This window comes from Corvus hawaiiensis, chromosome Z (assembly GCF_020740725.1).
Source record: "Corvus hawaiiensis isolate bCorHaw1 chromosome Z, bCorHaw1.pri.cur, whole genome shotgun sequence".
NCBI classification, from domain to species: Eukaryota; Metazoa; Chordata; class Aves; order Passeriformes; family Corvidae; genus Corvus; species Corvus hawaiiensis.
The window spans coordinates 22,570,470-22,700,482 of NC_063255.1; the positions used below are offsets into that span (position 1 = coordinate 22,570,470).

A 130,013-nucleotide genomic window follows, 5' to 3' on the forward strand; every position below is an offset into this window, starting at 1 on the left:
GCTGGCATCTAGCTTAGAAGGACCAAATTTACTACTTCAGTGCTCCAGTTTTGAAAGGGAACATTAGGATAATACAGAAATTAAATTCTCTGGAACATATAAATTTCATACATCTTCCCACCAAGTTCCTTATTTCCTTTTTTGGATGACCTCCTGATATTTCTCATCTTTCCATTTTGAGTCCCTATTTTTCACACTCTCCATCTCTTGAAAGATCTGAGTTCTCATGGAGGGTCCCCATGGTTTTTTTCTGGATCATGGGCCTTAATGTTCACCAAAGATTTTCCTCCATGGTGCTAAGAGGCCAGCCCTCAAAATGCCTCCACTGATGGCAAATATCCACTCAAGTTCTTCAGAATATCCCAATTCATTTCTAGCAGGGCACTGTGTAAACAAGATTGGCCACCTGTTCATTCACTTTTCTTCCACCTCCAGCAGTTTCATATAAAACACATATGTACTACCAGGCAAAGTTAAAACAAAATAATTTATCCTATTTATATTGTCAAATGGAAGGGTAAAAAAAACAAAAAAAACCAAGCCAAAAACCAACTCATAGCAAAATTGAAATATTTATTTGCTAATTAAAATATACAAAGGTTTCTATTTTTCCACCCTCTGACACTGATGTACATAATCAGTTTAAGATTCCATAGAACCACAGAATGGTTTGGGTTGAAGGAAACCTTACAGATCACTTCATTCCAACCCCCCTGCCAGGGGCAGGGATACCTTCCCCTAGACCAGGGTGCCCAGTCCAGCAGCTAAAGAAAATTATAGCAAAGTTTTCAGGATAGAACAAGCTTTTGGTGTAACACTCTACATTTGGCTGTGTCCTACTCTTCAGACTCCTCCTCAGGGGAAGCAACCACTGAGTGCAAATAAAGAGAGCACCCACAGGAATTTTATGGTGACCCTTGAAGTTTCCAAGTGCATCCACAAAGTCCCTTACTAATTGATGAAATATCAGTATGTAGTGAGTTTGTTTTTAGTTGTCTGACATCACTGAGAGTTATAGCAGGGTAACGTTTGGCTCCTGAAAGAAATCTGCTCTCAAAGTGGAATTTGGGAGGGCTGGTTCAACCCCTTTTACATCTCCACAGAGTCAGCTGAGATCTCAGTTAAAAGCAGACACTTGAGTCTTTTACCAGCTGCATTCCTCAAGACTTTATGGTTTTCCCATCTTAGCCCAAAGGACTTGAAACATTCTTCAGAGTTTTGCAATAACTTTTGGCTTCTGTGAAGTAAAATACCAACTCCTTGTACATGTTCCTGCTGTTCTTACGTACTGAGGTGTACTTTGGTAGAGGTCTTTAGCCTCTCTGAGGATGGATGGCTTTGCACCCATGATGCCCCTATATCCTTTTGGGTCACATGTAAGGTGTAAACCATGACATTCCCATGTCTTCAAATATTTGCACTGGTCACTCACCTCCCTTCAGACATGGACAGGATCCCCAAATGTCATCACCCAAGCTTCACACAAGAGATCAGGTCATGAAGCCAGCATTCAGTTGCCCCTGCCGTGGGGCTGGAGCAACCTGGTCTAGTGAAGGTTTTCCCTGCCCATGACAGAGGCTTGGAATTAAATATTCTTAGAGGTGCCTTCCAGCCCAAATCACTCAGTGTTCTGTGGTGCTCCTTAATGCTTTTCCTAGCAGTGTTGTCTGAGTTTATCACACCCCCTGGGTAGAGGAGCCCCAGAGAGAGACCACCAAAGCAAGAGAGAGAGACTGGACCCCAGTCTGATCATCATTCTGTGCTGGCCTCTGCTCACAGGAAGACACCTACATCAAGGTGCTTTTATGTGGCAAACAACCACGCTCCAAGGTCAAGGTAAATCTGCTCTGGGTGCTCAGATCATGGCCAAGTTACAGAAATCCAATGTTAGTATGGGAATGCTTGACTTTCAGCCCAGTTTCCAAATCTTGCTTTTCTCCCAGTGGGCCGGGCAGAGTCAATATGAAGCTTTAATACACTTACTGATACAGGCTCTTTTGTTGCAAATATTATCTCAATCAAGTGAAATTTAGTTCACTTATCTCCTCTGGTAGATATTGAATCCCCAGCTGACTCCACTGCTCAGCTATCCAGCACGAAGGCTTCAGGAGCCAGTGAAAAAAGTTCCAGCAAGCTAAACAGGGCTGGTTTGCTATGAACTGCAAACCCATTACTGCTTTTCTTGAGCAAATACAAGCTCAATAAAGGAAATTACAGGCAGTACTTTCTTTGTTGAAAATAAGCATTCAGAAATGGTCATTTCAAGTGCAGGATACAGTTACATTGCATCTCTGCTGGAAACATCCACATCCGTTTCCCTGCCTTGCAGAAGGAAATGATAAATACAAAGTGGGCTAATATAAATCCATTCAATGATGAGAGTAGAGAAACACTTACTTCAAAATGACTCCTAAAATTACTGTAAAACTGTAAACACTGACAAGTGCAGACCGGGATGCTTTAGCCAAGAGCATGGAGACTTCCCTTAGCTGCCCAAGAAAGGAATATTTCCAGGACAGAAGAGTCCTTTGGCTGATAAATTCAGGTTTTTCTGACTCCAACAACAGGGAACTGCTCAGCATCAATTATGGCAGAGACTGCAGGTCCTGTCAGGTCACGTTCTCATGCAGTGAAGGTGGAGAACTGAGCTGGTGCCTAATTTCTGTCTAGCAAGACTGGCCCTTGTTAGAAAAAATTTAAGGTTGTGCCGCAAGAATGATTAAGCAGGTGAAGTAAGACAGAAAACATAGCGAGGGGTTTGGGGAAGGAAGAGGGAAAGCAGAAACCACAGGTTTCTGAAGGGGTGTGTCAGAGAATGGAGCAGGCTCTTCTCAGTGATGCAGAGCAACTGAACAAGATGAACAGAGAGAAATTGATGCTCAGGAAGTTCGATCTGAACATGAGGAAGAACTTATTCACTGTGGAGTGGCCAAGGACTGAAACAGAGACCAGAGAGGGTGTGGTCTCTCTCACTGAGATATTCCAGAATCACCTGGACAAAATCCTGTGCCACATGCTCTGGGACGATCCTGCTGGAGCAAGGAAATGGGACCCACTGTAGTCCCTTCCAACCTGAGCCATCCTTGGATTCTGTGATTCATCTTGAATATTAACCCAAATCAACACCAACTTCTTCGAAGCTATGTCTCTCAGAGCTACCTTCAGATGCATCTGTTTAGCAGGATGCATTTACCTCAGCAGCACTAATGGCTGTTTGCACTTCACTGCACTTCCAGCTGGGAATTCACTGATTATTCTCAATATTCACTTCATGTTGATTCATGCAAAGCACCAATCACTCTGGCTTCTACTGAAGCACTTTGGAGTGTGTTTGTCTTGAAGCACCTGAAGAGTACCTTGACATTTATGCAAAATACTTGGAAGTTTTTAAGGGTCTGTGCTGGCTGTTACAGGTTATGTTTGACAAAATGATGTTCTGTGCATGTGAACACATCAGTTAAATACTTATTATGGTTGCAGTTTAATCAGGACCATCCTTTACCCACCACAAAGACGGGTCTTTTAAATCGGAGCCTGTTTGTTTTTAGCAAGCCACAATTTGTGCAATAATCTCTTGTCATACACAAAATGAGTCGAATTCTCCTCTCATTCACTCTGAAGCAAATCCTGACTAACTCCATTGACTTGAGCACAATGGCTTTGGATTCATACCTCAAAACTGTGAGCAGATTTGGGCCTCTCACTCTATGAGAGATTGCCTGCTGTTTATATGCTTCATGGAAAGCAGCTTTGAGTCTGGCATGGATGCCAAATTAATTATTCAAAGCAAAAGAGAGGGATTTTTTTTCACAAATATTTGGACTGGTTGCACACTGTTACACATTTTGCTATTCAAAGTTTATACAAGGAATTGCAGAATTAATAGCATCTTGCATTTTGGGACTTGTCACAGGCATGAATTAGGGAGGTTTTCTCCTAAGCAAACTTAGTGCTGGTACACACAAGTATCATTATCTTGAGCTCTGAAATATCATTTATCTCTTAAAGTATAAATCCAAAGCTGAACACTGTCCTGCCTGTTCCCACAGGCAGAGTGGCCATGGTTTGGAGTGTGTTTTACTTCATCAGCTATTGCAAAAATCAACATTTCATTCTCATGCACTGTAGGAAGCCAAACTCTATTCATCTGGTGCTCCAGCTATCACTTAAAGTATATTTTTGCCTGAATGCTACCAGGAAAAACCACCTTAGTTCTTTGCTGGAACAGTAAAGTAGAATTAGCTTAGCAATCAACATCTTTGTTATTCAAGCTTAAATTGTGTTGGAGGAAAACACTGCGCCTCAGGGGAGAGACACACTCACAACAGAAACCTGTTCCATTTCCTTCATCATCTCTTGGAGGCAAGAAGGACCTGCTGGGACACGGGGTGTCTCTGAGTCACCTCTATTGACAAGAACATTAGAAATTTCTGTCCAATGGGAAGTGTATAACACAGCCTGGGTAAAATATGGAATCGATTTTATCTGCAGCACTGAACAAAGCCTGCGGTAGAGCAGCGCGTCTGCAGAATGCAGCTGGAAGTAATTCCCTGCTGTCTATTATGTCTGTGATTAGAGGGATGGAGCACCTCTCCTATGAGGAAAGGCTGAAGGAATTGGGATAGTTCAGCCTGGAGAAGAGAAGGGTCTGGGATGACCTTCTAGTAGCCTTCCAGTACCTGAAGGAAGCCTATAAAAAAGCTGGGGAGAGACATTGGACAAGAGCCTGGATTGACAGGACAAGGGGAAGTGACTTCCCTACCAAAGGCCAAGGTTAGATGGGATATTGGGGAGAAATTCTTCCCTGGAAGGGCTGCCCTGGCACAGGGTGCCCAGAGAAGCTGTGGCTGCCCCTGGATCCCTGGCAGGGTCCAAGGCCAGGATAGACATTGGGGCTTGGAGCAAACTGGGATGGTGGAAGCTGTCCCTGCCCATGGCAGGGGGTGGCACTGGACAATCTTCAAGATCCCTTCCAATCCAAACCATTCTCTGGCTTTATGATTCAGTGTCACCAGGCTCTAACAAGATCCCCACCTTCTTCGAGTCACCTAGGCACAGAAAAACCAAGATCAAAGAGACATGCTCTCCTTGCTGCCAGCCCTGACCCCAATACCCAGGTAGGAGGAACAGCAATTTCAAAGAATCTTTTTTTGCCCACTCTTTCCCAGCGTCTCTGGCCTGGAGGCATTGCAGGTGTTGGATGCTGGATGTTCCCTGACACGAGCAAGGCAAGACATTCCTCACAGCTTTTTTCCGGGGAACGGCTGAGCTGTTTTCACAGAGAAAAACACATCCACAATAACATTTTTCAAAACTGCTTGGCCCGAGGCACTGAATCCAACAGGAATGTGTTCAGGAGGGAACAGCTGGCAAAGCCACCGAGTCAACAGCTGGGAAAGCCACTGAGTCAACAGCTGGGAAAGCCACCAGCAGGTGAGGCCTGGATGACACCGTGAGCAGGGACAGCTGCCCCAGAGCAGGCACATTGCCTGCAAGCCCGAGGGGACACCGCACCCTTGGCAGCTCTTGGGTGAGGAACCAACACATTTTGCTCCTGGGAGGTGATTTCTAGTTGTGTTTCAGGTTGATGCTTGGCCTGGCAGAAGCTTGTAATAAATATAAGTTATGTGCGTTACCTATATTTATTTACATGAGCATTGTTAGATGTCATTGTGAATTACGTTGGGTGAGGTTTGAAGCAAACTGGTTTAGTGGAAGGAGTCCCTGCCCATGGCAGGGCATTGGAATTATGTCATCTATCAGGTCCCTCCCAACCCCTAACCATTCTAGGATTCTGTGATTCTAGGAATAAATAACAACTCCCTAATTTAAGTATTCATGACATGGAGTTACTAGTATTCAAATAGCACCTTAAAAGGAATTTTTAAAAAATTAATGTATATAACCATCTCACATCCTACCTCTTTACAACTAGGACATATTCTTTACAAATATGTCCTAATTAACACTTACAGTTCACAGAGAAAGTCTGATTGAGATACTACTGAAGTACAGATGTCTGTAAAACAGAGAACTCCAAACTGATGCTGAAAAATACAACAGATCTGAACATCAGGTGACAAAGTACCAAAAAGACCTCGTTTCCAACAACCACAGTCAATTACAGCTACAATGCACAACTACTCAGTGATATGTGTCCAGCCTGTCTTGCACGTAAATCCATCAACAAAAGCTGCAATTATTATTTTCACTCTTTAAGTGTTGCCACTCAGGTATTTGTGTCATTGTGTTGCAAGGGAGAAAAACATCTCTGACAATGCCTGGAGAAATAGCTGCACCCACAAAGCACTGACAAAAAAGAAATATTTCTTGGAGCAGCAATACTGAGCCAAGAGGAGGCCTTAACCAGACAGAAACATGTTGTGAATCTGGGAGCTCCATCCTGATTGCAGCTTTGACAGCTGAAACAAACCCTCAGTAAATCACCACATCCCAACAGTGATCAGAGGCTCTTGACACCAAACCCACCATGAGTCTCTGCTTTCCTGGGGCTCAGATGAATAAAGCACCCCACCTGAGGTTGTAGGATTGACCTGTGCTGGAATAAAATACTGGTTTGTCCTGGACCTCTCTCTGTACTTGGCCACTTGTAGCTCAGTATTAATTTTTGCCCAGACTTTCCATCCAGATGGAGGCAATTCTGCTGTTTTAACGGAACAGTATTCAGATACTAGTCCAAACTCCCAGGGACAGGATGATAAACAGCTTCACAGAGGGCCTAGAAGATGTATATTTAACAAAGTATAAATGGGAACAAAACTAATGATCCTTAAAATATCAGTGCAGTCCTGAAACCAGGAATTTTGATGTACCAGTGGAGGAACTGCTGTACCTGTGAGAAAAGCATCTCCTCAGTTCTCTTTCTGCAGCCAGAGAATGAAAAGCTACCTAGGCAAAGCTTGGACATTTTAAAGACATAGGAATCTCAATTCTTAAGGGAGGAAACAGAAAAGAAAAAGGGGTACAAGCAAAAAGGGAAAAGGGAAAGATAAAAAGCCCCAAATATTCTTGAGTTATTCTAATGTGATCAAGTTCTAGTCCTGCATCCTCTAAAGGTCACCTTCCTCAGAGAGGGCTCCTTGGATGCAACAGATATTTGAATCCAGACTGCTGGAATACAAGGGTTGGGGTGAACACTTCTAGGACCGAACATACTGATCTGCATTTAACATCTATTTCTCAGTGCAGACTTGTTCAGTTCCTCTCCAGGAGCTCTCAGGTATTTTCTATTCAAGTCCAAACCCAAACACTCAATCTAAAACGTACCCACAGGCAATTAAGGCTATAAAACTGAGCTCTATAAAACTGAACTCGCCACTCCATTCATATCTGATTGTTTTGGGTGTGAGGAGAGCAGCAGTGCTGGGAAGCTGCTGCTCCTGCTCGCGGGTGTGGGTTTCACATCAGCTGTGTCGTGCCTTTGGCAGCCTGGCACACACAGCTGTTCCTCGATGCTGTTTTTGGTGCTGCCAGCTGGACTGAGCCATCCCAAATGGATCATGTGTGCCTAACAAGAATGAATTCTGCATATGTTCAGGGTCCTGCCCTGGCAGAGGGAGAGGTGGGGGAGCGCAAGTGCTCACTCCCCCCAGCTCTGTGCCTGCATTTGGTCAAACACACCTGCAAAGGAAAGGCGACATCTGCAAACCTCCAGATACCAGCAAGAGCTTGCTCCAGAAGGTTTATTTACATTCATCTGCTTTATGACAACGATTTTCCATACCAGTGACTAGTGACATCCCTGCTCCAAGTCGATGGCTCATCATGGACTATGAAGAGCTGCTGTGATTTCTTGCAAAGCCTCTCTCCCTGCATTTCAATCACTCGTTTCCAATTTATAAGGCCTTGCTTCAGCATGACACCTCCAGGCAACTTCAGTTCTCCAGTGGGACTACACAGGTGTGTAGCACGGGTGTCTAACACACAGGCACAAAGATTTTTTAGCACCTACATAAAAATTACTATCAAGTGCTCCTGAGACTAATCAGCACTTCAATATCACAACTAATTTAGTATTGGCTTGTTCTGTCACACAATAGTGAACTTCTTTGATAGTTCAAAGAATCATAGAATGGCCTGGATTGGAAAGGACCTTAAAAACAACCCAGTTCCAAGCCCCCTGCCATGGACAGGGACACCTTCTACTAGACCAGGTTGCTCCGAATCCCATCCAAGCTGCCCTTGAACGCTTTCAGGGATGGGAGATCTTGTGCTTCACCGCCTTCATGGAGAAGAATTTCTTCCTAATATCTGCTCTAAACCTACCCTCTCTCAGCCTGAAGTAATTCCCTGTTGTCCTGTCATGTCACATTCTTGTAAATAGTCCCTTTCCACCTCTCTTGTAGGCTTCCTTCAGGTACTGGAAGACTCAATTAAGTCATTCCAAAGCCTTCTCTATTCCAGGCGTGTACTCATGTCTAACAAGCATTTAAAATTATCTACACTTCTCAAAATTAATATTTTCTGTGTTCATTTGCAGCTATGAAAAGTGCTGGAAGGCAAGCAGCTGATATCCACAACTCCAAGGAGGGTTCAGCACCACCTTCTCTCGGTAGCACAGTTTGCATCTCCCTCCAGATCACGAGACATAAAATTGCCACTGGCACAAAGCTCTTCTCAGAATGTTTTATGCCTAAAACCCAAGCTCATTTTAGTGTCAAGGAGAAAAATAATATCTGTCTTCCAAAGAGGAGTCTTTGTTCATCCTGAGAATATTAATCAAAGCCTCAGCTGGGGAAGATCAGTGGGCGCAGGGTGCACATGAGGTGATTTTGCAACTGATGGTTGTCTATCATAAAAGCATGAGAAACCTCACTGCAGTTCTGTGCAGAGCACAAGGACAGAGCTGGCCACTACACAGCACGTGCTCTCCTCCTCCACTGCACTGCTAAATTGCATTAAACAGAAATTAACAATAAATTCAGCGTGCCCTGAATGCTTTTCCTGTGTAACTCTCTGCAGCAGTAGCTGGAGGAACATGGTCATGACCATGGTGTGATAAATACAACACAGTAAATCCAATGTCACACATCAGAGGAAGCAATGACCGGCTTCCATATCTATTTACAAACCAACGGTGGCTGTTTCCTCTTTCCATCACCATTTGAGGCAATGCATTAACAAAAACCTGCACTTCTTGAGCAGCTTTCTTCATGTTGTGATTATTATACTGCTAAGATCACTGAAGCCCATCTTGACCCCTTGTGCAAGAAGGACAAAGCAGCAGTGTTGCAGAGAATCACAGAACCCTTGAGGTTAGAAAAGCCCTCTAAGGTTGAGTCTAAACATTCCCTGACACTGCCAAACTCACCAGTAACCTATGTCCCCAAGTGCCACATCTATATGTTTTTTGAACACTTCAAGGGATGTTGATTCCACCACTTACAGATAATATCCATAATAATATCCACAATATCCATATCTGAAACTTGGTAGGAAGAAAAAAAAAGAGGGCTGCAAAGAAAAATAGAGAATTTTACCATCATTAGGACCTCCAAAAAATGGATTGTTATCCTCTGAAGTAAGTTATGCTTCTAGGTGAGCCACATCAAAGAGGGAAGCTTGCAGGTCTCCTGAGTCATCAGCACTTCGCTGTGACATGAGACAGGAAGGAGCTTTCCACCATCTGCCACACCCTGTGCATGTCCAGGCCTGGACTCACCAAGGTGGCCGCTACTGATTCAGCCAGAGGGAAGACATATTTTAAGGCATGAAAGCAAGTTTGGAAAGAGAAACATATAATTTCTTCCTACCAACACAGAGATATCCATGGCTTTGGCAGGAGTGACCCAGAAAACAGATAGAGACATTTGGTCCCTTCCTTTACAATTCTGTGATCACAAATCTAAGCAGGAAGATAAATAATCATGCCAGTCTCACTCTTCCCTATCACAGACAAGACCTGAGATATCAAGAGAAAGGTTTGGGAAAAAAAAAAAGGCAAGTTCCTCCAAAGAGTTTGTCTCTGAGAGATACCTGAACCTCAGGCATCTGTCACCTGTAGAAGCTTTAATGATGGTTTAGTCAGCCAGGGAGTTGTATGCCTACCGCACTTTAAAGCCATTGATTCCACTGATTGTTTGTTACACAATGGGCCATTTGCACTGTTATTGGCAGCTCAAGACTGTAGAATGCTTTGGGTTGGAAGGGACCTTATAGATCATCCAGTTCCAACCCCCTGCCATGGGTAGGGACACCTTCCACTAAACCACGTAGCTCCAACCTGGCCTTGGACACTTCTAGGGATGGGGCAGCCACAACTTCTCTGGGCAACCTGTGCCAGGGCCTCACCACCCTCACGGAGAAGAATCTCTCCCTTATGTTCAATCGAACCTACCCTCTAAGTTTAAAGCCATTCCCCCTCATAATGTGGCTGCAGCCCTTGCTAAAAAGCCTCTCTATATCTTTCTGTTAAGTCCCTGTAAACATTGAAAGGCCTCAATAAAGTCTCCCTGTAGCTTTCCTAACTCTACTGTAGAAGTAACTTTGCAAACACTTATTAATAAATAACCAATCTCATTAACACCATGATCACAGGAATGGACAACAGCTACAATTTAGTTAAAAATGACCGCTATCTCTGCTTTAATTTTCTCAGATACACTATCACCCAGTCACTTGATATCTTTTGTTTTCCTGTCCCCAGGAGCTGGATTTGCCTTGTTCTTCAGTCATCAATTGAACATGATGGGGGGATCCCTTCTCTTGTTTGCTAGTACAATAAGATAAAGAGGACATCTGATGACACAGGCAACATTGACTCCCTGCTTATAAAACATGTATAACATCTCTCTTTTCTTTTTTACAGCAAAAGGAATCACAGCTTATGGACTGAAATATATCTCTGTTGAGTATTCACCAGCACCAAAGGCAGCTGACATCCTCAAAGCTTCTGAGAGGCTTTTGCAGAGGTCACTCAGTTCTCCAAAGCCTGACCAACAAGTCACTTCACTCAATGGTCCCTTGGGAGAAAAGCAGCAGCAGCCTCCAAATAAGAAACACCAAAAAATCTGCTTTTTAAAATTCAAAATAGTAAGAATAGCAGCATTACCAGCTTAACGGTAAAGGGAATAGCTGAAACCCAGTCCAACCTGGCCTTGAACACTTCCAGGGATGGGGCAGCCACAGCTGCTCTGGGCAACCTGTGCCAGATCCTCACCACCCTCACAGCCAAGAATTTCCTCCCAATGTCTAATATCAGAAGACCATGGAGAAATTATTACAAATGTTTTCTGTAGCCTCTGTCTTTGCAAATTTTTATTCCTCAAGCATATAAAAAAACGTAGTAGGATGTGGGACAACCTCCCTACCCCTCAAGGGCCGCCGCAAAGGAATCAGGTTTTGTGCATGGCCTAAATACAACGTGTCTGTGAGGGACTTAGTTCTCCTCTGCACCAGAGGAACTGAACCATTTTTCTTTTCTCAGCCATTCATCACCACTACAGAAACCATCAGCCGTAGTTAACCTAGAGCAACACCATGAGCATGGAGTGTCCTATGACCCCTTAGGCACGCTCAGTTCTCCCAGTCGCCACACACAAGACATGTTATGACTCTTATTAACTGATGGAGAAAAAACAGCGATGGGAGGTAAAGTGTCTTGTCCCAGCCATGCCCAGATCCAGTTGCTGGTTGCTGGTACCGCCCCTCAGCATCCATGACCTCTTTGCTGCCCACCTCCCTGACAGCGAGATAACCTCGCTGTGCTTGGGAGCATCCTCCTACCTGTCAAGGCTTTTTCTTTTAATCATGGAGCTACACCGTGGTTTTCTCGTGGAAGTGAGTGAATCATCTAAAAGTTTAAGTCACAGAATCACAGAATCTTTTAGGCTGGAAAAGCCCTCCAAGACCATCGAGTCCAAGCATTTCCCCAGCACTGCCAAGGCCACCACTGACTCATGTCCCCAGCTGACACATTCACACGGCTTTTAAATCCCTCCAGGGATGGAAAATCCACCACTGCCCTTGGCAGTCTGTGCCAGGGCTTCACAAGCCTTTCCATGAAGAAAGTTTTTACTAACGTCCAATCCAAACCTCCTCAGGTGTGACTTGAGGCGCAGCTCACTGTGCATTGAACCAAGTACACTCTGTTTGTGAAGCAAGTGGACTATTTATTGTAATAACACAGTATTAAGGTTTAGAGGCTATTATTTATATTTCCCCAGCCTATTTGGTTACTTTAAAACAGCCAGAAGTTCGGTGTGTTGGACCTCCTGCTTCTACATCAATCCCAAGTGTTCCACCCATCTCTTTGCTGAAATCCCCAGCATGCTCCTGCTCCTTTTGCTTGATCGGGACCATGCACCTCTGCTATGGATCCTGCTTACACAGGGGGAACCTGCTGATCACAGCTTCTGCACAGCCCCACAATGCAAATATTAGTTAGGAGAATGTAATTACAGCTGTACCACACACACGGCAAAGTGGCTTCGTAAACAGGAAAGCTCATACAGACAAAACCTGTAGGTGACACCTCAAACAGTTAAACTACTAATTTTTTAACAAAAATATTACCCACATAGCAATAACTAGTGCCTGCACCCCAGGAAGGATCCCAACAAGGGCATTTGTAGAGTCAACAGTGCCTGCTCCAGAGGGGAGATGGGGAAAGATGGAGCTGACCTTTTTTTTTGTTGTATTCATCTTCTGTGGCATTGGAGGAGTCCGAATGATAGTCCCGAAGTTCCTGCTCATACAGCTGCAAAAAATTATCATCTATCTTTCCTTTCTTGGACTTGTCACCCTTCTTCTTCTTCTTGTCTTTGCTTTTTTTGCCTTTTTTCTTCTTTTTCTTTCTGCGCTCATAGTCATCTTCATCCTCACTGCTATACTCTCTTCGCTTGGTTTTTTTCTTTTTCTTTTTCTTCACTTCCCCATCAATCTCTGAGTCCTCAGACTTTGATTTCTTTTTGCTTTTTTTCCCCTGGCATTCATCTTCCCCATCTTCCTCAGCTACATCTTCCACTACCTTCTTTTTGCTTTTTTTCTCCTGGCCTTCCTCTTCCCCATCTTCCTCAGCTACTTCTTCCACTACCTCCTCTTCCTCTTCCTCCTCCTCTTCTGTTTTGTGCTTTTCAGTCTTTTCTTTCATGTCATTGTTTTGCACCCCTGCCCTTTTAACAGCACTCTGGGATTGCCTTTAATCTTCTCCCACCTTTCCACCTGCCAAACTCCCTTAGTCCTCCTCTCCCTGCCTGGGGCTGGGCTGCCCTTGTTTCACAGTGTCCTTCCTCCCCACTGGCTCAGAATAGATATGTCCCAGAGTCTCTTCCTAACCTCGCTCTCTTTCTGCCTCTTCCTGCCTTCCTTCAGCTCCTTGACTGAGACACCTTCCTCTCTCTTCTGCCTTTCCTTGTCTTTGGGGTTTCTCTCCTTTTCCTTACTATTATTTATTCATTGGTGTGTGCTGAGAACTTTCTCCTCTTTTTTCAGAGCTGCCTCAGCCTCCGCTCAGGGTCAGTTGACAATCTGGGTCTAGGGTATCAGGACGTGCCAATCAAGGCTGTAGCTCCCTGGAAAATTGGTTTGATGAGGGCACGTGGTCAAGACGCTTCTTGTCCTTCATATGCTAGCCCAGGGCAGGGGAAAACAAAGACATTTCTCCTCCTCATGGCATGTAGCAGCTTCTGAAACCTCATGAAAAATTACTTAGTGCTGCCCAGTCATGTGGTTATAAGACAGATGGGCAGGTGAAAAAGGAGACCCACCAAGCAACCATATCTCACTGGTCTGCATTTCCTCTCCATTATTCATGGTGTCAGGTTCACCTTACTGATAACAGTGGTCTCAACTTTACACGGACTTTTTTTTTTTTTTTCTTTTGACCAGCCAGGCCAGTGACCAGAAAAGACAAACACCCTCAGGACCTCTGCCTGGAGATGATATGGCAGTAGCAATGCACACCTGCACCCAGTTCCTCCAGCCCATTCCTGTGCTGTATCTACCACCAAAACCTCCAAACACTGATAATAAACAAATACAGCTGTCAGAAGAAGCCACTGAGTGTGCAGGACACAAGGTGCCCTGATAGCAGGATGTGTTGGCCAAACAAATAGAAACAAAACTTAGGGTAATAACTGAGCACAAGCACAAATACGGCCATCTGACTGCTTCCCGGGGCAAATATTGAGGAGAGATAGGAAAGAGACGGGAAAAATAAATGATGTAACAGCACAGAGTGAAGGACACTGCAGCATAAACTGTGCCCAGCACCCCACTTGTGCCCTGGATGCCAGTAGGCTCTCATGGCAGATAAAGGAAGGACAAGCACCATGAGATTGGATCAATCTCAGCTGCAGTCAGGAGCTGGTGATTTAAAGTCTGACAGAATGAGAACAGAAAAGAAGAAACATAATATCTTTTTTCTTCTTCTTCTTCAAAGGTGCTGCTATGGGCTTTATCACAGAAAATTAGGTTTAATAAAAAACTATGGTTTAGAAAGCCATCCTGAATTTTTCCAGTGGAGATGAAGTGTACATAAAGCAAGTGGGGCAGTCAGCGTGGCATTAAATCCCGGTAACACAAGAGCTGGATTTATGGCAGGGCTGTAGGATGATGATGCAGAACCTCCTGCCACCACCCACTCTGTCTGTGGGATAACTCAGCCCACAGCTTCCTCAAGTGATAAATTAAATATGATTTGCTTGATGGTGTGCTGCCCAGGTTAATGATATACTATCGGTAAGTCAGAGGTTTCATCCATGATGGGTCTTTCATGTACATGATTTAAAACTCTTCATAGATAAAACTGGGGGCTTCCATGACCCAGCTCGAAGGAGAGGATGGCAGGAGTGTTGGGTTATCAGGAGCACAAGGAGCAGATGTTTTGATGGCAGGATGTGCAGCCCACACAGGACGTCAGTGGCACCTCCCTGGGAAGAAGTGGGTGGGGAGCACCAGGCCCAGAGGCTGCAGGGTTGATGTGGGTCTGTGCCCCCCATCTTAGCAGTTGTTTGGCACCAGTCTCCAACAATTTAATGTGGATAATATTTTAGAAAGCACTGTGTTTTTAATGGTCTCTGTTTGCTGAATGAAGTTCTTTCTACTAAGAATCAGAGTGGATTATTCAGGGAGAGCTTCCAAGTAGGTTAAAGCACAGGTTCGGGATTAAACATGAGAATGGCTTTTCCAGACTCTTAAAATCATAAAGAAAAGAAAATAATCACTCTTCTACCTTATGATACCACTCCCACTTGCCAAACTCCCAGGATGTCAGCACCACAGGACCTGCATTGTGCCTGAAATAACCTGATTATTTCCAGGTCCTTATTTTCTGGAAAGCAGCAGAAATAGTGCATCTCTGCATGTCACTTCTGAGACCAGGCATGGAACAGTTGTCTCAGCAGGCAGCAAGGGCACACTGCTCCAAAGGCACTGTCCCGGCACATGGATGCTGCCAGTCCCAAGGATCCTAGGGATCCTGCAGGGATATTTGATGATGCAGCACATTTCCGCAGACAGATGCTTTGCAGCTCACTGTATTCCTATTAGCTTTCCCCTCTCTGGGACAGCCACCAGCACACAGCAGAAATTGCAGGCGTAAATATTTCAGCTTAAATTTGGGAGACGGATTTAGGTTTTGGCTGTGGAAAAGCCAGCCCTCTCCAGCAAGAAAAGAAAAAATAAAAAATTCCACAGCACAGAATAAAAACGCGCCTTCAGAAAAATAAAAACCATGGAATCCCCGAGAAAAGCGAAGCTCTTATCTTTGTTATGTTTTCAGTAGGTACACACTTCATCACATTGAGTCCTTGAGAGCTGCTGCTCCCAACAGCTCAAGCTCTAAGCAGAAAAATGCTGACAGCAGAGTGCCACAGAATGGTTTGGGTTGGAAGGGACCTTAAAGCTTGTCTTGTTCTACCCCCTGCCATGGGCAGGGACACCTTCCACTAGCCCAGGTTCCTCCAAGGCCCATCCAACCTGGCCTTGGACACTTCCAGGGATCCAGGGGCAGCCACAGCTGCTCTGGGCACCCTGTGCCAGTGTTAAACCAACCTCACTGAGGGAAAAAAAAAAAAATTACTTGCCTTTGACAGCAGAGCTGTTGGAGTAGGAGAAATGCCTTTTTCTCTTCCTGCACTGGGAGATTCAGATTTAGGATGCTGACGGCACCTCTGGGAATAGCCTCAGGCCGGTACAGGTCCAGCCAGGGCCAAGACCCAGCTACCTTGCAGAAATATTGCAATTAATGCCTCATGTGTCATGAAGAATGATCTGAGGCACTAGAAGAACCCTGGGACACCAGAACAGTTTTCCCAGGGAGGACCACTCCTCTAAGATCACTCCAGTCTTGCACTTCATTTTGTCCTGGTGCAGTAGAGCAGGACTTCAGGTGAAAGCCACAGATAAATCCCCTCTTATCGAGCAGGCTGAAGTGATGGGGGAGAAGAGACATTTGCCATGTCTTGCTCCAACTTTGCTCCACATGCTTCCTTCGTCTGTAGTTTCATTTTAATTAAGAAGAATTGTGCCGAGAATGCTACATCTCGCTTTTGTTCTTTTTGTGAATAACAGCTGGGAGAAGAACAATAGGATTTATTGGTGCATAAAGAACTACCAGGAAAGCAACCAAGCTATCAGTGAGAACCATTAGTTACAACTGTCAACAGTATTTATATGGGTTTATACTCTAACCCCACAGTCAGCAAGAGATTCTCCAAAATCCTCCCTCCCAAAAAGGCTCAGGCCAGAACCCAGCATAGCATCATGTTCCAGGGAGACTTCTTGAATTATAACAGATTTGGTGGAGTACAAGAGGTCAAAATTTGTCTTTTGAGGTCCTGACTCACCTGTAAACTTTTTCCTAAGGTGCAGAAACCTGTACAGTGCTAAACCTGGAATCACCCATTATTAGGTAATGATACGATTAATAACAAAAATTACTATATAAATATTAGGCAATGCATCAACACACCTTTTCTTTAGTTCAGTCTCTTCTCTGTTATTCCTATTTTGCACTTATTATCATAAAATCCAGATGCCCATACCCATGTGCCATGCGACACAGCTGACACATCCCAAAGAAACATCAGAAATATTTGTTCCAGTCTCCTTCCCAAGGCAGATGCAGGGAAGCCTCCTGTTTCAGAAGTTGTTTTTCAATACATGCTGCTGTGCACTTAGGGTCAGGGAAGATTGTTTTTTCGTTTTTCTTGCTCAGTATGGGGGCAACTTTAAAAAATAAATAAATACAAAAATTGGTATCTGCATGCATGCTCTGTGTTTAACTGCTCTCTTGGTGACCAACACAGCCCGTGGAGATGAAGGCAAAGAAAGTGGCTTCAAGAGACAGACAGCAAGACTTAGGTCAGTTACAGGCAGAACACTTTCCCAGATGTTTTATGAACCAGTTGGTTTAGTTTGCCTCCCCTGTGTCTCCAGCGGGGAGTCAGGTTGAGGTATAACGAAGAAAAAAAGGGCAACTTTGACTTGCAGCTACCAGAGCTTTGGGTGAGTTTGAAGCATGCAATGCTCTGCCCAGGGCATCTGAAACACCAGGCACACAGCCTCAGATCTCTTTCTTTCTTTTTTTCTGTGCATAGTCTTGGCATTAACGCAGGCTCTACCCCCACCTCTGGATAGTTTCTTGGAAGTACTCCCTGCAGCCCGGCACATCACATACTCATTATATATATACTCACGGAGTCCATCTCCTTCGGAATGTGAATTTATTTACTGCCATAAAAATAAATACCAGAGGATTCCTTTAGCTGAGACGTTTCATTTCTTTGCCACGCACGTGAGTGATGCACAAGATTACTCCAGGCTGGGCAGAGGAGGTGCTGGGGGAGCTGCTGGCCGGTGTTTCAGCACAATCATGGCAGGTTTAATCAAACCTCACAGGCTTTCTCTTACATCCCACCTGGCTACTCACTACCTTTTCTTAATACATATATATTTTTTTTTTACTCCAGTAACAAAATCTGCTTGGGAATCCCATCGGTGGGATGCAGGGGTCCAGAGAGAGGCAGTTTGGGGATGCTGGGGTGCAGAGACCATCTCAGGCAGGCTAGGAAGATTTTAGTATGCCCCTGGGTTTCGGTGTGAGCTCGCTGCCTCCAAGCACATGGGCATATCGGCCTCTGCTGGTAAAACGGGGTTTAGCCGAGAAAAATATTTCCTAGCAAAACGCAGCGAGGTGTTAAGCGTCCCACAGAGAGGAGCAGCAGCCCCTGGCGCCTGGGAACCGCAGGCATCCATCAGCAGGGAAATGCTTAAACGCACAGAGTCCTCAAAAGCCACAAGCCAGCAGCTGCCAGAGCCATCTCCGGCTCCAGATTAGGGAAACTGCTTCACTCAAGATTGTAAGAAAAAACCTTGAAAACAGGAATAAAGCATGAAGGCTCTTAACATATTTTGCATGGAAAAAAAAAAATACATACATGTGTGTACCGTATCTTTCACAAACAGGTGACTGAAGCTAGAATCTTAAACCCATGTGGCCATAGGGACTTCTCCACAACACAGAACTTTCTCCCACTGCCTGAACAAACAGGCATCAGAATACAGACCCCACTGGCACCTCTGGCAACACCTGGAGCTCACCTGCACCTCCTGTGACACAGCCACACAGGCAGTAAATGTTGCCTGTCCACCCCTGGGTGCCAGAGCAGCTGCAGGAGCACAGAGCTCAATGTAGGCTCAACAAATTGAAAAAATGTAGTTTTAGACTGGGTTTAGGCTGGGTATTAGGAAGAAATTCCTTACTGTGGCTGCCCCTGGATCCCTGGAATTGTCCAAGGCCAGGCTGGACGAGGCTTGGAGCAACGTGGGATAGTGGAAGGTGTCCCTGCCCATGGCAGGGGGTGGAATGGGATCAGCTTTAAGGTCCCTCCCAACCCAAATTGTTCTATGGTTCTGTGATGTTCCAGAGGTCTTCTCTCTGATGAGACTTCCAACTGAAATAAGGAGTATGAAGCCCTCATCTGCTTTCCCCTGGAGCTGCTGTGCCTTCAGTTTGAAGGCTCCTTCCAGAAATGTAGGATGTGGTCCCCATGCCCACAGCCGGCAAGTTAAACTTGCAGTAATCCGTTAAGGTTTATTCACAACCATGAGCTATTTTAGAAGCCACAAGTCTAGGAAAAAGCATTTTAACACTGTTAGCATAAAACCAAACCCTTAAAAGAACAAGCATGTAAGTCTGGTAAAAGATGCCTTTTTCTTTTTTTTAAATCAATTTAACTCATGAGAGTTAAATACTGCTAAGAATTAATTAACAACAATTAAAACCAGATTGAACTGTGATTATGGCTATGATTATGTGTCCTTAAGAAGTCAAGCTGAGTGTACATGTACTCAGCAAATACAAGCTCAAAAAACCAAAAATCTCTGTTTGCAGTTTTGTGCTTAAACAGAGGGGTCTTGAAGATGAGAAGTCAAACTCTGTCACCAAAGGAGTTGTGCAACAGGGGTTTGGGAAGAATGTGATCCAAACCCTCTTCAAGGGAGTTTAGCAACATGAGAAAATGGTAAAGGGACTTATTACATATTTGACTGCTTCTCCAACTGCCTTTTAGCAAAGTGATAAGAAAGTAAGTGATAAGGAGGTCAGGATTTTCAAGTGTACGCAGGAAAACTCCAGTGCACGAGGGACTAAAGTATCAGCTAAACAGCTTAAAGGACATTATTTCTATTTAAACTTGGGGTGCAGGCAGCTCTAGCTGAAGCATTAGCTACAACTACTGGTATTGCACCTGGATTCCTACTGAAGAGACTTTCCTTAAAGGCTAACAGTTCAAGTCATGCTGATTGCAAGAGAATGAGAGACTGAGCCCCAAGACTGCAATTCACTTTTCCTTCTGATCACAATATAGATTATCCCAGCCACCAAACATAGGAACAGTTATTCTGAGCACCTTCTGTACCAAGTACTTGAGCATCCCACCCATGAGCCTCCATCATCTTGTGCAGGGTTATTTTAAGTCTCCCCCAGGAGGGATCAACCTACTTCCTTGCCTGCTAAAACTTTCTGATGTGACTGTTCTGCCAGAAGACTACAATATCCAGTGTTTCCTGAGAAGACCGTGGCTCACGTCAGCTTTAAGTGTTTCAAAGGACACTGTTCTTTCCCTGCAATGAAGAACACCACAGATCGCAATGAGAGGCAGCAGCAGAAGGGGCAGGGATGCCTGGAGAGAAGCAGCTACCTCCAGACAGTGCAGCAGGGGTAAAGAACCCCTAAGAGTTCTGTTTTGCGAGGTATTGAGCACAGTGGGATTTAAAGCATGAGTTGAACCACTGACATCACTGGGATTTATCAATGCTGAAGCACCAAATGAATCAGAGCAGGTTCAGCAATCCTGAGGGCTTTGGTTCTGTCCCAGGGACATGCAGCACATCCCTGCTGCACTCGGGGGGGCTGCTCCTCCCTGGCATCACTCTGCCTGCTCCTGTACAGCTCCCACCCACCATAGCCCCAGGAACCAGGTGCAGCACCAGGTCCTACTCAGCTTCTCCCTTGCCAAGGCACTGGGACAGCTCAGAAGGGGGAATTTGCACCCATATGAATTCATTCCCTACCACCCTGTCAAACCCACTGTCTGTGGTGGAGGTCAAGCACCATCCCAGCCCAACATCCCCCAATTTTCCCCTTCTCATTCCAGTGCCATCTTAGGCCAATATAGATGGACATCCCAGCACCCACTGCCTCAGCCCTGATCTCCTTCCTTCCCGGTTCAGTGCTTTTTACTCCATCCAGAAGAATGATCAAAGTCACCCATGAACTCGAAGCTGGGTGCTTTACACATCTCTGCCCAGCTCGGGGTAACAGCTCTATATCCATCCACATGCAGGGCTGACGCTTCCACTGGAGAGAGGAGATTTGAAGGGAAAAAAGGTATCAAGGGTGTCAGGTCCACACTTTCCTGCTAATTCCTACCAAAGGACCAGGCTGCCTTTCCATCCATCTTCTCACTGCATCATGAGCAGCACATCTTTGCTACTCTGATCCACCACCTGCAGAGTTAATAATCTTTTTCATTAACCTGGATGCTCTTGGGACTAGATCTTCCAGCAAAAAAAAAAAAAGCACTATAAAACAAGTTATGAGCCAAAGGGCGTGTTTAGGGAGCACCCATGTGGGCAAGTCTCCTGCAAATTGACTGACCTGCTCCCACCTGAGCACTCTGCTCACAGGCAGGCCAGGAAAGATATTCTCTCTTGGATTAAGAATAAATACACCTCTTCCTTTGAAAAGCATATTAATTAATGGCATTCATTAGGGAGGTAGCCAGGAAACCAGGTAATTTAATTTCTTGAGTACACAATGTCAGGAAAGATAATGGGCCCAACGCCAGCGCTGCAAACAAGGTGAAACCTCTTTCATTTATTATCTGAGAGGTGGGGAAGTCAAGCATGAACATCAGAGTGTCACTAGAGAAACCAGATACTCTAAGCAAGTACTAAATTATCCAAATGAGTCCATTGCATCTATTGCTGTCATGCGCTGCCTGAGGGAGATGGGAAAGCTCTCCCAGCAGAGCAGGGATGCCACGGGCCCGTGCTCTCCTGCACGTGAGAAGGTTCACAGGGCTGGGGACCACACAGATAGACAAAAACCATAGAAGGGAAAAAGAAAAACCTACCAGGCAGCAATTTGCTACAGGAAATCGTGAGTACTCCCTCACACAAATAGCACATCCAGCTCTGGGGATCCTCAGCCTGGGAAAGATGTGGACCTATTGGAACAAATCCAGAGGAAGCCACAAAAATGCCCCAAGGCTGGAGCACCTCTGTTCTGGAGACAGAAAGCTGGGGGTGTTCAGCCTGGAGAAAAAAAACTCCAGAAGAGCTCTGGTTTTCTTCAAATGTCTCAGAGACCTGAAAGACAAACCAATCCTTACAGAAAGTAGCCAAGCCCAAAAGCCTTGCCACCCCTTGAACGGATAATTTTGGGCTTGAGGTGAGGGGAGATAACAGATTTATTACAGCCACGTGCCCAAGCTGATTTAGCAAAACAGGGACAGAAATATGAACAAATGAGTCCCATCTCACCCCCTTCCTTGGCACAAGTGTTGACCATTAGCACCTTGGGCTGTCACAGCCTTTCCTTTCCAGGGACCCTGCAGTGGTCAGTGGAAGTGAGACTGCCTCAAAGCAAGCGTGTACGGGGCAGTTCCCCTTCCTTTTCCATCCCTAAAAAAATGTAAATGTATTTTTTCCTTACTCTGAATGATAAGCCACCTCAGTACATTAATTTCTGTAATTACCATCATAACAGTGCACCACTAAATTATCCTAATTCATAAAAAGGACTGTGTTGCAACACTATATCCAACCTGGGGAATATATTCTTCCCTTTAGGACAGGTTTGAAATTACTTTTGGATATACCTAAACCCTTTAAAATTGGAATTCGAGCAATTTCACTGAAACCATGTTTGATTTCTCTATCCAGAAACAGAAATCCTATCCAGCACATATCTCCAAGGGAAAGTGTTCCTGTTATCCAAAATGGCATTAAGATTTAATACAAACAACACAGTAATTTAGCCTTTTAAAATTCAATAATGGCTCCTCTGATTTGATGCAGAGTGAAGCTGATTGCAGAACTACTATTAACTTCAACAATTTGGCTGCAAGCTTCCTGACAAACTCAAAATTACATCCAAATCACACAACATCATTTATTATGATGTAAGCTATTATACATTAAATTAAAACCAAAGCTTGCAGATGTTTCTGCAGCTCTGTTTACTTAAAAGTTACACAACTAAAGAACACAATTTTTAATTTTTTTTTAAATTTAAACCTATGCACAATCTTCTGAATCCAAGTACATTTAATATTCAATGCAAACATGGAATCATAGAGACATTAAGTTTAGAAAAGCCTCCAAGATCACTGAGTACAGCCATTAAACAGTATGATCCCAATGACAATTTAGTGCTGCCAAGTGAAGCCACTACCACTGTTGGCGTTTGACAGCAGGAATAAGTGCGTTCAGAGTTCAGACCCATAACTGATGTAATGGCAGTAAATATGCAGACCCTGATGCATGTCCTCCAGCTTCAATGGAGTTGACTTTCCAGAGATTTCATAGAACTCTCGAATGGTTTGGGTTGGGAGGGACCTTAAGGTTCACCCAACTCCTGTGGGCAGGGACAGCTTCCTCTACCCCACAGTGCTCCAAGCCTCGTCCAACCTGGCCTTGGATGCTTCCAGGGATGGGGCAGCCACAGCTTTTGTGGACACAACCTCTCCAATTCCTCTACCAGATCCTTGTCTTGGAGACCAAGGGAGCAGCAATGATTCAGGCCTGTGGTCCCCAGAGTGCTGTTGAATCCACGGAAACGTGCAGCAAACATCCCAATCCTGTAAATCATCTTTGCCCTGCTTGCTTAAAGAGAAGGATCTAATTCAATAATCCCAGAAGGGCTCAAATACTCAGCTCTTCAGATGCTGCCAAATTACCTCTGAAACTATTCTATTGATTTCATCTCCCATGTGCCCATAGCCTCCTCGAAACCTGCGAAAACATTGCTCAGTCTCCCTGACTGCCCCTGATCCTCCTCTCCCGGGGAATGGAGCAGCTGCGTGGCCCAGCCCCACCCCTGCACATCAGAGAACAGAAATTTCCTGGTAGCAGTGCCCAGACACACCTGTGGTCTATACCTTAAATACTTTCCGTGCTGCAAATGTTGTCTTAGATTTTAAGATGGTTGTTAACAATGTAGCCCTGACCAGAGAAGCCACTCTTTCAGGATAATAAGGAGAAAATTGTCTTTATTTGTAATTTCATGGTTGCTCTGCAGCGACATTAGTGTTCCCAGTTGGGATTGGGTCCCCGCTGTGCTGAATGCTGCAGAAACCACGTTGAGAGGGAAAGTTCTCACCCCAAAGGATCTGTGTAGGCAGGAGGGACACAGAACTAATAGGAAAAGGGCAGGAGCATGGCCACCAGGTCACCACAGCCGAGATGGGGACACCTCCTGACTCCATCACCTGTCCTGCTTCAGTAATCATTGAGTCACCAGAAATAACACACACTAAAACCCCAAAGTTTTGGATGTTGAGCAAAATGCACCAGCCATCAATGAACCACAGCTGAGAATCTTATGCATTAGACTCAGAGAGGATGGAGAGCTATAAACAGACACAGAGCTGCTGGGATTTTATTTCCTTTTAAAATAAAATAAAAATTATTAAAAATAAAAATTAAAAAAACCAGCCCAAAAGTCCCCATCAACAAAACAACCACAAATGCACAAAACCCCCAAACAAGCAAGCAAACAAACAAAAAAACCAACAAAGCTTTGTTTTTGCAATCCTGTACAAACGTTGCATTCTGTTACTCTTTTCACCCTTCCAAACACTAATCATTCCCAGAAAGCTTACAACAAGGCAGGATTTTCAGAACCTGATGTTTGTAAGGAACCAAAAAAACCCCTTCTGCAGTTCTTTTACTGACTGGAAATGTTATGAATCCTACAAGCCCTATCCAAACTCTGATATGGGATTTCAAGTGGTACCTGTGAGTCTGCTTAAACACACACACGCTGAATGGGTTTATTTCTCTTTTTATTCACATCAAATCTCTGAGTCACCCTGGTAGCATTGTCTATCTTTCATAATACCATCCTCATCCACCCAATGCTCCTTATCTTGAAGAAGTATTAGGGCTTTGCAGCACACAAACTACTCTAAAGAGGTACTGAAAGTTGACTTATAGCCAAACTTTCCTCTCTCAGATATTTTTTCACCTCTATTCTTGTATCAGCCATAAAATTATCACCACTTTTTTTTTTTTTTTTTTTTTTTTTTTTTTTTTTTTTTTGTGGTAAGAGCATTAGTTTAAAAGATTTCTGCTGAAGAGGATTAGAGACGTTGTTACAAGCTGCCAAGAATCAAGAGTGCAAGTGTATGTACGTGTGTCTGGGAAAGGATAAAAGTAAAATAATTGCAGCTGAACTTGCTCAGATACCAGCAAATAAATACAAAACTTTCTATTAAGCTGACAAAAAAAATAGAAAAGCTGTCAGAGATACAGGGATCTGAACCTAACCCAAGAAACAGCAATACCCCTTATCTGTCTGTGCCATGGATTTACTCTCATGCTGTCAGACTTGATCTAGCTATTTCCAGCAGGACTCACTGCTTCCTAGACCTTATCTGAATATGACTGTAGGTAGCTGCACGTGTGCAAATAAATCTCCCCAAAATGCACTACTGAGTTCCCTCCCCAGGTACCCTCAGCTCCTTTCCCAAGCCCCCTCTGTGCTATTTGTCCACAGGTGACTCCATCACAGCTGTGCAAATGCTCTCCCTCCTGTGAGAGTGGCAAGAAGCAAACACTCAGGTCATAAAATCCCAGAGGATTTGGGTTGGAAGGGACCTAAAGCCCATCCAGTCCCACCCCCTGCCATGGGCAGGGACACCTTCCACTATCCCACGTTGCTCCAAGCCCTGTCAAACCTGGCCTGGGACACGGCCAGGGATGCAGGGGCAGCCACAGCTGCTCTGGGCACTCTGTGTCAGGGCCTCAGCACTTCAAGACAAAACCTGCCTGGCCCCCTCCTGAAAAACCACCAATAAATTCTGTTACAGCCCAGGTGAAGGGCAAACCAAGTTTAACACCAACTTGCACTAACACTTCCCATGGTAAAAATCTGGATTTTAGTCTGGTGATTCCACACCTTGCTGCTCCGTCCTGAGACTGGTGAGACTGGATGGCAACACTGATACCCGTAGGTAAATGTCAGGGATTTTAGAAACAAAGCTTCCAATATTGGAGAATTCAGCATAGTCGTGATAAAGGTTCACCATCTCCCCTGGCACGTATCTTCCGTGTCTGGCTTCAGCTTCCAATATCTTTCGTGTTGGCATGTGCCAAATTCAAGCAAGACTGCCTTTGGGTGCCCAGGCAGGCACTGGCACAGAGACCATGCTGAGGTAAACCCAGGTGCTTGACTTTTCTGCTTTCAGGCACATTTCCAAGCTTTTCACCATAACTGTTTGAACTCTATTTCCACAGGTACACTTCCCACTGCAGTAGGAGCTCATGGTTAACTTGCTTTCACACTTGTAGACTTGCTTTATGTCACTGCATGTACTGACAGATCAGCAGAGGAATTTTTTTCATTTTGTAAAATGTAGATCAAGAGCCAAAAGCACCTAAATCAAACCCCAACACACTCAGAAGGTTTTCACTCCTGAGAAGGATTTGCAGCAGCCCTGGAATACTTTGCCCACTGAAGTACATGTGCAGAAATCACAGAATCATTGAGGCTGGAAAAGCTCTCCAAAATCATCGAGTCCCACCATTCCCCCAGCACTGCCAAGGCCACCACTGACCCATGTCCCCAAGTGCCACATCCACACGGCTTTTAAACCCCTCCAGGGATGGGGACTCCAACAATTGCCCTGGGCCATCTGTTCCAATACTTGACAACCCTTTTTTCCTGATATCCAATCTAAACCTTCACTGGTGCAATTTGAGGCCATTTCCTCTCTTCCTGTCCCTGTTTCCTGGGAGAAGAACCCGACCCACCCCCGGCTGCTGCCTCCTGTCAGGGAGTTATGGAGAGTCACAAGTTACCCCTCAGCCTCCTTTCCTCCAGAGCAAACACTTCCCCACCACTCTGTGTTGCAGCACCAGGCATGCAGCCACCAGGAAGCAAAGAGGTGATGATTTTTTCCATGCTGTTAGTTTTCATATTAGATTTCTGAAATTACAGTTCTAAGATCAACCCTCAATATCCATCTAAATGATCACTGTGATTCTAGACAGCCGAACTCCAAAACAAAGAGGAGAATGACAGTCACTTCCATTTGCTTAGGGAAAAGGACAGCATGACAGGAGCAGAGAGAGCTGGTATAATGTGCATATATATATATGCACACACAGAGGGTAAACAAGTATCTGAAGCACTAGGACAAACAGAGGAGAAAAGTAATCCAGCCCGGCTAAGACTCTTTGCAATGGGCCGCAGCACATGAAGGACAGACATGAAATGTCAAACAGACACACAATATAAAGCAGATGAGATAGCCTGGCACAGAGAAAACCAAAAACCAACTAACCAACCAACAGACCCCAAACAAAACAAACAACCAAACCCCCATATATAAAAGGCACCTTTACAAGAGGACATATAAAGCAAAATGTTATTACTGTGTGTCTACAACCTGGAAGTTATATGTACTTGAGAGCCGAGTCCCATTCAGATCTCTGTAGAGAAAACACTTGTGAATTTCTTCTATTCCCTTCACAAAGTAATTGCACAAGGCCAAATTTTACAACTCTTATTGTCCTATCTTGAGACATATTTTGTGCAGTTTTCAGCAGGGCTAAATAAGTGTACTCAAATAACTTTCCTAGAAAACTTCCTCAGACATCCCTTGGCTGATGCTTTCCTTGGACAAAGGCCACCAGTGCCTACCAGTGTCACTTGAAGAGCAGCCTGTGTACTCCTGAGGGGCTCTGGGCAGAGATAAGGACAAATTTCCCCCTCCTTATCCCTTACCACAACAGGGAACAGTCTCCAAGATGTTTAAAACCCACCCAAAAAATCCCTGCCTCAGAGATCAGTAATTAGGACCACACATCACTGGGTATCCTCCATGCCCTGTCTGGGTTCAGTCCAGCAGTACACCCAAGATGGGCTTAAAATTAAGCCTCAGACTCCAGGGTCCAAACCAGGGATTTCCTTGGTGGTGTTAAAGCTTCTCAAAGAACAGGGAACTGCTCCAAAATTCAACCGTACCTGATCTCCAGCACATAAAGGAGAAATCATGCATATATTTGAAAGACACTCATTTCTTTCATGTGATGCTACAAAGTGGAATAATTAAAATATATCATTAATAAAGAGCCTGTGAAAGTGTAACTAATATTGATCTTTTGACAAGATTTACTAGCACACCGCTTCATGTGCGAATAAAGAGAAATAAAGCAGGAAAAGCTCCTCAACATTTACCATTTTGCCATCAAGATTTTCCATATAGCTCAACCTTCATTGTCAGGGTCAGAGCATAAAATGGTTTGGGTTGGAAAAGACTTTTAAAGATCATCTAGTCAACTTTCCTCCCCTCCCATATCTTCAAGTCTGCATTATTTCATTTAAAATATTAATAAACCTCCTGTCTTATGCTGCAGCAGTCTAACTCATGCACCCCACAAACATATGGATTTGGAGAAGCTTATTATAATCAAAGCTACCAAGTCATCATTTAAGTTTTTAGTTCCTTATTAACTTATGTAAATCCAGCTCCTTTGAGAGTGAAGCTGAGGCAGGGAGCGAACAGAGCACTCCATTGCTCTTAACCCCTATTTATGCATATTCTCACAGGCATCTTCCACCTGTGCTAAAGAACAGCAGCACTCATTTTGGATGTCACCTGTCTTCTCCTGCAGGGGATAAAATGGTGAGAGTTTGGGAGAAAAAAAAACCAATAACAAAACACAGCAAAGTGTGCCAGTGTAGCTTTTTTACCTGTCTACAAAATATCAGTATGAGGCTCAAAGTAAACAGAAGCTGTTACGGCAGTGTGCTGCATCCCTTCAGCCTGAAGGCTTTTTCTCTGTGTATTTTAACTACTTTCTCCTTACAGAGATAAAAGATTCTGAAGGTATTTTTTTTTCTCTCTGATTACAGCAGGGGAAAAAAAAAATCACATTATAACTTCTGATTATAACTGAATATTGTTTCAGCTCATTTTCTGGCTAGAAATGGGGCCTGTATACTTATAGAGTATTAAAGACAGAAAAGTGAAAACCACTACCCTACCAGCACACCCACCAGCAGACTGGAGCCTTTTCCCCAACCACATGGTGTCCACTCTTGTTCTGGAAGTGCTGAGCCAGTTCCTTCCTTCAGCTCCTGGGTGCAGATTCCTAAATAAAGCCACCTGAGGGAAGAAAAAGTTCTTCCCAAGGTCTCGGGTGCCCTCACCAGAGGAGCTCAGCCAGGAGGGGAGTCAGGGTATTTACATGTCAAAGTCAGCTGAGAGCCCTGATGGAGTTAATGAGGGCTTTAAAAAAATATGAAGCCAGCAAGGACCTATTGACCTCTAAGAGATGGTGGGGAGATGATAACAAATTATAGTTATTGTTATTACAATTACTATTATTATTATTGTTGTTGTTGTTATTTATTATATAGTATAAATTATATCATTATATACACTATAATTATATAGAATTGTATTATATATAGTATACTATATATTATGTATCATATAATATGAAATAATAATAGCAACTATAATTATAATAATTACAATGATAATATTAATAATATTAATAATCCACTAATCAGGTTTTCAGCCACTGCATGTTCGCCCACAAATTCCTTTCTCCCATTTAACTCGCTTTGACTTTCTCCATACAATACCTAGCAGATCCATTTTATCCTTTTGTACAAAGGTGGAGAAAACCTGCGGTTTCTGACTTTCAGCATCAAAGCACAGTCAAATCCCCTTCTCAAGGCACAGACCAGGTTTGTTCGATGGCGTCTATACTACTTAACTGAGGATATTTGGTCCTGAAGATAAATGGACCTTACAATATTTTTGTGCTTTTCAGCATGCAGACCTCAGCACAGATTCCCTCACTCTTTCCCAAGCATTTTCTGCTTGGGAAAAGGAACAAAGGACGACTGGGGAGAGCTGTACACGATGGCTAGCTTGGCCTGAACTTGACCAAAGGGCAGGTCACTGCTGCTTTGCAATAGGAAGAAAATCAGGCCAGTGCAGGAATTCTTAGGAAAATGTGATGCAGAAACCCTGCATCGAGGACACCATCTGCTGTTCTTCCTCAGGTCACAACTCACCAGCTGCACTTTCTATTGTAAAACAAATAGTTTTCACTGTAATTAAAACACTGCATAATTACAGAGCTGCTCTTGTGAAGATCTGGCCACCAACAAAGGAATATTTCACTAAACCTCTCTGAAAGAGCAATCTTTAAGGCTTAATAGTGAACTTTGAAGGCATTAAATTTATCAGCCCTGTCATAGTGGGTGTTAGGGGGGGTCTCAAGGTGCTCAAGCCCTAGCTGGGGTGGCACTGCCAGCCCACAGCACAGCAAGGACCAGCCATGGGTGCTCACCCTGCAGCAAATCATACCTCAGAGAAATAACTGAATTTAGACCCCATTTCAGTTCACCTGCCCCCGTTCTCTGTGCCTGTGTTTAGGTGAGCACATATTGAAGTAGTCATTGCTTTATTTGCTTTTGTAAATTCAGAAGGACTTTGAAACAAATAATGGAGCTGATTAGTGAACTCAACTGCTTCAAAGGGCTTAAGGAACAAAGTATTGAGACATTTGGTGTCAAAAATTCAAAGCTTATTATTTCTAAAACAAATACTGTTTTAAGAGAGTAATGGGAGACCTGCTGAAATAGTCAGTCTGAGTCAGACTTTGGAGTCAATAAATAATAAGAGATATTGTAAAGTAGATTTTGGAAACAGACAGCACTAACATAAATTCTTTCTCTGATTACTAACTATTTTTTAAAGAAACGAAAATGCGCCAGCTCTCATGTATTTGCAAGTTAGTCTGTTATCAAATAAGCTGTGAAGTGGAAAATAACTTAATCAGCTAAAGAAGGTGTGGGCTGATTCAAGTGTTGGGCAGGGGAGAGGAGACAAAGGGGTTTGCTGAAAGGCGAGTAAATGAGCCAGAGCTTATCAAATAGAAACCCAGCGTGTGTGAAAGATGTGGACTTAATTTAAAAAAAAACAGAACACAGGAATAATCAATATGAAGGAAGAGGTCTTTTCATTCCTTGAGATGCAAATATGCTCCAAGCATATGGAGCAGCTCCAAGCACATGAGACCAGTGCCAGCCTGCCCACCTCATCTTTCACATCCTGGATTTCCTATCTGGCAGCTGTCCATTGGGCTGGATTGGGATGTTTTGCTTTTTTTTTGGTGGTTTTCTTGTCAGTCTCATTGACTGTGATAATGAGAGGAAAAACTACTGCTCAGGTACTGCATTAATATTCTCATAAAATAATAAAATCTGTGCTTGTGAAATTTTTGTATTTTTTCATGTTGTTTGCTTAGCATCTCTTCGATCTGGCAGCAGATACGTCTCCTGGATATATATTCAACACCAGAGAAAACTCCCCCAAAAGACAGAAAACTGGAAAAACATGCAGACTACCCTTGGTCAAACCAGGCAGAGGTACTGGTGGAGTGAAGAGGATGTGGGGAGGTTCCATCACAGAAGGAGTGAGATCGTTGTCAACTTGAGCTGAGGAATTCAGCAAAGAGCAGAGCAACTGTACCTCATTTACACAAAACCCATCACAGCTGAGTGGCCTGGGGATGATTTCTGAGGTATTTTGCTATTAAAGCCAGACTTTCTTCATGGTTGTGAGGGAATGAGCAGGGGGAGCCATCCTGCAAAGCCAGAATAGGTGGCCCAGCATCACAGTGATGGGCACACAAGTGCTGTGAGAGGGTTCTGGCATCCCAAACTATCTCACACAGCCAGAATTTGGGGGGTTTTGAGCAGGTTCCATACCACAGGAGCATCAGTGAGCTCAAGCCATAATCAGACCTTCAAATGGTGATAGAGGCAATTGTCCTTGGGTGCATGAGGGCTCCATGATAAGCACAGGTGGAGATGTGGAACTGTGAAGGATGTGTCCTTGGGAAGATAAAGGCAGGGACAACATGCTCAGAGCAAGGAAAGAAATGAGTAGGTGGTGAGCAGGGACATTATCACCTCAAATATGAACAGTGGTAATTATAAGCTGTGTCTGGGAATGTCTCTGCACGACACTTCCCTGTGCTGTTCTTTGCATGACAGAGCTGACTACATTGATATTTTGAGTTAGATTTTAAGACAATGAAGCCCTCACACTCCCCTCAGCCCACTCTAGTCTGTAATTTCACATTGAAGAAAATCAGAGTAATCTGAAATATTTTCTGCAGCATCATGTTTATGTATATTTTGATTACTGGACTGTGGTTTGCAAAGATATTAACCACCTCTAGTTAGGATTTGAAGACTAATGTCATCCCACTCATTGTTGATCCAATCATCTTTGATGTGCCTGTCTTCATCTGTTTTCTCTTGAAGCCCTTCTCTGGAAAAGAGACCCAGGAAACACTTAAGACATATCTCTGTGTAATAAATAAAGCAGTAACATTAATAGTTAATAGTTAAGCACTTAATAACCATCTACAAAGATACGACAATAAAGTAAATTAATACTCCAGAGTCCTGATTTGTGTCTCATTTACACTGGTGTTCCAGCACTAAAACTATTGGTTTCTGTTGGGTCATTTACAGACAAGCAGTGGAGGTTAGCCTGACCTTGCATTGCTCCAATAAATACATTACAGCAACAACAGAGTTGGAGTCAGAAGGAGTTTGCAACAGTAGCATGGTGTAAATAATACATGGATATTAGAAAAGCAATTACGTCCCAATATCAGGGCCCATATCATGAGCACAAACTGCTCTGCAACATAAGCTGGCTCCGTGGGGATGAATGCCCTTCCTAAATTACAGCCTTACAGATCAGCTGGATGTTCACTCTTCCTGGAGCTTTGCAAATCAGCAGGGAGCTCCAAGCTTAGGGTCAGCCCAATTTTAATTTTTTTTTAAACAGATCTCTATAAGGACATGAGTTCGTCTTTCAGGGAGAACAAAGCCCAATTTTGGCCCTGGAAAGGTGTGGGATGATACCTCTGTTTAGCTCTGGTGCCTCCAGGCTGGTGCAGAGGAGGGAGAACAAAGGTAGGACGATGATCAGGAAAACTGCAATCAGGCTGATGGCTTTTGTAGGGATCAAAACCAATACCTGGCCTAAACTGATAAATCTGGGGCGTATTTCTACTAAACAGAGCCTTGGCAAGGAGTCACGTTGACCCTACACTGGACATGCCTGAAGTTAGGAGAGACTCATCTCACACTAAGAATTGTTGCTTTGAATTTGCTGCAGGAGGCCTGTCTCTGCTTTTCCATCTGTAAATGGAGAATGTGAACAACACACAGCTGGGTTCATTAGTGCTCCTCAGGCTGTTGGAAATCAGTGGTCAAAGGGACAAGTTCTCACCCCTGCATTTGCCACAGTCTTCTCATGTTGGGGTTGTGCCTCAGATGTTCAACAAGCAAGATCTTGACATCAGCTTTGGAAAAAGCCAGGCTGAGCTATCCACTTGGCAGAAAGTTCATTTTTCACTCAAAAATGATGGAACATGACGCTCTGAGGTGAGCTACATTTGGTTTTCTTGTGCAAAGCCTATGATTGGGCCTAAAAAGAGGCAGTCAAGGCTAACAACTCAACCAGACCCATCCAAGTGTGTGTGATTTATGGATGGATTACAGAGAGCTGTCCTTCACAGCAAGCTCCTTTAAATAGCCATGATCATGCTATAAAATTATGTAACAGAAAACAATAGCTTTTAATAAAAATAATCTTGCTTAGGATAAGGAGGCAGGCCCAAACTATTTTAATATCATATTTCATTGCCCAGTGAATGCATCTTGTTTGTTTTTTCCTGCTTGTTGTGGGTATAGAATTAAAAACCAAAAGGCTAATAAAAATGAAAAAGTTGTTGAGATAAAGGTCAATTAATCCCCAGAAATCAAGTCTTTTGCTCTTGCAGCTACAAAGTTTTCTAATCATAAAAATACTTTTTTCAAGCAATAGCTTAGCAATACTTAGCAAAACTTTACGCTAGGGGTGGCCAAAAATACTCAGTACAGGAGATGGAAATTATCTGTGCCATAAAGACACACAGCTGGTGAGAGCTCAGTGCATTAAAGACCCTGCTGAGGACAGTCAGAGAGCTCAGTGCATTAAAGACCCTGCTGAGGACAGTCAGCATCTGGCGAGCTGGTTGAAAACCCACCCAAAACATTTAATGATAAGAGCTTATAAAGATGCAAATACACGCCACTTTCTTCGGAGAATGACAGAATTGCATTTGTACGTGTCTTATCAGCCTCTTCTCTGTGACAAAGTTTAGCACCAGCCTGGTAAAATGTCTGCAAATCTATTTGGGTTTAATATTTGGAGTAAATAGTGCTTGTTGACAGGACTTCTTGCAGAACAGGTTCTGTGAGTGCCCTGTGAGTGTCTGTCAGTCCTGCCTTTCCACCTTCCAATTCTTGGGCTAAATTTCAGCCAAGGCAGAGGGCTAGTCTTAAACTGCCGGATAGCAGGGTTATGTGGGATATTGGGAAGAAATTCCTCCCTGTGAGGGTGGTGAGGCCCTGGCACAGAGTGCCCAGAGAAGCTGTGGCTGCCCCTGGATCCTTGGCAGTGTTGGACCAGGGCTTGGAGCAACCTGGGCTAGTGGAAGGTGTCCCTGCCCATGGCAGGGGGTGGGACTGGAGGAGCTTTAGGCCCCTTCCAACCCAACCTATTCCATGATTCCATTATATTTACCACCAAATACAGCACTGGTTCATGTACTGCTGCCACAGCAGATCCTGAAGCAATGAGAGGGCACCACGACCTCTCTGCTCCCGTAAGAATGGAAAATCCAGGGATATCCCTCCATTCCCAACACCTGCCTTGCTCCATACAACTCACTGTATAAGGTCTCAAGGCGAGAAAGACCAAAGGGCCATGAAACCATGAGTGCTAAGGAGAAAGAGAAATACATGAAAAATGCATCTTCTGCAGAAGGTCAGACCAAGCCTGGTCCCGGGGCTGGTCTGAGAGTGGCACAGGGTGATGTGCAGAGCCTGCTTCCTCCTGTCTCCCTCTGCTTCTGGGAAGAAAAGGAAGCAGAAAGATTCCCTCAGGCCATAAATAGCAGCCTTGAGATTGCTGCAGACCAAAAGTTTTCTGGAGTAATGTCCTCTGGCAGAACCACATCCGTATTACCTTCTCGAGAATGCAAACAAAATTCCCAGAAAATGGCAGGAGGAGCAGTGAGACTCATCCCACTGGAACAGGAAAAATAAGGTGGTGAACATAGCAACCTGCACTAAGATATTTAGATGTTTAAATTAGGTACTATGAAAAAATTTTTCATGGGAAGGGTTGTAAAGCATCAGAACAGAGCATCTAGGGAAGTGGTGGAGTCACCATGCCTGGAGATGTTCTAAAAATGTGTGCACATGACACTTGAGGGCATGGTTAGTGGTGAACATAATGGCGGTGCTGGGTTGATGGCAGGAATTGATGATTTTAAAGGTCCTTTCCAGCAGTCATTATTCTATGATCCTATACTCCCTTTGGGCTGCACACCCAAATCTCAGCCAGAGAGAGGGGCACGTACATGTCGAGCCACCTGGCCTCACTAGTTCTGCACAAGCAATTGATTGTCCATAAAGGACAAAGACAAATATCTGGAGGTGGTTAATTCTCATTCTCACCACCATCCACAGAGCCTATTCAATCAGTTTCCACATAAGGAGAAAATGAAATTCACCACTATTGCAAACCCTTCCCCAGTGTTGCCACATGAAGGAAAGTCTGTGAGAGATTTATTAAAGATGTGATTGGAGAGACAGATCCCAAACAAAAAACCCCCAAAAACCCATTCTGAGTACAGAGTACTTCATGAAACACCTATATGGGAAGTCAAAAATTTCATTAATCCTTTCAGGTGGAAGGGACACCTATTCCATATTTATCATCCTGCACCACATGCTCATGGAAACCCCAATGAGCAGGGCATTAGGGACTCAGTATTTCATTTTATCACCTGATGGTGTCTGTGTTGAGCAGGAAAGACGGCAAATTATTTGCAAAATTATCAGGCTCCCTCAGTGCCTCAGCACTTCTCAAGGGAAATAACGTGATTAGGAACATGGATGTCACCAAGACTAACCTCCACTACCTGAAAGGCATTTGCCTGCCTGACCTGAGTGTAGCCCACAGCTTTGCCAAGTGCCACTGAGCAGACAAAAATGCTCTCATGAGGCTCCAGATATCAGCTCAGACACCCCAAAGGCATTTCACTCACCTCATCTGAGGGAAGGATGAACTTCACTCTCCAAAATCTGACTCTCAGCCCAGCAAGGCAGAAGGACTGCTAAAACTGGCTGTGTGGCAGTCCTGGCTGTTAGTCCAGCTGACTAAATCTATTCCTTGCAAAAATAAACAAAAGATGCCCCATGAAGGGAAAGCAGTGGATTTTAGCCCTTATTATTTCTAAAGATGCAACAAAACCCAGTGAAAGCTGATTTTAGTTGATGAATTTTGGCATGCCCTCTCAGGCCTGGCAGCACACCTTGTATCTGGAAGACCCTTAATTTAGCAGCATGTCTGGTGGTCTCAAAAGGCAGAAATGAGTCCCAGGAATTCAGTGGAATTCCAAGACTCCCTTGTCCTTCCCCTGCAGGACCAGCTACCTCAACAGCAAGGACCTCCATACAACCCAGAGGTTCTGTTATTGTCTCTGAGGCCTGCAGAGGTCTATATTCACCTTCAACACAATGCTCATGCTCTCAGCTCTGGGCTAAAACACGAACTTGCTAAATAAAAAGTTTTAAGGTTTAGAAAAAAGTGAGTGGGACCTGGAATCCTCCCCATCGGCAGCTTTAGCACTGACATCCTTGTAACCAGCATCTTGCCCACCTACAAAGGTGCCTGTGGCAGCACTTTATACACACTTAATGTAGTATTTAATCTCTTCTGTGATGGACAATAATTTCTTCATGGATTTCAATGTTTATTCCTCTAGCCAGATCCATTGGGATGACCAAAAGATGACTGAAGATGTAGAGTGAGAAAACAACTAAGTGATAAAATTACGTCACTGCTAGCACTTCACCACCCAGGAGTAGATTTGGGCTAGCAGTGCTAGGGGAAAAAAAAAAAGGAAAGCAGAAAATTAAATAGAGATTTGTAAAACTTTTCATTCCAAGAGGTGCTCCCTGCCTGTGCTGGGAGAAGAGAGGTCAGTACCTGCCCTGGCTCCGTCTGGCAGGGCCCAGAACCCAAACACATCTTGCTGGGAGCCCTTGGGAGCTCATAAAAGCAGAAGGAACCACTTCATCATGACCACAGAGCTGAAATCTGACACTCAGTACCACTCAGCATTGCCGAGGCAAAAAATACAAGCTGTCAATGCTTGTCTGAGGGAATACCCGCAGAAGGGCCATTTATTATTTCCCCTATTTCTTCTGCTGTTTCCCTAAGTGCCCACTTCTGGGCACTGTCAGACTGTGGTGAAACATCTCTGTAATTCACTACAGCTTTTTATGGAGACTTTCTCGGAGCCAAGGCTGCAAATGCCACTGAGGAAAATGACGGATGCTGTAGGCTTTAGGAAATTAACCATTCTCTGATTGCTTGCTTAGCCGAGCAATTTGCAGTGTGATAGACAGAAATTATATCATCCAGTGTCAATTTGTCTATTCATTTTTCCCTCTCCACATGCTTCCTCTCCTTGATTGAATAATCACTAACAATAATCACAAGCATCTGGGGGAAGGAAGTACATCCATCAGTTTTAATGTCAGCAAGAATGAGGGCTGATTCCTCCAGCATTTACCATGGCTCTGCATCTTGAAAGTCATTTACATTTTCCTTATACCAGCACTAATACCCAGATTGTATTATTTCTGTTACTTACTCCTATTTCAGCTTATAATCTAGGAACAATAGAATGGCAATTGGGAAAATACCCAGTTTCAAAAAATAGATGGTTGTTCCATCTGCTATCATGTATTACCACAAATATTTTCACATCTATCTTTTAATTCTCTCAGAGTACTGATGGAAGTGTAAGCTTCAAAGACTGAGGCTGAATAAGACAGACCAGCTCCAAAGAAGATGATTTTATATGAAGGATGAAAACAGTAAAGAACAGAGCTGTTAGGAAGGTGTAAGTAGGCAAATCCCAGGGATTGCAAAAGCTTTTCAAAGGCTGTCTGTGCATAGATTACTACTTCCAGTAATAAATTACCTTACTGTGCCTAGATATTTTATAGACAACAATCCAGAATATATACTGGATATTCAGTGATCAAAATACCAAATTCTCAATTTCTATCATTGCATAACCTTAAATATATTTTTATATATCTATAAATGATACTATATCATCGTATAATTCCACAGTGGCATTCTCTAGTTTTGTGAACCGATTTCTACCAGCTGAGCTTTCAACTACTCCTGTTCAGAGACACAGAACAACAGAAAATACAAAATCAGTTTGAAGGCACAATAAGTGGTCCAAAGATTGCTTTTCCCAGAAAACTGTTAAAGTGGTTTGTTTATTCAATAGAATTTAATCATCTTTCAAACACAGTGACACAGACAAAAAAAAATACCCTGATTACTATTCTAGTTATGGCTTACAGCAATTGATAGGCTTTCTATCACAACCATAGTACAGCTACAGAAACAATAATAAGCCAAAATTACAGGGTGTAAGGTTGACAAAAGAAAGGTCAGTCAAAGGACACAAGAGATTAACATCATCATAAAACCAACATGACTCTGCATGGATTTCTCCACCCCCACTGACACCGCCTTACAGAAAAAACAAACATGAACCAGCTTTTTTTTGTCATAGCCCAAGCTGCCCTACAATGAAGACACAAAGTTTTACCCCAGTTTTCCCAAACTAAGCATTTTTTTTCCCACCAGGTGAAAACCAGGGGTATTTTCAACAGGCAGCAGCTGTTCAATACAATTTACGTGGGCTCAATGCAGAGATTTGATCAGGGACCTCATGGCTGACAACAAGGAGGGCCCAGAAATGAAGCAAAAATCACCAGATTTTTGTCCTGTCACAGAGAAGGGAATTTTCATCCTTTCATCATCTCTAAGGGGGCAGGCTCTCAGGCACACATAAGTGCATATTCCTTGGCCAACACAAGGTTAACAAATAGGGATTAATTCTGCCTGTTCCACACTGCTAAGAAGGCAATAACCAGTCTTCACAAGCCGTATGGAGCACTGGAGATACTTCAGTGTCTTGGTCCATCAGACAGCTTCAGGTACAATAAACATCTCGAGAACCAGCCAACAGAGTATCTGATTTTTCTGGCTTAATTTGTCACCGTTTTACATGCTAACACATTTTACAGTGATTAATACAGTTAAAAATGTACATCAGCTTACCCAAAGATCAAACACTGAGAACATCTATGGCTTCTAAATAGAAAGTCAGACACGTTGGTAACATATTTACATCTTTCAATTCTTGAAGCACTGAGGCAGATCTGTCTTTCTTTAAGCTTCCCACTACAGCCCAGTCCCTCATTTCCGATGTTTCTTGGATGCTCAGAATTTTGGGGAGCACTGGAGGTGCTGACAGCCTGGGACACAGGCTTCCTCAACCTGATGCCTCCTGTACATTTGGATTTCCCTTAAGTTTATTTTAAAAAGCACTTAAGTACAATTTTGAATAGAATTCTGGTTTTTTTAATTTTTTTTTTTTTTATTTTGAATACCATGCAGACAACGCAAGGATGCCCAGCAGGCTCACCCACATTAGACAGGATGATAACAAGACACAAAATGGTAATAGCCTGGGAGGGTTTTTTGGGAGATGCAGGTTATTGGCTTGACTTACAAGCACTGACGTAAGGCCTGAATTCTCTTTCTACTGAACCCAAATGTGAATGTTGTGGTGGCTTTAAAGGTAGTGGGCTGCATCCTACCTTGGACACATTCATATCACTAACAAATTCCACGCTGGTACTATAAAGCAAGCAGAAAAAAACCCTCTTTTCCTGAGGCCTGTGGTTCACATACATACTGCCAGGTACAGAGTGCTCATGTATGATTTACACTACCACGATGAAATGCTTTGCATAGATGATTTTGAAAGGATGATTTGATGAAATCTGTAAGGGAGAGTGACAGTCACAACTCTTCTGCTTCCAGAGAAGCTTGTCCTTTACTCACACCATTAAAAACATGGTATTGCTACTGCACTGTATCTAAAGCATATTAAACAGTGTATCTGAAACCAAGTGAGGGGAAAATAAGAGGCTGCTCTTCTTGCCCATGATTAGGGCCTGTTTCTGGAGCACACCAAAACTTCCACATGCTTCACTGGGTTTTGGAAAAGGCCCTAAGCATAAATACTGACTTCTTTATTCCTGAATGAAACCTCAGCTCACTCCGGAGTTTCCCAGGGAACTTGGCCCTTTAGGAATTGTTCAGTTTTGCTGTTTCCTTCTTCCTATACTTGTAAAAGCCCCAAAGCTCTCTGCACACTCAAATGTGAGTGAGATCGGGGGAAAGGCCCATTTCAGAGCCCTCCATGTTCACTATCCAAGTGGACAAGTGGACAAGCCACCTGGCCTCTGAAGATCAAAAGGGACAGATTCCCCACCTCTCCATGTCTCAGTGTTTTCCCTGCCTCAGTTTCCCTCACACATGAAGCAGAGATTGCTCCTTGCTGCCAGAGAGGGCTGAGCACAGGCAGCCCACCCACACAGCTGCGTCACCACCAGCGCTTCTGCCTCCAAGGCCTGAGCAACACTTCCACTGAATCACCAAACACCCACAGAGGGGACTATTCTTGGAGCTGATTTCCTTCCGTTTACTACATCTGGCCATCCCAAGTCACCTTTAATTCATCATCAGCCAAGCCTGCAAGGGGGTAGATTTTTCGAGCGCTGGAGGAGCTACCCCTGATTGCTGCAAGCTGTGAAACTTCATCTGTTTTCTCTGCCATGTTATTCCACAGCACTAAAGGCTCTGGAGCAGCGTTGTACTTGCAATCTCCTATACTCCCTCCACATTGCTTCTCCAGGAGACCACAGACCTACTCAGCACGGTGCCTCTCCTCCCCAAGACAGCAGCAGGACAAGCTGTCATGGCATGGTTCTCCCTTTTGCAATTCATGAGCTGGCTTTGACGACTCTGTTGCAATCACAGGAAATATGCTAAAATATTATAATGGCCCTATCGCCATTGAAGCCATTCTGTCCAACAGCAAAGTTGGATTTCATAAATCAAAAGCAATCAGCTAAACTATTCCAGCTAAATACTTCCTTCACTTTGATGAAAGCACTGGCAGATTCATAAGCCTCCTTTGTTGACCTGACAATAAAGTCAAAGAAATCCTAGTTATGTTTTTCCAACTGAACTTGCATTGCCAGTGTATGCAGATGTCAGGGACTTCTTAAGGGATTCTCCTAAATAATATGAGGAATTGGGGATTAAACCACATTTTCTCTCTCCCTGTCTCAGGCCTCATACCCTTGGCAGCAGAGCTGGGATTACAGCTCAAACTCAGGATGTGGTACCAGACAGCTGACAGGCTTTCTTCATGGACAGATCAGAATTTTGTGGGGGGAATTTCTCTGGGGCCTGAAGCCTTTTCTCTGGGAAAGCACAACGTGCTACATGCGTCTTTTACTTGCAGCAAGCACACCTGGCAGTCACTTCTTATCACTCAAGTATCCCGTTGTTCAAAGGTTAAGATTGGACATTTGGAGCTTTGACCTCATGGGAGAAGGGAAAACAAAACAGCCCCAAACTCAGACAACTGATTGATGTCAAAAGAATATTTTCATATGCTCAGCACACAAAAGAATGATGGCAGAAAACAAGGAGAGTCCTTCTTTCTGCAAAAGCCCTTCTGCATATGGCGTTTCTGACAAATGCCATAGTTTTGCAATCATTTTTTGAGCAACACCTGAAAAATGAATCAGAAAGTGAACATGTTGTGACATGCATTTCACCTCGAGGACTATTTTATATATATTTCATTAATTATCTTTCTGGCTTGCAAATCACTCCTTATATCTAACTGTACACCTATGTACACCTTCACAGAAATGTCTGGGCCTGTTTCTGCAGTCCCTACACAAATAAAATACCCACCCACTTGAATGGGGGCTCTATTCAGGTAAATGTGGCAAGATTGGGCCTTTGGTGCATATGTGCAAGCATCCTGCACACACTTCTTAAAATCATTAAAAAAATATAGCAGCTATAGGTCTATAAGCAATCAAAATCTAAACACCGTAAAACTGCACTTATTACAATGAATTTACATTGCTCATTTGTATGAAGCAAACAATGGAAAGGAAATGTCTTCAACCCTGTAATTACAGATTTACTGTAAATACAGTTTTGCTTATCCTTTTGTCTGTCCAAAAGGATTCCTTGCAACTAAAAAGAGGGATTTGCACCACTTCTATCAACATATGGATGCTTCTCAAGTGCTCTCCCATCTTTTTTGAAGTGCCTTTTGCAACATATCAGACTCCTTTCAGTTGATTTTGTTCACTTCGATCACTATAGTAAAGAAAAATCTCTTACTAAAGAAGGTAACCTTAGCAGAGCAGCAGCAGCAAAGCAAACCTGAAGTCACTACTAGTCCCAAACTCAGGCAGAATAAGGAGTAAGGGCTCTTAAGTATCAGCTTCAGTGTCATTACTGTTATCATAAAGCTTAATGCACAGCGAGACGGCCAACCTCCAGTGTCACATTGCTCTCTAAATAGCACTTTCGTCACAGCACTTCATTGTCAAAGCCCTTTGCACACAAATTTACAGAACACAGCAAAGACAAAGATCTCTTTTGCATATTGAATCAAGGAAACCATTTCACCTACAGGTTCATGAGTGTGCTGCCTATTTCACAGGAAGATGATACGAGAGTGTGCTCAATAACACGCCGTGTAACTCTAAGACCTAAAACACAACACCACAAATAATATATTAAGCTTAAGCACTGGTCCTTCACCCGCCCCTGGCTGGTTTTTCCCAAGTGAGTTCTGACACTTTATCAAGGATATGGGTTACTTCTAAGGCAATCAGACCTCAGGAGTCCACTGTAAAGTCAATACACTCCCACATACCATCCAGGTCAATGCTGGCCAGCAGGGACTTTTAAAATGGTGACCATCGTGCTTTACTTCCTTTGTGATCATTTTATCTGTAGTGTGAGCAAGTTGCACAGCTCTCAGCATAGCACAGAGGATTTTAAAAGGAGCTTTGTGCATTCATGCATTACAAAATCAAAATTCAAGTCCATATTTGGATTTAAACCCTCTCCGCCCTCCTCAAAAATTACCCCTCATACAGAACTTTAAACTTCAAATCCTTGATCACAGATCTTGTAATCTACATAAAACAAGACGAGGCAACAGCCCGAGTGCTTCAGACTAAGAATTTAGATGGGAAACTCTGTTCATTTAACTATGCCAGCACAGCTGAAACAGCCAATCTCACCTGTGTGTATGCAGCCATACCAGTATGAAAGGGCATACACCAGCAGCCTACTATGGCAAAAAACTCCAGCCACCTGTGGCATCTTTTCTGCTTCAGGATTTTGCCAGCTGTAGCAGGTGAAATATTAGGTTTGGCATACCTGACAGAGCTACAGTGATGACATTTAAAGAATACACCACCAGCCCTTTTACTATCCTAACAACATTCTCAATATACAAAAACATCACATTAAGACATTTGACATCTCAAATGCATAATTTTAAAATAAGCATCATAATCTAAACCACAAAATATCTTCTCTGTATTTTAGCTTCATTTCCTGACATTAACTTATTACAGATACCTGAAAGTGTTAACTCGACCTGCACAACAGTGAATCAACATTCAGATACTTTTGAGAAGTCTTTAATAAAAATTAACAAGGAAAGGTTTTTTTTCTATTTTACGCTGAACCAAAAAAATCAGCTTGTAAAATATAACTATGTAATCCCCTTGCTCTTCATCTCAAGAAAACCTTGTGAAGGAACTTGTTTCTTCAGCAAGGACTCCAATGTGATGCTGAAATGGTGGCTGTAGGAGGAAGTGCACACATTGCCATGTGTTAGCCAGAAGGAAAGCATCACAGACAAGGAGAAAGGAAGCACACTCAGCAGAGGAGAACAGAAATGCAAGATGCAAGAAGGAAGGAGAAAGAATCTCTAAAACAATATCACAACATGATTCACACAGTTACCTGTTGCTGTGAATGGGAGTTCAACGTTCTGTTCTATCCTGGCTGAAAAAATTCATAAAGTGATTTTGTTTATTCCTAACACATCTATCTGCTGTTTTTGATCAACACTTTGTGACATTACAGAACAAAGATCTTAAGTTATATATCCCCAATAAGCTATATGCTAAAGAGTATTTTCAAAAACCTAAAGGCCAGAGAAGGGAGTGTTCAATAAAATCTGGCAATACCCCAAGGTACTCGATTGAGAAACCTATGTAAAGTCTTACAGGCTATGCTAAAATTCTCCACCACTGTTTTTCCTCAAAAGTTTGGTGCTTTTCTTCATAGTGAAATGATAACTATATTAATGTGCTCTATTTATCCCTAAATCTATTGTAAATGTACTTCTTATCTGACTTCCTTTCCAGAACAGCGTGTACCCTGGGGCACAGGAGTTTTGCTTCTCTTACACTGTTATGGACCCAACTCTGCTAGCAGGAAAGATGCTGGTATCCTAGATCTTATGGGACGCAATGCATTGAGGAAATTTATATCAAACAATTATTGCATAATCTCGGGGTGTAATAAAACCTCCTACACCTTACACAGGCCATCGAGCTCCTGCCACTCTCGCAGTGTCCCTGTCAGCTGCAGGTCCCCGTGTGAACCCGCAGGATCCCCTTGCTGTGCATGTGGAGGAAATTGAATATTTCCGAGGGCATCGCGTGGAAGCCGGGGCGAGGCTTCACGTTGTCGTAGTAGTGGTGAGTTATAAAAATCCCTGAGGGGTTCATGGGGAAGGCCCAGAAGCCGAAGAGGTGCACCTCCTCGCAGAGCTCCAGGGCCGCAGTCACCAGGATCAGCCCGGTGCTGACCCGCTTGGCCCGCACGCCCTGGCCGAGCCAGTAGCGCGAGACGTTGATGAGATACTGGGGGTGGAAGTAATAAACAGCCTGCTGGGACTCAAAGTCGTCCAGGACGTATTTGACCCGGATGGACACGTCCGTGTTGCGCGTGTTGTAGAAGGCCGGCAGCAGCACGGACGCGTTCTCGTACACCTGGAGCACGTCGTAGAAGGGCTTCCTCCACTTCTCCAGCTTGTGGAATCTGAAGGGGAGAGGGTGTGAGTGATGGTCAGCCCAGACCCAGCAAGAAACCCCCAAGGGGTTTTGCTGAAATATTTCTGACACAGAGATAATTGAGCTGATGTTTTAGTTATCGAGGGGAATGTACTTAGATTTGTAGCTACAGCATGAGCATGAAATGTAGGGTAAAAATTCAGGGGATAAAAAAATTCAGAATAACTTATTTAAACAGTGGATAAACCTTGTGGGCATTTCTGGTATCTCACTTCTTATGGTATTGTTAGAAGTATGTAATTTTTCCAAGCTATGTAGTGCACCATGCAGTGCAGAGCTGTATAATAAGGGATGAACACCAAAGCTAGCAAGTATTTAAAATGTCTAACAGTAGCACTTTCAAAAGAAAACCAAAAATCAAACAAATTATTTTTTGTTGCTTGAGGAAAGAAATACATTCCCCCATCAAGAAAGGAAAGCAGTAATGAGCCTCATGGTCCCAAACATGCCACAAGGTACCATTAGGACATTAACAAATTTAAAATTAAAATCACTGAGTCAGTCCTGGCTACAAAGTTTAACTGACATTTCTTTAAAACATGTGACAATGTGTGTTACTTTATTTACTTGATGATCTTAATTTTCCAGCCTTGATGACTCTGATTCTATGACTTCAGCATTTAGGTTGGGATCCAGTTTCTTTCACCATGAATGTTTCTAAGACATCTGACTGGGACTTGCAAGCAGAACACAAGACTTCCAGGGGAAGGAGGGCTCTGTTGTTTCGATTTTAGCTCATTGCCTTTCCATTTCCTATCATCAAAATGCGGGTTTAAGTGTTTAGCACATTTCTACAACTTGTTACTTATTCTGTGTACTGAATAACTTCAATTTAGAATGAAATATATGATTGTTACTGTTGATTTAAAGTAGGATTTGGGAAAAAATTCTGTGTAACAGAATTACATTAAAGGTAGATTTGGGGAACCAAGAGAAATGAAAATATAAAAAACCAGAAATAACCTCTCAGTGATTATACTGGGATTGACAGTCACGACATCTGTCTTCACCCCAACGTCCATGAAGTATTTCTCAGATATAGGAGGCAAATTGCATCTATAAAGGAAAGAAATTAGTAAGAAAGTTAAAAAATTCCTTGCTCTTTTTTGGGACTATAATATAGAATTTATTTAAGCATTTCTGCCAAGCAACAAATCTAAAAACAGAGTGAGAATTTAAAATTGTATCAAAACATGTTGATGCCCAAACTACACAATAATCTAACAAGTTCTTGGGGGCTGTGTGAAGACCTCTCTTGTTCCCTCACCTGTGAGAGATGACCCGTCTTTGCAGGTGTAGCCAATGCTCATTTTACTTCCTTAATAGCAATTTACCTGTTTACTCTGGCAGTTTAGGATGCGAAATGGGATGAAGCTCCAAGGCCAATCAGCCTTTAAAATCAAAGGCTTACTCAGTAGTAGCTGAGAGGTATTCAATAATTAATAAAATATATCTATAACATTGCCTTTAAGATGTTTTGGTTTATACCCAGGAGAATCTAGGCAAAATGCTCCACAAGAGACAAATCAATCCAGACCTAGTTAATCCCAAACTATCTGCTTCCTTTCCTTTTCCATTTATAAGTGTCTAACCAGCACAGTGTGATAGCAGGAATTCTGACTCTACAGGTATGCCACAGGACATCAAAGTTATTAGAGGAAATATTGTAAGATTTGCAAGCCTTGACTTTGCCCAGCCTCCATTCACCTTGGCCTTGTCCTAGATACATCATCTCACAAAATTTAGAGCATCCCTCAAGAGATGCTGAAGTTATTGAAATGCACACTCACAAGCTACCACAGTCTTTTCTTCCAAAGGAAATCCAGCTGAAAAAAACCTTCAGCATGTGTTTTCAGGGGTAAAACATTTGGCCTGGCAACTGGTTTTACATCCAGTTTGAGCTAGAGTTAGGCACTTAATGACACTTTGAAAGCTTTTTGAAGTGATCTCCAAGCCTCAATAAAAGCCATTTCTCCTAAGATCCCCGCATCTCAAAAATACTGTTGTGCCTAATTCCCAAAGTTCTCCATATTTCTGAAGAACAGGGCTGCACAAAAACAGGGAGAAAGCTGTGATGGTACTTAGGGTAAGAGATGCTTAGTATTTTCACAACACCACAGTTCAGCTGTTAGGATAATTTCTCGGTCAAAGAGAGAGAACAAGTTCGGGAGCAGAAGAATGCACAAAAATCCTTCTAAGTCCTTCTCAGGATCAAGAGCTCACATCCACCTCCCAGAGAGTCCCTCTTTATCAGGTCAGAGAACGGTTTTTAGCTATCCTTCTCATAGGCAATGCCATTTCTAGCACCATTTCCTCTGCTGGATCATGGAACTCAAGTCCCCGGGCATCCCCAGTTCCACCTAGCACTGGGCACTGCGCTCATCAGATTGTATTTGAAGAATGTTTCCAAATAATCAGCCTCAATACCTCCGAACAGGAAATTCCCACCAGGATTAAGAGTGGCTGAATTTGTTGAAGGTGATAATGCCTTATAAAAACGGTATAATCTGCACAAACAGTACTTTTTCATAAGACCCCAAAAACTCATCCCTGCCGAGAGAGCAGTCCCATTTCTAAATTCACCCAGCGTTTCATCACAGGGCCCTGCTCTGGCCAGTAGATGGAGACAGACAATAACTACTAGCAAATGCAGTTGTGGTGTGTATTTGATATACTCTGTCGTACTATAATTAACTGCTTTCAGAATTTACTTCACAGAACAATCTTGGTTGCATCCTGCTGGCCACAAGAAAAGATTTCCCCAAGTGTCCTGAAGGTATCGCTGAATGTTATCAGGGCTTCATAGGCAGCTTGTGAAATATTTTAAATTATTTCACTGGTGACCATGATGATGATTGCTGAGAGTTTGGAGTGGTGACTGGAAAGCAGATGTGCTCAGACTTGACCTTAAACACAGGCTTTACTTTAATACCAGTATGAATTTTCAAACATTGCCACGTCTCTGTGCATATTCCACATTTTGGAGATGGAGAACCAGGGGTTTCTTTGGCACAAGTAATGACATATTTATTCATATTCCAGTTCTGCCTAAACCTTTATTTAATTGTTACTGGTACCAAACACAACCCAATATCTAAGTTCTGTAATAATCTGCTCACTTTTTTTACCAGTTTTGGTACAGTTCAAGGAAGCGTAATGGTGGTAAAACAGTCCTTAAACATAAATGAGATTTGCCAGACATATTTCAGCTTCTGCTTCAAATCTTGCCATCTTCATGTGTCACATGAATTCTTCTTTCATCCATACTGATATTTGTGATCCAACACAACAGCAGGGAATCTACAGTAATTATTTAACATATATGGAGTGCACTAGGCTTTTAAGAAAAAAATTATGTGAAGCCTGGACTTTCTCACAGACTTTTTTTCACTGAAAACTAAGATAATAGTTTTCTATAAAGTTGGAATAAGAAGGAGACACAAGAGTCTGAAAACAATGAATACTGAAGGTAGGAGTTGTAAAATTTTCTTGTATGATGTCAAATTAAATTAAGACTGCACTGAAGCAAAATCTGATCTGATATTTGCTGGTATGAAGTCAGAGAAATTAATTGTTTTATGCACAGTTATTCTAAACGGATGACAGCATACCCAAGATCAGAAAATAGGCCAAGTGAAATAAAGAGATTTTTCTTTTCTAGAGAGCAGGTCATGAATCCGTGAGCTAGCGGTCATATGCCAGGACCCAGGCAAAGAGCTTAACAGGATTTAGAGAGGGATTAGTCATGCATATGAATAACAAAAAAATCTTTCTCATATATATTAAGGATTAAAAAACTGCTGCTAGACTCTCTGATCCAGGGACGCTCATCATGGGACATCCTAATTTATGCAAAACCTGGATAATTCCACATATAGCGAGGAGCAATGAAGACACTTAAACCTTCAAAGTTATTCTGGTGACTCTGGAGGCTCTGGATTGATTGTTGATTACTGTAACCTGTTATTGAGCACCTGAGCTCTGCACCAGTCCAGAAACACACCTCTGAGGCACATGAGCGGTGAGCTGTTACCATCTGACCAAGCCGCTTTTCACTCAATAGAGGTTGTACCTCTGGCTCAGATCTGCCTCAGAAAATCACAGCCATGTTCATAGGACACTGCTTATAGGTTAATGTCCATAGAAGGATAAATCCACAACCTGAGTGGCAGGGGATGTCCTGAAAGAGAGCATCAGGCTTTGCCAATGAGTCAGAGATTAACCGCATGGAGTTAGGGAGAAATAGTTCCTCAAAGCATAATTTTTACATAAATACTATAAAGTAAGATGGTTTGGGTTGGTTTTTCTTTTTGAAACACAGCTTTTTGTGCAAGAGGCAGGCTTGACACAGCCAATTTAGCGAATGTCATGTTTCCATGTGAGAGAGAATAGCTTTGCAATACTGTATTTGTCATTAAAAAAGGCAAAAAGAGAAAAATGGAGCTGTGCCAGTTACCGAAACACGAAGTCTGCACTGTCAATCTCCCGGCCACATCTGCTGTTCTTCAGAATTCCTCCGTTCCCAACCACTGCACATCTCTTAAACTGGGAGCGGTGGTATGGCATGTCCTGTAACAGCACGGCAAGGAAACGGTTAAAGACCCCAAAACATGGGTCCAACAAGTCTGTTTTTTACTTTTTCCTTTTTTGTCTGTGCAGTTACACCTTGCTGCAGAAGCATTAATCATAGGATGATAACACTGATTCTGGGGTGCAATATTCCCTGTACATAAAGTGATGGGATATTTTGCTGTGTAATTAGAGATGGCACGGGCAACAAACCCAAATGGAAAAAAAAGAAATACCCTGTTGTTTTCCCCAGGAGTAACTCCCTTAAGGAGTAATTTTAGACACTTTCTTTCTCCTTTGATTTCCACATGAGGGCACAAACCATAAAACAGTGTAGCCCAGGCATTGTTTTCTGAGCTCCCTGCAAACTGCTCGGTTCCCTGGCTCTGGTGTCCTGCTTTTGGGAAGTCTGCACACAAGAGTTCCAGAGCAGACAGTAAAGCCCAAGAAACCTTTCAGACAGCACATTACAGAAAGTAGCCAAAATTTTAGTCCTTACCAACACTAATTGTACTAATAGTATTAATGATTATTAATTAACATTCATACTACCAAGACTGCCTTTGGTCAGGCACTTTTTTGGACTTGTGAAGGATGCATCTTCCTGTAATCTTTGGGCAGAATCCTGCCTTCGCACACAGACATGCAGCTGCTGCCGAAGCCAGAGGGAGTGAAAATCACATCTTGAGAACAAACTGGGCTGTTAGGGTGAGAGGGCTGTGACGCAGAACTGAGCCACGCTACACCTTATGAATATGTAGGGTGTGCTTATATAAGCATGAGAGTGCTCGTTTTTGGTACATACATATTTTATCAATAATCTCATGCTGCAAACTACAGAGGGACGCCGGAGTTGCCTAACATTTCTGGGTGATTATTCCCAGGATCTTTCCACAGCATCTATAAGCCATGAGGCAAAAAGGGCATGCAATTACACCTGTCTGAGAAAAGCAGCAGCTGTCTGACAGAAAGGAAATACGGAGCTGTCTGTGCTTTATGCAGTGATTTCTCATCACAAAGTGCCTCAGCAGCCCTGGAAGGGAAATCAGACGCCAGGTGTCCGTGCTTAGCAAAAGGCTATTGCCCCTACAACAGCACTGCTGCTGTGCTTTTAGCCCTTTATTTCCTACATTTGCCAGACTGCAGCCTGGCTCCTATGCAGAGGGTGGCTTTGGCCACTGTCCAGTGACTCCCAAAGGAATTTTGGCATTTGATAACACCTTCACAGCATCCTGATCATACCTGAACAAGCACCACAGCAGCTCTAACACACTCCTAGCAGAGCTCAGGCATTCAGCCTGTTGTGCACTCATCTGCCTAATCAGGCAGGGTTTTGAGGATAATACTCCTGGACTTAGATGTACCCATTCTTTGCATGTTCCCAGATGCCAAAGTGCTTTCCTGGATCCGAGCCCTTCCCCTGCTTCCGCCCCAGCTCCCCATGTGCATGTTTAGATAACAGCACTTCCCTACCTCTCAGCAGTGCTCGGAAAGCCAAAGGATTAGAAGCGGCTGGACCCTGAAGGACAGGTTCAATGGCACAAATCTAAGTACTTAACCTGAATATACATCTGACTTTTCAAAAGGGATCAATTTCAGCTACTCCCTCCAAGTATGCTGCTGTAAATTGAAGGGGTCTGCCTCGGGATAAAAATGCAGCCACATCAGCCCATTCCTGGACATCAGTCACTATGTGCAGAGGGAATTGCCCACTGATCACAACCTTGAATGCCCCTGGAGGTCAAGCATTATTTGCTGGAAAGGTTTTGAATAATCATTGTGATGAATATACTTAAAAATTATGAAGTCTGTTCACAGATCATCTGCAGACAGAAAGAAGTATAAAAATAGTCATTGTGAATATGATTTATAAAATAATCTTGTCAAAAAGAAAAGCAGACCTACCCTCAAATGTTGGATTTATTATATACATTATACTTTATAATTATTAATTTAGTTAATTAAAATATAATATCATAATATTATACTTTAAAAGAGTTCTGATCAGTAAGTGTCTCTTTGATTTAGCTTTCTTATTTCATTAGCCACTTTGCTCCTAAGTCAGTGATATTCTGCAGGACATTATGTGTGTGTACATATATATATATATATATATATGTATGTATCTATATATATTGCAGATGACCACTAGAAAACAGGATAATCATCTAAAATATTGTATCAAAAATAAACATTTTCAAAATATAGGCAATAAATTTTGTAGGAAAGTCAGATAAGTGCTAAATGCTTGGCTATAAGATAGTGCCTAATGCAGCAAGTACAGTGAAGTTGATCCTGCAAATGGGCAGAGACACCTTTGGAAACATCTTGAAGATTTCTTGGTTGATATGGAAGATGCCACTAGTGTCCACTTCATATTTCAGTTTAGTTCCCAAGGGAGTATTTTTCTGGGTGGTGAACAGAAAGGATGGGGCGTTGCAACACCTTGACAGAGTAGACCTATGAAAGGAAAAAGAGAGAAATAAGATCAAGGAGCTGATGGCACGATACAGGATTTGCAATTGCTGTTACTCCTAACAGGTATTTTTCACCAAAAAGAAATTTTTTAGCCCTAGGATGGGTAAAATGGTGGTTTGCTGGTGAAATTTTCCTTGATTGAGAAAACTTTGGTAAAACAAAAACAAAAGAGAGTAAATGAGACACCTGTACTTGCTTCTTCTAGGCTGCGGAAATACATGTACAAATTCAGCCCTGCTCCAGTCCCCAAAGATGAGCTTCTGCCTCCAACATCCTGGCAAAACCACCTTAATGAATTAGTACCTCTCCGCTTTAGAGGTCTTCCACATTTTACAAATTATGTACTCGTCACTGGGCAGGAAATGTAGGGGTTAAAGAGTTCCTCTGGGGATGTGGAAATTTGGCAAGGCAGTACTTAAACACAGCTATGCCCAAAGACACTGCCCCACTTACCAGCCTGCAGTGGAGCAGTAATCAAAGAACACTTTGATTACAACAAAAACTTTCAAAGGTTTTGCCCTCGGCTTTGCACATGTGTGCATCAGAAAGGTGATGTGGCCCTCACAGATGGGTGCCAGACAAACAGGCCTACAACTCCAAAACCTCAGACAAATGACCGAAATTTTCTTTGTCCCTGGGACAAAATGGAAGAAATTCCAGTGCAAACAAGAACCATATAAAATCCCAAGCATGGGATTCACACTAAGAGAGAAAAAATATTCAACTCTGATGCTTTTACCGTGTTTCATATGAAATGTAAATGGTAAAGCAAATGGGTATTTGCAAATAAGGTTCCCTTTCCTAGCTCCCATCTTTCCCTGAATGTTTTTCTTCTTTTGCTGGTGGCACTGAAAGCCTTGACTTTTGCTCACTCTTATTCCAGAGATGGTTTATTTCTCAGTCAATGCGTTTGATACCTTTAATGAAAATACGTGTCATGGCAAATGTACAAGCATGAAGACAAAGCCAAATGGCTCTCAAATAACCCAGATTAAATGCCTTGCCTCTGGGGTCTGCGGCCTCATATTCTAAGTTGGAAGAATAAGCCAGTCTACTCTATGGGCTTTATTACAAGCACTAGAAAGCAAATACAGAATTAAGCAAACATTTCAGTGATGCCCAATTGCTCTCATATACTTGACTCATGAAGGATGGCACAAAATGATGGTCAGATCAAGGCAGCAAATGAGACTGAAAAAGTCAATTAATAATGTCTAACAGCAAAAATAATTACAAGCAGACAGTGGAATTGAATTGTTATAGTTGGGATATGAGAAAAACCTCTTCATTGGCTGAGCCTTAAGGAATTGAAAGAGATGTTTTTCCTAAATGTCCAGGTGGTTCTCTGGAGGCACAGTCCTTTATTGTGAATGATATCTGATGGAAGAAGACTCTCAAGGAAACTATTTTCCTTAGTCTCCAGATACAAACTCTATTGTGATTTTTGCCCTTCCTCCCACCCTGCTGCTTGAGTACCTGCCATTTAAAATCTGCTGGATTCAGCTCATCTCACATGATGGTCCAGGACTGGCAAAGCTCAAAATCCCATAGCTCAGAGGGTTACACCTTTTAACCTCCTCTAAACAACCTCCAAACTCAGAGACCTTGGTCTACTTTCAAGGGGAGGCAGCAACTTCCTCTCACATTCACACACTGAAGTCTCTGTCCTGTTGGACACAAATGAAGCAGACTATAGACGTTTTTTCTTTTTCATTACAAACACAACTGTTGTTCCTGAAAGCAGCTGACAAAGGTTATGTTACATCTGGGTGCCAGTGAGAGTTTCTGAAGCAGTGATATATCAGTTAGGCAGGTACAGGCAGTGACTGGAGTCTTTAATCTCTTTTTTCTCTCAGTGCACAGGGTGAAGAGGGGTTCTTTGTTTAATGTGCTGGTGTTGGCAGTCTGAGACAGGTTGACAGTCCTCCTGGTGGTCTTTGGATAGTCCTTTCTCATTGCTCCCACCTCTGCTCTGGCCTCCAGACCTTAAAGTGCTCCTTTCCATACCTCAAAGTGCTACTTGCTCTCTGGGCACAATCATTACTGCTCTCACTCCAGCTGTTTTTAAAATAATGAGCTGTAATCCTGAATGACTCCTCTCTTCAAAATGGGCTCTGATAATTGCCTATCAAGTAATTTCCAGGAAAAATATGACAAAAAAAACCATCTAAAAAAACTTAGGTGTAGAGATCACATTGGAAAAACTGTTATGAGTCTGAGACTAACAATGTTATTTTTAAAGATGTCAATGACTAACTCAGCACATGCATTCTCACATTCTCTCATTAACTCCTGACAGCTATTTCCTGGAATCATGCAAGAGAATTTGGGATAAAGCTGGGGGCCTTATTCTAAACAACAGCTCTGAATTGTACCAGTGACTTTCAGATTTTAGTCTACAGCATTTACTCTGAAATAATGTGTTTTCTCAAAACCCACTCAAATATGGCACTGGAATATATCAGTATATAACTTTCAAAAATTGTTTTGGCTTCAATCTACCATTGCCTTCACAAGACCAGTTTCAAAAGCTGTGTCTTGAGAAGATCATGGATGACCTTCAGCAGAGAAGTTACATGAAGAAAGACAGAAGACTACAGAAACAAACTGAGAGGTCTCTGAAGACCAGAAAAAATATGTAGATAATCTGTGAGTAATAGCTGAGAAGCCATTAAAAAAAAAAAAAACAAAAAACAAAGAAAGTAATAAACAAGATCTGACAGTACCTAAAACACCCATAAAAAATGCAGTTTGGGTATTTTGTAGGCCAAATTTGCAGTATCACCAGTGATATTACCATTCCAAGCCAGAGAGTTAGGTTGAAGTGTTAGGTGCACCCATTAAATCTCATCTCCATCCTGACTTCTGCCCAAATGATACCTGGAGGTCTTTCCCACACCAAATTCCTTGCCTTTCCTGAAAGACTGTTCCACATGCCAGAAAAACATTTCTTTCACTCTTGGTGTTGAGTTTTTTTCAAATAGGGGGGAAAAGTCCACATTTATTCAAAAGGATGGTACTCCAAATGTTGTCATGCTTACTCTTGCTATCCATATGAAATTTTGGTCTCTCTGCAGGAAGCTAAACTCAAACTGAAGTAAATTTTACTCAGTCTCATTAATGTGAGCCGTTCTTACTTGAATAAATTGGCTTCTGTGACATTCATCTCCCATTTGCACATCTGTAGGCTCTTCCATCTGTCAAACAATTCAGTTTGTTTCACCCTAAAAGATAAAAAAGAAAGAAAAAAAATTAAAATTCAGGTTATTACAAGGGCTTCATTTCCCAAAACGGCTGCAGATAGAGTACCATGCAAATTGATGGGGCAAATCAGTCAATCTAGACAGTACAAAATTTATCATTTTTATTCCTTTTTCTGCTCAGACATAGCCACTCTAGCGTACGCAAGAATTGATGCTTGGGACTGATTTCTTCTCCTTGATAGGCTTTCTCCATATTTTTTCAGGATTAAAAATGCAATATTGAGCAAGAAGCATCTACTCTACCAAAATCTGCTGGGAAGCAAATGGATCTCTATCAGATAGGTTTGAGGGAAAAGATGCACCCAGCAGAAGGGCCCAGGAGGGGGGGTGTTGGAAAAGGGGGTGCATTTGGCCAACTGTGGCTGTATTTTGGTGAGGTTGAGTTTATCTGTGAGATCCTACAGCATAGCACTGTAGGTAAATTCATTTTATGAACAATGAGCTCATGTGTAGGGGTAAGAGCCTGTGGTGGTAAGAGGAAATTAAAAGCTCTTTACATAAGGATCTCTCCCTCCTCCTCTGCTAATCAATATACCTGGAGTCACATTTAAAACAAACAAACAAACAAACAAACAAAAAAGCCACTCCTATTTCAACTAGGCTGATACAGGATAACTCATTTTTTGATGCTATCACCAATTCCAAGAACTTCCACGCTGAAGTTCGCACATATTCTTGGGCATTTGGACAATAGAGATAACAAAGGCTTTGCAACTATCTAGAGGTAGGAAGCAACTGCATAATCTGGCTAAGAAATTTGGAGGTCTGTGATTTCTGCTAGATTGATAGGTCTTAATGAGTTCTCTTCAGGCTTGAGGGCTTTTAATGTTTGAACAACGCAAAGACTTTTAAGATAATTATATATTTAAAGTGAGTAGAACTTAGCATTTCCCAAGCTGTGGAAGGCACAGGAAGGAATTAGGTCATATTGTACTTTCTGTAGCCCACAAGAGCACATTACCTTGGAAATCTTCCATTACCATAAGGGCTGACTTGGGAAACATAGCACATTTGAATCAAGAATGTCAGAAGAGACCAGCAAAGATCTTAATGTCAAATAGCATCTACTGTAGAATTAAGGGTAATTCGTATCTAGCTGAGCAGGAGCCAACTACCTTCCTTGGGCCGCTGGGTGAGGTGAAGAAAAGTGAGGAATTCTCTGTGTCGTCTGATAAGTATGCAAAAAAAAAAAAGCAATTCAAAACTCCCCATCTTCAGCAGAACATTGGCAGAAGTGTGACATTCTCACCCCTCCTCTTTATTTTTAAGCACTGCAAGTCAGCAAGCCGTGCAAAGTGTGTTACTTGTGCATCCTTCATCCAGTACAGAAGGCAAGGACATAACCTACATTTTTCTGTGCACAAAGTCAGTGAGGGAGACATTCTCAGGTTCATGCAGACCTGGAGCAACAAATTGCATTTTCTGTAGCCCTGGGTGCTTAATGTTGCGCCTATACAGCTGCACTTTGAGCTGACATTCCCAGCGCACTTTGCAGACCTTGTGCATTGCCTGTAATATTACTAAACCACTGGCTTTAGATGTGGTGAGGGATTAGGCATAATCTAAGCACCTAAACTCAGTGAAATGCTGAAAATGCACAGAGGAAACACTAAAATTACACAGCTGTGCTCAGTCGCACTGGCAAGCTCACTTTGTTCACCCAATTCCTTTGCTGTTGTTTCATATATACATCTCCTTCAACCCACTCCTTTCCTGACATACTTACAGGACCACAAAAAACGATTTAGAGATCTTTTGTTGTTTCCCAGAATCACATTTTCTTACCTTTTCAGTGAGGGGTTTTGAGTTGTGAAACTCTCTGCTGTTTGACGAGGTCAAAAATAAAAATGGGCTCAGAAAATATCTAAAGAAATTAATAGAGAGGTCTATTTTCCACTCTGATTACTCCAGTCTGGACTCCTTCTACCACTCCACAAGTCCCCATGCCAGTATTTACTATCGGGAAGGGCTGAGCTTTTTGCTTCATTACTGGCCACTGTCAATGAAAGAGCCTTAAGCTAGATGGACACTTGCATGAGTCAGTCTGTCTGTTCTTACTCTTTAATTACTGGAAATATGATATTACAAACACTGTATTTAATTCCCAACAATAATACTGGGTGTGACCAAAATGCCTCAATGTACAGGAAAAGCTTCCATGTTTTTTAAATGGACTTCAGACGAAATTCAAGCACTGCTCGCCCAGGTAAGAGAAGGTCAGGGATCCCTTCTGAGATCCCTGTTGATGTGATCTCTTGAGCCTATCTTTTGACAATGTCATTGCAAGATACCATTCCATCCTGCCTCAAAAGTAACATTTTTAGCAATACTTTTGTTGCTAAATACCTCTACTTTCTACATTTAGTTCATACTTACATAGACAGGACCTTCACCTCAATGATGTCCTGCCTTAATTCCAGGCATTTTGTAGAGTTGTATTCCAATGGCCCTTCATAAAACTCAAAATACCTGAGGAAAGAGAAGAAAAGATACCATAGATAAGGTTTACACTAGAATAATTTTCTTGCACATCAACAGAATTTTACTGCAATTTGTTATGATTTTTTCCTAACCTGAAGCTGCACTGCCTGGCCCATAGACAGCTTATTCCTTCACAGAAAGCACAGATGTCCTTGCTGATCCTAGAACTGTCACCCATGCCCAGTTTGTCCATTCCTACAGGAGTTCATCTATCTTGAAGCAACAACAAGGACCAGCTACCTTTTCCAGCAGTCAGCACTTGGCAGCTGGAACTGAAAGTCAGGGCAAGAGCACTGATCATTTAAGGAACATTGTTCCCATCTTTTGGGTGCCTGACTGTGCTGGGTTGGAAAAAACAGTACCATAAAAGTGCTAGAGGTTGTGGAGGCTATTCCATAGCTCCTGAGCAACTGAGCTTTTAATTGGGATTTACTCTTTTTGTCTATTTGGAAGAGAACAGAAACAGGGATTATTTTCTGGGGAAAAAAGAAAACTGAGAACAAAAGGATTTGAACGCTCAGACACAGCACAAATAACAGTGATATTCTTCATTAAAATATAGACATAAGTATTTATTTTCTTGGCTAATTTCTTCGCTTTAGTCACTGTACTGATGGGGAAGAAAGCCACAGCTACTCATGTTTAGGGAAAAGAGAAAGCCCAGGCTGCCAAGTGAACTCAGTGAGTCTGTACTGAAATGACAAACAAGATATAGGGTTTAAACCAAGCTCTGTAACTGTTTCACTCATAATCGTTAGAAGTCTATACTAAAATCTAATTCCTAAGACCTGCACATACCCATAAAGCACTTGAGAGGACAATGAAAAACTAAGAGAAGATGACCTGGAGGAATAGGTATTATGAACAAGGCTAGAGCAAGCTATTTTGATGGATTCTGTAAAATCCTGGAATTCATAAGGCTGTAACTCCAAACTATTTTTTGTATCTTCAATAGGAAAGATAAAGATAAGATTTGTGGAAAAGCTTAATTTAAGCCATCACTGAAAGTGTTGCATTTTAGGTTTGTGTCATTGCAAAATAATATCAAAATCCGTATTTGACCCCCATGTGACTGAAAAAAGTCCAAGAGCCTCCCAAAGCCATTTGCTTTCAACTGGGAACATGTCTGTCCCATCAAGTGCTGCTTTAGAAAGTGTCCCTTTCACCTCTCCCCGAGGTTTTCACCACCTCAGCTTTGCCAAACCTCAAACCAACCATTTCTGTGATACAGTGAGAGGTTCAAACCTTGAGACTGAGGAAGCCCATGCTTAAAAGGTGGCAGGAGGAGAACAAAAAAATTCCTAATAAAGAAGTCAGAAAAACCCAATAGCTCATCTTTAAAAAATGTGGTTATTTGGAAATGTGTTTGCATAGGCTTCAAGGCAACAAAAATGAATTTTATGAGTTTTGTAAAGAAAATTATGTAGTTAAAGTATTCCATAATCAGTGAGAACTCTGTGAAAAGACTTCCTCAGCCTCCTGAAGGGAGCTCTAACGTGAATCGTCACCTGGGCTCTCACCAAAAGGCTTAGATTCCCCTTCCAGCTGTTCACCAGGACGTTCAGCATTTACTGAGGAGCAGCTGAAAGCCACTGCCCTGGCACACCTCCTGTGTGCTTGTCTTGTTGAGCTGGAGCTGAGCAACATGTGAAAGAGGCTTCAGCTAGATTTGGATTAAAAGCCCACCTGCTTGCACCTGGCCAAAGCTCTGTATGGATGTACTCCAAGTAATTTCCCTAAACTAAACCAAAATCTTTCTTTAGACAACAATTTCTTACTGATCACAGAATTTTCCAGAGCTGAAGGAGCTCCCTTTGGCTGCCAGTACAGACAACATTTTCATCCTCCTGAAATAATCATTTTTCTGGCTGTCTTTTGCAGTATCAATCCTTTTCTTTGTTTCTTTGAGTCAGACAATGCCGGTACCCTGGATGTGCACGCTCTACACAGCAACCAGGGGCAGGCAAACACCCCCACACAACACTGAGCACACTGCATACCCCTCCTGCTTCTCAGGGTGTGCAGGAGATAGCAATGTCTATCAGCCTCATCCTCACCTGTCACCTAAAACTTCATTTCAGTACCTCGAATGTGCCTCAGGACAGATAAGCAGAGCAAAAATCTAGATTAACATTTATTTTTATCTTTCCTGTGCACTTCTGGCTGTGTTGCTACATTGGAGAGTGGCAGCTCAGATGTCAAACAGCACATGCTGTCACGTGGGAGCACCACAGCACGGGAAAGCTGGCTTCAGCCTGTGGCACTGGAGTCAAAGACATCATTTTATGAAATGGAGATTAAATTTCCTGTGTCCCAGCCATTCCCTTTGATCACTGCCTGTTTACTCAATCCACAGACCAAAAATAGAAATGAAAAAGGATGTGTTACCAAAGCAGCAGAAGGTTAAGGAGGAAAGGATTGGGTCAAAAATAAACCACTTCTGGATCCGAAAGGAAATCAATCCATGAGGCAACACTGCATTTCTAGGAGAGCTTTTCCATGAGCCTACAGCTGGGGAAAGCACAGGACTGTCCTGCCAGTCTCCAACTCTCACAACAGCTTCAGCTTTCCAGCAGAGCCACTGGGAGCATTGAATTCACCATTTGTGGAAGTGCAGAGGGAGGATCCACGGGACAGGCTGGGTGACACATCACTGATGGGACATGTGCCTCCTGCAGCAAAGGCAGGGGACACCAGTGGCAGTGTCATTCTGCACAGAGAGGGGGGAAGATGCTGCTGGCCGTAGGGTCAGTTTGATTGAAGCTATCTCAGTGATCCCAAGCTATTGAATAAACATCCTTTGGGATGTCCTTCATCAGCCCTGAACCTCACTGGAGCAGACATCCAGCCACTAAAACCTCCTTAGTCATAATGCTACGGATGCTGCCACACGTCACTTGCAAGTAATAATGGTGCTGCAACAGCATTGAGGATTTCTCAAGACAGTGCCTGGTAAATAGGCTCAGGAAAAAAGGGTTCCTCGCTTTCTCCCAGGAGTGTTCATGCTATTTATTTGCTTCACAGCAATCGCTCCTGCTGCAGACACCACAGGAAATTAGCAGAGTCAGTTCCCTGGATCACCGGACAACCTCTTCCCACAGAAGTGCCTCACGTTGTGCTTTCCTAGAACGCAGCTTTTGCACAACACCAGGCTCTAGCACGAGGAGCATGGGTTCCCTCAACCTCCAGAGATGTCCTTCAAACCCACATCCTCCTCTTGCAAGGGTCTGGTCCTGCAGGGAGTATTTGGAGATCAGGCCCCCGCACTTTCCCAGAGGAAGCATCAGTCTCACCCACTCCCTGGTCTCTGAGAGCTCCTTCTGCCTATTAACTCCTACTCTAAAACATGTAGTTCCCTGTGCACAAAGATACATTTGCCTGTCAGAAAGCTTTATTAGCGCAAATGGAAACTGTCCTCCCCATCAAACTCCTCGGTCTGATCTAAGAGCTAAGAACAAGGGTGTAGTTCATTTTATTTTGATTTATGCTCTTGATTAGTGACAAGTGACAAATCTGACTATACTACTTACTCCTTTTGCAACAGAGAGGGTCTGTGTTTTGGCTTTACAAGAATGACAGTCAAGTTTTATTATCCATAAAACAGAGTTGATCTGTCAATGCCATAATGTCCTCTCCCTGCATTTTTCCACTTCCCCTGACAAAAAATAAACAACTTTTATCCCTTTAAAGGTCACAAGTCTACAGGAAAATCAGTACAAGAATTCATGATTCTTTACCTTAGAGAACACAACTGCTGATGGATCACAACAAACAGCTCAGCTGCATGTAGGATTGTGCTTTCCCAGGGCACTGGACACTACACACCACGCACTGCTCTGTGTCCGCTCATGTCAATTGTAGCTTTCAAATGTACAATACTTTTCCAGGATCAGATCCTGTGCCTGAACACCACAAAAGCTGCAAGTGCTCAGAGGGGACTGTTTTTTTACAGCTCACTGCACTGAGTGCCCAGAAATTAGATGCTATTCATTCTGTAATTTTCCATTTTTGACTGACTGCAACTTTCTTCTTTTCTAACCTTCACTTCCCCCATTGCAACCTCACCTCCAGCATAGCTGCCTACTGAGCTCGCTAGTGAGAGACACATTTGGTTTCTCAGTACATCAGCTAACACTTAGGTCTTTGATCATCTGCAGTTGGGCTGCTCCTGCTTTGATCAGAAGTAAGCTTTTCTTGATCACACTACATGAATTAAAAAGCCCGAGACTTCAATCCTACCTTCAAGTGACGCTTGGGTTGAGACACTGATTTGTCTGATATATTGAACAAAGGCTTTAAAGTATAATTTAGTGCAATGGTCAGGCATCTTTTAAGCAGGACCATTTTCTCAAGCTGCCTTCCCATTCATTCTGCCCGTTCCTGCAGTGCCAGTTCTCGACACTGTTTGCAGTGAGGCTGCAGCACTTGCGTGGCGAGACCGCAGAGCATTGCAGGAAGGATTCCACCTACCCTGCAGGAAAAACAAAGATCTTTCCAAAAATATATGTTATCCAGTGACTAAGAAATAAGAATAAATGAACCAAGCCCTGCAGGCTTCTACTAAATACTTATTAAGAGTGCTGTCCAATTAGCAGTGCCCGCACTCATCAGTATGGGCAGAGCCATGGGCAATCTTGGGTCGAGACTCACCTTCCTTCCTCAGGAATGGTCCAAGTGTGCCAGAGCACTTTCCCCAAAGCACAGGGGACTCTGGCAAGGCCAGCATGGGATCTTCAGGCCCCTGTAGCAAAAATACTGCTGGGGTGGAACCTATCGCAGAGGCCCTGGAAAATTCATCCAGAGTAGAAAACAGTAGGTGTCGACTTCATCACAGCCCACTGTGAGAGACCAAATCCCTCTGGCCTTTGCTTCTGTTAATACTTTTATGTGACAACATCAAAAACCACAAGATTTAGTCAAAAGGTTCAAGGGAGGGATTTTTCTCCCTCAAAAAGAGCATCCTACCACTTCACATGGCCTGTTCTCCCAAGATTACTTTGTCCCATTGGGAAGGGGTGATCCCTGTTTGGCAGGTAACGAAGCTGACTTAGATGTGGCAAGGGAAGCAGGAATGTTTGATGCTCTGAGACTAATTTAAACTTCATTAGGATTGTGGCACAAAACAATCACATTGCTGCTTGTGCTGTTTCTGCTGTTTGAGGGCCTGAGCTGACTTGTCTGAAACAGGATGGTGCTTGAAAGGCTGAACTGAGAGAGAAAGAGCTGTGAGCTCAACAGAGGAGACTGGAGAAGCAGCAGGCTTCTTTTACACAGCCTGATGAAACTATTTGATTGTCTCATCCTTGGGGACAATAAATGTTAAAAAAGGCAGTTCACATTCCTCTGATCTACCACGTGCTGATGACAATGTCACTGGTAGTAACTGGTTTAAATCCTGTAGATGCATTAGATGTCTAACTGATCATGAACTTCTAGTATGTGTCTGTAAGTGGGAACAAAATACACCACCATAAGCTGTGTCATATAAAAAAATTATAAGCCAGAGAAAATGGTCATATATCTCTGTATACATTGTGAAGTAATAGCTCTTCTGAATTAATGCACCCAGTTCTGACATTTCATCTTTGGGGGTTTGAGACACTGGAGAGAGTTACAAAAGGACCTACAGAAATTATCTGGAGTCTAAAAATTATGAGAGGCGTGTGAAGCTTAATCTAAACATATGGTGACTGAGTAAGGAGATACTGCACCAGGAAGCAATTACCAGTGTCAGGAAGGTTTTCAATACAGTATAGCAAGGAAAAATAGTATTCAATGCCTGGAAGCTAAAGATAGAAATGGCATCTTTAGTTCAAGACTGGCTTTCTTTCTGGAAGAACCAGTGTAATTAAAATTCAGGATCTGGAATTCTTGTATAGGGACTCAAGTTTTCCAGAAGATTCTTGTAGCTGAGGTTAAAAGCTATTGATTCATGAACCCACTGATCATTCACTCAGGATCTTTTGATATGTTTGGTCTTACAGAGACGTAAGTTTTTCTGGGGTTTGATAATAGATGATGTTAAATATGTCCATCCATGAAGACAAGTACCAAGATATTCTGCCTGTCTTCCAAGTTAAAATTTTTGCTTTCAAAAAACCAAAAGTGGTTCCATGAAACAGCCCTAAATTCCTAAGTTCGATGTTTTACAGAGTGGGAGTGGCTTTTAAATTTCTCTCCTTTAAAGACTGTTCATGAACAGCCCACTGAACCTCCCACGAATAGTGGAAAGTGCACACATCTGTTGTGCCCCGGAGCTGGTCCTTTTCTGGATTCCTTTTTTGACCTGGTCCCGTGACTCCACAGACATCTCAACTGTCTGTGCAGTCAAGATGATGGCTGTGACACCCTGAGGATATATTTTTCATCACAACTGTGGAAGTTCCTGGCAAACTGGCACTGGCTGCTCACTGCCATTCTAATTATGATCCCCCATCTCCATGTCTCCACACACAGGTCACTTGGACCTGCTTGGTTCTGCCACTCATCACCACATTAGCAATGTGAATTGAACAAACATCCACTCCTGCCAATGCCACGTTGTTCCCTTCCAACCTGTCCACTGATCTGGGACATGAGCCTCTCCATGATTTCAGCCTAACACTCTACCCAACACAGCTCTGCTGTAGCAGTCATGGGTGTAGCAGCAGGAGCTCCAGCAGAAACAGCCCTAAACGGCACAGCAAAGTCCAGGCTGCCTCCTGCTTTTCCCTGGAGATAAGCCCACCTTGCAGTCCATCAACACACCACCCCCTGTGCTTCCCGGGTCCTCTCTTACACAGACTGATGCCCATCTTCATTTGGAGGATTTCCCCCTGTGCAGTGTGTGAATGATTTATTGGAGACAACATTGAATTCTAGTTTTAGGGACGTGTTGGTGCTTCTTGTCCTTCACTGTATCAAAGCAAGACTGTCTCCTCTCAAGCAGCGGTGGACTATGTTTCAGGAAGCCCTATTTCCCCAATCTCATTTCAAAACTCTCTGATTTTTAATAAGCTGCTGTTTGGGTGTTTTAATCAAGCCCATTCCCATTCACTCTGACTGAAATAATCTGCTGATGTTGTTATCCATATGACCACCCACCCAGAAGGCACAGCAAAACTCATGACAACCCTTATACATCAATGACATCTCAAAACCTACGTTTTAGCTTATCATTGCAAGCAACTGCTTCTCTCTTTTTTTTTTTTTTCCTCTTGTGGTTCTTTAGATTTTAGGATCCTTGTATGAGGAACTCAGCAATGTGACTTAAGGAAAATCCCAAGCCCTTACGTTCACTCTTGTAAAATGTGTATTTGATAAATCCAATTGATTCTACTTTTTATTTTGTAGCCAGTGGGGACAAAGCTTCAGATTTGTCATACTAGAGAATTCAGTGTACAAATTGACAGGCCTTAAAGTATAATCTCCTCTCACCCATCAAAGGTTTCTGTGGTCTCACCACTAAAGCTCTACATTGAATCTTATCTTCAGCTCCAGTAGATTGAAGAGAACACCATAAACCAACTAATATAGCAGATAAGTCATTCTGTCATTAAGGCAGCTTCTTGCCAGTGAAAAATTATTTAAACATGACAACTTACAATCCCAGTAAGTTGCAAAACATGTTAAAAGGAGAGCAGAGGAGTCAGGGCTCTGGGAAGTGGTGGTATGTATCTCATAACCAGTATCAGCTAGAACCGTTTACCTGATTCTCCACAAGGATGCGGTAAGGTTTAATAATGCTTAGCACAAAGTAAAATGCAAAAGGTAGTGTAATGGGTGATGCACAAGAATTGAAAACAAGCCAGTGTGTTCAACAACTGGTTGTCAGTGCATCTGAGTGGGTAGCCCTCCTTTGGTTAAAATCGCTATGGTTTTGGAGAGCTCCTGTGTTTCACTTTTACTTCTTGCTAGTATTCACAAATACTTTGCTACCTAGAAGGCCTTTAGCAACCTAATCTGAATCAAAATGAAGACTCTGGTACCAAAAAAGGCCCAGCAAATAGAGATCTGTCAAGTGTCTGCTCACAGCAATATTAGATGACATAAAGAGGATCCACACTCTTGGTGCACCACATATATGACATATGCTTTTATTTCCATGGACTGCTCCTACAGAGTCTGAAGAACTGTCTTCAGCTCTGTGATGAAAAGCCTGGGTTAGCTGAGTTACCCCAGCATGGCAGAGCTGTCAGAGCAGGGCTCAGAGAGAGAAGTGTGTTTGACTTCAGACCTCAGCCATCAGGGAGCTGGAGCCCCTCTGCTCTGCAGCCAGCCTCGGACAGCTGGGGGCGTTCAGCTGAACAAGAGAAGGCTCCAAGGAGAGCTCAGAGCCCCTGGCAGGGCCTAAAGGGGCTCCAGGAGAGCTGCAGAGGGACTGGGGACAAGGCATGGAGGGACAGGACACAGGGAATGGCTTCCCAGTGCCAGAGGGCAGGGCTGGATGGGATATTGGGAAGGAATTGCTGTCTGTGAGGGTGGGCAGGCCCTGGCACAGGGTGCCCAGAGAAGCTGTGGCTGCCCCTGGATCCCTGGAAGTGTTCCAGGCCAGGTTGGACGGGGCTTGGAGCACCCTGGGATAGTGGAAGGTGTCCCTGCCCATGGCAGGGGGACTGGGTGAGTTTGAAGGTCCCTTCCAACCCAAACTATTCTGTGCTTCTATATAAGGTGTGAATCAGTGCAGAAATCAGATAACATGATAATCTTCATCTCTTTCTTACTTAATCATTTTCGTGCAGTGTTTAATCTTCACTGTTCATTGGTTTTCGTATGGCCACTATTCTCATGAAGTCTGGCTGACTTGCAATTCTAATGCACTCATTCTTTCAGTGTGCTTTTGCTTTGGAAGTCCTTCATTTTCATCTAAAAATTCACTCCTACAGGATGAGTTGTCAGTGTCTCTACACCCTGTATTAAGTTATGTAATTAAAAGATAAAGAGTAGTTATAGAATATGTTCAAATTGAAACCACATATGCATGAATAAACGTGTCTCTCTCTATATATAAATGGTAGAGGTTAATGGAAATCATATTAATATCTACTTCAATTAATATCTTTAAACACCACACCTTTTACAAGAAGGTGATAGCACAGCAAACTGCAGAGCCACACAGTGAAAGGTATTCACTGTGCTTATGCTGACATATAATTAGTTTTGTGCACTTCAGACATGTCTCTGGAGTCCTGTAAATATATACAAATAAAATCAGTTCTGTGAAATGTAGTCTGCAAGTTTTCCATTCAGGGGAAAGAATTATTCATTAGAGGAAGACTTGTTTTCATTTTATATCAACAGCCTAAAGTTGAGTGTCAGATTAAGACTCTCAGGAGATATCTGGTGACAACACAGTTAGAAAGGTGATCAAAGGTAAATAGCAAACAATTTTGACACAGCTCTGCAGTAGTCACCACAGTTTCATCTCCACTCTTATACAGTACTTTTTTATTTTCCTGTATCCCTGAATTTCATACAGTAGACAAAAGTATAAATATTATCTCTAAACACTTAGGTGTGAAATATGTTTCAGGTAGACTTACCCCCGACTGAAAAGCTTTCAGCTCCACTGTCAGTAACACAGAATCACAGAGTGTCCTGAGTTGGAAGGGACACACAGGGATTATCAAAGTCCAGCTCCTGGCCTTGCACAGACACCCTGACAATCCCACCCTGTCCCTGAGGGCACTGTCCAAATGGTCATGGAGCTCTGGCAGCCTTGGGGCCGTGACCATTCCCTGGGGAGCCTGTTCCAGTGGAGACACGGCCATGTGAGGCTTTGAAATATGCACTTTTTTCATTGACATTATAACTTTTTCGAGTTTGTATCTAAACTCTCGTTTTAGCTTGTGCAGTTTGTTTGTGTAAAAACCACTTGCACCTTGAACCTCTTTGTCTTTGAAGAGGCTGAAGAGACTGAGAGCAGCACTGTGGTTCAGCCCCTCATGACTGTGTCTTTTGTATTCAAGGGTTTTGGTTCCCAGTCCTGCAATCAATGATGGTCCAATTGCCTCTGTCAAAGCTGTCTAGAGGAGGAAATCCTCTATTGTTTATTTTCTCATGCCTTCAAGAAGATGTGTGTCTTTATGTCATGCTGAGTTCTTTTATATGCCAAGTGCCTAAACAGAAGACTTTGTAAATACAGACTATATATGCAGACACTGAAAAGGCACCAAGGGTAGAAGATAGATACACACATACATACACACGAGCCCTTCTTTTCCCTGCTCTAAATGAAAAACTGCAGTGTAGGTTGGTTCCTCTTATAGAGAACCTTTACAAGACCAAGCAGCAGAGCAGTGGGCAGCACTCATACAGGATCACATTACACCAAGAGCCTGAACAGGAACTGCAGCATTGCTGTGACAGGATGATTTCTGGCAGGTTAGACTCTGCAACTTCCTCTTGCCTTTGAAGTGCTATCAGCTCCACAGCTGTAGCAGTGTACAGTTACAAAATGAAGATATTTAAAATAAAATGGGCAATTTACCCAGAGTTTTGTTTATACACAAGTATTAAGTGTAAGATTCTTTCAATTGTTTTTAGGGTTTTTTTTAAATTTTACAGTTCTTTCTAGGATTTCCCTGCTACTTATTGAACTTGATGCTACGCATGACTCAAGATTTTTAACCTCTGTAACTGATGTTTCAGGAAGAGAGCCCAAATATCCACCCTATACCCGTGTCTGGGTTTGTGCAGATGGCCTGGGGTAACTGTGGAGCTCTTTAGGCACAACTGCTGTCACTTTTCTGAGTCTGGACATGACCCTGCAGACACCTAAGCCCATGCCAAACCAGTAAGTACAAAGAGTGCAGCAGCACATCAGCGTTTCTCATGTTGTCAAATAGTGTAAATAAAGGAAATACTCCAGTCTTATCTTGACAGAACATTTTTCCCCTGCTAGGCCCTGAAAAGAATTCAAGTTAAACTATGTTTTAGTGGAGTACATGTTTTGTTATAAAGACCAGATACCCCAGTGTGCTCTGTGTGCACCAATACTGTCATGTTGGGGCATTTTCTGCCAGAGTCCAATATTCCCATACTGCCACACCTTGACACATAACATTGGTAGGGAAATAGGAGAGGCCAGGACATAGAAGCCACCCTCTTGCAGACTGCATGTACGTTTATGGCATATTCCAAAATGTTCCAAAGGCTTCCAAGGGGGAAAACAGCACAGTGCTTGGGCATCCCTGACATCTTGTGTGCCATGGGGAGCAGTGCCAAGCAGCCAAAGCACACTGCAAATGTCATTTTACATACAGCCTGTGCTCACATCTGTGGTTCGTACAAGGAGAGAGAGATCTCTACAGTCATTCCCTCGGGTGTTGGTACCTGGTGCCTGTGTCACTGCCACTCTTCACTGCTCCGTCATCCGTGAAATTAAAGGTGCCGGTCCAATTTGCCAATTCCTCTCCATTCTGCCAGCTAAACTGCAGCCCTCTAGCAAGAAAATGAGGCAGTTGATATTTGATATCATTCATTAAGTTAAGACTATCAGCATGAGTTCTCATGTCCTATTTCTTAACATACAAATGTGAGTATGACACATTCATCAAAAACAATTAAAAGATACCAAGAACTACAAGACATCACCTTACTAGGGTAAACAATTAATTTTTACTTCCCATAGACTCTGCAAGTCCTTGGATGAAAACAATACCAGGCTCCCCATACAAATTTGAAGGCCAGTAATCATCTGTGCTCGTAAACAACGCACATGTGTGAGGAGGTAGAAATTTCATTCTCAAAAACACAAGAGCAAAAAGCTGGAGTCATGCGAAACCACAGGGCCAAAGAAGTAAAAGCTTCAAACTTCAGTTTTACATCTACAGTAGTTGTTAAATGCGCTGGGTCCTTCCTTTGATTTGTTGGCCATGCTAGCAAAGGATGTGTCATCTGATGACATCTCTAAGTCACAATATAGTGCTTCTTTTGCCTGTTTTGAAGGACAACTTTTTTTTTAAGCCAGTGCATAAACACAGTCATCACAAGTCCCTGTTTTCCAAACTTTCATAAATTCATTCCAACCCCAATGTAGTTTCTTCTGGAAACTACACCAATAGCAGAGTAGAAATTTTAAAACGCTGGAGAAATTAAAAACGCTGGAGTCAAAACCCTTCCCTTATCTCAGAAGTCAACAAAAAAGTACCGTGCCGACTGTTATTTTTAAACTTCTCCTTTTTAATGCAATTTCATTATTTCAGAAGCCTGGCAAGCGGACGTGTGAACATTTGGTGTTGCTAATACTGAAAGTTAACTTCTCAGTTGGGCATTATGGGGACAGCCAGGAAGCAATCTGCCAGCATGCTTTGTCCAAAAGAAAGGGCATCCAGGACCCCGATAGTTTTGCTGGTAACCAGGCTTATTACAAGGGCTGGTGAATCTCTCTGGCCACATCCATCCTCTAGTCTAACTAGCAGCAATTATTAGCGCAGGAAATTAAGAAGGAACGACATGGGGTGTTAAAATATGCCAATGGGAATCTCATGAGGTTTAACAAGGTCAAGTGCTGGAGCTGCACCTGGGTCGAGGTGACTCCCGGGATCAATCCAGGATAGGGATGAGCAGCTGGAGCAGCCCTGGGAGAAGGACCTGGGGGTGCTGTGGGGGAGAGCTGGACCTGCCCTGCCCCTGAACCCCCGTGCCCTGGGCTGATCCCCAGCGTGGGCAGCAGGACAGGGGGGATTCTGCCCCTCTGCCCCGCTCAGGGGAGACCCCACCTGCAGAGCTGCCCCAGCCCTGGGGAACAACAGCACAAGGACCTGGAGCTGCTGCAGCCAGTCCAGAGGAGGCCACCGAGATGCTCCAGGGCTGGAGCCCCTCTGCTCTGCAGCCAGCCTGGGACAGCTGGGGGTGTTCAGCTGCACAAGAGAAGGCTCCAGGGAGAGCTCAGAGCCCCTGGCAGGGCCTAAAGGGGCTCCAGGAGAGCTGCAGAGGGACTGGGGCCAAGGCATGGAGGGACAGGACACAGGGAATGGCTTCCCAGTGCCAGAGGGCAGGGCTGGATGGGATATTGGGAAGGAACTGCTGCCTGTGAGGATGGGGAGGCCCTGGCACAGGGTGCCCAGAGCAGCTGTGGCTGCCCCTGGATCCCTGGCAGTGTCCAAGGCCAGGCTGGACAGGGCTTGGAGCACCCTGGGATAGTGGAAGGTGTCCCTGCCTATGGCAGGGGTGGGACTGGGTGAGTTTGAAGGTCCCTTCCAACCCAAGCCATTCTTGGATTCCGTGAATCATATCAGTGTCTCTACATTGCACTATAATGGCTATAGGGTAATGCAGTGCTCTGGATTATCAGGCAGTCCCATAACTTGTGTATTTCTCTGGCAGTTTTTAATCAGCTGACCTGCTCAAAGTATGACTTCTGAGTAGAATATTTTTGTGAAGAAAACACGAGAAAATTACTCGGACACCTTCACTCTGAGGCTTGTTGAAATAAACACTGTGGTTCTCTCCCATATACCACAGTCTAACACATCTTTTTGCCACACTGTAACTGATATAGAAATATGGTTTCTTCAAATATATATCTTTGTAAAAGACATTTAAGTATATGGCCTTAAAAATATCTTTTAGTTGCTAAAGGCATCACTGAATGATACATTGGAAGAGAGGGTAGAAGTGTGGGAAAATCAAGCTGGAATTGTGCTTTTTAACTGGATTTAAATTCTATATTTGGGGCTTAGATATTTGCCTGAGAACTGTGAGCATTAATCCAGATAAATGGCTGGTGTTGGTGTGTCCTCGAGAGGTGAACTCTCCTAGAGCATAGCCTATATTCAGGCAGATTAAACGAAGAATTAAAACATTCAGTAAAGTCCTTTCCATATGTCTTTACTCCGCATGTAACAGCTGAAAGGAAATCTAAGTAAATGCTCCAAGGTGGAGGGGAGTGAATCTGTCCATCAAGCAAAACAAATTGTAAAATCACTCTTTAATGTCCCCCTTTCATCAAGCTGCTTTTGCAGAAGAGCATGCACAGCAGCAGAGGCACCGAGTTTAAAGGACATTCACATTTTGGGCAAGATCCAAGGGGAGACTGGAAGACTACCCCTGAGGAATGGCAGGTATGTCTTATGATGACCAGCTTAATATACCCAGCTTTGAAGTGGCAGGGTGGGAGATCTAATTGAGGTACAAAAATATCCAGTGAGGGTGAACGAGGGTGTGGGTATGACACTTCTCAATGATTAAGGACAAAGAACAGAGCTGTGAGCTGAGCTTAGGGTCAGATCAAAGCTAAGTGTCCAGCCCTGAACCAGGCAGACTACACAGGGCTCTTCTTCCAGCAGGTTCTCCAGAGATTAACAGAATACAGACTTATGAATACCCAAAACACCCCACCAAGGAAATATTGCACAGCTTATAGGGCTGTGTGTCTCACTGTGAGTCTGCAAGACTGAGACCAAGCTGCTGCTCTGCATTTTTTCAGCAGTGGTACAATAAACCTCTTCCTCACAGTAAGAACAACTTCCATAAATAATGGTTTGCAGCATTAGGACTGAGTAGAAACCAAGGATGAGACATTTAAAACCACTGAATTAATTCTGTTTCTAACAAGATTACTGAGAGCTTTACCATTGATTTCAATCAGCCTTGAGTCGGGAGAATTTAATTTTTGAAATATAAAATTTTCTAATCCTCTCAGTTTCAAGTTGCAAGCATCCGTAAAAATTGTCTGGCTAAATCTGCAAACAGCCTGAGAAAACAGGAAAGAGACTTGAACTGCTTCATCAGTGTATTTCTTTGGCATGCTATTTCAGTCAAATTCTGCCATGTTCACTCTCAGTTCTAACTGCATTTATACAGGTAAACAAATTAAGGCCCTGTGAATCATAATTGCAGTTGTAGCACACACAGGAAGGAAATGCAGAAAAGGAGCAGAAAAAGCACCAGAGTAGAAAAGAGGGTAAGGAAAGATTAAAAGAAGGTGAGGAAAGCTGAGGAAATTAGACATAGGATCTACAAAGTAATTTAGATAGTTCATGTCAAACAGTTAAAAAAAAAAAAAGAAAAAAGAAAAAAAAAGAAAAAAGAAAAAAAGAAAAAAAAAGGAAGAAAGAAAAGCTAATTTTAAGCCTGGAATCACTACCAATGATTGCCAATAGTGGAACTTTGCCATTTGCTCAATTTGCCCTAATATAATAACTTCTAAAATTGGTATGTGTCCCCAACATGTAATGTTGATGACGGCAAGGAAAGAACTCATAAAAGGTGTAATAACCAGAAACGATCCCAGTGCAGAGATGTTTTGTTTTGCCCATGAATGTAAGCAAATTGCTCATCAAGGAAGATGTACATCAGTTATGGATACCATTAATCACAGGACTAATCACAGGACTTACCCCTAACAAATAAAATTATGAGCAATGTTGTGCCTTGCATTGGAGAAACTCCATGAAGTTGGATGTCTTAGCAACAAAGACCTTGAGTTTCAGGTAAATGTCAAAGCAATATTTTGATCCTAATTGGTAACTGTAAGTGTTGAATCAGTGTGTGGTCAAATAAACATCAGCGTAAAGTAATAATAGCAGGAGGGGGTGAAAAGCCAGAAAATTAACAAAGCAGCAGTGACTCTGAAGGGCTTGTCAAAACTGGCTGTCAGAAAGCAGCAGGAAGCAAAGACTAAAAGCCTGTTGCTGCAATCCAAACAAAAAACAACTCCTACACAAGCAAAGGTTTTAATTTAAAGAGGATGTCAGATAATTATGAGGTTTTTGAACTACAAGGCAAGAATGAACAAGTGGATGAATTGCAGAGAGAAGCTTTGCATCCATGCTGTTGTCACACTGAGATCCCCCCTCAGCAGTGCCTATTGTCTTTCTGAAAAGGAAAGGAAAGGTGACAATTCACTTCAGACCAGATGGCAAGGCTTTAAAAGAGAGCTACTAAATGATGAAGACCCAAGAGGCTCCAAGCACAGCCAGAGGTAATGTCTGGGCTCTACCCAGAGAGTGGGCCACGACCATGTATGCAGCAAGACTTATTCAGGAGGGATCCATGTGCTTTTCAGGCACAAAGGCAGTTTGGTGCAGGTGGCTGAGTGACACAGGGATCAGCACCTCTGGGTGACAAGGACTGAGTGGCAGTGGGGGCATCACCTGCCACTCCAGTCACAACCTATTCCCCAAACACCACCAGTTCATCCCATTTAATCCCAGGCAGCAGGCTGTTTCCACTCATCTTTCAAGGTGACAGCTACCACTAGCCTCATTTGTCATCTACCACAGGTAGGCTAAATCCAAACCCAAGCAAAACCAGGCAGAAACAAATGTTATTTTATAATGGTGAAGTTAAGCCAAAACCTGACTCAGCTTGCTGACCTACAATGATGGGCAAGGAAGGAGAAGCAGAGGAAGGGAAAGAAGATATGAATGTCCCCAAGAGCAAGGCAAATTATTTAATTTTCTTTCTGAGCTCCTTCTATTATTTGTCTTCACCTCTTCTTCTCTTGCTTTCCAGCAGTTCTCATATCTTTTCTCTATATGCACTCGCCTTAGCAAAGAGGCCATTAGGAGGTGACAGGAAATCAAGGTTTTGTGACTCCAACTCCTGTTGAAGTAATAAGCAAATAGTATATTCATTAATTCCATATATACCCTTAGTAATTTTATAATCCCATTTCCACAGGCCTGCTCATGGTGCTGCACTTCCCTGTTACACACAACTCAGATATTGAAGCCATATTTAGTCCCTGTCCTAATGGCCAACAATCCAGGCCGTGTAAAGGCTTCCTAAGGTCACTGGAAAATCACTTCCACTGTACCTCAGTTTCCCTGTTTTGCAATTCTTGTGCCCTTGAGGAGGAGGAATTGAAGACTTTAGTGTTAAATGATCACTCTGCTCTCTTTGAAAACAGTAAGTGATGCCCCTAGCCTATTAACAGGGATGTCAAGAGGTGTTGGAAAGTCAGATGGTTAGTCTTGTCAGAGATCCAGTTCCTTCTTTCTGCGAAATAAGGAAACTATGACTCACTGTGTCCACAGGGTGTACGGAAAATAAAACAAAAAACCGCAGTATGCATGAGTGACCTGCAGATGAGAGTGATTGGAAACACTCACTGAAATGGATCAGGGAGTGAGAGGAACTTGGGTGAGGGGAATATCAGGAACGTCCAGTGTGACAGACTGCTGCACAAGTGAAGAGAAATATAGCAGCCTGCAGAGACAGCAGTAAGAGGAGTTCTGGAGAAAAACAAGGACCCCTCTTCATTTTGCACAGGCCAGGAATAGCAAGTTTATTTACACCACACTTGAAAAGACATCAGAGGGGCCCAAAAGGAGTAAAAGAACAAAATTACCGCTGGGCAACAGTGAGACACTGAGATCAAACCCAGCCCAGCAGTGTCCAGTCAGACTAGCCTGTATCCAAAACCTCTTTCCTGACAAAAGGGCCAGACTCAGTCCCTGAGGACAATGAAGTCAGATGACAGGAACAAGGCAAATGCTTACTTGAATAGTTAAATATCACTTTAAAACATCCCAATCCATTTTGAAATAAATGCACAAGGCACAACAAGTTAAAAGATGCAGCACAGGGGAAAGAAAGAAAGAAATATAAATCTGCCTGTAGCAGTCCAGGTCCAATTCACCTGTGCTACGTAATGCCATGAAAACACCATGTGTGTGCTGGCCTCTTTCAGTCCAGGATCCAGGGGCATAATCCTGCCAGGCAGGGCACAAATATAAAGTATTCCTGGGGCCAACTGAAGTGCTTGGGCAGGATGCTCCACTTCTTATGTGAGTCCATAAAAAAATTCATATTTTTCAGTGGAAGCAACATTGAATCTGACCAGCCAAGTTAGGAGAAATACTTATTTCTCCAGAGAAATTAGCCAAATGCAAGTTTTAGTCCTGATACAAGCACATACATACCTCTGCTCACTGCATTAATATAGATCAACCTTTGTCTCAGTGACCTACAGCTTTGCAAGTTGACTGACAGTGGGTAATTACTGAGCTGATCACTTCCCATCTCAAAGGGACAAGATTATTAAAAGGTTTTGAAAATGTATGAAAATATGTGGAAGAGCAGGAATGGTATATTCACAGCAAAAAGAAGGAATTAGATAACCCAGGCCCCATGAAACCCAAAGTATGGATGGAGGATGTGGGAAAGGAACACGTCTGGCTTCACCACACTCTTGGCCTTACAGAATTATACCAGGGACAAGTTTGGCTCTTTATGTTAGAGGGAAATAATAGTATTAAAGTGGTGGAGGAGTATATTTTGACTAGTGCAAAAAGCAAAATTGGAAACATAGGTGGGAAGCTTCTGGATCATAACCATTATTACACAGAAAAAAGGTTTTGTTTCATGTAGCACATTTCACATTTGGGTTAAATCTTGCATCACATATTCACAAGCAATATCTGAAAAAACTTGGGTCTGAAATAACTTCCCAGGAAAGATAAAATACATTCAAATAGTTGGCTCAAAATGGATTTAATGTTGACCAGGACATCAAGAACGTCAAAGGATACCTTCCAAACCATTACAATCTTATCTTTTCTCATTTGTGCCTGGAAGATAAACATCTAAGCACTAATAGATAATCTTTCTCAATCCTATTGGTAATAGTTATTCACAATTATAATTAATTATAGTTATTCATAATTGAAATATCATTATTTGTAATACTGAGGGGCAGCATAAAACCAACAACAGAATGAAATATAGTGAGGCATGTGATTTTCAAGAAAAGAAAAAAAACAACCAGGCCCTGAGCATGGAGACTCACAGGAAATCCCAAATGTTTTAATATTCCAACAAATTCTGACATTTGAGACGGTAGATGCCTGATGCAGCGTGGGTACCAAATCTCACCACACTACAAGAGATCCGGCTGAAATAATTGCATTGCATCTCAAGTTTCCAGTACTAATATATTCAGCATCAGGTCAAGTGTCCCTACACTGCCCTGAGGGTTCATGCTGAAGACCATGAGCAAAACGCATTCGCTGTCAATGAGTGTGTACCCAGTGCCAGGCACAGGAGCAGGCAAAATTCCCTCTCTCCACGCACAGAAGTGGATGGTATAATCTTCTGTTCCCACTTATGCAACCCCGCCAAAATATTTACAGTCTAAGATGTTCTGTTAGGACTGTGAAAAGCCCAGCTTTGGCCGTATTTGTTCTGATGGAAAATGCAAAACCAGAGGCTGTTTTAAGGCTTTCACCCTGAGAAGTAAAGCATAAACCCAACTAAATAAAAAAGGATGTGAAAGGACAGTGACTATCTGCAGGGCTGATGGAAAAGCAAAATGGATGCAAGCAACAGAGGGCAAGCATGCCTCGAAGAAATGAGAGGGTAAGTCCATGATTTGCCTGAGGAAGACATGGACTGCTGAGCAATGAATACACTTGAATTAAAAATCGAGAAATTAAATGAAAAAGCAATCAAGGGTAAGAACGAAGCACAGTGGAAGTAAGAAAATACAAAGCTTTGCACAATGATTATGTCCAAACCAAATCCAGCAAGTGTAAGAAAGATCAGGAAACTCCAACTGGGTCAAAAATAAAAGACCACGTTACCAGGTCATCATCAGTGGCCACAGAGGTCAGTGGTCAAGGGTGTGATCCACCACAGCTGGGGCTGTGGGGAACGTGGGTGCAGCACAACCCAAAATGGGAACGCTGAGCTCTGGGTTTGGCTTTTTACAAATGGAGGCAAGACTGAACTTTGTACCTGCCCAGACACATGAAGGCCAAGCAGGTGATTCTTTCCAAAACACCAAAGAACAAGTTGATGGCATTTCTTCTCTAAAAGAAATGTCACAGCAGTTAAACCACTTTGGATGAAAGGGTGTTGAATGCTGGGCGTTGGCAATACTCAACCATTACTCCGTCAGACTGAGGGAACAGATCTGTGTAAAATGAGGATTTAACCCAGATATTCAGCCAAATACACAAGAAGAGTTTTTTGCATGGACAGAAGTAAGCCTGGATCTTCACACAACGAAATTAGACTGAAGGAAGCTGTTACTGGGTACTATGTGAATTAGAATCAGGATTCAATTGTCTCTAAATTTAATTTAGTCAGTGAGGATGATGGCCACTTTTTGGCTGGTAAGCGGGACACCTATAATTTGCTGCTCCAGGGCAAAAAGTTTCTGGAGAGCTCCTACAGCCCAATACAATTCAAACCAACCACAGGGTGGGCTTGTGGACACTGTCCTGGGGGGTGCTGGGTGGCCACAGCCACAATAAAAGGGGCAAGTGTCTGAAGGCCACCCTGCAGTGACACATCTCTCATGATCTGAGGTCAGGAAGGACCATGGTGTAACATACCACCCCATGTGTGGGACAATGCAATTTGCACATGCAAAACACTGAAATAATGGATGCTCGTTACCTTAATTTACTGTCATCTGAAGAGTGAAGAAGGACTAGCAGTGCACAGACCAGACCAGCAGGTGGTTTTGTCATCTCAAAAGCAGAGGTGAAACCAAACAGTGCTAGAAATACAGCAAAGAGGGAGCAGGGATACAGACCCTGCTGGTTTTCTGCATCAGGGCCACGGGGAGCACTGCCAGGGAGCACAAGAGAGAAAATAACATATCCTCACACTCTGGTACTAAAACTTCAGCCACTTGATGCTCTCTCCTTTAAAAGCAAATTAAAATTATCATTTTAAAAAACCCCAAACTTTTAAGCAGAGGAAGGAAAGGTTTTTGGATTCAGGAGTATTGCTTAAAGCAATAAACAGCAGCAGTGAAAAATGCAATGGGATGACCAGTGGGATGGGGTGACTGCATCCAGCCTCTGGATGGAGGAACATCAACGTGTTGGAGCCAGTCCAGAGGAAGCCACCAAGACGATCAGAAAGATGGAGTAGCTCTGCTGTGGGGAAAAGCTGAGAGAACTGGGCTTGTTCAGCCTGCAGAGGAGAAGCTTCAGGGTGATGTAACTGTGGCCCTTCAGCACGTGAAGGGAGCCAACAAGAAAGATGGAGAGAGACTATTTTCAAGGGCCTGGAGGTACAGGATAAGGGGCAGTGGTCTCAAACTGACAAACGGTAAATTTAGGGTAGATGCTAGGAAGAAATTTTTCCATGTGAGAGTGGTGGCACAGGTTACCCAGAGCAGCTGTGGCTGCCCCATCCCTGGCAGTGTCCAAGGCCAGGGTGGATGGGGCTTGGAGCAGCCTGGGACAGTGGAAGGTGTCCCTGCCCATGACAGGGGGTGCAATGGGATGAGCTCTAAGGTCCCTTCCCACCCAAACCATTCAGTGATTCTGTGATTCCATGACTTTGGAGACAACTGAATTAAACTATCAGCCCCTTGTTGGTTCTGCCCCCTCCATCCCATTCCCAACATGCACCCCTTGAAGTGCTCTTGGGAATACCCTGTAGCAGGAACAGCATAGATGGAGTCTCATCATTTCCTGCTGTTCTCGACTGGATCTGGCCCCTTTAAGGTGATGTCCATATCCTGTAAAGACACATTTTGTGCTGTTCTATACAGTTTGAAGGCTTTGCTTTGTTCTGAAGTTTCCAGCACTCTTCTCTGAAGAAAACCTCAAGACACAAACCCCAGACCTGCCCAGCTCCTTGTCAGGGATTCATCAAGATGACTCACAGGATACATGTAATTTCTGTGGGGTAGTAATTCCCTCTGGTTAGGACTGGAGGCACAGAGCTGTGTGACCAGAGAGAGATGACTCACTAGGTGACCTTCAGATTACGCCTCTTGGGGAAGATATTTAAATGGAAAGAGACTTTTAACACAGGAATAGATGGTCTTCAGTTATGGTTAACACTTTCACAGGGTGTTATAAGCAGACGGGAGGAGGACATGACAGGGATGGAGCAGGAGCTCTCAACTGACCTGAGCCGGCTGTAGTTAGGACAAAAAACCCAGTTTAGGACAAAATACAACTTAGGCCACATGTAGCCTCCATGGTTAGGACAAAAAACCCAGTTTAGGACAAAATACAACTTAGGCCACATGTAGCCTCCATGTCCCCATTGCAATTCCTGCTGTCCCTGCTGTAAGTATGACATGTCTAAAGTACAGACTAAATCATCTCTCAAACATGTTGTTCAGGTTTATTTTCTCTGGGTTTATTTCTTATTTGTCCATGCAGTACAGAAAGTGATCACAAATTATCTTACATGGTAAGGAAAGAGGAAAAGATGCCCGGGAATAGATTTGCAACTGTTGAATAAAAGCTGCCTCAGATATCCAAAAATTGTGGGTTTACCTCAAGTCATGAGAGTCTGTTATTAGAGGGCACACATACATAAGAGTGATGTTTTATTCTCATTTAGAAGGTGTAAAGCTTTCAAATAATGCAGGCTCCCTGCATGGGAAGGTTTGCTGACTCTTGCTGTGTGATTCTTTGAGATCTTTTATTTGCCCCCTGGCAGGCCCTGGGGTAATATTTGCTTAGAGTCTTTAATAGATTTGGAAATGTGCTCTCCTCACTCAGCTGAAAAAAAAAAAAGACGTTTTAAAGGTGCAGATTCCCTTTTTCAGCTGACACTCTCCCTGTGCAGAAGTCAGTCTGTTAGAACACCCAGAATTTAGTGAATTTCCTGCCAGAATATTGGTTTATAGCAAAGTATTGCTCTGATATTTTTCCCTTGCCAAAGGGAAGGACTGTCCTATTGATCTCTCCCATGCTACAGGTTGGGAGATGAAGACAGATTTCAACATTTTTTTACCGTAGTGGCAGTTTCCTGATGTAATCCAGGATTATTCCCTGCTGGCCAAACAAGAGCTGACAAAAAAAGGCCAGCCCTCATATGAACATCTGATTCAAAAGAAAATTCAGCTGAAAGGCGAGCATTGGAAAGATGAGTCAATACAAAAGCAAGTGGCAGCTCTGGATTTAAGCAGAAGTCCACAGCATTTAACCTACTTTAGCAGATCAATGCAGTGGATTTTTAATCATCACATTAATCCTAAAATAAAAATAATTACCCCAGAGATCCGTATTAAAGTCGCTTAACTATATCTCATTTCATCATCCTTTTTACTTGGGATCAGAAGCTACAGAGACCAGAGCTTCCCGATGTCATTTCTCCAGCTCGCAGTTTGACTCTCCTGTTAGGACTTCAGCTGCAACTACAGGGATGAGGCATTGGCCTGGGTGAGAGCACCCACATCCATCCCACTTGGGAGAAAACTGAAAAAGGGCAAAAAGAAAGGTGGGCACGATTCTGCTTTCCAATGACACGGTATAAAACTGCAAAGGAAGGAGTGGAGAACATTACACGGTGGGTGAAAAATGTGTGAATGCCTAGAAATTCAATCACTGCACTGTGTCCCCTTCTTCCAGCAATGCCAGGAGCCCATTAATATCTCATAATGGGAAAGAGAGGATTTTGACCAGAGGCTGGGCCCCTTGTCAAATTTCACTGAGCAGAGTTTATTTCCTGGAGTGTCCTTTCCTGTCCACAGTCCTGCCACCCCCACAGATGCTCTGGGAACACGGCTGTGGGAAAGTGCAGGACCCCAAGCCTCCATGGCACCCTCCATGGACAGCCTCAGGTGGGATTTTATGGCCATCAAACCAGCCCATTCCCCTCTTGTAAGGGCAAGTGGCATGGCATAGCTTACAGCCATGCAGCAAACTTTTCCATCTTCCTCCCAGAAAAGAGTGGCTTTCTCGACTCTGCTTTTTGGGACCAGTCCTGAGTCTATACTGTTGCTGGCATTGTGCCCAAGCTGTTTGTTTTAGGTCACATTTCCCTGCCTTGCTGGCCTTTACTCATATCCACCATCTTCTTGCAGAGAAAAGAGCTACCCTGGTGTTATATTTAGACTTAAAAGCACTGTACATTTACTGAAATAGTACTTTAGGGCAATTTTCAGGTTTCTCCAAACACACATGGGAATTTCTTCCTGCTGCCTTGGGAAGAGGCCATGGGGCCTGCTATTGTTGCAGGTGTTGGGATGCAGGCAAAGGCTGTCATCAAACAAGCAGCACATGGAATCCGAACGAGTAAATGGCTGCGGGTTCAGGCAGCATCCCCAAGCTACAGCTTGGCAAGTGGCACCAAGGCTATAAATATCCCACTTCCCCTCTCTAAGGAGCCTCTCCAAAGCCACCAGGTACAAGTTATAACATGTCCAAGGAGCCTCGTAGCCAGAATCAGCTTCTAGCAGGGGGCTTAAGACCGGAGGTTTGTGAAATCCAAGTGTAATTAAAGGTTACAGCTGCCCCTGCATGGAGCTCACTGGCAATCAGACTGCCCTGGAATGCTCACCACAAGGTACTGCAGGGCATTAAGAGGGAGGGAGGGAAAGGAAAGCTGGAAAAAAAGTACCTTCATCATAATATTATGGTAAAAATGCAGGCCGCTGCTCAAATCACCTTTCTGTCACCAAAAACTTACAGCCCAAGACTGCCACATCCTGCATTTTTATTTCCATGGAGGATGGGAACTGCCAATTCCCAGCAGAAAGGAGCTGAGGTGCTTTTTATTTTCCCTGCACTGAGTTGGGAGAGGCCTCTATGAGACTCTTTTCACATGATTAATTAAAAAAAAAAAAAAAGGAAAGAAACAAATAATTGGAACCTGGAATTAAAAAAAAAAAATACTTGCTCATCTCCCTACTTGAGATTCTTTGATGGCAGAGGGTTCAGAAACAGACTTTCTCCTTGCCGTCCTGGGAATTGGACATCATCAGCCTTTTTTCATTCCCTGATGAAGACAGGAGAGGCTCCCAGGACATGAGGCAGGACAGAGGCAGAGATCACTCAGTGGAAGAGTTTTTGTTTGCATCTTCTCATCATTTTATCTTTACTCTGCCATTTTTCATTTCAGTTTGTACTTGGGATTTATTTTTCCTCTCTCTAATCATGTTCCAGTCATTTTGAGTTGGAAAGGCAAGGATGGGTAGGGCTGCCAGGCCTCCAGGACAAATGGGAAAAACTGAGAAATAAGGCAAGATGAAATCTCGACATGGCCATGAAGTCATATTCTTAACACCGAGGAAGCTTAGTACTACCCTGGTCTACCCACCAGGTTCCTGACGCCCTCCAAATATGGAGATTTTATACCTCCTCAGGGAACCATTTTCTTTAGAAGTTACCCGTTGTGGTTAAATCCAAGTCTTTCCTGCTACAACATTTTAACACCTTGTGAGTTTTTACAGAGATGTATTTATTGCTTTCTTCAGGTAAGATTTAATTTGGGTATTTCAAGTCAGTTATCCTTTTTCCCCTCAATTATCTCCAAGCCAAAAAACCCCATGTTTTCTACACCTCTGCTCACCCTTACTCCTTCCAGCTGAGGAAGTCACATCTTTCTGGAGCTGGGGTGCCCAAAAGTCAAACAGAGTCCCCCAGACAAGGCCTTGTGCTACACAAGTCTCACAGATTGCTCTGTGGCTAAACAACACCCCTGTCTATACATATTAACATCATGCTTGCTTTTCCCTCCCAGAGAGAAACGTTTGCTGATTTGCCAGCATTTTGCTTGCTCTTGGCACCAGGCAAACAACTACATGAGTTGCAGGCAAGGCAAGAACCAAACCATTGATCTTTCCTGGCAGAATGCAGCTGAACTCCAGTAAAAAATTCCACAGCAGCTGCCTACACAGCTGAAACACTTACCTCAAAGCATGTAAGGAAAACACTCCTCTTCATAAAATCATGCAAGCTGTAACTTCTCAAACTAGGTTTAAGTAAAATAAACTCTGGATGGGTCTAGGTTAAACACTTATAGATCCTCACCAGTGTTTGCTGTGAAAAGAGCATTTTCAGGTCAAAGACTGATGTGCTCTACAGTGAAGCAGTCTCAGCAGCAATTCATAAGAACACAGCAGTGAAAACATGAAGGGCTCTCATGGTTATTCAGACCACCAATACTGATTTTAGGAACTGCGTTTGCATGTTTGTTTCTAAAGACATTGAATTTTCAGCAATGAACGTGCTACCTTAATTCAACCTCTTGAGCCATTTCAGCCTGAACTTACACAGAGTGGGAAGCCTGTAAGGCAGGGTTTGACCAGGGGCAAATAGTCAGGTGGTACAAGTCTGTTTAAGTTGAATAAAACCCTATATTTTTGTGACAGTTGAGGATTAAAACATAATCCAGGAAACTCACAAAACATTCTGCCTAACCTTCTCCTGCATTCGTAATCCAACAGATATTACAGATGCTGGATGCACCTTCCCAGACTTACAAGATATTATTGTCATTAGCTGAACACTGAGAAGTGGTCTGAACTGTTACAATGCTTTGCCTGGAGCCCCATCTCCCCTCAGTCCAATCAGACAACTTTTCCTATTCCCTCCAATCCCCCCTTACCTCTTGAGATAGTTTCTCCCGTAGAGGATCTGCTGCAGCAAGGTGACCACAGCAAAGGCGCAGATGAAGATGAAGAACAAAGTTCTGTTTCCCAGCAAATCACGGCTTGACGAAGGGTCAGTGTATCCCATCGTTCTTAAAAGCCACTGAAGCTTCACTGGGTAAAATTCAATTCATCGCCACCTTCATGCCCTTTCTGCTGGGGAGCAGAGGGGAATGCCTGCTGGCTTTTCTGTGAGCAATCCAAGGACAAGGTATCCCATTGTTTGGCCCTGCTGCCCCTTCCTTGCCCCTTTTGGATGTTAGCTCCAGGACTGTGCGCAATGGCTTGCTTCCATGGTAAAGTTTCCAGGAGATTTAGACGTGGGTAACATCTAAAATCATCTCTCAGAGCTCTCTCAGCGCAGGCAGCCTGTGCTGTGTGAGAGGCATTCTGTTCCCTCTAAGCCTCTCTTGAAAACCCGCTGCTAGCAATTATCTCCTTCAATCCCATTTTCATATTCCAGATGGGGGAAGCTGCTCACAAACCAGAAAACTGCAGCCAATGGCAAACACGGGGCTCCGGCAACCTGCGTTGGAAGCACATAGTCATCAGCTCTTCTCTGCTTCTGCTCAGTGATTCCAGCGAAATGTTCTCGCAAGGAGACGTGACTGGGGCATGCTATTATTGAACAAGCATGTAACAATCATGAGGATTTCATTCAGAACCCTGCAGGGAAAAAAAAAAAAGAAAAGAAACACAGCAGCAGTGGCAGCAGTCAGGCTGGTCAGGCTAGCAGGAAAGCTGCATTCTGTGTAGCAGCGCGCCGTCCGTGCCGTGGCTCCGGTGCTGTGGTATTTGCATGCAGAATGCAGAGCCTTCAGTCACACACCGCTCACTATTTGGGCTCCTCTGTTTCCCCTATTCCTCCAGAGTAAGCATAAGCAAGGTCACTGTGCATCCCTTCAAGGACAGAGCTCTCAATGCCTGCATGCTGATTTATTGGAGGCTCTGAGTAGCCTCACAGCCGCAGAGAGGGAGCCTGCTTCTCAGTGCAAGCTCTAAGAACCATTCATTTAAAGAGACAAATATTCTGATTGTTCCTCCACTAGACACAGCTCTCTTTTGAAAGGGCAGAGCAACAAGATCTTGTTCACAGCCATCGTAACTCCTCTAAAAATCCCCCATTGTCAGGAGTGGCTCAATTCAGCTCATGGGGAGTTTTGTCGCCGATTTCACTGCGAGCAAAATCTGCCCTGACCCTAAAACAAGTTCCAATGAAAGCTTGGAACATCCAATGAAACATCCATACTAGGAGGTTGTCTTGCCCCAATAACAGATGGGAAAAGGATCTTGACAACAAAATGAGGGGGGAAAAAAATCCTTTGTCTAAAAGAATAGGAAGATTTTTGTGTGAATAGATATTCCAACAGTTAAATCAGCGTATGCAAAATGTTCTAGTGTGCCAGCAGCCCAGCTGTGTGGAGCAGCAAACGGGGAGTGTTCATGGACTTCGTTTCAGCTGTAACTGGTGCTTCACATGAAGAATGGCCAAAGGTAACCTTGTGCAACGCTTTCAACACAGTGCTTGAAAACAAGGCTAGTCCTCAGCATGACCTACACAAATTTAGGCAAGAAACACAATGGCTAAAACAGGCTTTGCCTTTCCTAATTCACACAAGTGTTTAAGGTAGGAAGCTGGTCACCCTGAACTCCCGCAGGCTGGAGACCAGCACTTCAGGCATACCTAACTTTGCAGAGAAGGTAGAGGGATTCAGCCCCTGATATGACCTGCCCCAGTGCCTCTCACAGCCTCCCACACCCCTATTTCTGAACCATGATGAATGCTTTCATTATCACCTTGCATATAAATAGAATGGGGACCCCGGGTCAGATCAAAGATTATCCAGGGAAAAGTAGAAGCAGAGGGCAAGGACGTACTGATACTTCCTGGGAAACACTCTTTGAACCATGTGGTTCAGGGTCCTCCAGAGCCAAGAAAAGAAAACCACTATTTAAGTTAGAAAAATAACTCAGTGGGATGCATTTATACTGTACTGGGAATAATACACATACCAGGGGACTGCAAGTTAAACGCTAAAAGTAGTTTCCCTATGTCAAAGTCCTCAGCTCTAGGGCCAAATACGTTTCTTTTAATGATCAGTTCATGTAAGCTCACATCATAATGAGACTGTTTTCCTATAGGAACTGTACCATTTAGATGGATCTAATCATAAATCCTCTCAGGAAAAGGAAAATCTGTATGGCCATCAAAATTCCCAGGCTGAGACCCCATAAGATAGTACACAGGCAGATTTGTATGCAGGACATGAGTCAAGGCTAATAAGTTCAGATGTGAGTGAAAATTTACTTGATGCTTTGAATTGTTTGGTTTCTACTGATAGCTTTGAAAACTCTGAGAAATTTGCCTCAGCTGCTCTGGGAGTTATTTTACAATAACAGCAAAGTATCAGAGACTAGAATTTGGCTTCCTGTGACTTTCTATCGGTGTGACACTGATTTTTCAGATTCTTGTATCACTTAGGTTTTGGTGAAAACACTTTCAACATTTCTACTTTTACTCCACTCCATTCAAAGGGATTTTTTTTTCTTGAGATGTCTGCTGTAATGCACCAAATTCCTGAGCCTAGCAGATGCTCTTTCTCGTGGAGTGATGGTCAGCCTGAGCTGCAGCAAACAGCCCATGTATCCTGTCAGGCTTTGATTTTCTGTGTCCTCTCATCATTCTCTGCTATATCAGGACTGGCCAGAAGATACAGCACCTGAGAGACCTATGAGCAGAAGAGCTGCAGACACAAAAAGCAAAGTACAAAGGTATCTATAAAAAACAGGAAAGGTTTTCTGTGCCAGATTTGCACAGGCATCATTCCTGACGTCACATGCCAAAGAAATCTGTTTGCTGCCCTCAGCCCAGTGCAACACCACTGCAGAACTGGAAGCAGACCAGCTCCTTGCAGGCACAGATAAATAGGATGTCTATTGACAAATTTTCACAGGATGCTCAAGTGCCTGCAACATTTATTGCGAGTGAAACTGCCTTAGAGTACAGCAGAAAGGCTGAATGAGCAGTGTCAGCACTCATTCCCGGGGCCCTTTGAGAGATCCACTTGTAAACTACAGGCCTCCTTGAAAGCATCAGGCCTCTGCAGAGAAAAAACAAGTATTTTTTTAAAAATAATTTTACACCCTGCACTTAAACAAGCAACAGACAACAACAGATCCCCTCCTGAGAGCCTGAGAAGGATTGGAAAAGCCCTCTAAGACCATTGAGCCCAACCATTCCCCCAGCACCAACAGGTCCACCACTAGCCCATGTCCCCAAGTGCTGCATCCACCTGCTTTTATAACATGTCCAGCAGGATAGACACAAGCTCAGAATGGGTATTCCTGCATCATTTCGTGGAGCACAGACTTCAAAGTCTAAAGCAAATGTGGCAAAATGGATCCTAATATGAAGCTGCCAGAAGCAGTCAGTCTTACACGTGTCTGGCCTTTATTTGTTGCATGTGAGCTGCTTGCTAAATATCACCAGAGATAATCTGTCACAAGAAACTCCTCCACCCTGAGCAGCGAGACTCTGTGAGTGCTCTAACACAAACACAAACATATTCCTTACAGTGACACCCTCCAATGGGAGCTCATCATTTGCTCTTAAGCCCCAATGAATCAGATTTGGATTTATTTATTTTTTAGAATAAATTAAATATCAAGGACAAAAAGGTCAAGACCATGTTACTGAAGCTCTACATGAGGAAAGATGGATTGGCAAGAGGAGAAAACCTGGCAGGAGTCAGACTCTACTTCTCTTGTGGAGGGAATAAGCTTATCTCACTCTCTGTCTTGGAAGGACAAAACACAGCCCTTACTACTGAGCTGCAGTTTATTTTTTAATGCAAATGAACAAGAAAAAATTAACTTTTGATAGGCAGGTCTGATTGGGAATTTTTATAAGTATCTTTCACTGAACCTATCATTTGAATCAGTGTTTGACTGATCACGCATTCTAATTTCAGCTGAAAGCAAGGGCATTTGGTGTCTGGGAAAGCAGATCTGTCTCTTGGTTGTTTAAATCATGGAACATATAACCGAACATGTTAAATCCGCAGTATCATACAGGTTCAGGGTAAAACAAGATATGCTTCACATTCCCCTTCAGGATTCTTTCTCCTCCTGCCTGCTCAGCCACTCTCATCTTCGTGGCTGTGGTTCAGACCAAAGAACTTCACAGCCAGCATTGCAGAATACTATGGGCTGTAAAAGGTGTGAGAAGAACATTTTTTACACCTCATTCCCCCCCCTCCCCAAGTAAAATTAAATCATGTCTATTTACAGTTTCTACAATGCTAGTGTAAACTGCTAGATCCTTGATTTTGCAGAGCTGGCACATAGGTATATGGCTGGAAGGTTCTGCTGAATATGAAACTCATAAACATATGCTTATCAATATTAATTCTTTTGCAGATATAAAACATGAATTTATTAGCATAATCTGATGCTTAACACAGTGTCTAGTCCCCCATCATTGCCACAAATCTGTATGTCTTAAACTGAGACAGTGAAGGAAGCTGAAAGGATTCAGCTAAGATGTGAGCATTTATTTTCTTCTGAGTTGGGTTCAGCCTTGTGGAGATGACAGTGGCTAATTGGCACCAGGCTCCTACCTGTGGAGACACCTGAATGAGAGGACATGTCCTGAACAGAACATATGGTCTGTACACTGGATATACATTACATCATCTATTGAACCACGACCAATTTACTCCTAATTATGGGTCACATAGGGCCCCATATGTAAATATAAATAATCCAGTGCATAAAATATCCCTTTTTTACACTGCTGACACCATCTCTGTTGGAAAAGGAATAATGTCTTCCTCAAAGGAATAAGGTCTTCTGGCAGGAAGCTCTGATGCAGAGGCTGCCGTGGCTGCAGTGCTGTACATTTACTGTTGACAGTTCCTTATAGCAGAGCCTGCTAAAATGAATAGCAAACTGCAAAACTCAGTGCTAGGGACATCCCTGCTTTCCCAGTGACATTTCCAGATTCCTAGAAAATACAGGAAGTTAAGTGTGATTGTTATGGTCCTGTTCAGGCTCACAGCCCTGAAAGAAACTGAGAACAGTGAAAGCCCAGACTCTCTTCAGGGAAAAAGAAGAAGGACCAAAATTCATTTACAGGAATTATCAGTAAAAAATATTAGTTTGAGTTTGGAGCACTGCATGGGAGCTCTGGGTTTAGCACCAAATCAAGAGGACTGAGATGCTGGCAGAACAACAGAGGGGTCAAAGGTTTTCCATGGCCAACTGTTGGTCTCAAAGAAGAAACATGATCCTGGCTCTATCCCAAGCAAGTCATAATTCCCACCTAGTTCACTAAATCCACATTTAAAACCTTCCAGTGAAAGTCTGGAAAGCACTGGAATCAGTGGTACTCACTTTAATGGGTGTTGAAAGATTGATACTTCTCTTTGATGAAAATATTCCAATATTAACACCACAATAAGCAAATATTTCCCATGACCAGAATAAGGATCACGCATTATCTAACACTGAAAACCATAATTAATAATTATGTCACTATTTTAACAATACATTTTTTCAGCATAACTGAAAACATTAATAGATACTTTTAAAAATACATACTATGGCATATAAAGTTAGATTAATTCACAGAGACAGTGTATCAGATTTTGGAATATGTTTTTCTCTGTCAGTGAGAAGTATTAATCAAAATTGATGCAAATGTGAAAAGGAAACTTTTCCTCAGAACTATCAGCTAATTAAAACTTTGAAATTTTTACGCTATTCTTATAATCAAGGTGTAAAAGAGACCTATTATAGAAAACTATTCAGGAAAAGCTACAAGGGTAACTTTTAATCTCAGTTCTGCAGTGATTTTGTATTCAAAGGAATGAAGTATATTCCTTTTGAATTAACCATTGGCTTCAGTTCATACGACCTTTCAAGCAGACAGGAAATTGAGCCATTCCTCATTATGCCCTCCAACAGCACTGATTACAAAGCTGGCTACACACACTGCTAACTGCTAGTCTACCTGTTCACACAAGTTACTCTTCTAGCCAAAGCCAACATGTATTCAAACATATCATTATTTTTTTTAATAATCCATGCTAGTCCACTACTAGTTCAGTCCATGACAAAACTATTAATTAAAAAAAAAAATCCATGTGGCTTCTGTGGTCTTCAACAATCCCTGTTCTTCATGGAGCATATTGAAATTTGCTCTTCTGGCACTGTAGAAATGTCCACTGGAACCTGGACAACGAACCTGGAAGACAGACACCTCTATCCCTATGGCACTGTGACCAGGCACATCTTTCTACCCCTCCTGGGGAAGCGTGGATTCAGCCTTTAAGCCCTGCGCAGTCTTTGGTCCGACCTGCAAGTGGCCACAGAGGTGGCTATTAATAAAACTGGTGGCCTTTTCAAATTCCCTCCTTTGGATGTGTGATCTGCCATGAATGCCTGGGTCATGCTTTCCTGTGTTAGGGTAACAAACAAAGACCATTCCCGGAACAGTCAGACACTGCAACGAGGCATCAGCTGAGTCAGCTCCTGCCATGGGCATTTATAATTTATGCAGGCAAGAAGGAAAGGTGAGAGAGGGATTTATTACTCCCTCTGGCAGACAGCAGGAATTGCAATTTGGAAGCTGTGTTTGGTAGCATGCAAACAGCTCAGCTTGCAAACCAGTGCTAAACCCAGACAACCATGGTCCATTTTGCTGCCAAACAAGTTTGAGAGTCTCAAGGGTAGTGCCACCCACACAGATGGAGAAACTCCATCCATAGGCAGGGCCTGGATCACCCCTGACCTCTGCCAGCAGCTTGGGCTTTTACAGCACCATTACAGGCAGTGCTGGCATGGGCAGGGAGATGGACAGCCACAGCCAAAAGGGTGTTTGAGCATCTTCCTCCTCTCGTAATGTTGGGAGTTAAATGAAAATCCTTGTTTGGCTCTTGACTGCAAATGACTTGTCCAGGGCTATGATTCAAGTAGAGATTTACAGTGAGATCTTAAACTCAGCCTGGTCTAGTTGAAGGTGTCCCTGCACATGGCAGGGGTTGAAACAAGATGGTCTTTAAGGTCCTTTCCAACCCAAGTTGTGATGCTATGATTTATGATGACCCCACTGATGTTAGATATATTTCAACTAATTCCAGTGCTGTATTCCACATATTTCTCTCTAGAACAGAACCATCAGTCAATCCATCAGTCAGAAAATTTTCCACTTTTATGCACAGTCTTTGGTGGTGGTGTTGACCTCTTGCTGGAGACCCTGCAACATGCATTCATGTAAATAGCTGAGTACAGTCAGTTGGAGGTGATTTTTTTCTCTAATAACCTAAAACGGGGAAGACAGAGTGGTAGTTTATCCACAGCCAATATTAACATCCAACACTATATGTCCTACAGGATCCAGTGCTCTGCAAGCAGATATTAAGGAAATGCCTTTGACAGGGAGAGACATCCCCAGAAGAGTGGGGATGAGGAGAGGGAAGCACAGCATGGCATTCAGCCAGAATAGGGTTTGGTTTTTTTTCCCCGAACATTCCCATCAGCATCACCTTTATTTAAACTTCACTTTCAATCAGCTTTTTTATTTTCTTCCAGGTGTATCCGGCAGCTCCTCTGGAGCTAAGAAATTTGTGTGTGGGTTTTCTTTCACGCACTGTGGGTAGGAAGGTATGTGGGAACTATAATTCAGTCACTCTAAATCACATGCAGCTGAAGCTTGAAAGAAAAATAATAATAAATGTTTCAGATTGTCAGGCTCAGTGCAATTCTCAATCAATTAAAGCTTATTTTAGCACCAGGGCAGTTTATTTTTATAATGTTCTCCTGGCATTTTGATGCTTTCCTGTTACCATGTAGCTAAAAGGTCTTGCTGGGAACAAATTACTCTTGGTAAAGCATTCTCTAAACTGCAATTTTAGTTTCCATCAAATGATAATAAATAATATTCACAAGACCAAACAGCAGCAAGAAAAGGGCTACTGGCAGTGAGAGAGAAAGGTATTGGACCTGGGTGAAGAAGGAAGATAAACCTAGGGCTCAAGCACAGTAAAACCACGGTTGTCTGGGCTCAGAGTCTGCCAAAGTATTCTTCAATGCATACGACTTCTAAATGTAATTCAGTGTGTTCAGACATTAAACAGTGAAAAGTCACCCTTGAAGGCATTTCTGCATCAGCTTTCTGCTCCTTTTCATGAACAGTTAAAATTAAATATTGTGTCTGCATTTAGATCTGCATTTCGTGTTGTTATCATGGTTCCCCTTTCACAGATATGGATCACCCAAATCAGAACTTCTCTTTTGCTGCACTTGAGAATTTGAACCACAGTGTCAGATTCACTTGGAAGGTTTCAGAGGTTCAAAAGTTGCTTAATTGATGAGGACAGCTCTTCCCTGATGCGGCAACAAAAGCCATAACTAGTAGTGTTTGTGGGTCCTTGCAGTGCATGGAAGCAGCTGCAAACAAGAACAATGCTGCCATTTCACCTCCGCTGGAATCACAGACAAAATATTTGTTTAATAAGAGGGGCAATAATCACAATAAGTTGTTCTTTTTTTTTTTTTTCCCACTGTGGCAAAGATATTAGGGAGGATATATCCTAAACTGTTGCACACTGTCATTATAAACTGATTCAACTTTTGCTCTGAGCTTTACCAGGCAAGGGAATTAAAAGCAAAGTGGAAAGGGTGTATGAAGAATGTCCCTTACTCCTTTTTAATTTACAGATTTCTAGCCTCCTAGTTGCTCTTGCTTTTCCTCCTTGGAGCCATCCCTCACAATATACTGCTCCAGGTAGAGGTTTTCTGTTTTCCTTTCCCAATTGGAAAAATACACCATATCAAACACTAAATAATAGGAAAATTAAGTCCTTCCAGCACATGAGAGAGCTATGGCAGGGTCATCAGCTCCCCTCTGGCAGCTCATGCTCAGGTGCTATCCCCTCACCTCGGATACCATTACAGGTTTGGCTCGGAAATCCAAGGAAGCTGCAGTTCAGATCTGTACATTCAGCATCCTTCTGGGCAAAGGAAGGACAAACCATTTTCCCTCAGCACGTCTCCTTCCAGCTGATGAAGCAGAACCAGCTGGCACTGCAAAAATCAGTGTTTTCACAACAAACACTGTGCTGTGACACATCACCTTAGCTAAGACAGTCAGCACAGGAATACACACCTTGCTCTGGGCCACACACCTGGCAAATCCCTGCAAGCTCTGATCAGCCCTACACAGAGCACAGTTCCAGACTTGAGTTAACCAGCTGCTGCCTGGAACGAGCAGATCACCTCCACTAAAATAAGCAGAAAAGCCATTAACTCTGCATTCTATATCCAGTGCCTGTCCTTGCAATCTTCACTCTCCCATCACAACACATCTGTGCTCCAGAACTTAATGTGTTCCTGTTAACAGTTTTATCTCCCCAGCAACTAGAGAAAAGTTACACAGCTGCAAAAAGTTATAGTTCAATATCCATCCAAGGTGATTTCAAACGACAGCTCTAAGTGTTTCATACCCCACTGGCTTTAATAGGTTACTATTATTAAATGTAAAAGTTTCAATTAAAAAATCATTAATTTTTTTTGTACTTTTGTGGAACTATCCAGTCTTTTTTTCCATGTAAAACCCCAAACTTCCCCCCAGCATGCCAAAAACCTAGTCCATATTTATCCTCATTGGAGTGGGGACAACAGCCTTAACTATCATTTGCTAATTAGCTGTAGGTTTGGGCTCAGCTCCATGTTTTACCAGGCTTCCTTCCTGACTTCAGGCACAGGTGCAGCACAGTACTGAGATCTCCAGGCTAGCTTGGCAAGGTAGGACAGGACTTCTCTGATAGCGTGGCTGCTTTCAGCACTTGAACTGTGACATCTGCATGCTGAGGGGGAGTCATCTGCCACTTAGTCAGCTCACCCCACACTCCACATACAGCGCAGGTGGATGCTTTGCCCTCCTCAGCATCTCTTCCCTCATTTCTGAACCAGCAATCATAGCATTTCCTGGCCTGGCAGGTGTACTGCAGAAGGAACAAGGACAAATTTCCACTTACTGCTTAAAGGCAAAAAAAAAAAAATAACCCCACTGCCTTTTAATATATGATTTTGCCAGTTTAAGATCCTAAGATCTTGCTCTTGCAAGAGTAGGATCCACCTGATCCTGAGCACAGGATCCACTTCCCTACACAATCCCATCTTCAACTCCTTGACATGCCTGCTGAAGATAGGCAAGTATCATACACAGCCCATGGAAACCAGGAAATCTTGGGTGTTCATAGCACTGAACAGAAATGCACCTGGACTCCCACCATCAATGAATGTGCCTACATTCACCAAAACCCTCCAGGCACCCAGCTGAGACTGAGTTAACACACTCCATAGAGAAAAACAGCTCTTTTAATCCCAAAGTGTCCCAAACATATGTCAAATGCGTCACATCCCAAAAACACCTTTTTCTTTCCTGAGTATGGCAGGAGCCTTGGATGACCATTTCAGCTGCAGGTGGGATGGCAAGAGGGCCAAGTGTGAAAACAGCAAGGAAACAAGCTGATGTCAGGTAAATAACATTAGGAAGTGAGCTATGATTGTTTTCCCCTTGATATTTAATCCACTGAAAGTGCCAGTCTTAAATCCAGCAAATGCCACTGAAAATCACATTTCCTGCAGCCACCTACCACTGAAGGGGGTCAAAGCTGCAGAATTTTACCCAGATTTCCACTTTTACTCTGGTTCTCCTGCTTCTCTCCCATAGCTACTGTAGATGATCATCAGCAAATGAATAAAACATACTTCATGCGAATGGAACAACATGTGCCAGCTTTGCTGCTGGCATTCTGTCCACATGACTAGCACTCTCCTTTGCTAACCCTTCTTCCCACTTCTGCTGTTATCCCTCCACTCACAGACGAAAGGAAAACAAAGCAAACCTTGGGTACTTCTTCCCCCTCAGTGATATCAAAAAATTATCTGGGATGAGGAGAAGGGGGGTGTTACATTTCCAGACAACGTAAGAGAATCAGATACTTCAAAATAACAGGTCTCCAAGAACTGGAAGATTTTTAAAAGCAAGGAAAATGAAATAATTTGAAACTATAAAAAGGAAATGCCCAGTTATACAGAAAGTAGCTTTTGGACCTCCCTGTCACAAGGCAAAATACTTATATTCAAGAACTCCTCTGATGATCCATGCAAAGATCACTGACAGCTTCACAGACTGCATGCAAACACCTCAAAATCACTGTGTGAGCCACTCATACTTCCCTCAGCTCAGCTATTCTGTATTCATCTGCCAAGAAGGTGAGAGACAGGGACAGCTTGCATGACCTGAAGCATTTATTATTCAGTATTATTCCATATTTTCATGTTCTTCAGTAAGATGCCCGACCTCCAGGTTACCCCACAGGGATGACAGGGAATGACGACAGGAATATAAAATGAAAAAATACTAATATTTGCATAATTTAGCCCCCTGGATGAAATCTCAGAATGAAATCAGAGGATCTAAAGATTATTAAGAGAGTCTGCCCTGTTTTTTAGGTTTATTTCACCCTTTGGCCATCTCACTTGGCTGCAGAATAAATATCATCTGCTGTGGCAATAACAAACACAGTTTGCTGGAGCTAAAGTTCCTGGTACACTACTTTATTTGCCTTGAACACTTCCATAAAAGGAGTTAGAATGCCTGCAAAAGAAATCTTCATTTATTGCACCATTTGAAGGCTAGCAGAGAATCCCTCAAACAACAAGCAGCTAACAACTGGGTAAATGCCAGATTTCACTGAGTTGCGCCAGGGATGTATTTGGCCATGTATTTTTTGTTTGTGCATCCCCCATAAAGTTGAATCATCAGGCAAATTCTGCTTAATCAGAGCCTGAGCCAGTACACACTTAAATCAATGAGAGGCAATCTTGATTTCCAGGGGAGGAATGGGAATCTAAATCACTTTATTATCAACTCAGACTCACTTTTTTTTTTGTTCTCACAGCAAAATCTACTGCTCAAGTGGCTTTAACCTACCCGTTACCATCAGTAATAGAGATCCTTAATCCAGCAAGTGGCCAAGCACCACCCACAAGCTTTTAAAACCCCAGGGAAAGCTTAGAGCAACCCTGGGAAGCATCCAATACCATACTGGACTGATAAGTAGAATAGCTATTTCAAGCTCTTTTCCTTATTTGTTACCATCCCAGATAAAAAGGCATTAACTAATTATTTTAATTGCACTTTTTGTAGTATTTCTCATGGGACCTGGACTGCAGCTGCCTCAGCTTGATCCCGTCTGGCTGGGGGATGGGATGCTATTATAAAATGTGTTTTCTCCAGAGTGAATGGGGCTTTTTGCTGCAGCTGTCTGTATCGAGGTGGGGGAGCTCTTGGAACAGGTGTGCGGCACAGAAATGCTCTCTGGTTTGGAACTACCTAATAGACTCCAGCAGGAAAACTTCAGCTCCACAGGAGCAAATCCAGTTGAAATCCAACCCCTCCTTTTTTGGTGGGGAGGATACAATGATTACTTTTAAAAGAACAAACACCTTTGTGGGACTGATACCTTGGAAAGGTATTTATGTGGTTTTTTTCAACCAGAATTTTCTTAGTTTCTGGGGGCAAAATGTTGCAACGGTTTGGAAGAGTCATGATCTCACAGGCAATGAATTATCTGCAACAAGTTTCAGATCACTTATGGAAAAATATGCTGTTAGGAATGGAGCGAAGGAAAACACCTCCACAGGAACCTGATTAATCAAGTACAATTGGCAGCAAGCACAAGAGACTGTGCTCTTTAGAAGATATTTTTTAGTGCAGGTGAGTTTCTGCTCCCTTCCAAGTGACGTTGTCCCGTTTTCCCTGCTCCCATTCCTGTTTCAGGCCTGGTGGAACTGTTGGTGTCTCAAACCCCACACTCATTTTGCTTGGGCTCCACTCTTTTACAGATGCTTGGTGAGAGGTAAGAGAGGAAGGTAATTGGAATTTCCATTGGTTCCAACCAGGTTATCACTGTTAAAAATCTGGGTTTCCTTCTGAAAATCCTGCTCAGGTTAAAGATGAGTTACATCAGTATCAGAGGCACTGAGGTGGGTGTAAGACATTCCCAGGAGCTGGTCAGATCCTGTTTTGCAAAGGTTCCATGGTATCATCCTGTTCTAAACTTGCTACTGGAACATCTTTGTTCAGGGTGGACTGGGGGGGGGGTGGTGTTTCCCCCCATCATAGTCAGAATGTGATAACCAGAAATGGACATGACTCCTTCTCCGTGATGGATGTTAGGGAGTTAACTTTCCCCTCTTTGTTATTTTAGTTCATTTTCTGAAAATAACAGATGTGCCCAGAGACCAGAAGAGGAGCTTTGGGAAATATTGCTGTTTTTTTCACTAAACAAATCCTGACAAGTCGAACATCCAAAGTACAGCAGCTCCCTTCCCCTCTCTGACCTTTGCCTCCCAGCTTGGGGAGGTTGTCAAAGGCCTCTCCTCCTCCCCTCACAATTTCTGCGTCTGCAGCCTGGTCTGTGCACTTGCTTGCAAGTTACCCCAGGGTAAAACAGCATCTCCTGACTCTGGAAGAGACTAAATTATATCGTTATTTTATATTTTAGATGCAGATAGGGTTTTCTTTGATTCTCGTACATCTGCACAGTTGCTTAATAAAAGTGCAGCATCTGGTCTAATGGGCACTAATTAAAAATAATAATAAAAAAATATATACCACTTTCTCAAACAGTTCCAACTAGCTGTTCCAGACTACATTATTTTATGGAAAAGTTCATGGTGTGCCAGGGCAGAATGGCTTTTTAATGAAGGAAACATGAAGCTGCATCATTACAAGCACTACATACTGGCTTAAACTGGAATATCAATGGAAAAATCAAACCTGTCCTGCTCTCAGCCACCTGTGTTTGTTATTGCACTGCTCCTCATCTTGTACAGCATTAGTGTTTGCATGGGGTTTCCATGATTAACAGAGAGGTAATCCAGTTTAGTGTAAACCCAGCAGGAAAATAATTTTAAAGGTTAGTTTCCAATGGATCGGTTTCCCAACACAAAAACAGACCCAAAAAACAGGAGAGAGGGTGTGTGGATGTTACACTGGAATTTGGAGATGAAGGGTGAGAAGGCTGGACACTTCTGGCAGTGGTGCTACTTCCTGTCAGCTGAAAGTGTTTGCAGAGTGATGGCCTGAAAAAGTGACTTGTGGCATTCTCAAGCAAGCCCCACTGAAATCTTTGGAGAGCATCGCACCACATCTCTCTATTTTTGCACACCACGGGCTGGCTCTCCAACAAAGCCAGTCCACTTCAAGTAGGCAGGAGGACAAAGAAGTGTCACACAAGTGTCCAGGACAGAAAGCCCAAGACCAGCGTAGAGATGTAAGATTTTAAGCACAGGAGAGCTGCTGCTGCGCTGTGTCCCCTCGGGATGGGCATGTGGGGAGGGAGGTGCGGGGGCTGTGCTGGGCTGGATGTTGTGTAACAGAGCTGGATGTTGTATAGCTGCTCGTGGGCAATTATGTACAAAGTCACAACAGTGATGCTAGAAAGCTCCAGGCATCTTCACCAGAATTTGCTGGCCATTAATCCAGCAGAAGGCTGCTAATGGCATCTGATGGCTTTCTTTGTGCGACTGCTACTTAAGGCCACTCTGAAGGGCACAAACTCTTCCCTATTATAGAATGTGGGATTCAGGCAAAATGATGACTCTGAGTTTCAGAGGATGAGTTCTCAACATGACAATAAGCTAACGAGATGTGAACTTTATTTTTTAAGCCTTCAACCGTGAATTGGAAAGGAATCAACTCTTGAAAAGGAAGTATCTCTGATCAAAAATGAAATATCATCTAGTTAGAGGGGGTGAAAAATTCGTCCATGACATTCCATTACTGAAAACCCTTAGAACAACACTGATTATGAGCCTTACCCACTGCAAAGCTCTATTGCACTGCAGCTCCTGTGTGTCCACCCAGCATCCCTTCACAGGGAAAAGTGCACAGCATCCCCTGGGAAGTCCAGGGCATGCCAGCGTGCAGCAGAGATTTTTAATATGGGTCAGAAAGAGATGTTCCAGCAAAGGAAAACAGGCAGACAGAGGTGTTCTTCACTTCTTCCATGCAAAGAGAGCCCCTAGAGTAGGCCCAGGGGAAGATGACACAGATGATGAAAGGACTGGAGCATCTCCTGTGAGGAAAGGCTGAGGGAGCTGGGGCTGCTCAGCCTCGAGAGGAGCCCCAGCTGAGAGGGGCCCTCAGCCTTGGGTGTCCCTGGCTGCAGGGAGGGCTCAGGGCAGGGCCCAGGCTCTGCTCCGGGGCCCGGCAGTGGCACCAGAGCACCGGGCAGGGCCTGAGCCCAGGAATTCCCCTGCACAGGAATTCCCTGGGCAGTGACAGAGCCCTGAACAGAGAGGGTGTGGAGCTTCCCTTCCTGGGGATATTTCAGTCCCTTCTGGACACACTCCTGTGCCCTGTGCTCTGGGATGGCCCTCCTGGAGCAGGGAGGTGGCACCAGATGTAACCCCCTCTGGTCCCTTCCAACCTTATCAGGTCTGGGATTCTGGGATCCTGTGAAAAAGAGAACCAGATCCATCAGGTCCAGCTGGGCAAACTTTCAACATCCAGAACTGGTATCAAGCTTATGAGCCTTTCAGTCCCTCTTTGGGGTGAAGGACCTTTAGTGTGGTTATGCAATGGCCAATCCTGGCTATGACAACTTATTATGATTTGTTCCTGCCCAGCAAAAATAAGACACATAATTCATTGTGTGGCTCGGAAAGGGCTCACACAGCAATGCACAGCCACTGACTGTGAGCACTGCCCAAGAGCTGGCCTCACGTCAGGGGGCAATAGATCTTTCTGAGAGTCTGGACAGTCATCTGTTATGAGCAAAAGCAGAGCCCAGCTACTGATAGAGGCAAGGACTCTGCTTATCTTGATACTCAGGCAGCTCCTTCCACCCTCAAGGAAAGAGATCACCTGATTCAGGAAGGATGGTGAGCATCATTTCAGTTAGCAAAGAGATGTAGCTTCCCCGTACCTAAGGACAGTGATGTCAAAATTGTGTCACTCAGCAAGTGTCCCACTGCCTGCCTTCCTGCCTGTCCCCAGGAGGGACTAAGCCAGAAGCCCAGCATGATCCCTCCTGTCCTGCATAAGGAAAACTCAGCGGGAGAAGCCGGAAGAGGACAAGAGGGTACCTGGGAGTCAGAGGCACAACCACGAACCAGCCAGACTGAAAAATCCCCCATCCTCTGGAACTGCTCCAGCGCAGGACAAGGCTAGGAATAATGACTCAGCTCTGTCCAGATCTCTTAAAAACACACTGAAAACACATTCTAAATCACCTATAGAATGGTGGGATTTATGCAGGCTAGTGAATATCTAGAGGGAAATCTAACCAGCCTGTACAGCAAGTGAGTCAAATGCAGTTTTTCATTTGGCTTGCAGTCAAAAGAAGATCAAATTATGTACCAAATCATACCTTCACAAGTACACAGGACAGCAGTGTGGTTGAGAGCAGAATTTGATTGGAATAAAAGGAGTGAACTGGCCATTTCAATCCCTGCTGTGAGCATTCCTGATTAACACCAGCTGATAGTTTTAGAATAGTAGGTCTGAGGATTAAAGTATTATGTAGGCTGAAAACATTACGTCACATCCCTAAAATTACTTCTCTGTGTATCATTTAATACTCTGCATTCTCTTAGCTTCAACCCTTAGGTCCTCATTCACTAATGAGAATCTCCACCGCAAATCCAGTTAGGGTTACTCACTCACTCTCAGAGGCTTCTATAAGAGATTTTGCCTCCAACACTGTTTCATCATATTTTTTCATTTGTGCTCTTCAAATCCTACCTTAATGGTTTCCCTGGGAACCAGTGGAACATCCCATATGTAGATTAAAGAAAACTACAAGCCCTATTTTTGTTTTACACTGATAGTTCTTCATGCAAAATAGTAACTGTCCTGGGTTGCAGTGTATTCTATTACCATCCCCATCAGCCGTTGAAATCAGGTGGGGCAGTGTTTCCTTGCCTCCTCCCCCCAGACTATCTTGCTGTTAATTGCCCATCATTGTCCTGCCGCCTGACTCAGAGATAACTCCCTCCGGACTATCTTCTGTTAATGAGCCTAATCAACACTTGGCCTCATGACTCATTACCCCATTGTGAGATGCTCCACCCAGAGGGAGGAACCAAGCATCACATCGTGGATATAAGCTGAGGCTGAACACCAGAGACACCGGCTTCCCACTGGATTTCCAGAGGACAGGAGCTACACAGCCACCACTGGACTTCCTGAGGAAGAGCAGACTCTTTTACTACAGGATCACTGCTTCAGAGGACTGCAGCCACCATTCTACCAGACTGCTACCACCACCCTGCCTAACAGGGTGTCAGGTTGTACCTTGACTCTGTCAGTTTGACAGTGTTTTCTTTTACCTTTTTTTCCCCTTTTCTTTAATTTCCATTAAATTGTTATTCTGACTTGGTGCCTCCCACTGGTTTGTTTTCAAACTTGTACAGTAACACAATGTCCACTCACTCAAATATCTAAACTGCAAATAATACATTAAACTATCGGACTACCTTCTGACAAAAAAAATACTGCATTAAAAAAAAAAGTACTCAGATCCTAAAGTTCACAATCGCAACATCCCCTCTTCACAGGTTCACTTTCCAGAGTTTAGGCAGCAGACTACTTTACCTGCCTCTGCTTTGTTTACTGCAAATAATGGGAACTAAATTTTCTGGATGTCACATTACACAGAAAGATTTTTAAAAAAAAAAAAATCATAGTATATTAAAAGTGGCAAAAAATCTGATTAACGCTCTATCCTCATATCACTATTACATATACATCTAATCAAGGATATATTCTGTGCTTTTTCTGGTCCGAAATTTATAAAAAATTAAGTCCAGCTTGAAATGTGCCCTGGGACCCTTCAGAACATGACTGTGGTGCACAAAAGCCAGAATTCTTCTGATGGAATGTTAGCTCTCTCAGTGACAGATCTGTAGAAAAGCTGTTCAGAAGACACATGCTATAAACAGCAGAGGAGAGCAGACATCTCTGGAAAAGTTCATTGCTTTTTAAGGCATCCAGTCAGGCAAATCAGCCCTTGGGTGTGCTTGTGTCTCCTCATTGACTACGGAAAGCGCTTAAATGGCCAGTTTAGATATGGACAACAGGTCAATGGAGAGGATTCTGTCCCTCTACCCCACTCAGGTGAGACCCCACCTGCAGAGCTGTCCCAGCCCTGGGGAACAACAGCACAAGGACCTGGAGCTGCTGCAGCCAGTCCAGAGGAGGCCACCGAGATGCTCCAGGGCTGGAGCCCCTCTGCTCTGCAGCCAGCCTGGGACAGCTGGGGGTGTTCAGCTGCACAAGAGAAGGCTCCAGGGAGAGCTCAGAGCCCCTGGCAGGGCCTAAAGGGGGCTGATAAAAAAGATGAAGGGCAACTTTTACAAGGACAGATAGTGACAGGACAAGGGGAATGGTTTTAAACTAAAAGAAGAGCAATTTAGATGGGATGTTAGGAAGATACTCTATTTTATTTAGTTTTAATCTCACTTAGTTGTTGTAAAGAAGCAAGAGCTCTCAACTCATCACAGAATCCCAGAATGGCTGGGTCCCAATGGACTTTAAAGCTCATCCCATTCCACCCCCTGCCATGGGCAGCAACACCTTCCACTATCCCAGGCTGCTCCAAGCCCCATCCAACCTGGCCTTGGACACTGCCAGGGATCCAGGGGCAGTCACAGCTGCTCTGGGCATCCTGTGCCAGAGCCTCAGCATCTTCACAGTCAGGAATTCCTTCCTAACATCCTATCTGAATGCACCCCTGCCACAGGCAGGGACAATTTATTGAAGGCAAGAGATTCTGGTGATCCTCTATTCCTACTCCATGTCATTTGGAGAAGGCCCACCCTGGAACTGTGGCAGTTTGCTCAGAGCCTTCTCCAGTGAAGGTCTGAGTATCTCCAAGGAATTTCCACAGTTCCTCCCAGCAGCCTCTTGTAATGTTGAATGAATGCTCCCAGGAGTCCACTTAATAAATTTGCCTTGAAATTCCACAAAACTTCAGTAATTTGTGTAAGGACGGATTTTCTTTCCTTCTATCCATTTAGTGCTGCCAAAAATTAATCAACAGTGAAAAAATCATATAAAAAATAGTTTGATTTGTGGACCAGAAAATCTGGTGAGTTTTGTGGTCTGTGACCATGAGCAATTTGCTTTCAGCCCTAAGTAAACTTTTTTTTTTTTTTTTTTTTGGTCAGAAAATGAAAAGTGCTGCAGATGAGATTAATTTACTTAACATATTATACCTCTCACTCTGTTCCAAGCTTTAAGAATTATGAAAAGCTCAGGTAAAAAGCTAAGGAGCCGTGTCACTTGTGCTGAGCTCAATCTTTTTTTGCAAATAACAACAATCCTGGGGGTTTTTTTGGTGATTTTAATTCCAGAGCATAGGCCACCAGAAGCTGTGAATTACTCCAACATATAACACAGCAGTTTTTTTTGGTTTCAACATTAATAAAACCTTCCTGCCAAACAGATCTACTGAGGTGTGAAGTGGACAGGCATCTACACTGCTTTGAACCTGCTCTTTGAAACTGATATTTTTCTTACTAGCTGCCTGACTGGGAAATGCATCACTTTCAGCTGCAGGTCTAGGAAGCTGCCCATGCTGAGAAAATTCCACCAGCTGTTACGTTACTTCCAAAATTCAGTTATCATTGAACTTGAAGTTCTTAGCCCATATGTGGTTACCTTTACACCAGTAAGTACAAACAACATATACATCCACTAAAACTGAATAATACCTACTTTTCTGTTCAGAACAGAAAGTTGCATGTTTGAAACGCCATAAATTACATGACTTTAGCAAGGATGGATTATTGATAGGAAAAATTACTAGGACACTGAAAAATAAATCAGAATTGAAATCTTAAAAGTAATGGAATTTTGGAATTAACTGTAAAATGAGTATTGCTGAAAAATAAGAAAGCTCTTTAAAAGACAGCAGTTGATAGTTTGGGAGCTACAAAATATTGACAGCTTGCCAGGATCACATGGAACATACAGTCCCTCCAACAAAGCTGATCACACATAATTTTTACTTGCAAAATCACGTACAGGATATTGACAAGAGTAGCAGCAAAACAGAATTGATAACTGAGCACACAGTTCTCACATTGCCAGGAAAAACAGGTCAACAGCTATTTCCTTCTGAGATTTCAAGCTGGGATATATATAACTGAGTTCACAAACCAGAAATGCTCATCTGCCCAGTCTTAGAGGTCCAAAAAGTGGCATTTTGCTGAAACCACATGAGTAGCTAAGAACACCAAAAATACTATCAGAGTTTAGACTTATCACACCAGAACTTCAGACTTTAAAGGTCAAAGACATTAGTGTGAGATTTCACTTCAGAAGTTGTACTTCTCTTCCTGTTCTTGGAAAAGGGAGCTGGAAGCTCCTCGGTGGCTCCACATCCTTGCTAGTAAGACCCAGAGTGACTCAGTGAGATTATTAGTGAGGTGGAGTTTTTGTACTAATTAAAGATAATTTTCCTAACAGAGACTGCACTGACAGTTATAATCAATAAATTTATATATCTTACAGCATGTCTTAATCCCAAATAGCAAGAATCACATTCTTGAGTTTTGTAAGGCAAATGCATCCAACTTCTTTGGGAAATAATTGGAAAATTAATAAATGAACACTAAGGGTTAGAACTGATGATGATGATGATGTGTAAACACAATAAACAGTCATTTTCCTGTTCTGTGACTCTGAATCCCATTAGAGCAATTCACCTGTCCTGCATCACCTCCTCTGGCTCACTCTTTCCCAGAAATGAACTACTGATTACACCTCTAGTCTGTCACTTTCAGTGACCTAGCAAGCCTCCCATGCACCAATTTAAAAAACAGTTTCCAAGTAAAAGCTGTTTGGAAGAGGAGGCAGACGTAAATTCATCAAACTCAACAAAAAAGGGGTTATTCTAATTCAACCCTATAACAATATGGTCTATAGAACCAAAGCTCTATCTGGGAACTTTGCAACAACTTGAGATTGTCCCTCTCTGCATGCATGGCTCCCCAGAATGAACAGTTGATTTATTTAATGAGACAGCCTGTTTTCCATTTTTCCAAGTTTTTTTCCCATATAAATCCGGGGGTTCTGAGGATCCTAGGTGCATCTACTTCAACGTATTCACTGTAGTCAGTGACAGCTCTGTTGCTATCACACAACCTTTTAATGAAAATTCCCTGGATCTTGGGAAACTTGGTATTTTCAAAGCACCTCCATATCCTGTGAGGGAAGATGCTATATAAATGCAAATCCTGACTATTCCCATTTTATCACTTTTCCTCACAAGAAAGCACCGCTGGTTTTCAATACTTTATAAAAACACTTATGCCTGAAGTGGACTCCTAAAAATAAGTTAATATTAAAGTAAACATAATAACAGCCAAGAATAAAAGCACTCTGCAAAAGCAGAGATTTAGATTTGGAGGAAACCAAAACAGGTGGTCTAAAATCCCTGTAGTCCTTGAACAGTTTAATCCAAAATAGTTGCAGTTTTTCAAAACCACAATTCATATACCTATTGATTTGCTCTAGAAATACTAGAATTATTCTAGAAACAGGTTTAGGTGCTTCTGGATGTTCATCCTAAACCAAGCTTATTTTGGCTCTGTCTAAAATTTGGATCATTTTTGAGCAAAAATCGACTTGTTTGGTTACTGTTAATTTAAAATACTATGCTTAATTAGTCCATCAAATCTTTCAATCTGATTTACCTGTGGAAAAGTCGTTTTAGAAAGGAGCTATATGCAAAAAACCCTCCTGGCCAAACAGTGCTGAGCACAGGTCCAGTCGGTGGCTGGGGAGTAATTTTGTTCTTCAAAGCAAAGCTGTAATACGCCGTGGGTGCTGCATCATCCCTCTGGAGTGCAATTAATTGCAATTACTGCAGCCTGTGTTTGTGGCTTCTGACTCCTGAAGGAATAGCTGAGTATTCTCTTTTTGCCCATGAAACAAGCTGCATTTTCTCTGTTATGTTTTATCTGATCTGCTCCTTGCCCATCTTTTTTTTGGAATCTTGGCTTTTGTCTTTTTCTCTCTTCCGTGGTACCTCTGCACCCTTGAAAACCTGGCCTGCAATTAGAGCGTGTAATGCCAGAGAGGTGCAGTGCTGCTGTCAGCCTCTCCTGCACGTGATGGAAAGATTCATTACTCCAATCCCTCAGCAAACTGGTGGAAAGTGGATAATAGATCCTAGATAAGAGATTTACTTGAAACCGGAGAACAGTATCTTAAATCTCCTTCTCCAAGGACAGAGCCAGTGTCACATTCGTGGGGTCAAGTGCCAAGACGCAGGTTCCTTTTCCTCCCCTGTCCACCCCACACGGGATCATCTGCCCCGCTATTTTGTTTGATGGGGTCCCGCGTGACCTGCAGCCTCGCATACACCCTGAGCACTCATCCCTGAAAACTCATGCTCGTGCTCAAATGAACATTCCTTTGATTAACTTGGCAGCATCTGCACAGTGCTCAAATTCTATTTAGGTAGCACAGGAGAAAACACCCCGCAACCCCACAGAAGTCACGTTGAGGCAAATCATCTCTAAGTCAGATTAAATAGGATTTAATTTGACTTCTGATTTGTTTACACTTCATCACACGGCCAGTCTCCATTATGATCCCTCTTTATTTCCTACTTCTACAACTTCACACCATTCTCTTAACATATGAAACTATTATTAGAATTATTTAAGTACTCCAAGGTTTTTTGGCAACTCTGTTACCTGCAGGTGTTAGCAGCTTGCTAGAACATGTAAAGGAAGCAATCTGAAGTCCATGTGAAGTTCTGCAGATAATTGCAAGAGATCTTTAGGTTTAAATCCCCCCTCCCAAAGCAAGCATGCATCTTACAGATGTGCCATGCCTGACTCTGAACTCCCACTTCCTGACATAACAAAGGTATTTTACTTTAAAGAGAAAAATTACCATTTGAAAAAACCTAATTCCTTTGTGTTTGGAGTTGACTCACAGTTTTTAACCAAGCTTTCAGATTAATGCAGATCGCTGTGGAGCCAGGTTTCCTGTAAAGGCTTGCAGGAATGGATAGGAAACGTGCTGAGGCGAGAACAGCACATACCCTTTGCAAGAAACCCAGCCAGACCAGGAAAGCAGCAGCAACCAGGCGTTTTGCAATCAAATTGCCCCTTATTTTACTGTGATTACTTATTTACCTTCTACACATGCTGTGGCTGCCCTCCTGTTTTGCCAGGCTGCCCCTTTCTCTGTGTTTCTCCTCCACTGCCACTCATGGACTCCTGCTTCTCTCGCTCTTTGAATCACGGGCTGTCCCCCTCTCTCACCTTCCCGGATCGTCAAGCCGGATCCAGCCTTCACCTCTGCATCACAGGCAGCTTCCACCAATGCTGGATTTCAATTTCCTCCTGATGTCAAGTTTCAGCCCAGCCCACGGCTCTTGCATCACGAGCTGGAAAATCCTCCTCTGCTCCAGACTTTGTGAGGGATGTTTGCAGGAAAGCAGCAGTTTTATTCACTCTGTACTTTAGCCCCATTTCTGTTGCAGATTTTCTGTTTTATGTGACAAGAAGCAGCTGTTTGTGTTGGGGGAAGCCTCTTTCTTGAGCTAAATCCTTGCCTTTCCTCGAAACAGATCTTTCAGTTACTCCAGCAGCACTGAAATCTCCTATAGTCAAGAAAACTTCTTTAAGGAACATTTCTTCTATCAGACTTTATTTTTATATCCATAAGAAACACTTAGACCATTTTTAAAGGGGATTATTTATCTTCAAATAACATGATTCTAAATCTAAAAATTTTAAACCCATGCAACTTTTTAGGGCTATGAGCGCTAAAAAGGAGAAAAAAAGAAAAAAAAAAAAAAAAAAAAAAAGGGTGGTGTTGGAAGACTTATTACCTGCATTATTTTTAGTTAAATGCTGAATCTATGGGGTAATCCTGCAAATTCACTCATGAGCAACTTGATTCAAACACTGACCTGTTTGGGGCCACTCATGTGAATATAGTGGCAGCACAAAACAGGTTAAAATTTTCAGAATCTGGGGTATTAGCTTAATATCTGATTGAGGCCAGGACTGACTGCTGCTGTTTGTTTAACACGCTGCAGAAAGCAGCTTTCTTCTCCTTCGAAAAGCCCCAGGGGTGGATCTCCAGTGCGAGTGAGCACTCACAGCAGATTGCTGATGACTTCTGGAGAAATGTCCCTGCCTTATCAACTCTCTATCACATTTTGCTCTGAAAATCACGTTTGAAGTTTTAAAGCTGGGTAAATGTGTGAGCTTGATTACAGACACTCATGCAGATAAGATAGCGGACAAGAAGTTACATTGCAGGACTACCCTACTTCTCATAAAAATTCTGTGCCAGGTCTCCGAAATTCTGTACCAGATCTTTTCAAATCTGCAGTAATTCAGCAGTTTACTTGACTTAGAAAGCAGTTAAGAGAATGCCTTCCCCAAGCTCTGAACAACCCGCTCTGTTTAAAACAAACCACCACTAAATCTGGACTCTAACTCAGTGAAATTAATGGCTGCACCATATTCCAGCTTTCAGAAATCCCAAACCAGATATATTTGCAGGATTCCCTGGGAAATATGGGAATAGGAGGGATGAAATTTTGTTTCCTCACACAGAAATGGCAGTGAAAAGAAAGGGAGAACAATATTCTCATCTGATCCTGAGGATCAAGGAGAAATGGCAAGTTCAGCTGAGTATCTCAGGAGTGAAAACTCAGAGTTTTATCTCAGGGAAACAAATCAGATCAAAAGGCACTGATTTCAGACATGCTATAAGAGATCTGGTGCTTCTGAGCAGGGACGAGATGAGGTCCTATTGCTTCCAAGGGATGTTGTTATCAACACAGCAGTGTCCACTGTCACCTTTAGAAACCTTCCTGCCTTCTTTTGCTCTGGTGGTGGAGCAGCACCCTGACCCTAGAGGAAAAACATTAAAATACCAAATGCAATAAACACTCAGCACATGGAGGGTGCTAGTAGAGCACACACTTGCTGGGAAAGCAAGATGATGATACCACTTTGCTACTAATGTCACAAATGACATTCTCATAGATGCTGCCAGCTCTGCTCTGCTCAACATTTGAGAAATAAAAGAAAGCTTCCTGTCAAGAACACAGCAATGATGATGATGATGAAACCCAAATCCTTCAACCAGGATACAGAGGCACAACTGCAGCAGGGCAGATAAGCAATCTGATGGCTGCTCCATGTTAATGTAAACAAAATTGCCGAATCAAAATTAATAAAGAAATGACATTTATTATGCGACCGAAATATCGGTTTCAAACGCCGCGATTGAGAAAAGCAGCACCGAGCCCGGGGTCGGAGCTGGGTGAACACTCATAGATCTGATCTCTATCGCACCAGACCTCCCAAGTTCGCGAATGCTGCTTTGGCTGGTCCCTTCTTATACAGTTTTTGGGCAGAGTCCGAATTAATTCTATTCTTCTCGTATTCATGAAGTTTTCTTGTCCCGGAGTTGGGCTGCACAAAGCCTTTCCTGGGTCTGATGAATTGTCCATCCTGGGTGATGAGTGGGCCATTTCTGCTGATGGATGGGCCATCTCTGGTTCTTGGAACAGTTATTTTTAGTTCCTGGAATGTCCGATTCCTTATCAGATGCGATGTAGATATCAGAGTGTGGTGATCAAGTCCTCATGGTGCAAATGTCCCGGTGATAAGATCTAACCCCACCTAGGTGGAATCCTCACTTATTGTGAAAGAAATACTTTTAGTGTTGTGAAATTTTTCTCTCAGCTAGGCTGGTGCAGGGATTTAGAAACTCGGTCTCTGTAGGGTCTAATTATATTTCAGTTTTATATATAATAGCACGAATTACGTATTTTATTTATAACAATGTGCTCCACTGACAAGGGGTGATGCTCACAAGTCACTGCCTGGAAGCACAGGTCGGATTGCAATTGGTAAGAGAATCTGCAGTACTTGTTTCGCATCTACTGTGTGTGAGTTTGAGCTAGTTCACATTACTCTGCATTTTCATCCTCTGGGGACAGCAGGCATGAAGGAGATAAGGCATGAGAAGTAAAGGAAGAAGAGAGATGGAGGCACAGCTAGTTTTTAGAAGCATAGTGAACAGCTCAATATTTCACACCTGCCACAGCCATTCTACAACCACACTGCAAAGCTGGCAGGTTACAGCCTTGCCCAAACATGCATCCACAATTTCCTTTCAGCCCTGCTGCCAAACACACCTTGAGGCTGCTAAATCTTTGGGCACCACAATGCAGAAACCTAGTGTAGAAATACCCTAAGTGCAGGGAACTTTGTGAGAAGTTCATTTTGCTCCAAGGGATTTTCTGTAGACAGAAATCACAAAGGGCAATAGCCTAATAGGGTTTTTTAAAATGGAAATACCCACAGTTATGTTAGAGATAGTAGATCTAGAGATAATAATGTGATGTTTTTGGAGAGATATAACCCCCTCCATCTTCAGAACAGAAGCCAGTTATTAGACTGGCTATGATTACAGAGGAACTTCCCCTCATGAGTTTCTCATTTCAAAACTGCCACATGCCCAAGATTTATGCCTTTCCTCAGAAGCCACAAGCAGCAGCTTTCCTCAGAAACTGTGCTGTGCGCTGACCTGATACTGAGATACAAGGCTGAAACGAATACAACTACTTCTGCTTTTTGCCATAATCTCCGATTACACACGTGTCCAAAGCGTTTCACCACATCCCACAGAAATTAAGGCCCTGGGGATAAAGAAGCTCGCTGTGCAGTCCTAGGCATGCCTGGCCAAGCAGAGGGGAGCAGGATGACAGGCACTCAGGTTGTGCTAAAACTTCAGCAGCGTCATGGCCTGAAGAGTGTACTGAGAAACTTGAGCAATAAACAATAAATTCTGAAATGCAATACTTCCGAAGCAATCGACTCCAAGGCTAGGAAGCAAGCCCTGAGACCAAGCCAACTGCAGGTCAGTGTTATTGCAGGGGCACAGAGGCTGCCTCAAGACCAACGTTGTTTTCATTCAAGATGGGGAAAGATTCCTTCTGGAATTTCAGCCTCCTAAAGTCTCCATTAAGGCTGTTGAAATCCAAGCCTCTGAAAACTCTTTAACGTTATAAAAGTGGTTCAAACAACTAGCAAGAAAAATTTTCATACATTTTCTCTTTTTCTTCTGGGGTTTTCTCTGAAATAGGTCCTGATCTTACAGGTAGTTTTGAAGATGGAGGAGCACACTATTTGTAGGCACAAACAGAACAGTTGAATACACATTAGAACAATCATATTTGCCAGAGAAGACAAGAGAAGGAAAACTCACAGTCAGAACTGGAACATTATTGCACCATATGCTTTCCAACAGCCAAGCACAACAGGGGCCCTGCACAATCCTTGCCTTACTGCACCCTGTTGTATTTCCACCTGGAAAGACATATGGCAGTGCCTAGGAGAGAAAGTGTTCCTTTTTATTTTTTTTTTCCTAATGTTAATGTTATTTCCCAGCTTTAAAGGAACATTTGATTATGAAACATACTCAGCCCAAGGATGAAAAAAATGTTCCTATCTGTTCCCACTAATGATAAAAACAGGTCAATTGACCTGTTGGGTATTATGACCAAATGAAAATTTGAAGGAATGGCTTGGCTACTGCTTTGTCTCATGCCTCACTGACAAAACTGCCTGCTGTCCAGAAACCTGGTGCCTCACAGCTATGGCAGGGACACTAAAAAGTGTCTTGGGAGAGTGACCTTGTAAAAATCATTCTTCTGCTTATGAAATGAAAAACACTGCTTTGTAAAGAACTGACCATGAGCAAGTATTCAACACCACAAGAGTTGCTTTTACCCCTGATTACAGCTGGTCTTAAAATTCCATTTTTTACTGAGGGCACATTCAATATTACAGTAACCTGCTCATGACTGCTGCTGAGTGAGGGAAGTAGTAGTTATGTTAAAAGATGTAAGAATAAGAGACTACACAAAAAGCTCTTATAACTACCCTATAATCACTCAGGTAAGCAGAAATATTTTAACAGTGATGTTATTGTAGCAGTAATGCCATTGTAGCAGTAATGCTTTTCACCTTCCTTCACAGTAGCTCAGAGAGAGGTATGTTGATCACTTCCGGTAAAAGAGGGCTATATTTGAAAAAAACCCTGCATAAAGTTGATTATTTCAAGTCTCACCACCCCATACCACCACTGAGTATGAGAGGAATATGGTGAAACTTTGTATTTGCCTCACCAGCCTGGATTAATAATTGTGCGGAATTGTTCCACCTCCCTTCGGTGAGGGTGCCCTTCCTCTGGCCACCCCAAACTGTAGCTTAGCCCTGTGACATTTGCTGCCTCAAAGGGTCATATCTGCCTTAACAGGCTGTGACCAGAGATTGCCCCAGGCAGCTGATCCAACTGGGCTTTGAAGAGACAGCTCCTCCATCGCAGCACACATAAAGTGCTCACAGTGGTTTTACGACTGAGTCACAGAATCATTCAGGTTGGAAAAGAGCTCCAAGCCCACGGAGTCCAAGCTGTGCCCGACCCTCACCTTGTCACCAGCCCAGAGCACTGAGTGCCATGTCCAGGCCTTCCTTGGACACCTCCAGGGCTGGGGACTCCAACACTTCCCTGGGCAACTCTTTCCAAGGTCTGACCACCCTTTCCAGGAAGAAATTCCTGCTCGTATCCAACCCAACCCTCCCCTGGCCCAGCCTGAGGCCGTTCCCTCTCCTCCTGTCCCTGTTCCCTGCGAGCAGAGCCCGACCCCCCCGGCTGCCCCCTCCTGTCAGGGAGTTGTGCAGAGCCACAAGGTCCCCCCTGAGCCTCCTTTGCTCCAGCCTGAGCCCCTTTCCCAGCTCCCTCAGCCGCTCCTGGGGCTCCAGCCCCTTCCCAGCTCCGTTCCCTTCCCTGGACACGCTCCAGCCCCTCAATGCCTTCTGTGAATTGAGGGAACGTGGCTGCCGGGCCTAGCTCAGGCTGGGAGATTTCAGTCTTGATCTGTTCATTTCTTGAAAAATAATGATTCACAGATTCCTTGGATACTTCAAGCCCTGTGCACCAGGGTTCACCCATGACTGCTCACTCCTGATGGAGCACCCTGGACACCTGTTGACCCTTGCATGGGCCTTGCTCAGGACAGGCTCCTCGTGCAGCCACTTTGGCCCACACCACTCCTTTCAATCAACCACAGAACTCATCCTGCTCCCAGATGAACAGACGTGACCTCCCCAGTGCAATTTGGCAGATGTTCTCAATATACCAAAGTTGACACAAGGCTGAGTAGTAGCCCTTATTTAATTCACTGTAGAAAATCTGCCTGTGTCCTTCCTGAAGCAGAAAAACACTTGATTCCTTGTGCTTTCCCTTCTTTTTCATTCTGTCTTTTGCAACCAGAATAGAATGAATGCTACAACTAATCTCTTTTGAATCTTTGATAAAATAGAACTACTTCTACTTCCATTTCACTATATTGAATATTACAATTTAAAATAATATGTAATTATAAAATTTATTATAATAATGAATTATTTTAAGATGAGGAAGCATTATTAATTTCATTCACAAGCAGGGACCTTTTGGCAAAGAAATTATGTAAATTTTCAGTAATGTCTTTAATTCATTTCCCAAGTAAATTCAGATGCTTTTTAAAGACTCTAAACGAGCTTGGATAAGTTACCTACTCATTCATTTGTTCAGGCAGGCAAGCAAGCGTGTTTCACTAGCACAAATGATCACACCAACCATTTCAAATTTACACGTAATTGTCTTTGCTTAGCACTCTTTTTTTACAGCTTTTCAAAAACAGTCATTTGGGGACAAACTGCTTAAAATGACAACAGCAATCCCACATTTAAGGAGAACAGAATAAATGCAGCACTAAGGCAGCGCTTTTGAAAATCATATGTACTGCTTTTATGTGTTAGAATTAGTATCAGATGTTCTTGCACGGCATCCAGTGAAGGAGCAGAAATAATACCATGTGGCACATGCTACTACTTGTCATTCAGTCACAACACATCACAGGCAAACAAGATGCTGAAATGCTGTCCTGAAGTGCCTGTCTCTCTCCATTCCTAAGTAAGGCCTCCAAGGAAGATATCTCTGTCAAATGCCTCATATTTTGTGAGGTGGACAGAGGTGATTCTGAAGTGCGGGCAAAATCCAAGGAGATTGCTTGACTGTAGCCAATGCATAATTTAAAAAGAAATAGCTAATAATAAAAAAGCAGCAAAATAATTTGTCAGCTTTCTGATTAATACCTTTAAAGGACTGGCTTGCTGTTATAAAAAAGTCTACTAGGGAAAGAAAAGTTAAAGTCACACAATCTATAACTATATACCCCTGATTATCAAGATTAAATTAAGTTTCATGGGGTAGTCAAGGGTTCAAACACACATGCTTGAGGTATCAGGTTTCCAAATTTAAAAAAAAAAACTATGGCAACAGATTAAGGAAACTTAAAGTGCTACCCTGGAAAATTCCAAATGCTGGGACTTAAAATTCCACTACTTTTCAGAGATTATTTTGCCATACAATTTCAGTTTACAACTAACATGATTTTCTTTTCCCACTCCTGAGAAAAAAAAATTTTAGACTTATTCTGGTCTGCACAAGGTGTACTGGTATCAGTTGTGCAGATTTTCTAACACTGTGTTGGTCAGGTACCTTTTTGCTTCCATAAACTCATCCGTCACAGGCTTTTATTCGCACAGAGACATTGTAAAGCAGAAGATTTACAGCACTATTTTGAGTATTTTTGAGGTAAATATTTTGACTGTTTTGAGATCCAGCGCTTCCTTGATGAAAAATCTGCAGGACTGCTCCCTGTCGGTATGTGAATTACCAGCTGAAGAGAAGCTGTTGCCCCCATCAGGTATCTTACAACAGTAAAAGATTTTGTTGTAGATTGACTTAGTAATGACATTGTGGGTTTTTTAGTTCTCATGCACCATTTCTAGAAATCCAAACAGGTAATCTACTAAAATGTGGATAAACCTTCTGTCTTCATAGGATCCCTCCAAGTTTTTAGTGGTAGGTTTAAAGAAATGCAATTGGCAAATTAAATAAATAGGATGCAGATTTACCTTGGTTAACGGCAGTGTTTTAATACTGCAAGTGAGAAAATAGTGCAAATGAGAAAATATTTTAGTCAATGCATTTGATTTACAAAATAAAATATGTTTTAAGCTAAGGCTGTGCCATTTTTATCCAGCGAGGGTTCAAATTTGAATTGTTCAGGGCAAAATCTTATGTAGAAGCAGTTGAAGGCAGACTTGAGCTCTTGGAATGCACTTGGTATTCTTAAGATCTGAGGCAGCACCGATGAGGAAACTACAGAGTAATGATAATTGAGTTTTCTTCTGCCTGTCTGCCCTGGGTGGTAGTCAGACAGAGTTCTGCCTGTCCACACAAGCCCATGTACCAGTAAACTTCAGGAACACCCACCCTCTAAACCACTGAATCCTATCAAAATTTGTTTGAATAGACAAGGCATGAAAAGCCAAGTACTCCATGCTCTACAAAATCAAGGCAAACCTATCTGTCTGAATCGAACAGAAAGTAGAATCTAGACCAAAATGAAATGCACAAGAAAAATCTGAGTATGTGTACGAGAAAGGGTGGATCCAGTGCAAAACAGGGTAAGTGAAAATGGATTAAAATCCTGAGAGACACTGGATGTGGGAAATGGCTCCCTCCGTTTCGTCATGGCATCTCCTGCCACACAAGTGTTGACTAGCAAGCAATTTTTTAACTGTTCCAATATACCTTACTGACTAAGGACTCTGGGTCTTTGTATCCTCTGTACAACGGTGATGAAATACTGGGTACAGTTCAAACCAGCTTCTCCTCACGAAGCCGCAGCTGCCCTTTGACAAACCTCTCTTTTCAACATTTTCCAATCCCCCAAAATTGCTGGTCTGCTCTTATTTACAGCGCCCTAAACAGAGAACAATTGATCACTTACACAGAATCATTTCAGATGCTCCTCCTAAGCAAACCCCAGCATATTAAAAAAATCAAGTCTGTGCAGAAGGCAGGTACAGAAATAATGTCTCTTCAATTTCCCTTCTGCGTCTAAAATGTGTGCTGAATGGCACACAGCCCTTTCATTCCTCAGGAACAATTTAGATGATTCTATTGATTGAAGATACAGCCATGAGCGGGTTCAGTACAGCACTCTCCACATCCAGGGCTGGAGGCAATGCTGTGGAGGAGAGAATAAGGACAGTAACGGCTCCAGAAACACAAAAGACCATGCTTGTAGCAAAAAAAAAAACCAAATGTGGGAAGAGGAATGATTAGCACCTCAAAGAAGGTTTTTGTAGGTAGCGAACAAGCTGAAAGACACTTTGTGGAAGAGCTGTCATTTTTAAATGGAAAGGAGATCATACAAAGAAAAAAATGCCCGTGAAAATGGCATGCCAGTTGAAATGGTTTGGTCCAAAATACTCATTACTGTTTACCATCTGTGAGATAAGAATTAGGAGAAACACAAAGCAGGCACCAAATTTGAGAGAATATAATGAAGTTTATTAACAAACCTAAAAGAAGAAAAAATTATACCACACCTTCAGAACTCTTCTCCTCCCCCCACCTTTCTCCCTTCTCCCAGTGACAATGTAAAAAGACAACCCTTGAGATGTTCAGTGTGTTTATCACTTCCATGATAACCTTGTTCACAGTCCATTTAGAAAGAGGAGTCTCTCTTGCCCATGCTATGAGCACATTATCACAACAAGACAGCCGCCCACTTCCCAATAACTTTGTTCAGTCCATTTAGGAAGAGGAGTCTCTGCTCGCATGTGAGTCCCTTCCCCCCGACTTGCAGCTTTTCCCACAACTGCTTTCGAGGGTCCACTCTTGAAGGTTTTTGGGGTACAATTTTAAGATTGAGCCATTCAGAAACAAAAGTTCTCTTCACCCATCTCTGGGAGCCTTTCATCTCTAAGAACAGAGGCCCTTCTCCTTCCCTGGGAGCAAAGGGTCTTCCTCATCTTCATCTTTAGGACCATCTCTGGGAGCATCTCTAGGAACTGAGGTTTTCTCCTTTCCCATTTGGAGCAAAAGTCCTCATTGCTTTCATCTCTCCCTGTTCAAACTTCTCATGAAATTACAGCTGTGTCAGCATCTGCTTATCTCAGCACAGGTGCTTTTGCTCTCAAGTACAAGTTGAATGCTCCACCCCCCATGCCTTCATGAAATTACAACGGGTACTCTGATATACCATAGCTTTACAACAGAATTTCAGCTTTAAGCATCTCCTCTTTCTTCTCCCTCAGGTTTTCAGCTCTTCACAGCACTAAAAGGGTTAATCTCACCTAGGCCTTGCAGCTGGAATGTTGTTTATCGCTGTTGGTCACACTATCTTTTGCCGGACAGCAGGGCAGCTTCAGCTGAATCTTGGCTGCACTGGAGACGGGGAGGAGCTGAGCCGCTCTGGCTGCCCACAGCAGGGCTGGCGGGGGGGTTCCACGGGTGGAACAGGGCCCACTGGCTCCAGGATGGCCGTGGCCCGGCCCAGCCTGGCCCAAGCAGGGCCTGGGCCAGGCCCGCTGGCCCCGGCCCAGCCTGGCCCAAGCAGGGCCTGGGCCAGGCCCGCTGGCCCCCGCACACCTGTCCCAGCACCAGAAATGAGAGAGAGAGCTGGGGGGGGGAGGGGGGGGGGGAGGGGGGGGGGGGTGTTTCTATTCTTAAGTGTGGATCACAGAGGCGGTCACGATTTTAAGTGGCTTAAAGAATTGTCTATATTCAAACTGGCCAGCTGATAGGTTCTGTTAGGTCCCAGAGGAAGCTGTAAGCACCCCTTTGCAAGAACATCACTTCCAAGACTATGCTTGCTAACCCATGACACCAGTGTACACTGGGTGGTTTTTTCCAGGAACCTGTTAATTTGGAAACTTTTCAACACTTCTGTAACGTTTGTTTTCCTGCACAGATTGGAATAAATTGGAAAGGAATAAAAGAGGAAAATAAATGTCAGTTATGTTGGAACCGTGGGTTCAGAGAATTTAGGCTTCTGGGATATAATAATACGCATGGAACAAAATGGAGGATTTTGGGTGTGGGTTAGTTCTTCTTCTTTCCTCCTTCTTCTTCACAAATCTGGCTGTTCTGGTATTGGTTCAAAAAACCCGCAGTGCGGATCATAGATGATTAGTTATTGGATTACAAGTAAAAACAAATTAGCTGACATTCCGTAATTGGGTCATTTGGACTTTAGAAGACCTTGGAAGGGAGCTCTCAGGGGCCATTTTCCACCTTGTTAACTAAGAGGCACATCCCGTGCAGCTGTGCTATAGATAAGAAATAATAAACATCAATTAGAAGAAGAACCCTGCATCTCCTGCATTTTAATCCAAACTCTGAGTAAAAGAACTCACGAAACAGAGGTAAAAGGAAAACAGAGAATTTAACACAGTTTTATGTACAGGACTATGCCTGAGCACCAGGTCTGCAAAATGGTGTAAAAATTGGTGTGTTTATGTGCACACAGACACAAGGAAAAGCTGGTTTTGTTACCAGCCATCAAGTCTTCAGAAAGGACTCTTCATGCTGACAAAGAACTGTGCACAGAACTGAAGTTCAGACTGCACAAGCAAGGGCCTAAAAGTGCTGCTCAGCTCTTCAGAGCAAAACAACAGCACTTTCCCTCTGCTGTGACACAACCAGGTTGTTTAAAGGAAGCTATTTCGTATCTGCTTCACAACCCCTCCAAGATATGCTGAAAGAAAAATGCGCCTTTGTGCAGGAAAAGCTTGACAGAGAAGTGTCTTGTGAACATTTCCTCTCATTCAGGGGAAGGAGATGAATAAAAGAGCCCTTCTCTTTCTCGGTCAAGTAAAGGACTTTGGTCATATAGATTATTGCGTCTTGAATACAGGTACTGACAAGGCAGCAAACACACTGGGCTTACAGCCTGCTCAATGTAAAGTTGTTAATTGTCTGGCCAAAGAGGGTCTGGAGCTCTCAGATCCAGCTTTTCCTCTGTTATGGTACTGCTTTGAGAAGATGGTGCAACAAATACCTGCTTTTTAATAAAATGAACAATGCCCTTGAGGCAACATGTAATTCTGAACTCCTGGCTGAACATTTATGACTGCTGAAATTGCTATTTAATAAAAATAAAAAGCCCTGCAGGCCAGAATTTCCACATTCCCACATTCTGCCCCTCTCCAAATGTGTGGTCTTGTTATTTTGTTATCTTAAACTTATCTAATTTTATTAAACTTTATCCAATTGAGCCAAGTCCTGCAAGTTCTCCTTAGGCAGCTCTGTGGAAAGTAACAGCAGCGTTTTTCCACCCCCAAGGCTGACAGGGGTTTTAAAAAGGACCTTTCATTCTGTATGGCTGATACAACCATTTATCCCATCCATAGCGCTTTATATGTAATAATATGCTTGATTTTATAGTCATCTTTCCTGACCTTCAGTTCTTAGGAAGTATTAGTGTATAAATGTTCCCTTAGCTTGGTCCCTGAAGTTGGTGCTTTTCAGTGAAGTCATTCACGCGCTCACTCTGTGCTTGACAATTTAATTACCTAATATTTCTAAAAGACGTTTTCGGATGAAAGTCTGTATTAGAAACGTGAACTGCTGTTATTACTTTAGTGCCTTCCATGACAACGAGTTATTTTAAAGGGACTCAGTGTCATCCCTGCATTCCAGCAGGGAACTGATCAGTCATTTAACACATTTTTAAAGGTAACTAATCAGGGGTTACAGCACTGACTACCTGCTCCAAGCCAGGAATCAAAACATCCTCAGAGGGAAAACCCACTGCAGGGGAGGGCCTTGGAGCAGAGCAGTGAACACCACAGCATGGAGTTGTGCCAGGGGGGGTTTAGGTTCGATATCGGGGAAAGGTTCTTCCCCCAGAGGGTGCTGGGCACTGCCCAGGCTCCCCAGGGAATGGGCATGGCCCCGAGGCTGCCAGAGCTCCAGGAGCGTTTGGACAGCACTGCCAGGGATGCCCAGGGTGGGATTGTTGGGGTGTCTGTGTAGGGCCAGGAGCTGGGCTCTGATCCTTGCAGGTCCCTTCCAGCTCAGGATATTTTTTAATTCTATGTTTGGAAAGAATGAGGCCTTGGAACAGTGTCTTGTGGTAAGACCCCTATTCCTCCTTCCCTGCAGCTGGAGGGGAGAAGACACAGGAGCTCCCAGCACACTGCAGGACACAACAACTTCATCCCTCACCCTCTCCTTCACCAGGAACAGGTATTTACAGTCAGCTGTGACTCTGAGGAGGTGCACAGGTAGGGAGGGTGTTGCTGCTTCTCTTTCTCCTTCTTTTGCAGGTGGGTGGAGTGCACCTGGTCAGGGCAGGTCCCTGATCTGAACATTCCTGTACATTCTACCCACAAATGTGTGCCATGAGTTCAAGTGTAAGATTAGGGTTCAACCCTGATCACCAGTGTTTATAGTAAGAGCACTGCTTTGGATGAGGCTGGGAAAAGGCCACATATCTGTATATGATACAGTGTTGCAATGGACTCATCTTGAAGAAGAATCACAGAATTAAGTTGGAAAAAACTTCTGAGATCAATGGTCTGACCTGGATCAGATTGGCATTTTCATAGGGGAAACCAGTAAGTTAGAAACACTGCAGGGTGGGTCTTTTGGTTTTCTTCTAATTTATTTTTCCCCTTAGCAAGCCTGCCCCATTATTTTTGAACAGAGCAGCTGTGGCTGCCCCTGGATCCCTGGCAGTGTCCAAGGCCAGGTTGGACGGGGCTTGGAGCAGCCTGGGATAGTGGAAGGTGTTGCTGCCCATGGCAGGGGGTGGGACTGGCTGAGGTTTAAGGTCCCTTCCCACCCAAACCATTCTACGATTCTATGATTTTAAATTGCTGCAGTTCTTGTAACGTTTCACCTGTTTTGAGTCTGTTTTTTATTCTAGCGAACCAGTGATAAACAGACACTTGCATGTCTTTGCATTTCTTAATAATTAAGGCTATTAAAATTCTTTCCCCTTTTTTTTTTTTCCCCCTTAAACTCTCTTAGTCTTTCATTGTATTAATATTACTTTTTATTGATTTGGACATTCTGGTTACCCATGTCAACTTCTGTAAGTGTTCTTATTTTTCTTTGGTTTTCAGATTATTTATTTCTGAGGTGAAGCACGTAGTGGTTCATTACAATAAGAATTTCAACATCTTTAGGAGGACGAGATGCCCTGCAGAAGAAGAAGGAGTCTAGTCTGGACGCATTATCAGCAGCACTGCAGTGTGAGGTGCCCTAATACTGTAATACAGAAGTTAAAAGGAAAAAATGTCATTTTTTTGCCTGTACTGGCCATGAAACTTGAGAGTTTTGGCAAAAGTGATGTTCTGTTTGCAATAAAGGCGTGATGTTTCTCCCATCTACAGACACTGCTCTCACCTCATTCATTTCTTGCTTGCTGGAGCACACAGAGGATCTTAAAACTCCTCTGCAGCAAGGATTTCATGGCAAGATACCTTTGATCTGGTTGCTGACTGATACAGCAGAACAGAAATTCTGTAACAACTCTTCAGTAAAAATAATTTAAAGTCACTGTTAATCTTTAATCTGAATTTGTGTTTCCAACTGTATGTATGACCAAAAAAACCTGCAGTGCCAGTGCCTTTCTCTCTCATAGAACAGCACATATGTCTAGGCCTGTTCTGACATTTGTGTAAATGAAGTGGTAAATAAAATATTTAGAAGCGGATAGCATTTACTGATACACAGCCCTGAAGTTCCTGCCACAGGATAGCAGCCAGTCCTGTTGGCATAATATGTCCATGATGATTACATTTTGAATTAGTGCAAATGGACATGTAGGAAGCTTAAAATATGAAATAAAAATAAGCTGCTGTGGCCACCTCTGCTCCTTGTCCCAAGAGAAAACAACAGTCTGGCCTGTGTAAATGTGTTGGAAAATTTAAGACAATAGAAAAAGTTTCAGTTCAAAATGCAGTATCTTTGCTAGTTAAGTATTTACCAGGAGTTTATTCCACTTGTACCATTAAGAAAGTGTATAACTAACAGAAAGAGAAGTTCGGTGTGAGGAACGAGACAACTCTTAGAAAAATTAAGATAATTTATTAAAACAGAGAAGTTGAAAAATTATAAAAATCAGGAAAATATCAAAATTTGGGATCCTAGTGGCTCAAGAGGTATTTCCGGGAACGCAGGGATTAGAGATCTTTGGGCTTAGACAGCACTGGACCTCTGGGGGAAAACTTGCAGTGCTGGGCTGACTTTTAGCTAACCCAAAAGTCAGAGAAAAATTACTGAAGACTCCTAAATAGGAGTAAGGCTTGAGTGCCCAGCACTAGCGCCCACTACAGCTAAATCTGCAGTGGTCTGCCCCTGCTCTGAGGCTGACTCACTATTTTATAGTACCCTTGCTCCACCCCAGTCCGCCCACGGACCGCCCATGGCACACCCCTTTGGTCCTAAGTGATTGGTGCTTCCCTTTTGACAGATTATCTCTGTCTACCAATAGCTCGTCGTTGTCAGGGGGGTAGTAGCAGCTGGAGTAAGAGTGGTAACATGTCCTTATTAAGATTCAGGTTGCCATGGAGCTTACTTACAGAGCAACGGCTAAAGGTCTAAAACTGGCTGTTGGCTGGTAGAAACTGGGGTTTGGAGCTGGTTCTGAGCAAAGTAGAAACCCTTAAAATAAATATTAAAATACATCCAACACATCTTAAAACATTTGCAAAAGTATACAGAGAACATGAGAAAAACAACTTTTTTTTTTTTTAAAGTTGGAAAGGGAATTTTAACTGGGACACTTTTAACTAGGGGATTTTAACTGGAACTGGTGCAGATAAACTGCTTTGAACAAGTGAAAACACTAATAGCAGAACTTGATATTTGTACCTGGACTGATGGGTGAACATTAACACTCAATTAAAGTTGTGTAACCCAAAATTAACTAATCAAAACACTTAACATGCAAAGACCAAGCTAATTAGGGAGTTCATGTATGACATTCGGTAAATTTCTCACCACTTAGGTATTTATTTAGATTATGAAATAAGTGTATATAGCACTCTTCCGGCATTAGACTTAATTCTTGCTATGAGTATTGATTTTATATTTTTTTAGCACAGCACAACATAAAACCAGAGAAAACTATAAAAGTAGAAAAGAAAACTAGTGGTGCCACTTTCTCTAAGTGGAGAAGAAAGAGAAGAAAGAAATAGTTCAAGGTTCAGAGGAAGTATGTAAATGTTGCTGTGAGACTTTGGATGACAGGATACCTGAGAACTTTCTGGAAAAGGAATGTCATTGTTTCTTTATAAAGGTGAAGAATAACCGAGTGGGTCAAATTCAGAAATGAAGTACCTTCATATGAGGTGGATCACTGACAAAAGTATAAACATACACTAAAAATCGTCTTGTTTGTACTAAATTTCCCTTGGTGGCGAAAGAAGGAGGGGTTGGTTGGTTGTTTTCTGCAGACTGTTAAGTAGGAAAGAAACTGTAAATGAAAAGGACTGTGGGGAAATAATACATTTTGGGATGAAGAGGCCAAGCTGCTGCTTAGACATTTCTCATTTTCAAACAGAACTGGGCTATCTTAATGAGAACCAATTTCTGAGAAAACATACAATTAAAAAGTTGAACTCAATATCCAAAGTTAGTACAAGAACATGCAGTATTTGATATCTGCAGTGTATCTGTTTATGTAAAAAAAAACCCCACAACCTGTTTTGTCTCATACATTTAATGATATTTTGAGCTGGGCTGGTTGATATTTTAAATTAATATCTTATCCTTCCAGGAAGATGTGCTCATTACCACGCCAGCTGTGTTGGAAACTTTTTTTAGTTTAGCAATAGAAATGCATTTTTAATTTGATTTTTCTGTCATTTGTGACTCAGACAAGGAACCTATTTAGGTGTTTCTTGTGGTGTATTTTTCTTCACTTGATCAACAAGTACAAACCACTGCTGAAATATGTGGTTTCTGTTTGTTTGTTTGCTACTCCCTACCATTTTTTCCTCCCAGTTCTGTCTTTTTCCTTGAACCTGTGAAGCATGTCCTGCATTAAAGGGATTTGCAGGAATAGCCACGTTAAAGGTGCTCCTGTGACCTACAGGTGACTTGTGACAGACCGAGACAGGCCAAGATTAGTAACACCTCACCTGCCTTTGCTAAGGTGTCTCATGTACTTAACAGATAACTACCAGCACTTCTGGGGGTCAAGATTTCTCTTTTCCTTTCTTCTTTTACAAGTCAAAAGAAGGGAAATATTCTTAGCACAAGATAGAAGAATTACGGAAATTAGAACTATTCCTTTCAGCGATGTAGTTTGTGAGAAGGGCTCTAAAAGTTCTGCACTTGGCTCATTAATGTTTTTTAAGAGGTTTTTGGCTGAGCTGGACCACCAGTTTCTAGAGCTGGTGTTTTGGCTCCAAAAGGAGGAGGAGACCCAGGGTGTGCTGGAGGCCGGGAAGAGGGGCTCACCTGGAAGGACTCTCATCCTGAGAGACGGGAGCAGGAGTGGGAGCAGGGCTTGCATGGCGAGGAACAGAGGTGGGAGGAGAGGAGAAGGAGCTCTGGTGAGAGCTGCGGCTCTCGGCTGTGTGCACCAAACCCTCCTGGAACATTTGGAAGGGATGAGCTGTTCTGTCTCCACCAGTGGATTCTTCATTTTTTGTGGTGGTTGACACTTTGTGGCACAAAACCAGGGCTATAATTTAAGTTACTCCTTCGCTCTTTGTGCTCAGACAAACAGGCCAAAAATGTGAATGGATATTTGTAATACTAAGCTTAAAAGTATGAAGAACCTCGTTTCCTCTTTAGGTTGTGAATTTAATGACAGCAAAACTTTGAAACTTCACATCAACATTTGTATACTTTGAAAGAAAACAATAGCTGATTTTTATTTCTTTTTCCCTCCCCCTTCTGGGTGAATTTCACAATAGAACAGATCAAATCAACCTTGTCAGAGTCCTCAGTGCATAGAGCATCTTTTCTTCAGCCAGAGCTTGAGGAACCTGATTCACAGAAATAGAGTAAGAAAGATGTATCACAACCAAGTCCATATAAGTTCTGTTTGTATCATTTCTTCCTTTCTTTTGCTTTAAAAATCTCAAGACAGAAGAGGGTTCTGCTGAAAGCCTTGCCTCTTGCCAGATCTTTTTTAAGTTGACATGTACCTCAAGCTGTGCACTACAGAACAGAAGCTCACAGTCCTTGGAGTGAAATCTGGGAAATATTGGGGGAGAGCTTTAGGGGGTACCCACTGACCATTCTCACCTGCTCCTCAGTATGGAGGAAGATACTTTTGGAGAATTACTCAGTAGTATCCTTCATTTTTAGTGGATTTCTTACTGTGGAGGGCTGTGTCTTGTAATTTCCTCTATCTTTGATGTCTGCAACTGCAAAGTTTTAAAGTGAATAAACTTTAATATGACTTGGAGTGTTGTTGCTCTACAAGTGTTTCACAGTGATGTCATGATGTGACTATTATCTTAGGGTATTGGTTTTGAATAAGGATAAATATTATGTACACCAAAAGCAGAATTTTAGATGCTAATAACTTTAGAAATTGGAATATTGAAGTGCATTAAGAAGTATTGGCACTGTAATAGTGTTGGCACAATAATTGCCTGACCAATGAAACTTTTAAAATTGGCAAAAAATGAAACATTATTATATTGTTACTAGTATTATTTTCTTCTCTTGCAGGGCAATTTCTATGTATTGTAAACTTTCAGACAGCACCTTGGCCTTCATCAGATGGTGTAGGGATGGTTTGGGTTTTCTTATTAACTTAAATGACTTCCTTGGATATGTCGATTTCTTCTCTGAAGTCACAGCAGCCCTCCTGTCACTGACAGTGCCCCTGTTGTGACTGACTATTTCAGGTGAACATGCTCTTCAGCGTGAAAGAACTCAGTGTATTTCACTTTCTTCTTCTTAAGGGGGGGGGGGGGAAGTGATGGAAGAAGCTTGTTTCTCTAACAGCTTAACTTCCAGTGATATGAATTCTGATATGAATTCTCAGCCCGTAGTTTTTCCTGTATCTTAAGGGATTGTACCATTTCATATCCAACCTGTGGGTTGAACATAGAGTAAATACATGTATGTAGTAATGAAGGCAATAATGTAGGAATGCAGGAAATAAAGTTGATCTTTCAGTAAAATCCTGGAGAGTGGAGCTGCTTGTCTCTCTTCTCCCTCCATTAGAAAAGTACGTGTAACTGAGAATGATGGTTTTTGTACCAGTTTGACTTTCCCACTCACCATTCTATCAAGTAGATTAGAGGTCTTGCCCAGATATAATACAAGTTTTAATTGTGCTTATATTTTATTAGGGGTTTGTGTACAGAGACAGTTCTGTGACAGACTATTGCAGAACATATCAAACCAGTACTGACAATGAACTAAATTAACCTTTCTTTGCTGGGATTGCAGCTGGAGCTGGAGCTGGAGGAACTTTACCAGAGTGTCATGGAAAATATCATTGTCATCATTCCCATGTATGGAGAAGGTGAAACGGGACCAGTGGGTAATGTTATGGTTAAAGAAGACATTAAAACTTTAAAATTTCAACTGTGGTTGGAATCCAGTTTTGGAGAGTACCAGCCTTGATGTGAAACAATTGCATACATTTATGGCAGTTCAGATGTCCGGCCAGCCTGAAGGAGCCATTCTTCAGTCCCTTTCCCCCCTCACTGTCCCATGTTCTTTCTTTTGGGGAGGTTATTTCAGGCCAACCAACTGGGGAGTGAAAGCAACTGAGAGGGAGGGGAGAATTCACAGAGCAGATCATCCTCCAGTGACAAAATGTGCAACCTCAGGCCAGTTTCTCAGCGTCATTCAGACCCCAAATGCCAGACATTTGCCTGGGGCAAACTGCTGAAGGGAAGCTGTGGGTCTTTAATGCCAGAAGATTGGCTTTCTGTGCCTCACTTTGCTGCTTCTGTCACTTACACAATAAACGTGGCCTTCCTGCTATTCCTGACTGAGAAGACATGTAATTTGTTCTGGTCTGAAGATATAAGTCTCTGTTTTTCTATCAGTAATTATATCATAATGTGCTGGATATCTCTGGAAGCATAGTTGGATAGAAAGACAAATATTATTTCCTGTGTTGCAGATGAGAATTGTGAAATAAAAAAGCAAAGCCAACTGGAAGTTTTCTCTGGTGGTCCAGCTGTTAAGGTGAGGAATTGTCAGAACTGGGCTGGTTCAGATACTATTTTTTTCAGCAAACAGGTACAAGACAGACTTTCTCACCAGCTTTTAGTCCTGTTTCCCTTTGTTCAGGTGGAATTTCCTGTACTGGCTTGTTTTACAGCTGAAATTGACTGCACTTTACCCTAGTTACCGAAACAAAGGTCTCTCAGCTAGGATTTTATTCTGATTCTCATACTTGATGAATCTCAGCCACTCTTAAGTCAGGCCAGTTCCTCTGTGTGGCAGGAATGAGCCACCTCTATTTTAATTTCCAGTGGAAGTTCACTAACAATTCGGTTAGCATTCATCACAAAGTGATCGTCCTCCAGATCCTACTTAGAGCCTTACAAATATACTTCTCAAGTTTTAATTTAACCTTTGTAATAAATATTCCCACTGTACAGAGTGAAATTCTTGCTTGAAAGCTGCGGTTGGAGCTTAAAATAATGCGAGAGAGATGGTGAGAAGCCTCTGGAGTGGAAAGGAAGCACTACGGCACAGAGGGAACGGCTGCAGATCCATGCTGAGATACCACAGTGACACTCTGAGGATGTCAGTGGTGCATACAAGTGCTTCTGCTGAGCTGAGCTTCCACAGGCAGCCCCTGCAACAAAAATATTTAAATATCTGAGTGTTAAAACACGGCACTGAGAGGGGCAATTGCTGGTCGTGCAGATATTCTGTGTGTGCCTTGTCTTTTCCGTGAGAGCAGAGAGACAAGATTCACGCTCACAGCTTCAGAACCTAAATGATTTCATTGGCCTGCACAGGAAAAATTAATACACAAACACAAGATGATGGACCAAATCCAGTCTTATGATTCCAGTGAGTATTTCTGTGAATTTAATGAACCTGATACTGTCAAAAACTACGGGCTCGATTTTCTATTAGTTGTGTACGCAGCTTGCTGTTAACTGAATGCTTTATACAGGTGTGAAAGTTCAATGTATTTGCTTGTCTTCTGGTGCCTTACAATAAATTAACCTATCTTGATTCATGTAGGTCGTAGGTTCCTCTAGGATTTATCTTCTTTAAATGATTTTAGCAAGGCTTCAAAAGACTGTAACAGATAACAGGGTGGAGTAGGAGAATTCTTGATAGCAAGGTTGCTTAAAGTGACTATTTCCCTGTAAAAGCCTAAAAATCATAGAATCCTAGAATGGTTTGGGCTAGAAGGGACCCTAAAGATCATCTGTTCCAACCCCCTGCCAAGGGCAGGGACACCTCCCACTAGACCACGTTGCTCCAAACCCTGTCCAACCTGGGAAAATGCATGTTAATGTCAGTGTTTGCAGTTAAAAAAAAAAAAAAAAAATCAAAATCAAAGGCAAAAATGAACAGAAAGCCATCCTTTGCCTCCCCAGACTTCTAGCAGCTATTCTATACTGAAATTAGCCACCTTCTGTTATTTGAATCTCAGCTGAAATGTGAAACTTCGAGAAGTTTTCTTTTAAAAATAACTAAGTGGAAATTTGCAGGGGAAGTGGATACTCTGCGAGTTCAAACTGGATGAATAAAAATAAACATCTTCTTTGGATATTTTGATCCAGCAATTGGAAAACTCAGCAAATCAGCCGCTAGTCCAGATGGAAAGAAGTTGCTGAGGACATTGTGCCAGCTAGTTCTGGATCCTGTCCTTAAGGCACAACACTGTTTTTTTATTTGATTGCAAGGGTGTAAGGGTAAACTTTTTTTAGTTTAGCAGGTTAACCCTTAGGAAAGCCAACCTTCTTCTAAAGTAGGTCCATACTTTCTGTAGAGACTAGAAACAAGAACAATGTGAAAAATGTGCGACAGAAGTAGAAGGCAGCAAATCCGAATGGTCTGTTACCTGGAGTAACATATGCAGCATGTCACTAAAGATTTGTGTGTGAACCCCTTCTCATTGGAATTTGGAACAACTATAAAATATGGCTATCCACAGACCTTTTTCTTTTTAGTATTGTAATCTGCTGTCAACAGAGAAGGACATTCATGGTTCTTTTTCAGCAGCTTAATATAACCCAAGATCCCAACCTTTAGCTGGAATGTAAGCCACCAGCCCAAGGAAAAAACAGAATGCAATGAGTGATGGTTTTTAGTAATTCAAACATAGTTTTTCCCAAATTGCTTTTTCTAGATAAGTATTTTACAAATAGCTTTAAGATTTAAAATATTTAAGTAGTCATAGGGAAATCTCAAATGGCTGCCATGACTTTTGAACTGGAGTGGAATGGAATGGAATGGAATGGAAGTGAATCCCTAGGCAAGGCCTTCTACATGGAATCCAGTAAGTTTATTTTGATGTTGGTTGTTATGTCTGCTTGTGGAAGGTATCTTTTCAGCTTTATACCGGCTAGCGCTTGTATTTCAATGCCTTAGAAAGCCTCGAGCAGCCTTGAGAGGTAGCACGGGCGATCTAGCACTTTAGTAGCTCTAAAATTGGTACCTGAATCAGCTGCAGAGCAAATACCATCAGCAGAAGCAAAGAGGGAGAAATATAGCTCCCTGCTCGCTCAATTCCCTGCAGTTAGAAGCCTTCAAATGAGACAGACGACCAGAGATGTTTACAGGAAGGTAGCTGAGCTGAGAGAGGGCGTTTGCCTCCCCTCGACCATCTTTTATTCGGAGAAGGGGAAAGGGGATGACTGGGGGCGGACCCGGGGTGAGCGGCCAATCAGACACTGCTGAAGAGTCTGAGTTACATTTGGTTTTGCCCGCGCTTGGAACAAAGGAACTCGGAGCACATGTCTTTGGGAGGGGGGAGGGGAAGCTCAGAACAGGCAGCAACAATTCCCTATTTTTTTTTCTTTAAAGCTGGGTTGTAACTCTTAGTAA

General features: G+C 42.9%; 1 protein-coding gene across 6 annotated transcripts; it reads right to left on the reverse strand.

Annotated features, from left to right (window-relative positions):
• Positions 1-38,139: 38,139 nt before the first annotated feature.
• Positions 38,140-107,423, reverse strand: ST8SIA5 (ST8 alpha-N-acetyl-neuraminide alpha-2,8-sialyltransferase 5). Of its 6 annotated transcripts, none has more exons than XM_048292925.1 (9): positions 107,252-107,423; positions 83,971-84,679; positions 69,043-69,150; positions 57,625-57,717; positions 55,123-55,209; positions 51,823-51,967; positions 49,395-49,507; positions 45,902-45,994; positions 38,140-44,906 (listed from the first exon to the last, which is right to left on the reverse strand). In XM_048292925.1, exons 2-9 carry the CDS (start codon positions 84,099-84,101, stop codon positions 44,444-44,446), a joined length of 1,233 nt encoding a protein of 410 aa, XP_048148882.1. In that variant the 5' UTR covers positions 84,102-84,679; positions 107,252-107,423; the 3' UTR covers positions 38,140-44,443. The 6 variants fall into 6 exon arrangements, with proteins under 6 accessions (XP_048148882.1, XP_048148884.1, XP_048148886.1 ...); XM_048292927.1 differs by lacking the exon at positions 107,252-107,423 and adding an exon at positions 100,465-100,488; XM_048292929.1 differs by lacking the exon at positions 83,971-84,679.
• Between the last annotated feature and the right edge of the window lie 22,590 nt (positions 107,424-130,013).

Coding starts and splice junctions, on each gene's coding strand:
- ST8SIA5 (XM_048292925.1), bottom strand. CDS start 84,101: ATGGGATACACTGACCCTTCGTCAAGCCGTGATTTGCTGGGAAACAGA. Junction 57,718..69,042: donor GGCAGTGACACAGGCACCAG/GTACCAACACCC, acceptor CTCTTTCCTCAG/GTATTTTGAGTTTTATGAAG. Junction 55,210..57,624: donor GAGGTGAAGGTCCTGTCTAT/GTAAGTATGAAC, acceptor TTTATCTTTTAG/GGTGAAACAAACTGAATTGT.